The 144179-nt window shown below is 35.8% G+C and overlaps 3 protein-coding genes and 1 long non-coding RNA gene across 4 annotated transcripts; 3 read left to right on the forward strand and 1 right to left on the reverse strand.

Moving 5' to 3' along the window:
* The first annotated feature begins 22790 nt into the window (after positions 1 to 22790).
* On the forward strand, positions 22791 to 25062 carry LOC143557740 (uncharacterized). The gene is made up of 4 exons (XM_077046744.1): positions 22791 to 22883; positions 23359 to 23503; positions 23580 to 23681; positions 24390 to 25062. Exons 1-4 carry the CDS (start codon positions 22791 to 22793, stop codon positions 25028 to 25030), a joined length of 981 nt encoding a protein of 326 aa, XP_076902859.1. The 3' UTR covers positions 25031 to 25062.
* An 11942-nt stretch (positions 25063 to 37004) lies between these two features.
* LOC143557732 (uncharacterized) lies at positions 37005 to 49848 on the forward strand. The gene is made up of 3 exons (XR_013139624.1): positions 37005 to 37397; positions 37763 to 37846; positions 49475 to 49848. It is a non-coding gene; the product is annotated as an uncharacterized LOC143557732 (long non-coding RNA).
* A 20182-nt stretch (positions 49849 to 70030) lies between these two features.
* Positions 70031 to 73697, forward strand: LOC143557733 (uncharacterized). Its single transcript, XM_077046736.1, has 6 exons — positions 70031 to 70095; positions 70925 to 71093; positions 71433 to 72002; positions 72113 to 72551; positions 72630 to 72711; positions 73339 to 73697. Exons 1-6 carry the CDS (start codon positions 70060 to 70062, stop codon positions 73543 to 73545), a joined length of 1503 nt encoding a protein of 500 aa, XP_076902851.1. The 5' UTR covers positions 70031 to 70059; the 3' UTR covers positions 73546 to 73697.
* Positions 73698 to 75058: 1361 nt separating this feature from the next.
* LOC143557735 (auxin response factor 6-like) lies at positions 75059 to 80676 on the reverse strand. The gene is made up of 13 exons (XM_077046739.1): positions 80551 to 80676; positions 79833 to 79945; positions 79190 to 79288; positions 79039 to 79095; positions 78793 to 78948; positions 78289 to 78373; positions 78101 to 78191; positions 77734 to 77898; positions 77543 to 77665; positions 77058 to 77278; positions 76042 to 76970; positions 75565 to 75752; positions 75059 to 75321 (listed from the first exon to the last, which is right to left on the reverse strand). Exons 1-13 carry the CDS (start codon positions 80591 to 80593, stop codon positions 75120 to 75122), a joined length of 2472 nt encoding a protein of 823 aa, XP_076902854.1. The 5' UTR covers positions 80594 to 80676; the 3' UTR covers positions 75059 to 75119.
* Positions 80677 to 144179: the final 63503 nt, after the last annotated feature.

Genomic DNA, 144179 nt, shown 5'->3' on the forward strand with positions numbered 1-144179 from the left:
ATAATAATAAAAACTTAAAGATAACTTTTTTTTTAACGGCGAATTTCACAGTTAAGTTGACCGCAACTCCTAAGTCGAAAGCCCCAGCCGCCCCACTCGGGCCAAGACTATTTTGTCTTAACCGGGCCCACGCTTGGCATCTGAGTTTGGCTATGCGTTCCCCGAGAAAATTTCCAGCCACCTGCCACTTGACAGATGTTGTACCCTACACAAGAGCAAGCCCTCTGGAGTAAATACACTGTAATAGAAAACTCGGGACGGCCTCCAGATTCGAACCTAAGACCTCAAGGATGTTAGGTTCTTATCCTTCATCAGCATGACCACTCCACCAAGGTGGAATGGTTAAAGATAAAGATAACTAAATATTTGTTTTACTTGATTTTACCTTATGGTGTTACAACCTTTACATTGACCTAATACTTTTACGCGATTGCTCCTTCATTCGCATAACCTTAATGTGATTTTAGCTTTAGTTTGTCACTTTACGCGAATTTGTCTTTTGGGGGTTCTAGTTTTATGTGATTTTAGCTTTATCTTACCACTTTTATGTGACTTCGATGCGATATATACCAAGACATGTCAAATAGTTGTTATACATTGTATTTGACACGATTATTTATTGATAATAGTGGATTTTATGTAAAAACATGATTATTTATTTCAAAAGTATTCATGTCAAATAGTTGTTATACGTTGTATCATAAAATAGTGGATTTTATGTAAAAACACGATTTTTTATTTGATAATGATCCACAAGTTTGGATATCCATCTATGTGCTTGTATATTTCAAATTTTCATCAATCTATCTTTGTTTTCTTATAAATAGTTTTCAGCATTGACGAACCTAAAGACCATGGCAATTTTGATCGACCATAACTTCATGGTCACGTATGGTGGCAAGGCAAGGGACGGTTCTCCAGCTGCAAAGTTTTCGACGGGTGACACTGTCTGTTTTAGTGTCACCCGTCTTTTGTCTAACACGAAAATTAAGGAGCAAGAGTTTGCATACACATGTTTTTCCATGTTTCAATCCTATTTCCTTAATATGGATGGCACCATTGCTGGTGTTTGCTTAAAGTGTGAAACTCGGCCTATAATGATTAATTTCTTCGTATGGAAAAATCTACAATCGTGTTACTCGTTTCTACTTCAAAACGATCACCGCAAAGCGCTTCAAAACGGGGTTGTTGAGGCTTCGGTTTTCGTTAAGTATGACATATTTAAAGTTGTGTATGTAAGTGCGGACAATGTATCAAGCTTTCAGTATTACCCCCCTCACAAGTTGCTGGAATATCAAGAATTGGAGGTTTCAGAGTAAATCAAAAAAAAATATATATATATATATATATATATATATTCTAGGTATAGTAGGTAGACTAATTTATTTTGTGGGTTGTGCTAGTTTCATATGAAAAGTATATATGTCACAGATTTGCAAGTATTAGCAATTTAGCATAGTAACATGGACATTTGTTAAATTTTATCGTTAAAAAAAGATTTTGGACATGCATCTATTTGTTTTGCGTTCGGGTGAATAGTAAGGACCATCGATGTAATTTTCATAGAGTTAGTGATGCTATTAAGTCGGCCCGGCCCGGCACGGCCCAAATGTTTATTTTTATTTATAAATAAAGTTGTTAGGTCTTTAGATTCATTAGTTTTTTATTGAGTTTTATATTAAAGAACTTTGTTCTTAGAACCTATGGTTCGGTTATCGGTCTTTGATTAACTAAAGTGTCATGAGCCATTTGAATGCTTCCGTTTCCGCATCATTTGGTATCAAAGTTTTTGGTTCTCAAATGGCTCGACATAAAGATGAACACTTTCTTCCTCGTAGATTCGCTGACAGAGGCAACGAAAGGAGGGGTTACTATTCATGTGCTCGTGGAGAAGATCAACGTCCTGTTCGCAGATTCGCCGACCGAGGCAGCGGTGGAATTTGTTCCGACCCACGAGATCTTAAGAAGATCAAACGGCTTCGACAACGAGTACGCGATGTGGAAGAGATCGAACGGCTCCGAAAGCGAGTCCATGATCTCGAGTTACAACGGGAGATGCGCAAGGCGGAAACCGAGTCGAGCACCATCGTCTGGGACGAAGGTGGCGACGGAGAGAAGCAGCCGTTTGGCCGTCATCCACCCAGGTTCTACGAACCGATAGATCCATATTGCTCGAAAGACGAACCGATAGATCATTATTACTCGGAAGACGAACCAATTGATCATTATTACTCGGAAGACGAACCGATAGATCATTATTACTCGGAAGACGAACCGGGTGTTGATGAAGATGGAGTTGATTTCCATGAAAACAAGTGTTTTGGGGAGGAGGAGCATCATTCTGTTGTTGATTTTAGCTACGACTCGCCACCCATGTTTGATGACTACCGGGATGAGGAGTGGTATTCTTGGATGATTGGGAGAAGAACAACTGCTTTTGTTTATCGGGATACTCGCAATTCAGTTTTGGTAAGTCAACCCACTAAACAGATATTCAATGAAAGTTTGAAATCTTCATCGTTAATTTTGGAAGAAGATTGGAATTTTGATTTTGTGGATAAAGCTAGTATTTTAAATGGAGATAATGTTGAAATTAATAAATGCCAAACAAAAGGTGGAATCAATCCTCAAGTACCACGTCTACTTGTTGATATATCTCCAATCATATCATGTTGGAGTGTGCAATTATTCAATAGTATGGCCGACTTGAGCGAGCACTCTTTAAACATTGAGATTACTCAAAAAGATGGTATAAATTTTAAAGCTACTAGCTTATCAACAAATATGCAAAGTCATAACTTAAAATGGGTTGGCTTAAATGTTGGTGAGTTCGCTGGAGGAGACGAGTCTATTTTAGGATTCCCAATCATATTGCTGAAAATAGTGGGAGACTTGAATTTGATAATAATTAATTTTTCTCTTCATTTTCCCTGACCTTTGGGTGGGATTTTAAGGGTTGGAAGTTCATCACGGTATTTGATTGAATCAACGTGATTCGATCTTCTGTTTGGTTTTACCACTGCATCAGTTGGTATCCAAACAAGAGTTAGAACAACGATTTATGGCGCGGGTGGAGCAACGACTGGATCAAGTGGTCGATCAACTCACTGATCGAATGGCTGACTTGATGAATCGTCGAAGGCTGGCCCCAGAAAATAGGATTTCGATAATCCGTTTTTTGGTAATGATGGTTCGTCTTCCGAAGAAGGTTACGAGAGGGGACCAAGACCAGAACGTGGAGATGGAAACCGGCGTTGGGATGCTAGGATCCGTACTGATATCCCAGAATTTGATGGGACTAGTTTGGATCCGGAGGGGTTCATCGATTGGTTGGTTATTGTAGAAGAGGTGTTTGAGTTTCGAGAGGTCCCTGAAAATAAGCGGGTCTCTTTGATCGCTACCAGGCTACGTGAGAGGGCGTCAACATGGTGGCAACAGTTGAAGATGACACGAAATAGACTCGGGAAGTCACGGATCGTGACATGGGCCAAGATGAGGAATTGTTTGCGGGACACTTTTTTACCTCACAACTTTCAACGGTTGATGTATCAACGTTTGCAGAATCTGAAACAGGGATCCAGGTCGGTTGATGAATATACGACAGAGTTTTATCATTTGATTTCTTGTAATGATATTCAAGAAACCGATGAACAACTCGTTGCTCGGTATATTGGAGGTTTAAGGGTTCAAATCATAGACTCTGTAAATCTTTTTGATCTGTTAGCGGTCGCCGAGGCATACCAAAGGGCCTTGGCTTTTGAAAAACAAAACCGTCGGGTGGGCGGTTCGTATTCACCAGCCCCTGCTGGAGGAAATTCGGGGTCGGGAAGTGGAGGACCTCGTGTCGTGCCTAGTCAATAGAGGTCGGGGGCCAACAACACTGGGTCGACTTCTAAGGGGGCTAGTAGTAGCGGGGTGAAGTGCTTCAAATGTGGTGAGACGGGTCAACGGCAAGTTGACTGTAAACAGGCGGGTATGAGGCACTTGCTTGTTGAATCCGAAGATGAACAGTATGAAGAATATGAAAAGGCCCCAGAGTATGATGAAGAGCCCGAGTACGAGGAGGAGTTTGTGACCGGTGATGTGGGGGTGAATTTGGTGGTTAGGCGTTCTTGCTATACACCAAAGGCTGATAGAGACGGATGGCTTAAACATAATGTCTTTCACTCCACATGTACCATTCTGGGGAAGGTTTGCACGTTTGTTATTGATTCTGGAAGTTGTGACAATCTGATTTCTGAAGAGGCAGTCCAAAAGTTGGCCTTGAAGACGGAGAGTCACCACAAGCCTTATAAGCTTCAATGGCTTAAAAAGGGGGGAGAGGTAACGGTCTCAAAAAAGGCCCTTGTTTCTTTTTCTATCGGGACCACATATAAAGATGATGTTGTGTGTGATGTGGTTCCTATGGATGCGTGTCACTTGTTGTTGGGTAGACCTTGGGAGTATGATCAAAGTATAGAACATGACGGACGGTCAAATTCTTATAGCTTCATGTTTGGTGGGGTAAAGATAACGCTTGTTCCTAGCAAGCCCAAGCAGCTAGCCACAAAGCAGTCGGGTAACCTGCTGACCATTAGTCAGTTTGAAGATGAGTTGGTGGAGGCAGACAATGTGTTTGTTTTGATAGGGAAGCCAGTGGCCGAGGAAGTTGAGATTCCTGAAGCTATGATTCCTTTACTTGAGGAATTTTCTGATGTTTTCCCTGATGACTTGCTGGATGGGCTGCCACCTTTGCGTGACATCCAACATCATATTGATCTGGAGCCTGGTTCACAATTGCCCAATAGGCCACACTACAGGATGAGCCCGAGAGAGCATGAGAAGTTGCGTAGACAGGTTGAGGAGTTGGTTTCCAAGGGTCATGTTCGTGAGAGTATGAGCCCTTGTGCTGTTCCTGTTTTGTTAACTCCAAAGAAGGATGGTACCTGGCGGATGTGTGTCGATAGTCGAGCCATTAACAAGATTACTGTGAGGTACAGGTTTCCTATTCCTCGACTTGATGATTTGCTTGACCAGATTAGTGGTACCACCATTTTCACAAAGTTGGATTTGAAAAGTGGTTATTACCAGATTCGTCTTAGACCTGGGGATGAGTGTAAAACAGCCTTCAAGACTCGTGAAGGGTTGTATGAGTGGTTGGTGATGCCTTTTGGTTTATCAAACGCGCCTAGTACTTTCATGCGTGTGATGAATCAGTTGCTCAGGCCTTTTATTGGGAAGTTTGTGGTGGTATATTTTGATGATATTTAAATTTATAGTGCTTCTTTCAGTGAGCATGTCGTGCATGTCAAGAAGGTTTTGGCCTTGCTTCGCAGAGACAGTTTCTATGCGGCAACAAAGAAATGTATGTTCATGACCCCTAAAGTTTTGTTCTTAGGGTTTGTTATTTCAGGTGATGGGATACAGGTGGATGAATCTAAAGTTGAAGCTGTTCAAAACTGGTCAACTCCTACCACCATTACTGAAGTCCGCAGTTTTCATGGGCTTGCTTCTTTTTATAGGCTGTTCATTCCACACTTCATCTCCATTATGGCCCCTATGACAGACTGCATGAAGGGAAAGATGTTTGTATGGACAGAGGGAGCCGAGTTAGCTTTTCAGGTTATCAAGGAAAAGCTCACTACCGCACCAATTCTGGTATTGCCTAACTTTTCACAAGTTTTTGAACTTCATACTGATGCCTCAAAGGTTGGGATTGGCGGAGTCCTCAGTCAAGGGGGTCGACCAATTGCTTATTTTAGTGAGAAGTTAACAGGGGCAAAATTGAGATATAGTACTTACGACCTGGAGTTTTATGCAGTGGTCCAAGCCGTAAAGCATTTGTGTCACTATTTGTTTCATAAAGAGTTTTTTTATTCACTGATCATGATTCTCTAAGGCATATTCGCACGCAAGACAAGATATCTCATAAGCACGGGCGTTGGTTAGCTTTTCTTGAAAAGTTTACTTTTGTGGTTAAACACAAAACTGGTGTTTCAAACCGTGTTGCTGATGCCTTGAGAAGGAGGGGAAATATCCTTGTTGCTGTGAGAATCAATGTGCTGGGGTTGGATGTTATTCGTGAGCAGTTAACCACTGACCCATATTTTTCAGTCGTGTTGCAGGATGTGCAAGCGGGTCAGAAGTCAGACTTTCTTTTGCATGATGGGTTTTTGTTCAAAGGGAATCAGCTATGTATTCCTGACTCCAGTCTTCGGTTGAAAATTATTCAGGAGTTACATGGGGAGGGTCATGTTGGTCGTGACCGTACTTTACATTTGGTGCAGTCTTCCTACTTTTGGCCTACTATGAGGAAAGAGGTAGATCGTTATGTCAAAAGGTGTCGAATTTGCCAAGTCTCAAAGGCTGCTACTAATGCGGGTCTCTATATGCCTTTATCAGTCCCTTCAAAGCCTTGGATTGACATTAGTATGGATTTCGTGTTGGGGTTACCTCGGACTCAGAGGGGTAATGATTCGATCTTTGTTGTTGTTGATCGGTTCTCCAAGATGGTGCACTTTATTCCTTGCAAGATGATGACAGATGCAGTTAATGTGGCTCAATTATTCTTTCGGGATGTTTATCGTTTGCATGGTTTGCCATCTTCTATTGTTTCTGACCGGGACACTCGTTTCTTGAGTCATTTTTGGCGCATCCTATGGAAAATGGTGAACACTCAGCTTAACTTCAGTAGTGCCTATCACCCTTAAACGGATGGTCAAACGGAGGTTGTTAATCGGTCACTTGGTAATCTTTTACGATGTCTTGTGGGTGATCATGTGAAGTCTTGGGATCAAAAGCTATGTCAAGTTGAGTTTGCTCATAATCATGTTGTCAATAGAAGTACCGGGTTTAGTCCTTTTCAGGTGGTTTATTCTGCTCAACCACGGGGTCCCCTTGACCTGATGTCACTTCCTGTTCCTGGTTCTGTACCTAAGAAAGTGAAAGATTTTGTTGAAGGGCTACATGAGATTCATAAAGATGTGCATGACAACCTGGTTCGAGCCAATTCAAAGTACAAGAAGGCTGCTGATCAAAAACGAAGACAGGTTGATTTTGAAGTAGGAGACTTTGTGTGGGCTGTTTTAACTAAAGATCGTATTTCAATTGGGGACTATAACAAATTGTCAGCTAAAAAAGTCGGGCCAGTGGAGATTTTGCAGAAAATAAATCTGAATGCTTACCGTCTGAAGTTACCGCTGCATCAGTTGGTATCATGACACTTTAGTTAATCAAAGACCAATAACCGAACCATAGGTTCCAAGAACAAAGTTCTTTAATACAAAACTCAATCAAAAACTAATGAATCTAAAGACCTAACAACTTTATTTATAAATAAAAATAAACATTTGGGCCGTGCCGGGCCGACTTAATAGACCAGATGCTCCTGCATCATACTCTCCCTCTTTGAGAAAAACTCGTCCTCGTGTTTTATCTTTGAATCAAAACCTCCGGATCAAATAGAACATCAAGCCGCTTCTTATGTATTAACACCATGACATGCCTAAACAATTCAACTCCATGTGTTGTCTCTCTCAACCCTAGACACGAACCACCTGGATCAAAGGGAGCACTCATATTTGAAGAATCACCAACATCAGGCATTAATTTTGACCCATTAACAAACATTAATGGGCTAGCACATAACATCACCCTTGAAAGACTACACACCTGCCCACCATTTGATTTTAATTTGCCAAAAGTCTTTGTAACCGACTCATTATTTTCAATCTTTTTAACTTTTGACTTATCTTTTTCAGTTACCAAATTCACACGTTCCCCACACAATTTGCCAGATTTATCACCCATAACTTTAGCAAAAATCAAATCACCATAATCATTAGCAATATTGCAACTAACAGAAGATTTTCTGGTTACTTGATCACCCATCCCATTTTGAAATTTCATTACCGGATTCTTTGGCTCAACAATCAATTCCAACTTAGAAGTCTCCACAAATAACGAAACTTCCAAACAAACTTTATGATTCTCACCGACAACCACCCTATCACCAGTAACCACCGTAAAACCACCACAATCAATGCTACCAAGATTAGTTATGGAACAACTCAAAATCTCACCACTCATCTTTACCTGGTCATTGTTGACAACCGAAACACCACTCGTGGCCACCGTAGGAACTGTGGAACCACCATCTACAACCATATCACAACCCACAACCTCCGAATATGCTTCCTCGTCCCTATAGTTATCAAACACAGGTGGCGACTCATAAACAAAATCAGAACGATTATCCTCCCCAAAACACTTGTTTTCATGGAAATCAACTCCATCTTCATCAACACTCGGTTCGTCTTCCGAGTAATAATGATCTACCTTTTCGTCTTCAGAGTAATAATTATATATGTTCGTCTTCCGAGTAATAATGATCTCTCGGTTCGTCTTCAGAGTAATAATGATCTATCGGTTCGTAGAACCTGGGTGAATGACGGCCAAACGACTGCTGCTCTTTGTCGCCACCTTCGTCCCAGACGGTGGTGCTCGACTCGGTTTCCGCCTTGCGCATCTCCCGTTGTAACTCGAGATCACGGACTCGCTTTCGGAGCCGTTCGATCTCTTCCAGATTGCGGACTCGTTGTCGGAGTCGTTTGATCTTAAGATCACGTAGGTTGGAACAAACTCCACCGCTGATGCGAATAAGGCGTCGATCTTCTCCACGAGCACAGGAATAGAAAACCCTCCTTTCGTTGCCTCTGTCGGCGATTCTACGAGCAAGAAAGTATTCATCTTCATATCGAGCCATTTGGGAACCAAAAGCTTTGATACCAAATGATGCGGAAACGGAAGAATTCAAATGACTCATGACACTTTAGTTAATCAAAGACCGATTACCGAACCATAGGTTCCAAGAACTAAGTTCTTTAATATAAAACTCAATCAAAACTAATGAATCTAAAGACCTAACAACTTTATTTATAAATAAAAATAAACATTTGGGTCTTGCCGGGCCGACTTAATGGACCAGATGCTCCTGCATCAGTTAGGGACCAACCTTGCAATATGGGTAAATAGCAAGGACCATCTGTATAATTAACTCTTGTATAATGTTATTCTTATAGATGCGTAATAAAAGTTATACATGTATATAAATTAAACAATAAGATATTTAATATATTATAAACGAACCTAGCCCGAATCGAGCTCTAGTTTGAAGAAAAGATTAACACCTCTAAAGTTACTGGGCCGTCTCAATCTTTCCAGAGGTTTAAAGCTAGCTAGCGTATATAAAACTAGTGCCTCTTTATAAGAAAACTTACTTTAGATCTGTGACTCATATGTCATCGATGTGCATGTATAATTATAGACGCATATTCTATCGTTCAATAATCTCAAAACAAAAATTACCTACATCTTTTTAGAATTTGGAAGCCCTAAAAAAATGGAGGCCTAAAGTCATTTCTTTATTTCACTCCTTCTTGAACCATCCTTATATAAACGCCAATAAGAATCTTGCATACAAAAGTTTTATGATATTGGTTACAATCTGATATTAGTTACAAAATTTGGTTTTGAGCATGTTAAATGTGTGGTAGTGACGGTATAGGTTGCACATGAAGTTGTTCGTGGAGAAGGTTATACTATAGTAACTATACCAACGAAGGATGTTCAATACTTCTTTTAGAAAAATTAATTAGGAAATTTTGGTTTTGTAGTGTGTATAGGACAGTATGGCTAAAGTGTTCCCTAGATTGTCCTTTTGTTGGGCCAAAGTTAGGGATGACGATGAAACCCGAACCTGATTAGAAAACCCGAAACCCGACATAAATGGGACGGATAATACCCGACCCATTAGGGTTCGGGACGAGTTTGGGATTAGGTGTAAAATTTTTTGCAGGTTTGGGATTTCTAATATGCCCGATTACCCGACCCGATTACCCGATAACATAAACCCATTTACCCGATTATAAACCTGACGTACCCGGTATAGCTTATTGTATTATATATACACACACACACACACACTATATTCCAAATATATTATTTGTCGAAACTAATTTATGTTAATTATTAAGATATTTTATCTTTATAGTAACCATCTTTGTAATCAATTAGTTATATTTTGTCAAGACCTGGTGGGCTTTGAGCAGGGTATACCTGACGGGTATTTTATCAAAACCCGATAGTAAAACCCGAAACCCGACATGTAATTACCAGATTAAAACCCGACGGGTTTGGGATGGACTTCAATAACCGGGTATGGGTTTGAGAATACCTAAAGCCGACCCAAACCCAACCCATTGCCATCCCTAACCAAAGTATCAAAGAAGAGTATGTTTACAAGTACATTTTTCTAGCTTTTTTTTCCTTTTTCCCTTTATATATTATTATATTCCCATTAATTCAAAATGTTTCTGTAAAGGTCAGGCTAAACGTACTTCCTGGTTGCTTGTCATACCCCTATTAGAAAAACCAACTTTCATATTACCTCTTAAAATCATATAATTACCAAATTAGCACAAAATTAAGGATTTCATATTTTTTTTACAAGTTACGTTTTTTTTAATTTCGAGTTTAGGGTATAGGGTTCAGGTTTTCGGGTTTCTGGTTTAGCATTTAAGGTTTAGGGTTTCAGGTTTAGCGTTTAGGTTTTCGGGTTTAGGGCTTATTTTGTAAAAGATAAAGAGGTAAAATAAGGATATTATATATATACATACTAGTATGATACCCGCGCTATGCGGCAGGATCCGACGACGACTTACAACAATACAAAGAAAATATATTTCTACACATCAATATCAAAGTGCGCAAAGAAGATCATTTTGCAAATTCATGTCACATTTTAAAAAATTAAAAGATCAACTTGTTCAAGAAAAATCCTAACACTCCTAAAAGATTTTGATCTCTTATTAATATCACACCTTGCAAACCCTTGATGGGCCCATGTTGAATCAAGCAAAACAACCTTTGACCTGAAAATAAAAACATTAAAATTAAAACAAATAATGATAAAAAAAATTCTAAATGCACCAAGTCACCACCAACCTTACACTGGCAAGATATTTCTTTCCATTGTTCAACTATAGAATCCAATCTAATAGGATTACGAGCACAAGCATGTGGTATAAATAATTACGAGCATTAGCGTCTCTTGAAATGTTATGGTGGCTGAGATTTAAGATTTTTCATCATAACAAGCACATTCATTTAGTACAACATTTCTACACTAAAATATGTGCTTATTATAAATTACATGGAATCAGAGTACATACATTTTTTTAGTACATAAGTTGCTTTCCTTTCAAATATTGTGTTTTGAACTTTTGATTCAAAAGGGCCAAATGTGACCTCTTAGCCAAAAAAGTCTATTAATTTCTTTAAATCCAAGCAAGCCAAATAAAACTTCTTAGCTAAACGGGTGGAATAAACCTTTTTAGCCGAACGAGCCAATTAGAACCTTTTATCTAACAATTTGTAGGAAGAGGCGCTTACACCCACGAGATGTGTTTTGTCCGTATTAAAAGATTAGCATGTTTAGCTCAAACCCATTTGATCCAACAATTTGAGAGAAACTGATATTTGTTGTAGCCCAAAATTTATAATTCCAAATGCGTAAAAATCAACTAATTATTAGCCAAAAAAAAAAAGTTAGGTCCAAAGTTTTAGGGCTATATTCATTATTTTGGACCCATAATATTAAAGTCCAAATGGTAAACCAAAACCAAACTTATTGCAAAAAAAAGGGGGGCAAACAGACAAACATTGAACTTTCAGAAACTTAAGGTGATATACCTTATAACAAAAGTTGTATTAATAATTGAAAGAACTTGTATCTAGAATGCATACCTCATGCTTATTTGTTGAAGACCTCAATTCCTCATCTGCAAACTCCTCTGTTGACAACACATCATCCATTAGATGAACATTCTTCTAAACTTTGAAGAAGCTTAAAATAAATGAACTTATAAACGTGGCTAATTAACATAGGTGTAACATCCGGCCCCTCGCACCACCAATATTGTCCGCTCTGCCCATGAAGAGCTCACGGGCAAAGCGGACAATATTGGTGGTGCGAGGGGCCGGGGTGTTACAGGTGGTATCAGAGCCACTCTTGTTCCGTTCGGGATGATGGGACATGCCTCATCGAGGACGATGAGTCCAAAGGGGGGTTGTTTGTAACACCCTTGGCAAACACAACATCGTCCCACTCTTAGGCTATCCCACATCGGCCGTGGGCAAGAGAGATCCTTGGTTCATAAGTAATGCCCTGCCTCTTAACATCGCCAACGCATTTTGGGCAACCAAAAACAAATCCTTGAGCTCTGCCTTACAATAGGAAGGAAATGAATTCCACAAAAATGAAACCAATTCTTCAAACATTTATCATTTAGTATTCTAAAGAACAAACAGATACATTATACAGTAAAAAGCAATCATGCATATACAAAATGTGTACCAGGATATGAACATGGACAATCTAGTCTTTAAATTTCCTATATGAAGTTGCTATATTTGCAGGCCTAAGACTCCACCTAATATAATCATTCGAGGAATGGGCTAGACCGGGTCATTTCTCAAGAACAATAGCTAAAGGCCCTGAAACTACCACTTGGATCTGGAACCTACATGCTGATGCTCACGATTTCGATAGCCATACCAGTGATTTGGAGGAGATCTCTCGAAAAGTCTTTAGTGCGCATTTCGGTCAACTCTCCATCATCTTCCTTTGGCTGAGCGGCATGTATTTCCACGGTGCTCGTTTTTCCAATTATGAAGCATGGCTAAGCGATCCGACTCACATTGGGCCTAGTGCCCAGGTGGTTTGGCCGATAGTGGGACGAACTTAATTATAAAATGTGATTTAACCAAACAAAAAAACAAAAAGAAAGTAAATTGGTTGACATACAAAGTCAAAACTTGCAGACTTACCTAGTGGCATTGACCAATTCAGTAAACTTTTTTAGATATGTTTCCCTTATGATGGATGAAAACAATCTTTTAGAAAAAGGGCATCCACATGTTTTAAAAGCCTATAGTTAGCAAAAAAAAATAAAATTAGTGGTATACTAATACTTCACGCACATGGAATATCACAAAATCACTGAATTCAAACTCAATAAATTGAGGATAACTTGCATAAACAACTTACACGCATGATATCGGACGCACGAGCTCTTGCAACTGATTACCAGAGAAATCAATCTGATCCAGAAGCACATGGTAATGAGTAGGTTGTGTGGTTCCCTAAATCAAAATAATAATTCAGTCATCATACCTTGTATTGCGTATAAACTTATGAGTTTGATGCAATACTAAAACTCACAGTCAAATCCATTATGCGCACACAAGTAAAAGTCATTGTATCTAGGATGACAAACTTTATTGTCAACAATCATTCATGCAACACGAAAATGTCACAAAATCAAGGACATGAACCACTTATCAAAGAGCAAATAAGTTATAATTAACCGAACCCACACTTAATAATAATAAAAACTATTGCAAATTCTAGAAAAGAAACGCACATTTCCATCGGAAAAAACCGCACCAACGCCCTTTTGAATACCAACTTGTCCATATAAAAGAGGAATCACCTGCACAATTCACATATGTTAATACCAAATTAATAATATGACAATTTTACCCTTGATTTTTCTAAAACTTGAAAATTTAATTTTACCCATTTTTATCTCATAAAATATCTTGAAGAATACAATAAAAAATTTAAAGGTCAATTGGTCAACACAACTGACCTCTTACTCAACAAGCCCATCTTACACACACACAACCTTCTAAAATTGTATACAGGTTATTTCAAAGAAAGTGTAGAGCATCAGTCACTCACCAGTCACCAAAAGGAAAGTTATCACGTCCAACATTAGAGCTTTTAAGTATCAGATTCTATGATCATAATTGTCATGATTTTGGAATTTAGAAAATAGCAAATAAAGAAAAAATTGCATAAATTAGAAAACTCACGGTTTTTTGCAAGAGGCCCAGCCCAACCCATATGAGCTTCAAACTGTGAGAATTGATGTCAATTTTGTAGTAGGAACAAATATTCCATTTCCCCGATTATAACCATCTAGAAGTAAAGATGTTGGTTTTTCTCTAAACTTGAGATGTTGAAAGGTATCATAATACATTCGAAAATAACTTTAAATCATTCATAAACTACGTTACAATCAAAGAATTTCAATTAGACAATTCAGTAATATTTGTGAAGTGGGAAAACATGTTGTATCAAGCACACAAAATCCATCACAACATTAGAGTACTTTTGACTTCTAAAAGTCAGAATAAATTATGTTTTTACTTCAAAATCATAAAATATGTAGACATTATTAAAAAGAATGTTGCCTTTACACAGTAACAAATCCATGTCCACAACTCCACTTAAAGTCAATTTCATCAAAATCATATAAACTGAATAGCTTGCTCATCACAGATCCACAATTATAATTTTTCAAAGCAGAACTTTGTGATAATAAGTAAAAGGGAAAAGTGTAGTTGAATTATAATGCAATGGACTGCAACCTATCAAAATATCCATAAACCCAAAATAATCATGTAGCAAATTAACACTGATGTATCATATCGTCTTCAATTTGAATAATAAAATGGTCTTTTAGCTATCTACCATCAAGATTGCAAAGAAACAACAATCGGTGTTCACTGTTTTGCAATTTTGACCCCATTTAATTATAGAAAATAAAAATATAACCCTAAAAACAACATTTCTATAAAATCAAAATGCAAAATCCAAAGTAAACTAAAGACATTTAAGGAGACACGAAAGCCTAATTTGAAATATTCGTTCACACACAAACTACTTTCATCTGTTATTTTCAAACAAACCTCATTTCAAGTAGCAAAAACATACGATTTATAAAAACAATCATACCTTTTCCTCATATCCTGGTCGACCAACACTGAATCAAACAATCAGCTGCAAATCGTATAACTATTCAGTTTGATCAATTTGATTTCACCAGAATTTAAGAGAGAGGAAACGAATGAAGCAAAATGCGTTTGATTTTTGAAATGAGATTCAGGCTTTTCAAAAAGTCCGGTCTTTGAAAGAGAAAGTGATTTAATTTTTTTTAGATTCATAGATTTTTTTATATATATAAAGTACTTCCTCATTGTATAGAAACATACGTAGGCGGGCAACAAGCTGCACCGCTACCCCTTTCTGAATTGCAAACCCTAACCTGTTAAAGACATACCCCTGCCCCTTTGGAGTCGACACATTGCTATGCACAACCCGTTGGACCCTGGTTAGGAAACGGATAGCTTCCGGTGCCAATGAGCCAAAGGTATCAAAAGCCAAAGGGACAAAAACATGTTTGTTCTCTTCGCAGGATTTAGCATGTTTCTCCACCTTCTTCGTTTCAGCCCTTTTTCATTGCTTGCCCACCTACAAACTCATTATCCCTCAAACCAACTACAGCCCTTTTCGTGATTTAATTAAAATTAAAATTAAGAGTTTTGTGTAAAAGACGGTTTTGCCCTTCCTATACGTATTTTAATATAGTATATATATATATACACTATTAAAATTTGAAAAAAGATATTATAAATATTTACAATATTAATACTAAAAAATAAATTAATAGTAATACTTGATAATTTTTAATTTTATATATGTAGTGGAGATTATTAAGTTAAAAAATGTGTAGGGACTAATATGTATATAAATAATCCTAATAGGTAATTGTAATTGATCTAATAAGTTCAGGGATGGTGTATATTTAGTAAAAATGGTGTAAGAAGGGGTATGTTTAGCAGCACCCTTTCTGTAATATTTACTCTTCAATAACGCTTAGAAGTAGAGTTATCTTCTCATTCATAGTCAATAGCTAGGTTTAAAACATGTTTATGACATTTATTATGAACTCGGTAATTTTTATGTCAATGGTCATGGCTAGGATTTGTCTTTTACATGTAAAATATGTGGGGAGAGTGATGAATCAATCAATCAATCAAGCCCTGTATATCCCACCGCATAGCACGCTATCGGTAGGGTCAGGGGAGGGTGGGATGTAGGCAAGTCTTTCCTCTATCCGAGAGAATAGAGAGACTGCTTCCAGAGAGACCCCCGGCTCATAAAGCGACATACAGGTAATCATAGTAAACATACATCCTACAAGCAAAAGACACTTACCAATACATAGATAACAAACTACCAAAAAAGCAAGGAATCTGTAACCTACTAAGAAAAGGGCATAAGAAACAAAAAGCAGCATTAAAACAAAAAAATATTCATAAACAACAAGGATCAAGACTAGCCAACTAGACCCTAAATAGAAAGCTAAGCTAACTAGGTGCCTTCCCCTAGAAGTCGCTAACCTTAATCCTACGTCTCCACGAATCTCTATCCTGGACCATGTCCTCAGAGAGGTGCAACCCTGTCAAGTCATGTCTAATTCTTTCATCCCAAGTCAATTTAGGTCTGCCTCTACTCCTCTTTCCTTCCACAATGAAGGCTTCCACTACTCTAACTGGCGCTGTTGACGGTCTCCTCTTCACATGCCCAAACCATCTCAATCTCCCTTCCTTTATTTTCTCTGATATGCTAACTATTCCTAATCTTTCCCTAAAGACCTCATTTCTAATCGTATCTAATCTAGTGTGTCCGCACATCCACCTCAGCATCCTCATCTCTGCCACCTCCATCCTGCGCTCCTGTGTCTTCTTGATGGTCCAACAGTCCGTTCCATACAACATTGCAGGTCTAACTGCGAGTCTATAGAATTTCCCCTTCAATTTAGATGGGAACCGCTTGTCGCACAAAACCTCAGTGGCTGCTTTCCACCTACACCATCCAGCTTGTATGCAGTGGGTTATGTCACTGTCTATCTCTCCATTGCTTTGGACAAACGATCCTAGATATTTAAACTTCGTTATCTGCGGAACCACCTGGTCCTCGATAGTGATCTGGGTGTCCTCGCTATCACCAACACCACTGAAGTCACAACAAAGGTACTATGTCTTAGAGCGACTAATTCTTAAACCTTTATCCTCTAAAGCTACACGCCACTCCTCTAGCCTTTCGTTCAAGCTTTGTTTAGTCTCAGCCACTAACACGATATCATCCGCAAAGAGCATGCACCATGGGACAGGCTCCTGAATCGACTTGGACAGCTCATCCATGACTACCGTTAAAAGAAACGGGCTTAACGCCGATCCTTGGTGGAGTCCCATCTTCACCGGGAAAAAATCAGTATCTCCTACCAGCGCACGAACACTAGCTTTAGTCCTGTCATACATATCTTTAATTAAGTCTATATACTTTCCAGGTAAACCCTCTACCTTCTAAACTATCCCAAATTAATCTGCGTGATGATGAATGTGTGATATAAATGGAGTAGGGACAAATTTTAGGGTTACATGTCCTTGTTTCCTTTTTTTTGGTGAATAAGTAATTGAATTTTAGAAAGTTTTGGTCTTTTTTTGCTTCAGAAGTTATGGCAGTGTTGTTTGTTCAATTTTGTTTTATTTTGTAATCAACTTTTTGGTGGATGATTTATGTATAGTCAGACTTGCAATGGTTTATTGCACATAATAAAATTATATAAGTAATAAACTTTATGATAGTATTCGTTATATGTTCATACATTTTACTCATAGCATAATCTCACATATGATATTTTTTATCAATTAATTTAATATAAAAAATAATATATATATATATATATATATATATATAAGATTGATTTCTTTTGAGAACCGCTTTGAGTTTTAAGAACTCGAAAGAACTTAACGTAACAAATTTTTTTTTGAAATTTTTTTTACACATGTGTAATACGTAAGTGTAAGTAATGTACAAAAAATTACAGTATTTTTTTACACACCTAATCGACTTATTACACTTGTGTAACTAACATTTAAACTTGTGTAATAATCAAAAATACTTATTCTCTCTCCTGATTCATTTTTTAATTAAATTTAATCTCAGCCACATATTTCATACCATTTAATTAAATGTGTGGTCTAGAATTGAGTTCTCAAAGTTCTTACAACTAATCAAGTTCTCAAAATATCCTTTCCATATATATATATATATATATATATATATATATATATATATATATATATATATATTCTCAACAACTTATGCTTTTTATGTTGCACTACGTTTTGACCTTTAAGGTTATCTAGCCAATTTTAAATTCAGAGAAACACGAGACAGCCACTACAGCAACCGTCTTTCAAGAGAAAAGAGAATTGTGTGCCTAGGCCGGTCGGTAACAACCATGTACAAACAATCATCACAACTAACATTATCGACACCAAGTATCAATGAGTACCCAGGCCCAACCCAAAGGGAGGGCGAGGGACCCAGACCCACTCTCTTAAAAGGTTCATAAATATTAAAAATATATTATATTTATATATAATTTTGTTTTAAAAAAAACTATAAAATGACTCATTGGTTCAATAAAAAAAGTACTAAACTATGGAATTAAATGACATGAGTTCACCAGAAGTGGTATTCATTATTTTTATATAGAAAAGAACTTTTTATTTGTGTTTTATATGGCTCAATTTAACACTTGTTTATGATTATTTTTTTTTATTTTGTTTTGATTCGTTTTGGGCTTTTGAAAGGTAACCATATTTGTAAAACTGTCAAATCATAATTGAGAGCACGATTTTTAGGGGCTCACTTTTTTACTCGTCCTAGATTCAAAAAATTTTAAATTTTCTTGAAGACAGCCTTGCATTTGCATTGACCACTATTCTCTCCAATTTGAAAATATAACGACTAACGCTAGATTATTTATAATTCATAAATGAAAACTTGATTAAGGTAATTAAGAAGTACACAAAGTTGAACCAACCAGAGCCCACCCCATCTCCATAAAAGTGTTATTAGCCCATGTGTAGTCATAACTTTTCACATCCAGGTATTATGCGCCACGTGGCGTCCAGTCAAAATTATGGTTTTTTTACAAAAACAGGCTGTAGTCATAATGCCTCACCTATGGGCGTTATACGACATGTGGCGCCCAGTCACATTTACACACCCACCACCGGATCTAATTATTCCGACCACCATAAAACCCACCGGATCCAATTATTCCGGCCACTTAAACCATTTACAACTCCATAACCTCACAAATATTTAAATAATAAATAATTCAAAAAAATTGAAATTAAAAAGCCATAAAACTCATGTATATCCCCTTCACATCAAATAGAACCCCTTCACACCCACTCACCTCCACCCATCTCCGATCTTCACACACACAAAACACATAAAGTGTTTATCAAAACCACTTCATAGCAACGAAGAAGAATTCCGGCCGTCGGAGATTCTCCGATTTGAACATGGTGTCACTAGATTCTCTGATTTGACGTCGTCGGAGTTTCGGCCACCATGAAACCCACCAGATCTATTATTCAGGGCACCATGAAAACCACCGGATCTATTATTCTCACCACCGGATCCATCATTCTGGCCACCAACGAAGAAGAATTTGCTTTTTTTTTAAATTTCCGTGCCTTCCATCGCGTTATCTACAAAACGTTGAAAATAAAAATAAGCCAAAACGCCGGGGGGGGGGATGGTGTGCCCTCGGCGTTATACCCCATAACGTTCGGCACAACGTGCCACTACGGACGGTCTTAGCTTTCAAATATTTAGGTAACGTTTGATATGCAGATTTAGGTAACGTTTGATATGCAGAAATGAAATGGAGTATTGTGAGGGAATGAAATATATAGAGTTTGTTTGATCAATGAAATTGATCACCTATTACCTCATATATTTTATTCCCCTTGAAACACCTCAGATTCATTTCATCCACCTTTTTGTTTTTTGTTTTTTTTTTAATTTGGAAAATTGGTTTTTATTGGTCTCAACTATCGTCTTTTGATCACTGTCGGTCCCAACTAACGTGTTAGATGTTGACGGTCCCAACTAACGTATTAGCTGTTGACGGTCCCAACTTTTAATGTATTTGTTCCTAAAGATCCGCGACTAACAGAATCCTAACGCCGTTAGTTTCAGGTCGCCGGAAAAACGTTTTTGGCCGGGAAAGTCAATCTTTTTGCCGGAAAACACCACCTGAACACCGCCACCACCACCAATTGAGTCACCGCCAGCCAACCACCATCAATTAAGCACCATCAACTGATTCCGACGATGATTCTAGAGTTCCGGCGACCTGAAACTAACGACGTTATAATTTTGCTAGTCGCGGACCGTTAGAAACAAATACGTTAAAAGTTGAGACCGTCAGCAGCCAATTCGTTAGTTGGGACGGGCAGTGACCAAAAGATGATAGTTGGGACCAATAAAAACCAATTTTTCTTTTTATTTCATTCTTTCTTTCACATTACATCACCACCACTACAACCAACATTACCTCCCACCCTCCCCACCACTATTATTACTCGCCAATCATTATAATTTTAATTCTATATCTTCGTCTAATCATGTCTGCTAACACAGCAACAAAAAATAATTATTCATTTCATTATATTCCTACGTGGTAACTAAACATCCCAATATAATAATAATAATAATAATATCTAGGCTATTCTATTTCATTGTCCAGTTGTCTATTCCATCACTAAAAAAGAAGAAAAATTGGTTTTTATTGGTCCCAATTATTGTCTTTTGGTTATTGCCGGCCTTAACTTTTAATGTATTTGTTCCTAACGACCCGCGACTAACATAATCCTAACGCTGTTAGTTTCAGGTCGCCGGAAAAACGTTTTTGGCCGGGAAAGTCAATTTTTTTGCCGGAAAACACCACCTGAACACCGCCACCGATTGACTCACCACCAACCAACCACCATCACTTAAGCACCATCAACTGATTCCGAAAATGGTTCTAGGGTTTTGGCGACCTCAATAATTAGGGCTTTTACTAGAATAATGTTCCTAAAGATACGATACAAAGTTACCATGATGTTTGGGACAAAATTGTTGAGTTTTCGGGAAAAAATGTGTGTTTTCCGGACAAAAACGTTTTTCCGTCAACCTGAAACTAACGACGTTATAATTCTGTTAGTCGCGGACTGTTAGGAACATATACATTAAAAGTTGGGACTGTCAGCAGCCAATTCGTTAGTTGGGACCGAAAGTGACCAAAAGACGATAGTTGGGATCAATAAAAACCAATTTCCTTTTTTATTTCATTATTTCTTTCACATTATATCACCACCACCACAACCAACATTACCTCCCACCCTCCCCACCACTATTATCACTCGCCACTCACTATTATTTTAATTATATTTCTTCGTCTAATCATGTCTGTTAACACAACAAAAAAATAATTATTTATTTCATTATATCCCTACATGGTAACTAAACATCCCAATATAATAATAATAATAATAATAATATCTAGGTTATTCTATTTCATTGTCTCATTGTCGAGTTGTCTATTCCATCATTAATCGGGTGTTTAGGATTGCTTATATTATAAAAGAAAAGGTTTCATAAATTACATTTTTATAACTTATTAACTTAATGAAAAGTTATAAGGAAACAAAATAAATAAATCCCATACACTCCCTAAAAAAAGGAAAAAGAAAAGGAAGTGTGGTCTTAAATTATTATAAAATAACTAGTTTGAGGCCCGTGTATTATACGGGTAATTGTTGAAAATTTTAAACTTTAACCATTAAGTGAAATACAGTCAACAAATTGATCATATATTGTTAATACAATTACAATTAAATTAAAATTACAGAAATTACATAACTAATATTACACAAAATGCTACAAATAGGTAAAAACTTCCTTTTACACTACATTTGTGATTGTATTATGATGTATACATTGTTTATTAAAAATAAAAATCTTTAGTCCATGTCTACTTGTAACTTTTAATAAGGTAACATATATGTCTGCTTATAACTCTATATATAGCAATATATAGTTGTCCGTGTGACAAAAAAAATTCTTCAAATACATACCAACTCTAAATAAATGATAATATATATCCATTATACTAATAAAAAATATTCATACACATAAAATATCATAGGTTTTAATCAATTAATATGATGTCATTTGAGAACATCTGCTCATGTTTATCCAAAAAAAACATGATTATCCCAAAAAAACATATACCTGAACTTTGATAATATAATCATTCTTAGAATCTTTACAATTTAAAATTTATCGATCATGATAAATTTGTTATCATTAATATTCTATGTATGACAAATTTTTAATTGACTTTATATTTTACAATTAAAAATTGTATAATCAAGCAACATAAAAATCGAAAATTTAAATATAACAAAATGATTTGTTTATTTCATATTAATGTAATTGTCAGGAAAATGACAAATACATACTAACATTAAAACCATGTTCAAATAATAGTGATTATTCTGAGTTAGAAGATTATTAGAAACATAAAGTGAAGGTAGTGATCCTTATTTATAATTGTTGAAAGTAGGGCTGTCACTTTTACTTGTAACCTGAAACCCAACCCATGAAAACCCGTACCTGAACCCAAACTAACCCGACCCGAGAAACTCGAACCCAAGAAAATACTAACCCGAACCTGAACCGAAGTAATTCGGGTTGGTTCTCATTGCACATATTATTAATTGAATGTTTATTGTTTATTATTTTGAATATAAACCATAATAAACACTTCAAAATTCACTAATTGTCTATAGTCAATCCATATGGAACAAACCTATAATTATAATGTCATATATTGAAATGACTCAAAAGATAAGGACCATATATGAAAATTGGTTGAAAAAAATGTGAGAAGGGCTAAGTGGAAAAAATGATATGCTCTTGTTAGATTAGAATAGAAAGATAGATAATGGTCCTTATCTTTTGAGTCATTTCAATATATGACATTATGTGTGGAAGCCGAGACAAGGAAGACCGGCAGAAGAAAGCAAGGCAGCAATCCAAGGGTTATGGTAGTAGGTTTCAATATCCTAATCCTATAGTATTATATCAACCAGGTGCCTTATATATATCATTAACCGGTCCCTTGGTAAAATAACCCAGATATCAGTTTTTTAACTCTTAATTGTCTATTTATTTTATTTATAATGTTTAGAGTTAGTGTTTCAAGTATTAATCACTTCCTACTTGCAGCTACAATCATTAGTGTTTTGCAAAATTTGTTAATGGTAGGAGAGTATGCATACTAAATACCCGATGTTTTTTCCACATTAACTGCATTGACAGGCCATTGGTGTGTGTGTCAGTCGTGTTATGTTAGCGTCTTGTTAGTTATTTTGTTGACACGCTTAACAATTGACATATCACGCTTAATGCTTACAATGTAGCTATATAGTACTGACACTATGATGCAACAGTAATACAGGTTTCATCTGATGCCTGAACTATTCCATGAATCACGTCGGTAAAACTTAAAAAATGACACCAAATATCAATGAGATGTTGAGCGCTCAAAGGGGAAAAGGTTTCAGGGTCAGGGCCCTAACTGGATTCTGATAGCCGGTGGTGCGTTATTGAGTACACTAGCCGTTCGTCTTGGTTATAGGCTCAAACAGGCTTTAGATTCAAAGCAGTCAAAAAATAGTACCGATGGCTTAAAAGGTATTATAAGCTGTCAAGTTGCTTCATTTGTGTCTTTGCTTTTCAATATGTAAGTTGTTTATAAATTATACTGCAGAGAATGGGAAACATGCAGCAAGAAAGAGGCCTGGAAATTGTCGATTGCATTCGAGTTTGTATAGTTTTGAACAGGATGACGGTTGCTATAATTGCATTTCAGGTATGATACTATGTAGGTCGATTTAAAGGGTCTGTTTTGATATTTTATAGCTAGTCGAATCGGCTGCAAGAAATGGGCTTTAGTATAGATTTGTTTGAAGTTGTAATAGCCATGTAATAAGATGTTTGTGTTTGACAAATGTTATTTAAAGAATTGATGGATAAAATGACCGAAAGGAATAAAGGATCATATTGTGATTTTTTAAAAGGAAGCTTGTGTAAGGGGGTTAAAAGAAGGGGTAATTAGGTAATTTGTTTTACTTACAGATATTATGTATGATGACGTAACGGGTGTAAACGAGCTGAGCCAAACCTGAGTTTGACTAGGTTTGAGCTCGTTTCTTTTTGAGGTCTGTTTATATAGCTCAAGTTCAGCTCGTTTATTATTTGTTAATTTATTTACTTATTTTTATTATGGGTGTAAACGAGCCAAGCCTCTCGTGAGCTACTCGAAATTGGCTCGCTAAAAGCTCTAATCGAGCCGAGCTTAAACGCGCTCGAACACGAGTCTTAAAATAAGCTTGTTTAATAAACAAGCTCGAGCTGGCTTGCGAGCTTAAACAAGCATATTATTTAGTTCCATAATTATTATTTAATATATTAAGTATATGTTTATAATTTTATATAATCATTATTAGTTCCAAATTATCATTTAGTTCCAAATTTTATGATAAAAACTGTGAGTGAATATTTGTTATTTCTTAAACAGGAAACGCAGGTGACACCGAGACCAAGCCACAATACAGTGGTCGGCTACACAAAGAACCCGAACAATCACTCTCTTTAACCACCGTTTCAGTTTCAGCACCCGTATACACCAAACAAAACAGTCAAATATGGTCAACCTCACCCGACCGACAGGACCCACCTCAACGGATCGATTCACCATGCATATCCGAATCCGGTTCCGACATTTTCATGAAACGTGAAGTAATTCAAAAACTCAGACAACAGTTAAAAAAGCGCGACGACATGATTCTTGAAATGCAAGATCAAATAGCCGAGCTGCAAAGTAGTTTAGCTTCACAACGGACGCATGCAGACCACTTGCATTCGCTTTTAGAAGCTGCAAACCGGGATCTTTTTGACTCGGAGAGGGAGATTCAGAGGCTGAGAAACGCGATGGGGAATGCGAAAGGGCTTCGAGATTTGGAGTGTTTGGATACAAGGATAGGAGGGAATGAAGTTGATAAAGTTGAGATGTTGAGAAAGGAAATAGGAGAGTTGAAGGATTTGATAAAAGGGAAAGATTATTTGCTTCAGAATTATAAGGAGCAAAAATCTGAACTTTCATTGAAGGTTAAGGAGTTGCAGCATAGATTGGATTCTCAAGTTGCCAATATTTTCTAGTGTTTTTTTTTTTTTTTTTTTTTGTATTTATTATTTTTTTTCTCATGAATGCTAAAAGCTCCATTTTTTTTGGGTTTTTTTTTGTTGTTGTGAATATGTAGGTTAAAAGTTAAAACCATGGATGAGTTTGGTACATGATAATATATTTTTGATGTGATTGTCATTTTTTTATTATAAGAGGTGGTTAATTGTTAATAAGTTGACTAGTTTCTAACTAACAACCCTCAACTGTTGAGAGTGTGAAGATATAAATCTTTTAAGTCAATCAAACTTCTTTCAATATTGATTCACTTCAAGTCATTTAATTATTCTTATCATAACTTTATCTACAATAATAAGTATTGTAGAAAGTATATATGCTTAACATAATTAATAAAAGTTATGTAATAAATAGGCTCGTTTAGGCTTGCGGGCTAGCTCGAGCTCGATAAGTGAAGCCTTGACTCGTTTATTAGAAACTAGGTTAGTTACCCGTGTAGCACACGGGTTAGAATAAGTAATTTTTCTTAAATAATAACATAATGTGAAATACAAAAAAAATGCATGTATTATACATATATAAGGATATATTATACAGTAAAAAAATTACACATTACGCAATTTGGAAATAAAAAGTTGTTAGAAAATTCATAAATCATAAATTATTTCTGTGTTATTTTTTATATCAAAACTTAGTTGTAAATGAAAACTTTTTTAAACCAACTCGTGGACCAAAACTCATTATAATCATAAATTGTATTGACATGAACAATGTTTGATAATTTAATCGGTTAAATAAACTCACCCGTTTCGTATTGGTTACTTATAAAAATCCAATATTAATAACTAATGCAATACATTTTATATTAAACAAATTAACATATTTATGATGGTATTAATTCTTTTAAATTAGGTGGAATTATTAAAAATGGAAAATGAAATATTAAAAAGAGAAATGTAGTTAATACGAGTGAGATGAGGGAAAATTTTGTAAGGATCAACATAGTTAATATGAGAGAGATGAGGGGAAATTATTGGACTAAAACCGTAGATTGCGACAAACCATATGGTTGAAAACCACAATTCACTCAATAATAATAGATTGAAAAGAAAAAAAGGATAAAATATAAAACTATTAATAAGAAAAAGAAATATATATTTAACATGAGAGAAATGAGAAAATTTTGTAAAGATCACTCATGTGTAATGACATATGGTATTAAGACCCGTGTAAAACACGAGTTAGAATAAATAAATTTGTTTAGATAATAACACAATGTAAATATGTTCTGAATAAAGATATAATATATGGTAGAATAAATTACATATTACACAATATGGAAATAAAAAGTTGTTGAAAATTCACAAATCTCTAAATATTTTTTGTATACAATATTTGTAATTTTAACCTACATATCAAAATTAGTAGTTTCGTTTTGTTTTTTATTCAACTTTAGATAATTAAACACATAACCTACCATGCGTTAAAACATGTTGTCTAAAAAACAAATCAAAGAATTTATAGTGACACACAAATATAAAGTTAAATTTTTATTTGAAATTAATTATTTTATCTAAATTAACGTGAGAATTTGTTGTTTATAAAAGCTTAATATTAATAACTAATACAACATATTTATATAAAACTAAATAATATATCTATGTTTGTATTAAAATTTTAAATTAAAAAATGATCATAAGAAAGAGAAAATAATTAATTAAGAAGGAAAAAAAAAGTTAAATATAAAATTATTAATAAAATGGTAAATGTATTTAATAAGAGAGAGATGTGAGAAAATTTTGCAAGAAGGTATTTTGTGTGATGCCATGTGGCATTAGGAACATTTATTTATTATATAGTATAGATGTGTTATTAGGCGTGACTCATGAACTAGATTAAGCCAGCCCGATTCAAGCATTTAGTGATCTAATCATAAGTAACTTACGAACGGCTCGTCTTTTTTACACCCTTATATAAAACAATAAGTTTGTCTTATGACGACTTATGCAAATATGATAAGCCAAGTGGTTAGTATCTACATAGATTTTCATGGTATTGGGCTCATTGATACTCTATCTAAGGTGTGGGCTTGATGTCATTCAATCAATCTTTCACATTTCTTTCCTTTAAAACGGATTAACCTGCCGTTTTATAACATTTCAGGTTTTTTTAGAAGAATTTTCTAACAAGAGTTTGATGGACGTGTGCACAGTGCACAAGCTAAATCAAGAAATTATGAAGTTAGTATACAGGGCCTTGAAGCCGCTAAAGCGTTAATGGGCTTGACATAAGGCATAAGGTATAAGTTATAATGTTGTAACTTATATCTAAAATGTTAAATGATCAGAACAAATATAGTTTAGGGGGTGTTTGGGATTCCTTATTTTACCTCCTTATACCTTATTTAAGACATAAGATATAAGTTACAATGTTGTAACTTATACACTCACAATAGACGTGCACAAATCGGGTACACTTGAAAAACACGAACCGGTTCGGAACCGGTTTTTTTCTCACTGGGTAGGAAATGGCACCGGTTCCAGTCAGGAACCGGTTTGGTTCCCGACCCGAACTGATGCCCCGAAATGCCAACTTTTAGGAACCGGGTAGGGTAGGAACCGGGACCGGTTATTAGGTAAAAACCGGTTCCACCGGTTTTTTTTTAATTTCAAATAATATAGCCGTTACAAACCGGTTCCAACGGCTATATAGCCGTTTTTGACCGTTGGAACCGGTTTTGTTACTAAAAATAGGTTATTTACCTTCTATAAATAGCAAGGTATGGTGTGTACTTGTTAAACCACTTCCAAAACTATAAAAACACACTCCAAAACACAATTAAGCTTAAACCGACAACAAATGGCAACTAACGACGACGTTGTTATGGTGATCGAAACAACACGATGCCCCGATGTTTGGGTTCATTACGATTTGTCATGACCGACTCACAAGAGATGGCTCGTTGCAAATATTGCTCAAAGTTTCTTAAAGCAGGGTCCAACTCGACATTACGAAAACATACGAATAAGTATTGTCGAGAGAAAAGAAGTTTGGATGCTAAAAAAGTGGAAGTGGGAGAGTCGTCCGGCTCTACAACCCAAACATCTACCGCCGGTGACAACGCTTAATCGTTGTAGAACGCCAGATTAAAACGTCGGACTTTTTTTTTTAGTTTAAGTTGTTATGTTTAGTATCGTTTGTGTTTTAATAATGTTTGTAGTAGTTATTGTTTGAATAAATAAAATGTTCGGCGTTATTAAAAAAGTAACAAAAAAATTAATCATGACTAACAAAAGTAGTTATTATTAAACAAATCATAACTAAATATTAGTTGAACTTGTTACAAATAATTTTACTAAAACAAATACCAAACACAAATTACTACTCTTCTTCGTCTTCACCCTCGTCTTCATTCTCGTCTTCACCCTTTTCTTCGTTATCGGAAGAAAGGCCGTCCTCCGCCTCCTCATCATGAATAGGAGGCTCTATTGGTATCTAGTCTTCAAAGTTCGCCTTGTGTTGTACCCGATCCACCGCATCCAAATGGTCCTTTAGGCAAATGCAAACCTCTAAAGACTCGGGAGTTAATTTTGTTCTTCGCATTGATAATACCCTCCCACTAAGAGAAAAAACCGATTCGGAAGCAACCGTTGAGGCTTGTACGGCAAGCAAATCACGAGCCATGGCGGATAGAATAGGAAATTCGTTTTGTTTTCCTTTCCACCAAGCCAACAAATCAATATTGCGAACATCGTCGACCGTTGCACCCTCAACATAGTTTCCTCCATTATATCGACCAAGTTCGCTAGTTTGGTGTGTTTCCTCTTTGCCTCTTAGATGCCGATTCACGAATCCCATTCATCAAGTTTATAAGTAGGTCCTTGCTCGGCCTACTAGTAGTTGTTTTTTTAATAAAAGACGATCTCGTGCTTGGACCATATAGTTGAAAATAATGGTCATAAAGGTCTTGAAGGTTTTTGTTAAACTTTTCACACGCTTCCGTCGACAACTTCGGGTCGATCTCGTGCATACCCATGTTGTCGAATATTTCTTCGATCGTTCTCTCAACCCTATTAACATTCCAATATTGGTTTAAAGCGGCGGCACAAGTGAAGACCGGCGGTATGTTTTCAAAATATTTTAAGAACTTTTCCTTCGTACCCCCAACAATATTCTTGAATAGTGTGTTTTTCTCCTCAAACTCTTTAAAAGTACAAGACATGTAGTATAATTATTGCAAAACCTAACAACTAGTAGGGTAATAGACTCCTGATAACTTTGTTGTTGAGTTTTTGAACACGTCAAGATACCCCAACAAATAACCGACATTGACCCAAACACTTTCCGGAAGCATGTCGGCCTCTCGTACGTCAACAAGATTGTTATGAAAACTTTGTAGAGTTTGCCGTTGGGCGAAAGCACACTTGAGCATATGACAAGTTAAGTTTCAACGGGTTGAAACATCCCAATTCGGCCCCAAATACTTTCTTTCAACCGACTTGCAATAATTCTTATATTCAAGATGTCTTCTTTTACCACTTTTGAAGACATCTTGTAAACAAGGTGGTGAATATTTAATGATAAATTTTTCGGCCGTCTTAGTATTGTTTGATGCGTTGTCAAACGAAATCGAAAATATTTTATTTCTCAATTGTAAGTCGTTATAACTTTATCAAGAAAGTCAAACAATTTTTCAGCGGTATGTGGGTACGGGAAGTTTTCAAAAGCTATGGTTTATTTCATCAATTTCCATATCACCGGATCAACCCAATGAGCGGTGACACATATGTATGATTCGGGCAACCCGTGTGGTGCCGACCAAACATCGGTAGTTAAACTAACCATCGCTAGTAAAGAATGAAAAAACTCGATTAACTCTTTTTTAGCACACTCCCACAACTTGATACAATGACGTCTTAAGGTACTACGACTTACATGTGTGTATCGCGGTTGTAGAGTTTCTCGAATCAACGACGTCAAATCCGGGTCATCAAAGTGGTTAAACGGCAAACCTCGTTGAATAACGAACTTTGCCATTCTATCTTGAACATGAGTCGTGTTGTAACGAAATAGCGTACCATCTTTACCCAAGTCAACTTGATCGGTCGCGTCAATCCCTTTCAAGGCCGGGCAATATGAATTCTCGATGTGCTTTCTCAAAGTCGAGTTGGAATCGTGTTTTAATTGTTTTCTACATAGTTTGCAACGAACCTTTTGATCACCTTCGGCATTGACAACCAAATCTCAATTCTTCCATACGTCTTGGTTTCGGGTATGGGTGACGACCGCAAGAACATTTGGGTCCTCCATAGCACGAACGGGTTCAATAAAAACATTCTTCTTAGCCTTCTTGTTAGTTTTTTTGATGGGTACCATAATAATATTTAGTTGGATGGTCGGGTTTGCTAAAGGAGAAGTTTTTTTGTTTGTTTTTGAGTTTGGTGGTGAAACAAGTAATGGAAAACAACTTATATATAGGTTTTGGGCTACAAGAACCGGTTCCAACGGCTATATTACCGTTGGAACCGGTTACAACGACTCTTTTGTTTCTCAAAAACCGGTTCCAACGGCTATATTACCGTTGGAACCGGTTACAACGGCTCTTTTGTTTCTCAAAAACCGGTTCCAACGGCTATATTACCGTTGGAACCGGTTCCAACGGCTAGTTTGACCAGTGTTTGACATTTTAAAAAAAAACCCGCCGGAACCGGTTATTTCGGGTAGGAATTGGACCGGGTACATTTAGGAACCGGGTTGGAACCGACTGGGAAATACAAATAGGGGAACCGGGTATGATATTCGGGTACAATAATACCCAAACCCGGTATTTGCTCCATCGGGTAGGAACTGGAACCGGTTCCGGGCCGGTTCCACCGGTTCGGTTCCGGAACCGGTTTTTTTGTGCACGTCTAACTCACAAAACCCAACTTTCTCAAACATCTTATAACTTATAATCTATAAGTTATAAGCTATAAGGAGTAAAAATAAGGAATCCCAAATAGCCCATTACTATTGATTTTTTACGCTTATTTTACTATTTCATAATATAGAAATTAGCAGCAGAAATTGCAAATGGTAAAAAAGAAAAAGTTTATAAGACATTTTTGTTTCTTTTTTCTATTTCTTAAATCAAAGAAAATAGAAAAAGAAAACTTGGAAAAATTATACTACATATAATAGCAAACCTATTTGCTACAATAGAATTTTGAACTTTACTTTTTTAGCCTCTTAAGAATTGAGTTTTGGATAATAGTCTTCTCACTCTAGCTTTCCAAGTTTCCAATTTTTGTATTTCGGTTACAAACTTTTGTAACACTCCAAAAATATTATATGCTATTAAACGTAAGCATTTACACATTTGATGTGTTATATGGCAAAAATGATGATAACTAAGAAATTTAACTTAGTTAACTAGATTAAAGTGTAAGGTTGTAAAAATGAGTTAAATATGATCTTTTAAATAACTAACTAAAGTATAAGGGTTGGATATGTACAAATGCAAACTAGACATGATAAAACATAAAAATTAAGAGAATGCAAATGTTCGACATCGGAAAGAGAGAAAGAGGGGAAAACCTATTTCTCATCCAATTTCCCAAAATTGAAAGGCTAGCTAGCTAGTGATAAAACCATTATATGTGAGTGAATTAGTAATTATCTCAATTTGATGGATCATAAGGTATGTCTTGAAATCATGTTCGATGATAGTAGTGAAAGGTGACAAGTATAATACTTGCAACTAGTAAATGGATTATGATCATATGATGAAATTGATAGTGCAAAAATACTTAAATCGTCATAAATATCAAAACTGTGAAGTACTTAGCCACAACTTACTTGTTATGTACGATGAGGAGTGCATATCATGTTATTACAACTATTTTTATTTGCTTGGTTTAGTCACCCCCTCAAAACCAAGCCTATTTCAGTTTTTTCTATTTAAAATTGGTTGTAGAACATATATGTTTACACAACCAACTTTTAGCCGAGACACTGGGTTTATTAGTAGTTTGGCCAGTACCTGAGCTTCAAGAGCTGTGGAACTAATGAGATGTCTTACTCGCCTGCGTGACACATTGAGCTTCTCTTGCTTCGCTCATGTTTGGGGGTGGCTAAGTTGTTGTTCGGACTCCGAACATGTCAGCCTATGCTTGTTAAGGAAGTTGTCTCTGTTTTTGACAAAGGGCTTCGAGCGGCGATTGAGGATATTGTGGTATGTGGGGGTTCGTTTTTTGGGGATTTTCAATGGAGACTAGCCTCCCTCCCTATCAATTTCGGTGGTTTAGGGTTATATTCAGCTGAGGATGTTTCCACCTATGCTTTCGTAGCCTCGAGAGCACAATCTTGGAAGTTACAAGACCACATTTTGCGTGATTTTGGTGTTGATGGGTTAGATTCCGATTTTGGGTGTGCGATGGATTATTTGCACAACTGTATTCCCGATCTTGATCTTGGTGGGTTCGCTAATAAGGACACCGCCCCCTAAAGCCCAAAATGCTTTGGCGAGTGCCCTTTATAGTAAAACCGTCCAAAGTTTGGGAGAAAAGTTTGGCATGTCCTCTCGTCAGAGAGCGGTATTAGAATGTCTTCAGGCTCCTCACGCTCAAGACTTTTTGACTGTCACCCCCATCGAAGGGTTAGTGCAGCACATGTCGGCAGTGAAGTACCGAGCCATTCTTAAATATCGTTTAATGATCCCCCTATTCCCAGTTGATGAGCCATGCTCTGTCTGTCGTAAGGCGTGTTTAGATAATTTTGGTGAACATGCGGTTCATTGCAAAGAACTCCTGGGGTTTAAATATAGACATGATCTGGTCAGGGATATCCTTTGTGATGTGTTAAAACGAGTGGGAATCTCGGCAAGAAAAGAGGCTCCTGTGAATTTCTTGTCGGATCCGCGTGAAGGAAGGTCTACTCTCCGACCAGCGGACATTCTTGTGTTTGGATGGGCTGGGGGGAAGCATGCTTGTGTGGACCTTACTAGGGTGTCCCCTCTTGTCGGGCTTAGGGACACCGGGTTTGTTGCTAGGCAGGTCGTGCTAAAGGCAGAAGCAGGAAAAAATGCTAAGCATGAGAAGGCGTGTGCAGAGAATCAACACGCCTTCATTCCTTTTGCTTTTGATATATTTGGGTCTCTTGCTCCCGATGCTACTACGTTTCTAAAAAGAGTTCAGCGGGTCGTGCACAGTAACTCAACGACGCCGAAGAACGATAATTTTATTTTCAGTAGGATCGGTTTTGCCATTCAAAATGGGGTGACGGCACAGTTTGTTGTCCGTTTACCTACCTCTTTATTGTAATTGTATCCTTTTATTTGAATTAAATTAAGTATGTTAGTATACATGCATGGATGGATCCCTTCCATATGAGGTAAAAATTAAAAAAAAAACTACGAGAATGACAAATACTTTTTTTTGCAATACATGTGATTATCTTTCATGTATTACGTACAAGGGATATGGATCGGCCCATCTTTATATCAAAATAAGTTAGGTCTTTGAACGCATCTAAAACTATATATATATAAGTATAGATATTGTGTTCACTTTGATTAGTTTCAACTTTAATGCGAGTGAGTGTCCGATGGTAAAAGATTTGTGTTGTAGCCGTGACCACATTTTCTTTATTTTTGTTGTTGCGATTCTCACTTTTTTAAAACAGAGTAGTCTATGATGGAGTTAGCCATAACATTTTCCATTGTTCTTCACATTTGGCTACCTTTTATTGTTTATTATTTATGGTCATGCTCACCTTTTTATTTTTTATTTTTACTTTATAGAGTTATGAGTCAACTTAAGGAAGTGTCACGTTAATACATCTAGTTTGGTTAAGTTGGTAGTTGATATGTCCAAGGACTTTAATTTGAAATATGAAACTTTAATTTGAAATGTGAAACTTTTTGGAGAGGGGGTAAATATTTCACATTTTGTGGCCTTATAATTGAAGGGTGGTTTTTTTTTATTCATGAGATAGCCCTACTTGTTTTGAGAAAGTTGCTAGAGGATAATAGTGTTGGGCCATAATCCGAACTAGATATTATCAGTAGAGGTGCTAAATTGGGTTATTCTAACACCTGGTTTCGGGTATGGAACTGGGTTTAGATATGATCGTGTATTGGAAAATCGGGTATTGTCTATGCCCGGTTGGATTATGGGCCATGTATTGTCTCTAAAAACCATACGTTATTTTCTTTTTTACTTTTCAAGCAAGGTTTTCTGAAATATTCTCTTTAACAGCAATCATCTCTAATGTTTATTAGGGTATGAATTTTTGAAACAACACGATTTTAACACAATGTACGGTTCAAGTTTAGTCAAATGGATTTGGTTTGGGTCAACCTAACTGGTTCATGAGTTGACTCATTTAACCCAGTTATCTTTAGCGTAGTTATTTTATGCATAAACAAACTTTAAAGTTTTTGAAAAAATGAAAGGTTTTTACGATTCAAATGAAATTCTTTAAATAGACATACTATATATATATATATATATATATATATATATATAGGGGTGGGTTATAATAAAAAAAAATAGTTTCTTAGGAAGACTAAGAATAAATCATAGCCATTGGATCATATCAATCAATGGTTGAGATTTAAAATTACCAAAAACCGTCATAGTTTCCTAGAATTACTCTTTCACCATTATAACCGACATAGTTTCCTAAAATTATTCTTTCACCATAGGTTTTAATGCCAAATGTCAAAATTCTATTGGTTCTTACCATTCCTAGAAGACAACTTCTTTTTATTTGAACCATTTTCTATATATATATATATATATATATATATATATATATATATAGGGTAGGGTTAATGTAAAAAACAATATTTTTGTGAGAAGAATAAGAATATATCTAGGCCCTTGGATCTATGATCTAGTGGTTGAGATTGGTAGTTTCTAAATAATTGTATTGTTTCATATTTACATTGTATAGTATCATATTTAGGTGGTTTGTTTTATTTTAAAGCTCTTCTCACACTTCTCACAAAACACTTGTTTTTTATTTGAACTCTTATATATATATATGTATATATATATGATTGATTTCTTTTGAGAACCGCTTTAAGCTTTAAGAACTCGAAAGAACTCAATGTAACAAATTTTTTTTTTTGAGTTTTTTTACACACGTGTAATACGTAAGTGTAAGTAATGCACAAAAAATTAGCGTAATTTTTTACACACCGAATCGACTTATTACACATGTGTAACTAACATTTAACTTGCGTAATTATCAAAAATACTTATTGTCTCTCCTGATTTATTTTTTAATCAAATTTAATCTCAGCCACATATTTAAGCTCATTTAATTAAATGTGTGGTCCAAAATTGAGTTTTTAAAGATCTTACAACTCATCAAGTTCTTAACATATCGATCCCCTATATATATATATATATATCAAAATTTGCAATGTATAATTTTAGGGGTTGCTGAATACATTGTTAATATATATATATATATATATATATATATATATATATGTATCAGTTTTATATCCATTCTTTATTAATTTTCTTTTTCATTAGTTCAATTTTCTTATATTGGTTCTTATATTTTTTGTTTGAGAATAAATATGCTGGTTGCTGGGCCGAGTGGTTGCTGGGCCTAGTGGTTGCTGGGCCTAGTGGTTGGAAGCTGGTTTGGGCTTGGAGCTTGGATGAACGGGCTTTTTTGGATGGGCTGCTATTTGTATCAGTTTAAAAGAAAAGAAAGACGGTTCAAGTTTTATGCAGTATTATTTTTTTTTCTCTCAAAAACACCAAGTTCTCTATTAGGGTTTCATTGTGTTGGTGAAATTCAGTATTGTTCATCTGTTGATTTGAGTTCTTGTTTGTGATAATCTCAATCGCAGTTAGTTGTAATTGTTCTTGGTTCTGTTCTTCAATTGTTTGATAAAGATTGGTCTGTTAGGGTTTGTATCGACTTATCAAATTTATAGAAGATTACGTTTGAGTTGTTGACATGGTATCAGAGAAGATGAGGCTCTGATCTACCATTCTTCCGCGTTTATTCTCTGGTTGATGTGTTTAGGGTTTCTAATTTGAAACCCTAGGTTTGTTCGGCAATTGATGATCTGTTTGAAAGGCTGTTTAGTTCGGGTTATTAGTCTGATTCGCGGCAAATTGGGAGTTGAGGATCATCTGGTTTCTTCTAATACTCTTGCTTATACCTTTGTGAGACCGTTCCTTCCTTTTTAATTTTTTTTGTCTTTATTTTTCTCTTTGATAATTTTAGGTTTTATTTTTGTTTTTTTGGCAATAGGCCTTTGTTGTTGCTGGACTAGTCGGGCCAGTTTATGTGCTTATACTTGTGTGATATTCATACTTGATTTTCTTGATTGTTACTATGGGTGATACTGAAACGCTTGTTAGTAAGTTAGAGGCTAGTGATCCGTTGTATTTGCATGCAAGTGACTGTAACACTTTAACTATTGTGAATATAAAACTGAAAGGTACAGAAAATTACACTGTATGGGCTAATGCTATGTTTCTCGCTTTGCAAGTTAAAAATAAAGTTGGTTTTATTGACGATTCTTATAAAAGATCACTTGATAACGAAGTTCTTGGGAAACAATAGGATAGATGTAATTCTGTGGTTCTGTCTTGGATTCTTAATTATGTGTCTGATGAACTATACTTAGGACAAGTTTTTTCTAGGAAAGCTTTAGATGTTTGGCAAGATTTAAAAGAAACTTATGATAAAGTGGATGGGTTTGTGGTGTTTGGCCTTTATCAAAAAATGAATTCTCTTAATCAAAATGGTTCTTCTGTGTCTGAATATTATCATAAACTTAATACTATGTGGAAACAATTTGATGCTATGGTTCAACTCCCGTCGTGTAGTTGCAATGCATCAAAAAAATTTAATGATTTTAACCAGTTAATAAAACTTATGCAATTCTTAATGGGCTTAGATGATGTTTACCAATCTGTTAGAACTTCTTTGTTAACTAGGGATCCTCTATCTACTATTAAAAATGCTTTCTCAATTGTGTCTAGGGAAGAGTCCCATAGAAACTCTAGTGGGACTTCTAAGGCACAAACTCAAAATATGGGGTTCGTGTCTAAGTCGAGTCAATCTTTTGACACTAAGAAAAAATTCAACTGAGGGCCCAACCCTAACCTTAAATGCACACATTGCAATAAGATTGGGCACACTGTTGAAAGGTGTTTTGAGATTGTTGGATACCCCCAAGGTCCTAGACCAAGGGGGGCCAGTCTTTTAATCAAGGATCTAAGTCTGTGGTTTCAAATAATGCCGTGCAAGGTAAAAATGATTAGTCCACTTCTAGCTCTAGAGCTACATTAACTTCTGAGCAAGTTACAAAACTTCTTAGTCTCTTGAATGAAAAGCAAGGAGATAGTGCTCCTACTTCTCATATAGGAGGTAAGAGTCAAGGATCTTTTTCTGCTAGTATTTTTAGTCCTAAGATGTTTTGTTTTGCTAGTAGTTTTCCTTTTTTAACCAATAATGAATGGATAGTAGATTCAGGTGCAAACCAACATATGGTAAAAAATGATGAAAATATTTTTGATCAAATTGATATTTCTGAATTTAATGTAACTGTTAAACACCCAAATGGGTCTAATGCCATAGTTACTAAAATAGAAAATATAAAATTAAGTGACTCTATTATTTTAAATGATGTTTTAGTTGTTCCTGAATTTCAAGTAAATCTACTATCTATTCATAAACTTGCTAAGGATAACAAAGTCAAAGTTATTTTTGATGAAAATAATTGCTATCTCCAGGATTTACTCACAAGGAAAGTCCTGGTGACTGGTAGTCAGTTAGATGGTCTATACTTCTGTGGTGGTGTCACTAGCTCTCTAAAGGTGTGGATGAATAGTCATGATATGATTAATTTGTGGCATGCTAGGTTAGGTCATCCTGCTGATAATATGACAACTGAAATATTTTTTTTTCTTACTCTTTCAGACACTCATCACGACTTGACTCAAATTTTCGGGACGAAAATTCTTTAACATGGGAATAATGTGACAATCGTCAATTTCAGGTTAACTCAGTTAACTCAACTCCGTCAATTCAAACTTAAGATCACTAAATCTATAACGCACACTTCATTACATTTAAACTAGGGTTTAAATGACGCTTAACACTTACTACATGTGTAGTCTTTCGGGAATTGCACCGAAACGCAAACGAGTTGACGCAAACGATTGATAAATAAACGAAAAACGTCAAAACAGTAATTATGTGATAATTATGTGTTAGACTTATGTGTTATGTGATAACATGGTTATAAACGTTAACTCAAGATGTAAACTAGTTAGTTAAGTTAGAAAACAACAATTGATAGTGGAGGGACTTGAGTGTAACTTATTATTATTATAAATATATACTAATAACCTTAACCCTAACCTATTCTCTTTCTCCCTAACCCCGATCGGAACCCCATACCCCCTCCCTCACGGCTGCCGTCCACTATACACTCACATTCAACCCTCAAATCAAGTGTTTGATTGAAGAACTAGGTGCTAGGAAGGTATAATTGATCATTCTATACATTCTTGTTGCTTGATTTTGATGTTTGTTGGGTTAACCACAAACCCTAAGCTGCCGATTTTGTGTATGTATATAGTTATTATGATTGTTGTTATTTGGATGATGATTTGATAACTAGATTGAATCTTGTTGCATGTAAATTGTTGTGTCTTTGATTTGAGTTCAAACACAAACCCTAATCAAGTATGTAATATGTAATTGATGTGCATGGATGGTGTTTATGGAGTCTAGAGGGTCATATGAATGCATGATAGTTCATAGATTGTTAATATGTTGAGTTTGGATGCAAACAGTTTCTGGACAGAATGTGTATTTGATGTTTAAGTGACTGTAACGAAGTGTAAATATGAAAATTGGTTGAGATTATTAGTACTACAGTAAACTAGGTTGAGTCTAGTTTCTATAGAGTATAAATTTGTAATTTTTGGACAAGTAAAGGTTAACTTTTATGATTTTACAAAAACGTTGTTCAAAGCTGAGCTGTTAGACCTGCTGTTAGGTTATGTTGTAAATGTTATATCTCATGAACTACGAGACCAATTGGGTTGGTTCCACTTCTGGAAGTTGACTCATTGAGTTAGGAACCTAACCCAAGTAGTCTTGCATTTATTGAATTTTTCGTTTAACGGGAATTGCAAATAACATTGTGTTGCGCATGAATTTGACTGTTATGAGTTTGATGTAATGATTTGATGATTGTGAGAAAACTGTGAGGAATAAAAATGTAATAAAATATGTTATAGAAACCTAAGACATATGTGCTTCTGTGATGATTTTTGGTAAATTAATTGAGATGCTATGATCGGTGAAATATTACAATCTTTCTAGTAGGATTTCTGTCTCGGTGAAACTAGCTGCTGAGTTGTGTAAAAATGCATGAAACATGATACTTGTTATATAATTGTTATGTTTTGACCAAAATACCCTTGCGGGGAATAATTTCTAATTGATTGCCATGATTTGACCAGATTGCCCTCATGGGGAATAATGGCTAGTTAATTGTTATTTGTTGACCAAAATGCCCTTACGGGGAATAATTGCTAGTAACGTACGTTATGAATACATGACACGTATATGATTGCTTACACATGTAATGTGTCACAAAAACACTTGTTTAAGTCACCCACGATTCACAAACGAAACACGAAACATGTTATGTGCATAGGTATTATGTGCCGGGTCTAGAGACTCGATAATATTCCGACACTTAGAAAAATCTCTTTGTTGTTTTAGAACGTTAGAGAGAGTTTTTCGGTGACGCGCATCTTGGTGATTTATTTTGGGAAATTCTTCGCAAACAGTGAGTTTCACTTTCCCCTCTTTAAACTGTTTTCAAACGCTTTTCACTTGGGGGAGATAACATACTCTACAACGCATTTAAGATTTTGTTATAAATTATATATCACTTGTAAAGGCTAAGTGGCAAACGAAACATTTGAAGTCCTACACATCGAACCGGTTAATATTTTGAATAGCGAGTCACTGTTGAGTAGTACTACTGGGTTTGACAAACCCCACCCAACGCTAAACTCGACTGGAGGTCGAGCGGGTGTAATTTTGGCTAACACGTACCATGGTCTGAAGGACATGGTGACAAGGCACTTATTTAACGAGTCAGCTTCGGTGTCGAACACTTAGTAATACTTGTTGTATAGACTAGCTACCTATCGATATATAATTTGACATAACACTATCTGGTAACGCAAAACGCTGTAACGCAAAACGCTGTAACGCTGTAACGCTGAAGGAAAACGCTAAACGATTTATTTTTATTTAACTTGTGAACTCACCAACCTTGTGTTGACACTTTTAGTAAGTTATTCTCAGGTAGCCGAGGCGGGCGCGCGGTTTAGGAACTTGCATTGATTGAAAACGCTTTTGTCCTGCAAACTTATTTTTAACGGTTATCTTTGGTTTTAAGTCGTCCTGCGTGACGCAACTTTTGATTAAAGGTTTTTACGCTTCCGCATTTAATTACTCGTAAACGTTTTCATGGTTTTGAAACTTTATTTTATGGTTTGATTATAACTGATGATTCCGATCTTGCCAGTTCACACCCTCTGACGGTAAAACTCCGTTAGTGGATTTTGAGGGTGTGACAGATTGGTATCAGAGCCATTGGTTATAGCGAACTAGAAGCTGCATGCATACTAGACTATAACCGCAACGACCCATTAGTTATAATGATACGCACTGCATAGGTTTGTGTAGTCTTGTAATCTTATCTCTTTACCTCTTTCACTCATACGCGCGCGCATACACGGCTTGCCTGTAGGAATGTCGACGCCACCCTCATCATCATCCAATTCGATGACGCATGCTCACGGGAAAGAACCGCAGTAACCTACCGCCTCGCCACCCCGAGTAGTCCCGGAACTCGAAGCTCCCGCACCGAAGAGGTACCGCCTATCCGGAAGACATTTACGAAAACGACGTTAGCTGGGAATGGTACCCTAACATGATCAGACGTATGGTCTATCTCGAACAAGTTCCCCCGTTACCTCACCCGAACCACCCTGCTTATCCCAACACCCTACCACCCATAACCGAACCTGTAGAGCGAGTTCTCGCAGCTGTCGTTTCTTGTTTGGAGCGTGATGTGGGTTACATGCGCTATACGAGAGCCAACGTTTCCGAACTATTGAAGGACGGAACCGAGACTAAGAAGGATATTACCCGCATGGCAGCGGCAATGAAAGAAATGCAAGAGACTAGTGATCAACAGATGAAAGTTATGATGAAGATGCATGCTGAGATGATAGACTTGCAAGAGCAACTCCAAGAAGCAAGGACCCGAACCGAGATAGCTTTAGAGCGTTGCAATGTCTTACAAATGCAACTTGCTCAGAACGCAGCCGAACCTGAGGCCGAGCCTGAGGCAGAACCTGAAGAAGACCCCGAAGAGGAGCCTGAGGAGGATCCCGAGGAAGATCCCGAGGAGGAACCCGAAGAAGAACCGGCTGAGGAAGAGGCACACTCAGAGGTGTCCTCAGACGATGACATCTAGTGATGATGACACTTAGATGGAGGGGTTGTCTCCATCCGAACTATTATTTTTCTATGATTTTAAGGATTGATTGGAAATACTTTGTAGCGAATACAATGGTTTTAATCATGATTTTTTATTTAGATTAATATGTGGTTGTGATGTGATGTTGTTTCTTATTTCTTTCTTACCTATCTTTTTATTACATGTATGGTGTGTTGTATATGAAAGAAAAATTCATGTTTAACATTTTATACTGTGATTCTAGGAAATGGCTGGAAGAAACGCTGGACGAGGACGTGGTAACATCAGCTTGACTGCAGCTGAACTCCAAACTCTGCTGAACGACCATGCGGCGGCCGCTCTAGCCGCACACGTTCAGAACCAAACTGGAGGTCCAAGTGGAACGTGTACCTTCAAGAACTACCTTGACTGCAAGCCCAGTACGTTTAAGGGCACTGAGGGAGCTATAGGCTTCCTGCGTTGGGCTGAGAAGGCCGAGTCGGCCTTTGAGATGTGTAATTGTCCCCCTGCCAGTAGGGTCAAATTCGCTGCTGGAACACTTGAGGATTCTGCCCTCACTTGGTGGAATTCGAACGTCCAGATCCTTGGATTGGAACTGGCTAATGCGATGAACTGGGAGGAGTTCAAAAATATGATGCGAGAGGAGTACTGTCCAAGAGAGGAGATTTCGAAGTTAGAGTCGGAATTTTGGTCACTGAAGATGGTGGGCTCGGAAATCGAAACCTACACTACTCGTTCGCACGAGTTGGCTGTGATGTGTCCGAGGATGGTGGATCCGCCGAGCAAGAGGATAGAAATGTACATTGATGGATTAGCACCGCAGATTCAGGGCATGGTGACGTCCTCCAGACCAGCCACGATACAACAAGCGATCCGTTTAGCTCACAAACTGACGGATCAGGCTGTGACCCAAGGTGCGTTACCACTTAGGGGTTCGACCACTAAAGCCCGTGACAACCCGAGTAACGACAATAACAGCAACAGCAACCCGAACAGCGGGAAAAGGAAGTTTGACAACACCAGATCTTCATCCTCGAACCTCCCACCGCAATAGCACTACCGTAAGCCCGAATTCGCTCGGAGCTTTAACACTCAGAATCACAACAACAACAACAACGCTAGCGGGCAGGTTTCGAGCAGATATGCTGGGAAATATCCAAAGTGCAACAGGTGCAACTATCATCATGTTGGCCAGTGTGACCGTGTCAAGTGTCAGAGATGCGGAAAGATGGGTCACCAAGCGAAAGAATGTAGAGGAGACCTTGTGGCAAAGGGTGCTCCTAAGCCACCTATGACGACGAAGGGATGTTTTGAATGTGGGCAGGAAGGTCATTTCAGAAAAGATTGCCCCAAGCTGAAACAGAATGACAACAATGGGGGTAATGGAAGTGGCAGTAATGGTGGAAGCAATGGCAAGGGAAGAGCGTTTGTAATTGGGTCGGGTCAAGCCCGCAATGATCCGCACGTGGTGACTGGTAAGTTCCCTGTAAACGATTGTTTTGCTTCTGTATTGTTTGACACTGGAGCTGATAGGAGTTTTGTGTCGAAAGCCTTTAGTCAACTCTTAGACTTAACTCCAATTCCGTTAGATGCTAAGTTTCCTGTTGAATTAGCTGACGGTAAGACTATAGTAACGACTCATGTACTTGCGGGATGTAAGTTAAAACTGTCAGGTCATGTCTTTGATATCGACCTTATTCCTTTTACGCTTAGTAGTTTCGATGTCGTTGTCGGCATGGACTGGTTATCCGAGAACCGAGCGGAGATTATATGCCACGATAAGATAGTGCACATTACTACCCCTTCCGGCGAGATCATTTCGGTCCGAGGTGAGAGAAGCGGCATGACCACCAGCGTCATTACCCTTATGAAGGCGCAGAAGTATCTACGAAAGGGTCATCCGGCAATTTTGGCGCAGATTGTTGAGAAACCCGCGGAGGAGAAACGAATTGAAGATATACCGGGTTGCGAGAGATTTTCCGGAAGTTTTCCCGGAGGATTTGCCCGGACTCCCTCCTATTCGTCAAGTCGAATTCCAAATCGAGTTGACACCCGGTGCAGCACCCATAGCACGAGCCCCGTATCGGCTCGCACCGGCGGAACTTCAGGAGTTGTCCACTCAGTTGCAAGATTTGTTAGATAAGGGTTTTATCCGACCTAGCTCATCGCCATGGGGAGCCCCTGTCTTGTTTGTCCGAAAGAAAGATGGGACTTTCCGCATGTGTATCGACTACCGGGAGTTGAACAAGGTGACGGTCAAGAACCGTTATCCTTTACCCCGAATTGATGATTTATTTGACCAGCTTCAAGGATCGAGTTACTACTCGAAGATCGATCTGCGATCTGGTTATCACCAACTAAGAGTGCGCGAAGAAGATATCTCAAAGACGGCTTTCAGAACACGGTATGGTCACTACGAGTTTTCGGTTATGCCTTTTGGCCTAACCAACGCACCAGTTGTATTTATGGATCTCATGAATCGAGTATGCAAGGCGTACCTCGACAAGTTTGTGATTGTTTTCATTGATGATATTCTCGTCTACTCAAAGAACGAAGCTGACCATGAAGAACACCTAAGGGTAATTCTGGAATTATTGAAGAGGGAACAACTGTATGCTAAACTCTCGAAATGTGAATTTTGGCTTCGCGAGGTTCACTTTTTAGGACATGTGATCAACGAGAATGGTATCCATGTCGATCCCGGTAAGGTAGAGGCCATCAAAAACTGGGAAGCACCTAAGACTCCGACTGAGGTGCGACAATTCCTAGGATTGGCCGGCTACTACCGGCGTTTCATCGAGGGATTTTCAAAGATTGCTCAACCCCTCACCGCTTTAAATCACAAAGGCACTAAGTACAATTGGGGTGACGCGCAAGAATCCGCCTTTCAACTATTGAAAACCAAACTCTGCAGCGCCCCTATTTTAGCCCTCCCCGAGGGAACGGAAAATTTTGAGGTACACTGTGACGCATCTATACAAGGTCTCGGTTGTGTGCTGATGCAACTCGAGAAGGTTATAGCCTAATCCTCTCGACAACTACGGGTTCACGAGAAGAACTACACGACCCATGATTTGGAACTTGGAGCTGTGGTGTTTGCTCTTATGATATGGAGGCATTACTTGTACGGTACCAAGTTTACCATTTACACCGACCACAAGAGTCTCCAACATATCTACGATCAGAAGGAGCTGAACATGCGACAGCGTCGTTGGGTTGAGCTGCTCAAGGATTATGATTGTGCCATCAAGTACCACCCTGGCAAGGCTAATGTGGTGGCCGACGCCCTCAGCAGAAAAGAAACAGATAAACCCAGACGAGTGCGAGCATTGCAACTCACGATTCATGACAGCTTACCCGATCAGATTCGCGATGCGCAACTTGAAGCTTTGAAAGATGATAATCTTCCATCGGAACTCATGCGGGGCATGAACAAGCAACTTGAAACCAAATCGGACGGGGTCCGATATTTTGAGAACCGGATTTGGGTTCCACGATACGGAGAGTTAAGAACTCTAGTGATGGACGAAGCACATAAGTCCCGATATTCTATCCACCCTGGCTCAGATAAAATGTATCATGATTTAAAGGCACTTTACTGGTGGCCGAACATGAAAGCCGACATTGCCACCTACGTGAGCAAATGCTTGACTTGTGCCAGAGTCAAGATAGAATACCAGAAACCATCTGGTCTACTGCAACAACCGGAACTCCCAATGTGGAAATGGGAACACATCTCAATGGATTTTATTACGGGTTTACCAAAGATACCGACGGGATGCGATACCATCTGGGTGATCGTTGACCGGTTGACTAAATCGGCACACTTCCTAGCGATTAAAGAAACGGACAAAATGGAAAGACTGACTCGTGTTTACATGAAGGAAGTAGTGTCTAGACACGGAGTGCATGTCTCAATCATTTCTGATCGAGATTCTCGTTTCACTTCGCACTTTTGGAAGTCGCTGCAAAGCGCACTAGGCACCCGTCTCGATATGAGCACAGCATACCATCCTCAGACGGATGGGCAAAGTGAGCGAACTATTCAGACCCTGGAGGATATGTTGCGTGCCTGCGTATTGGATTTCGGAAAAAGTTGGGAACCCCACTTACCATTGGTAGAGTTTTCGTACAATAACAGCTACCACGCAAGTATTAAGGCAGCGCCGTTTGAAGCGCTGTACGGACGGAAGTGTCGATCACCACTCTGCTGGGCAGAGGTGGGTGACAGCCAAATCACTGGTCCGGAACTGGTACTCGAAACTTCGGAAAAGATTGTTCAAATCCGAAATCGCATGGCAGCAGCACGAGATCGCCAAAAGAGTTACGCCGACAAGCTCCGAAAACCCCTCGAATTTCAAGTGAACGATCGAGTGTTACTCAAAGTCTCACATTGGAAAGGTGTGGTTCACTTTGGGAAGCGAAACAAACTCAACCCACGGTATGTTGGTCCGTACCGGATAACTGAGCGCATTGGTCCGGTGGCGTATCGACTGGACCTACCAACAGAACTCAGTGGCGTACACGATGTATTCCACGTATCAAATTTGAAGAAATACCTGTCCGATGAAACCCAAGTAGTTCCTTTGGAGGAACTGCAAGTTGATAAACAGTTACGTTTCATTGAGGAACCAGTCGAGGTTTTGGATTGGGAAACCAAAACGCACAAACACAGCAAAATTCCAATCGTTAAAGTTCGTTGGAACTCGAGACGTGGACCGGAGTTCACGTGGGACGAAAATTCTTTAACATGGGAATGATGTGACAATCGTCAATTTCAGGTTAACTCCGTTAACTCAACTCCGTCAATTCAAACTTAAGATCACTAAATCTATAACGCACACTTCATTACATTTAAACTAGGGTTTAAATGACGCTTAACACTTACTACATGTGTAGTCTTTCGGGAATTGCACCGAAACGCAAACGAGTTGACGCAAACGATTGATAAATAAACGAAAAACGTCAAAACAGTAATTATGTGATAATTATGTGTTAGACTTATGTGTTATGTGATAACATGGTTATAAACGTTAACTCAAGATGTAAACTAGTTAGTTAAGTTAGAAAAACAACAATTGATAGTGGAGGGACTTGAGTGTAACTTATTATTATTATAAATATATACTAATAACCTTAACCCTAACCTATTCTCTTTCTCCCTAACCCCGATCGGAACCCCATACCCCCTCCCTCACGGCTGCCGTCCACTATACACTCACATTCAACCCTCAAATCAAGTGTTTGATTGAAGAACTAGGTGCTAGGAAGGTATAATTGATCATTCTATACATTCTTGTTGCTTGATTTTGATGTTTGTTGGGTTAACCACAAACCCTAAGCTGCCGATTTTGTGTATGTATATAGTTATTATGATTGTTGTTATTTGGATGATGATTTGATAACTAGATTGAATCTTGTTGCATGTAAATTGTTGTGTCTTTGATTTGAGTTCAAACACAAACCCTAATCAAGTATGTAATATGTAATTGATGTGCATGGATGGTGTTTATGGAGTCTAGAGGGTCATATGAATGCATGATAGTTCATAGATTGTTAATATGTTGAGTTTGGATGCAAACAGTTTCTGGACAGAATGTGTATTTGATGTTTAAGTGACTGTAACGAAGTGTAAATATGAAAATTGGTTGAGATTATTAGTACTACAGTAAACTAGGTTGAGTCTAGTTTCTATAGAGTATAAATTTGTAACTTTTGGACAAGTAAAGGTTAACTTTTATGATTTTACAAAAACGTTGTGCAAAGCTGAGCTGTTAGACCTGCTGTTAGGTTATGTTGTAAATGTTATATCTCATGAACTATGAGACCAATTGGGTTGGTTCCACTTCTGGAAGTTGACTCATTGAGTTAGGAACCTAACCCAAGTAGTCTTGCATTTATTGAATTTTTCGTTTAACGGGAATTGCAAATAACATTCTGTTGCGCATGAATTTGACTGTTATGAGTTTGATGTAATGATTTGATGATTGTGAGAAAACTGTGAGGAATAAAAATGTAATAAAATATGTTATAGAAACCTAAGACATATGTGCTTCTGTGATGATTTTTGGTAAATTAATTGAGATGCTATGATCGGTGAAATATTACAATCTTTCTAGTAGGATTTCTGTCTCGGTGAAACTAGCTGCTGAGTTGTGTAAAAATGCATGAAACATGATACTTGTTATATAATTGTTATGTTTTGACCAAAATACCCTTGCGGGGAATAATTTCTAATTGATTGCCATGATTTGACCAGATTGCCCTCATGGGGAATAATGGCTAGTTAATTGTTATTTGTTGACCAAAATGCCCTTACGGGGAATAATTGCTAGTAACGTACGTTATGAATACATGACACGTATATGATTGCTTACACATGTAATGTGTCACAAAAACACTTGTTTAAGTCACCCACGATTCACAAACGAAACACGAAACATGTTATGTGCATAGGTATTATGTGCCGGGTCTAGAGACTCGATAATATTCCGACACTTAGAAAAATCTCTTTGTTGTTTTAGAACGTTAGAGAGAGTTTTTCGGTGACGCGCATCTTGGTGATTTATTTTGGGAAATTCTTCGCAAACAGTGAGTTTCACTTTCCCCTCTTTAAACTGTTTTCAAACGCTTTTCACTTGGGGGAGATAACATACTCCACAACGCATTTAAGATTTTGTTATAAATTATATATCACTTGTAAAGGCTAAGTGGCAAACGAAACATTTGAAGTCCTACACATCGAACCTGTTAATATTTTGAATAGCGAGTCACTGTTGAGTAGTACTACTGGGTTTGACAAACCCCACCCAACGCTAAACTCGACTGGAGGTCGAGCGGGTGTAATTTTGGCTAACACGTACCATGGTCTGGAGGACCTGGTGACAAGGCACTTATTTAACGAGTCAGCTTCGGTGTCGAACACTTAGTAATACTTGTTGTATAGACTAGCTACCTATCGATATATAATTTGACATAACACTATCTGGTAACGCAAAACGCTGTAACGCAAAACGCTAAACGATTTATTTTTATATTACTTGTGAACTCACCAACCTTGTGTTGACACTTTTAGTATGTTATTCTCAGATAGCCGAGGCGGGCGCGCGGTTTAGGAACATGCATTGATTGAAAACGCTTTTGTCCTGCAAACTAATTTTTAACGGTTATCTTTGGTTTTAAGTCGTCCTGCGTGACGCAACTTTTGATTAAAGGTTTTTACGCTTCCGCATTTAATTACTCGTAAACGTTTTCATGGTTTTGAAACTTTATTTTATGGTTTGATTATAACTGATGATTCCGATCCTGCCAGTTCACACCCTCTGACGGTAAAACTCCGTTAGTGGATTTTGAGGGTGTGACAGATAATGCTTTAAATGTTTTACAAACTGAATTAAATTTTAATTTTCAAAAAAATTATCATCCCTGTGAGGTTTGTCATTTGGCTAAACAACACAGGGAACCTTTTCCTTTAAGTGACCACAAATCAAAATTTATAGGTGATCTTATACATATTGATGTGTGGGGTCCCTATAAGGTTAAAAGCAAAGAGGGTTACAAGTATTTTTTTAACGGTTGTTGATGATTATACTAGAGTTGTTTGGATTTTTTTGATGAAAAACAAGGATGAAGTTTTTTATAACATTGAAAGTTTTTTTAAACTTATTAAAAATCAGTTTAGTCAGAATATTAAGGTTGTTAGGAGTGATAATGGCACTGAGTTTGTCAATAACCAAACTAAGAATTTCTTTAGAGATAATGGTGTTTTGCATCAAACTTCTTGCACATATTCTCCACAACAAAATGGGGTTGTGGAGAGAAAACATAGACATCTTTTAAATGCTGCCAGGTCTTTACTTTTTCAAGGAGGTATTCCTCTTTCTTTCTGGTCCGAGTGTGTCCTAACTGCTGCATATCTTATTAACAGGACTCCATCTTCTGTGTTAGAAGGTAAAACCCCCTACGAATGTTTTTTTGGTTTTAAACCCTCATTATCACATTTAAGGACTTTTGGATGTTTATGTTTTAGTACTGTTTTAACTGTGTCACATAAGCTTGAAAAAAGAGCTGAAAAATGTGTTTTCTTAGGATACTCATATCAAAAAAAGGGTTATAAATTGTGGTGTTTAGACACTAAACAAATTATATTTTCTAGAGATGTTAAATTTTATGAAAATATATTTCCTTTTAAAGATAATATATCATTAAAAGTCTTTGATTCTAACATCGATGCTTCTGTTAATAACTTAAATTTTTTTGATCTTTATGATAATGATATTTCCAAAGTGTCCTTAAATGAATTAGGCCTCGATGATGATATGAGGGTAACAAATGATCACTCTAGCGAGGATCAACCACCTAGTAGCAACTCTAGGACTGTTAATGATCCAACTGGATCACATAATGCTAGTTCTGTTGATGGATCTAGTGAGGTAGATCAGCCTAGCGTTGAAAATGAAAATAATAATAATTCTGAGGGCACCTCAAATCAGATACCTCTTAGAAGGTCAACTAGAAATCATGCTTTACCAAAAAAATTGAATGATTTTGTTATCAAAGGGAAAGTAAAATATGGATTTGAGAAAGTGGTTAACTATTCAAACTTGTCAGTTGAAAACTTGTCTTTTATGTCTAGTTTAAACAAAACAGTTGAACTTAAATACTATCAGGAGGCTGCAACTGATCCAAACTGGATTAGTGCTATGAATGATGAAATGAGTGCTTTGTATAGAAATAATACTTGGATTCTTGTTGACTTACCCAAAGATAGAAAAGCTATTGGGTGTAAATGGGTATACAAAATTAAGTATAAAGCAAATGGTGAAATTGATAGGTATAAGGCAAGGTTAGTCGCTAAGGGATATAGTCAAAGAGAAGGTATTGATTTTGATGAGACATTCTCTCCGGTTGTTAAGATGGTAATTGTTAGATGTGTGATTAGTTTAGCTGTTGAAAATAGTTGGCCTCTGTTTCAGTTAGATATTAACAACGCTTTTTTATATGGTGATTTGCATGAAGATGTTTATATGAAACTACCTAAGGGTTATTTTTCTAAGAATGATACACGTGTTTGCAAACTTATAAAATCTTTATATGGTTTAAAGCAAGCCCCTAGAATGTGGAATGCTAAACTTGTTAGTGCATTGTTAAGTATGGGTTTTGTTCAGTCTACATGTGATTATTCCTTGTTTATTAAATCTGATAATTCTGTGTTTATTGTATTATTAGTTTATGTGGATGAGATTGTGATAACCGATAACAGTGTTAGTGCTATTGAGTCAATCAAAGAAATGTTAAAGTCAAATTTCTTGATTAAAGATTTGGGTCTACTTAAATATTTTTTGGGAATCGAAGTGTTAAAGTCTGATTTTGGGGTGTGTTTATCTCAACGAAAATATTGCATGGAGTTATTAACCGAGTATGGCATGAGTGCATGCAAACCGATTAGTACTCCTATTGAACAACACTATGTTAAAGATAAAACTTTATTAAAAAGTATCACGGGTTATCAAAAATTAATTGGTAAATTGATTTATCTTTCCCATACAAGACCTGATATTTGTTATGTTGTTCAGTTTCTGAGTCTGTTTATGCATAGTCCATCTAATGCTCATTTACAATTAGCTCTAAGGTTGTTAAGATATTTAAAAGGAGCTACTGGTTTAGGCATATTGTTCAAAAAGGGTGATACTTTTAATCTCACAGCCTTCGCTGATTTTGATTGGGCTAAGTGTCTAGATACAAGAAGATCTGTCACTGGGTTTTGTGTTTTTTTGGACCAGTCACTTGTTGCTTGGAAAAGTAAGAAACAGTTAACGGTTTAGAGATCATCAGCTGAGGCTGAATACAGGGCTATGTGTGCATGTGCTGAAGAAATCATATGGATTAAAAATCTGTTAAAAGAATTAAAAGTTACTGTTTCTCTTCCAGTATCCTTGAATTGTGATAATAATGCAGCTATATCTATTGCTGCAAATCCGGTTTTTCATGACCGGATAAAACATTTTGAAATTGATTTGTTTTTCTTGCGTGAAAAAATAACTTCAGGAGTTATCAAAACCGTGTCTATTCGTTCTGACAAGCAGCTTGCAGATGTACTTACAAAAGGGTTATTGGTAAGTCAACATGTTTTTATGTGCAAACAGTTAGGATTATTTGATTCTTTTGGATATAAACCTTAGGGGGATGTTAATATATATATATATATATATATATATATATATATATATATATTGTATCAGTTTTATATCCATCCTTTATTAATTTTCTTTTTCATTAGTTCAATTTTCTTATATTGGTTTTTATATTTTTTGTTTGAGAATAAATATGCTGGTTGCTGGGCTGAGTGGTTGCTGGGCCTAGTGGTTGGAAGCTGGTTTGGGCTTGGAGCTTGGATGAACGGGCTGTTTTGGATGGGCTGCTATTTGTATCAGTTTAAAAGAAAAGAAAGACGGTTCAAGTTTTATGCAGTATTATTTTTTTTTCTCTCAAAAACACCAAGTTCTCTCTTAGGGTTTCACCGTGTTGGTGAAATTCAGTATTGTTCATCTGTTGATTTGAGTTCTTGTTTGTGATAATCTCAATCGCAGTTAGTTGTAATTGTTCTTGGTTCTGTTCTTCAGTTGTTTGATAAAAATTGGTCTGTTAGGGTTTGTATCGACTTATCAAATTTATAAAAGATTACGTTTGAGTTCTTGACCTACAACATACAAGTCAAATGTACTTCACAGTTTCTGGAAGGCCAAAGAAGATTGTAAGTTTGTAACAAGTCCCATCATCATATTAGTCAAATGACAAGTGTACCCATCCAATCAAACGTTCTCTCAGTTTTAAGACTTTAAAGGGTATTGATTTCATCACCTTTGTACAATAAAAAGATTTTCTTATAAATTTATTTAACGAAATATTTAGAAAATTTGAACGACTTTTATTAAAATATTATCTATTTATGCTGTACGGGAATTTTGAATTTTTAAACAAAAGAAATCTTACTTGGGCTAGTTGTAGTTATTAGTTCATTGTTCTTTATTTAAAAGTTAACAAAAGTTGGTTATAGGCTTATAGTTATACCAAGAGTGATCAATTTCTCTCGTAAGAGCGTCCATAATACGAGTCCGTTACTCATGAATGGCCAACGAGGCATTACTATGTCCGTGGGAGGTTTTTGTATCTGGTTCTCCTTTTGTGGAAGAACGCATATGAGTGGAGTGGGTCTAATTTCAATTTCTTTTTCTTTTCCAAATTTTATTATTATAACAAAATTGAAATTTGATTTCTTATTAGAAGTTTATAACACTAAAGTAACAAATCAATAAGGTGGTTCTTCTTCATTGGCACTATGTAATCGTAGGGTTCATCATATAACTAATCATATACAAATGTTTTCATATAAGTTTATATGTACTTAATTTCATCATATCCGATCATATGTAACTGATTTCGTCTCATTTTATATGGTTTAGCCCATTAAACCCATGAACCCTACCCGCCCATACCCACGAACCCATGTAACCAATTCATCCCTCACGATCCAGGTAACATGTTGGATATTGTAGCTCTCACGGTACGGTCTAGTCTGGGTATGATCCAGATCAGACCAGGTATGACACTAGATATAAAGATAAAAGATTCGTATATGTTTAAAATTGTCTTTTCATTGCCATACAAATATCACAATTAAATAGTACTAATATTGTAAACTATTTATATATCTATTTCAAAAATACTTAGAAGTCAATGGTGCATTAAATAAAAGGTCACAAGAGAGTACAAGTCATAATCACACCATCATCAAACTAGTCAAAAGAGAATTGTATCAAACCCCACATCAAACCCCACATCAAACCCCATAGGTATTTAATCACTTACCTACCCTTTTATAATACACTAGATATTAAATTTGAATTTGCACTATGTAATGTTTTCGAAGAAAAATTAATTTTGTTATGGTTAAGATACAAATTACGTATAGTCCGAGAACATGTAGAAAATAAGTATTTTCTTATGTATATATAAAGCAAGAATACATACTTTCGATATATATTTGACCCGACTCGATTTTAAATAATATTTATGCGGTCACGTAGATAAATAAAAATCATGTCTCAACGATAAAACTTTACATTTAAAAGTTATAAAAAATATATAGATTAGTAAAATTAGTTATTGTATTAAATTAAACTTCAAATGAATTCAATAGGAAAGCATAGTTTTAAACTAGAATTTCCAAGGGACGTCCATTTTTTAATTTTTTGAAGCTGCCTCTCTCAATCTGTCGAAATGTATAGTTTCAAACGCAAACACATCATGGCGAGTATAATAGAGAGACATAACTAGAATTTAGGCATGTAAACAAACCAAGCGTTCGGTAGACTATTCGATGAGAAGTTCGTTTATTTAATAAAAGAACAAATATGAACAAAAAATTTGTGTTCGATTAATTAAACGAACAAACATGAACATGTAATGTTCGTTCATTTACGTTCAGGAACGTTCGTTTATGTCTGTTTATTTATGTTCGTTTATGTATTAATAGAAAATAATTAAATTTTATTTGGATGAGTTATCTAATTAAAGATTTTATATTTGTTAATTTGCTTTCATTTAAGTGTTTTCATTTATGTTCGTTTGTCTTCATTTACATTTGTTCATTTATGTCCGTTTATTTATTAAGTTTTGTTAAATTAGATTTTAAACAAACGAGCAAAACAAACACAAATGTTCATTTTTTCAATTAACGAACATGAACATAAATATTAATTCGATTAAGTGTTCGTGTTTGTTTAAAGTTAAATAAACGAACACAAGCATGCCATTGTTCGTGTTCGTTCGATTCTTTTACATGTTTTCATTATTCACATCGATGAATATATCGGTCTCAATCTATAGGCTCCGCCAATTTTTATTTGTGTTCGTGAACACATTCATTTCCTTAATAAACGAACACGGGCATAAAATCCCGTCCAATAAGTGTTCAAGAATCGTTTATAAACATATTATTTTCTTAACAAACGAACATGATATATTTAAGAATGAGAAATGACGATCGCATTCAAATGGTGGGAAAGCGTGGAAAACTCCGTCGACCGTTTTCAAAGCTAAGTTTAATATATGTTGATTTTGGTCAAACATTCCATTATAAACTATCGCCATAATTGCTCCGGACATGAAGCAATGTATTTATTAATTATTTGATTATTTAATATTTCTAGTTTCCTTATCTTCAAATTAAATAAACGTGTGTTTGTGAAAAAGCTATTTATTTTACTGTTTTACAATATAATAAATACAAACTTAAACTTTTATAAAATAAATTTTAAAAATGATTCTAAAATTCATAGATTAAGATTTCGATGGTTGATATCAAAAAAGAATGCCAAATTATTATTTTTTACACAAGAAAGATCAAAGAGAAACTAATGATATATATAATTTGTGTGTAATATTGTTATACTTTTAAAATTACTTTTTTTAAGTTGATGTGTTATGTGCATAACATGACGTTAGAAACAGGCCGCATCATATATATATATAAGCTACGTAATTATGAAGGTGCACAATTATCAATATAGGTCGTGTAATTCTCATATAAGTTGTGAAATTATGTAATATTCGTGCGTAATTGTGGTGCGGACGACCTTACCCCTCACCCCAAGGACACGTGTCTCCTTCTGATGGTTTCCTATGTTTTGTATGTTAAACATCCCTCATCAATAACTTTCCTCTACACACGTACACACACATTTGTGTATATGTGTGTGATTTATAAATGTGTAACTATGGTCTATGGAATTTAGTTATGACTTCATGCGCATCTAGTGCAATAGCTTTGGAAGCTAGCTACCTTGACCATCTTCAAAGTTCGTTATAAAATAATCCAAAGTTTTATGAGTTGTGACACACTGACAATTTTTACTATACGAACTCTCATTTTCTAACCAGAATTTGATAGTGACCCCTGATTTATCACAGGAACAGGTGTAAACGAATCGATTTGAGCTCAAGGTCATTTAATCTTGCGGCTCTGTATGAACTTTTAGGGTATGTTTGGTTGGAGGTAATGGAATGAAGGAGAAATAAAATGGACAAAAGAATGAAATAGATCATTATCATTTCTTTGTCTTGTTTGGTTAACCTGTGAGAATGAAATGAATTATTATTTTATGTTGTTTGGTATCCAAAACAATTGTATGAATGAAATAGAAATAATAAAAATACTCATATCTCAAAAAATATTTTTTTTTACCAAAAAAAAAACTGCAATGATGACGGTGGTGGTAGCTCCGGCTGTAACACCCCGGCCTCTCGTACCACCAATATTGTCCGCTCTGCCCACGAAGAGCTCACGGATTTGTTTTTGGTTGCCCAAAACGCGTTGGTGATGTTAAGAGGCAGGACATTACTTGTGAACCAAGGATCTCTCTTGTCCACGGCCGATGTGGGATAGCCTAAGAGTGGGACGATGTTGTGTTTGCCAAGGGTGTTACCGGCGATGAAAATGGTGGTGGCGGTGGCGACGATGGTGGTGGTGACGGTCAGGTGTCAGGGGCGATGGTTGTGGTGGGGTGGGGGTGGTAGCATTACTAGTGATGATGATGGTAGGGTGGAGGCGACGGTTGTGGCAGTCAGGTGGTGGTGGTCAAGCGGCGACAGTGGTGGTGGCGGTGATGGTCAGGCGGTGGCGATGACAATGGTTGTGATGGATACGATGACGATGGTGGCGGTGGTAGCACTGGTGGTGGTGGCAGCGACGGTGGTGGCGGCGATTGCGACAGTGGCAGAGGCGATGGTAGTTGTGGTTTTGTTGGAGTGAGATTTCATGTGTAATGAATGATTTTATTTCATTGAACAAACAAACACCACTTTTTTCATTACATCGCAATTTATCATTTAATTCCTCAATACCAAACGCTATCTTAATAAATGAATCTCAAGCGGTCCACGACATGATTTGCTCATTCACATCCCTAATCACAATTTCATCACTTGATGCTTGTTTCTACTATTTGGATCTTGTTTTATTAACACTCACAAAATCAATTAATCCATCCATATCAACTAAATGAGTTTCACTTGTTAACATCTTTTAGTCTCAAAGAATTATTTATTAACTTATCAATTTAAAGTATGCTTTTATTGAAAAAATTGAATAATGTGAATGGAAATTTATTAAATATTAATATTAAATTTTTTATATGGTGAAAACTCTTGAAGAGAGCTTTTCATGAATTAAATTAGTTTTTATTAGATTTCATGTCTTTAATTAAATTTCTAATTAAGAGATTATTCACCATCCATAACTCTTATACGTAGTAGGCTATGTGCCTCATTTTTAGAATGTTAGAAAAATTATTAACTTGAAAATACAAGAAAAAATGTATGCATACATGAAGAGTTCTTGGTGAATAAGAAAGTTTTAAGAACCCAAATGTTAAGAACCTATAGAGATGACTTTCTGTATTCGATTCCTCTACCTTTCATTCTTTTTATTTTTTTCATAAGTTCTAACACTAAAATATACATGATGTACTTCAGACGCGTGGACATCTTCCGACAGTACAAACAGCTTCGGTTGTTGTACCATGAGAGACAGACGCATTGTCTTATATAGAGGAACGAAATCTGTTTTAAGGGAAGTGTGTTGAACATTCGCCTTAACCTCAACCGTCAACTTTTATTGTGTTTATTCTTGCAGCCAAAGAGACTACTAGAAGCCGTTGTAGTAAAATTTGAAAATTTTGTTTTTAAGTTCTTGTCAGGGAGATTACAAGAAGATGTTGCTGAATAACAAGTTGAATATTTTATCATATGAAGTTCTTGAGTTGAATCATTTAACATATTTAATATGTTTTTCATTGTTTATTTTTATTTTGTATTACGGTATTTGTACTACTTATTTTATCATGTTAATAAAGAGAGTATCGTTATTATTAATTTTAATATAAAAAAGTGACTCATATCGCTACATATTTTAGTTGGGATTTAGTTGGGATTTAGTTGTCAGGGTAGAGTTGGAATATAACACTACCAGGCTAGAGCTCGATGTATTAGCAGTGTTGAAGAAATTGTTAGTCGTTAGTCAGATGGTGGGATGATGACTAGTAAGGATAGTCGAGATTAATCGGATTAAAATTTATATATATAATTTTCAATTATATACATACACAGACATTATTAAACAATATGTAATTTTAATAAACATACATATTTATAAGTAACTTTATATATATATATATACAAAAAAAACAAAATTTTACGTATATGTATATGGAATCGCCATAAATTGTTCAAAAACTACAAGCCACTAAAAATTGTCACAAATTGCCAGAAATCAACCAGAATTAAGGCCGGAGTTAAGTTTCGATTAGCACGGACTAGGTCGTTTAGGCTTGACTACTGATTTTCTGGCCGACTACTTAAAAATTAACCAGTCACCAGCCGACTAGTGATTAATCCCGGCTAGTCCCGATTTTTAAAACGTTGTGTATTAGTCTACGCTATGTACTCATCTAAACTCGATTTTACGTGTTGAAAGTTTTATGATATTATTAACTAGTAATTTACCTGCCGCGTTGCGCCGGGCAGATCGGTAAAATCTGGGTGATGGTAAAATCCAAGCGTTGTCGATCTCGAGCATTGAGATGATAAGTCGACGTGAATTCAGTCGGTTTCTTACGATACAAGAACTAAAATAAAAACGGCAATTGGTCGATTTTTTTACGGTGGTTCTGGACTAAATCAAAAGGCACTGACTTTACGCGAATTTGGTCGGTTTCTTTCTCGTTTGTTACAGTACCAGAATAAAACAAAAAAATAAAAAAAGAAATTGGCATCCGGTCGGTTTTCGCTAAAACAAAAAAAACCAAATGGCATCAAAGCCCTAGCATTGTCAATCCCGGACGTTGATGCAGTGAATTTACACAAATTAAGTCTGTTTCCGTTACGTAAACAAAAATTGACGTTAGGTCGGTTCTCGTTACGTTCACTATGCTACAAATACTAAAAAAGAAAATCAAAATGGTATGGAAAAGTTTGGTGCCGTCACTTGGTTAGCGGCACCAAACTTCTCTTATATATATATATATATATATATATATATATACACTAGTTTTAATCCCCCGTATTACGGGGGTTTATATTATTTATTTTTTGATTTTTTTATTTTTTTATTGTATGAAAGTTAATGCGAGTAATATACTTATGGTTTGATGATAAAAATGTTTCACAAATAAATGAGATGTTATAACCCGATTTAAAAGCTATATTGGTTTGATGAGACCCGATGCCCGCTTATTTTTCTTTTACTATAAAACTGGTGTTTTAATTATAAATAATATGTGTATTTTTTATGTTTCTTAATTATAAATCATATCTTTTGAAAAAAATATTAATTTTTAGTATATCCCTAATTTATAGGATTTTCATATCAAATATTTGGTGAGATTTGTTTTTTAATTTAATAAGATGTTATAACCCGTTTAAGGACTATCCGGGTTTGGTAAGACCCATACCCGTGAGTTCGGGTCAAATGCATGAGAATCCTCCATTTAAAAATCAAGCAAATCTGATGACTCCAAAAAAAGGGGGAGCGACTACATCGCGACACGTAGGGTTTTTATGTTTTCGTTTTTATATATATACACACACACACAAATAATTACATATAAACACATACGAAAGAATAAAATTGTAAAATAACACAACAATGTTTATACTTGTGAGCTTTACAAGTCAAGTGTTTTAATACCAATTTCAACATCAAACTATAGCGGCGTAAATTCAAATATGTACACTTCTATGGTCCTACCTCTCTTATGATAATTATTTAAAGACTCATTTCGATTTTCACCACCATTAAGCCCCCATAGCATGTCGTATGACCAACATGAGTAATGTAAATTATTGTATTAAGAGCATGCGGGTGGTAGCAAGTTAATTTGATTGTGCATAAAACATTCAAAATGAATTCCCACCCTTTTACCACTTCACTTGAGTATAGGTGTCTTATTTTATAGTGTTATACATACATAAAAGATTACATGTTTATATTTTCTCTAGTAAGATACAATTACATAGTCATATGCATATTTACAGATTTGAAAAATATAATATATCCACTTAACAACAAATGAAAGACAAGCAGACAGAATCATCTCACCTCGGAAAAAATCAAAAAAGGCGTATCAGCTTGGACAAATTAGTAAACATGATTTGATTAGCACCTCTATTTTTTATACATAATAAGTCAACTTTATTTTAAGTACTATTTTATGTTCTTGTTTTTAATGTCTTATATTGTTTGCGTCCTGTATTGTCTCCATTTTGTATTACAATAATACTGCCGAGAGGATAATTATTAATTAAACACAAAAAAATAGAATAATTTAACATTTTTTTGTTAATTTGTCACTCGACAGAATTTTAAAGATCTATTCATTTGTATCACCGTCACTTGTACTCGTTTTATAACATTACCATTATTTGATTTTAGTATGTGAAAAAAGAAAACGATTTTTGTAAGAAGAAAACAAAAATATCAATGCTTATTATATCATCTCACCCCATATCAATTATGTCATTTTAGTCCACATTTAACCAGATTAACTAACATGTATAGTAAATCGTGACATAAAATAAGTTGGTTGATTATATACAGTAGAAACTCTATAAAACAATACACTTGGGATGGCCAAAATTTATTAATTAAAAAAGTTATTAATTAATCGATCAATTAATAATTATTAATTTATATATTAATTAATATTTTATTAATTTATAGGAGAATACTTAGTTTACAAACACTTTTCAATCTTCTACTTAATTATTGTATACAATGCATGTATATTAAATGAACGGCCCAATTTGAAAAAACCTTCAATCTCCCACCAGAATTTGATCAAAGAGTTGGGTTATCGCAATGCAATGCATGTCGAAGATGTTCTGACTCACCCAGAAGAAAATGTAGTTGCACAGTTGTTGACTGGTGAAGAAATTATTGAAAGCGTTATTGGAATTAATAAAGATGATATCGATGAAGAAGATGATGAAAGTTCTACAATGAAGCCCCCTTCGCGAAACGAAGCTATTAAAGCGGCAATCACATTGAACAATTTCTTGTTGAGCTATGAAAAAACAACACCAGAAGTTCTTACCATGCTAAGGAAAATTAGAGACGAGATTCAAGAGAAAATTGATTTCAACAAAAAATAAAAGACAATTGAGTCATTTTTCAATAAACCTTAATAAATCATTCATGTAATATGCTATATATAAGGCTAAGGGTAATGGGGCTTGGTTGAGCCCCAAGTGAGCCAATCAAAACCCGACACGTAGGCGATGACATGACACTGGATAAAGCCTCTCAACCAAGCCCCATAGGGTGTAGTGGGGCTTGATTGCCCACCCCCAATTGTTTGACCAAGCCCTGTGGTCCGGACCACGGGGGCCGTCCACGCCCCTGACCACTTGATGGGTGTAGTGGTGTTCGCGAGCCACCTCACCCGCCACCTGGACCGCGCCCCTTCCTTCGCGAGCCATTACCCACAACCTAAGGAATTATTAATTTATATTTTATATGGGGTCTAAAGAAATTATCAAAAATGTATTATCTTATAATTTTAGCGAATTATTGCACCCTATCCTCGAGTCGGGACCGACAAAAAATATTATCTTAGAGAGTTTATTAAATAATCGAGTATCAATTTATCGAGTTTCTACTGTAAGTATAAAGTATATAAATTATAAAGTTAATAGTGTTCAAAAATTTCTATTGAAGGTTCAGAGTTACCGTTGATAGGCAACACCATAATTGTTGTCGCTCGGAAATTGTTAAGTAATTGAACAGAAGGTCTTTTAGATTCATTCATATCATAATTGATTAATAAACCGATTAAATTGTCTTAAATATGTTTAACACAACTTAACACATGCGTTCAAGTCAGTTAAATGATTGATTAGTGTTGTTCTTTTGTTTGAGTATAAAACTAAGGCGCTACCTTTGACAATAAATACCAGAATACTATTATACATGGCAAAACACACAATGATTTCTAACAATCAAAGAGTTTTTTCGATTATATGTATCAGATGCGTTTGCAAACCCTTGTTTAATAGTGCACATTGTTTTGGATGTTATACCTTGAACAATTTGTTCTAGGGACCATGTGATACATAAAAAACTTCATTTCTTTCGGTTTAAAGTTAATAATAACCGTAATTTGTATTATATTATTTTAAAAGGTTATTGGATAAATATGCATAAATATATAAGTATTAAAAAAGCTAGGACATTGAGTTTAGGATGTTTCTAGAACATAAAATACTCGAATTCAAAATGTACACTTGTGACAAAATGATGTATAAGCCATCATGACATTATTTTAAGTTTTGCACAAAAATTTTGAATTACATGTCTCTGCTTGTATTAAAAGCACAGCCGCAAACAGACAAAATGATGTATGTGATTTCGATTATTAGGATACATTATGAAACCTTTTATTGTTTTAAAACCCGTGACTACTACAACATTTGATCTATGTGTATGTATGTATATCTCGTCTTGTTAGTTTTTTTTTAATGTTATCGACATCATTCTAAACAAAATATAATTACAGTACCATCATGTTCAAACAAAAACCGAAAGCCGGTGGCTCTTAGCCTAGTGGCATCGTGCATAAATCACATACCAAGGTGATGCGTGTTGATCAGTTCTTCATGTATGTAATAGAAAACATGGATGTTATGATAAACCTACAACTAAAACATACATGTCACAGCAGAGAGAGTGGCCACTGCTGATGAGTACGATCCAGACGACATGACAGTCAGCTTGGTCGGGTTCCCCTTTAGGATGTATATTAGTGATGGGGATTAGGGTTCTTGAGAAAACCGAATAATATAGAGGGAGAGAGGCTCACGAAATCTGATGTGAGGGTTTAGGGTTAAGTTATGTGATGTTAATTAGTCTCTCCATATTTATATACATCCAAGGGGAAACCCTTGGTTAGCAAGAAAGGGTAATTTGGTCCATCAACAATTACCTAGCTAACATAATTATAAGGTATAATTTAATTAACTTTGATCTATTATAATATAAATGATCATGTAGGCCATACATAAATATACATATCCATATATTTATTCTTACATTCTCCCACTTGGCCAAATAATCATTTATTATGAGTATTAGATTAGTCTGCAGATTTTAACACTCATTTTAGCTTTAAACTTAAACTGGAGCAGAGAAATACAGTCATTGAATTGAACATCAGCTCAAGACCCCCATTAATCATACAAAATTATATAAGTAAGCCCTTCAAATATTTGATTTGTATAATAATTTGTCTATATGTCATTACGCATGCAGAACATATTAAGAGACATACAAAATCAAAACTGAGGAAATTTTATTAAATAAAATGTAAATAAGTACAATATGCAATTAAATAAGGTCTTCAGTAAATCCCATATTAGCAACATGTTCTTCAAAAACTTTAGGGGGGAGACCTTTAGTCATCGGATCCGCTAGCATATTATGTGTACTAATATACTCAATACAAAGTTTATTTTCCTCAACTCGTTCACGCACGAACAAATACTTTGTATCAAGATATAAACCAGCTCCAGTCGAACTGTTACTGTTCGAGAAATTAACGGCAGCTGAATTATCACAATAAAGTTTCAATGGTCTAGAAATAGAATTGACTAATTTGAGCCCATAAATCAGATTTTTAAGCAACATTCCACAGCAGGTAGCATTATAAACAGCTATATATTCTGCCATCGTGGTGGAAGTAGTCGTCGACTGTTGCTTATGACTCTTCCATAAGATGGGCCCGCCTGCTAACATATAGATATACCCCGAAGTGGACTTCTTGTCATCTTTGCATTTAGCAAAGTCAGAATCAGAATAACCTACCACTTCTAAATTGTCACTTCTTCTATAAGTCAGTTTGTAGTCTTTCGTCCTTTGAAGATATCGAAGTACCTTCTTAGCTACTTTCCAGTGTTCAAGGCCAGGATTAGTCTGATAACGGCCTAACATTCCAGAAATATAAGCAATACCTGGACGAGTACAACCTTGTGCATACATAAGGCTCCCGATTACTGATGCATAAGGTATCAATCTCATTTGCTCATTTTCAACCTCTGTTTTCGGACATTGGAATGCCCCGAAAACGTCTCCTTTAACTACAGGAGCTGCAGTTGGGTTACAATGTTGCATGTTGTAACGAGTAAGGACACGGTCAATGTTGGCCCTTTGAGATAATCCTAAGATTCCTCTGTGTTTGTATCGGTGAATTTCGATGCCAATAACATAAGAAGCATCTCCGAGATCCTTCATGTCGAAGTTATGCGAGAGTAATCGCTTCGACTCATGAAACATGTCTAAATTATTACTTGCCAATAGAATATCATCTACGTAAAGGACAAGTATAGTAAACTTACTCCCACTCATTTTGAGGTAGGTGCATTGATCCAATTGATTCTTTGCAAAACCTTGTTTCTTCATGACTTCATCAAACTTTAGGTACCATTGACGTGATGCTTGTTTCAACCCATATATTGACTTCTTGAGCTTACAGACTAGATGTTCTTGACCTTCAGGTTTAAAACCTTCAGGTTGCTTCATGTACACCTCTTCGTCTAAAGTGCCGTTAAGGAAAGCGGTTTTTACGTCCATCTGATGCAGCTCTAAATCAAAGTGAGCTACTAGGGCCATGACGATCCTTAATGAATCTTTTCGAGAGACAGGTGAAAAAGTCTCTTGATAGTCAATTCCCTCTTTCTGAGTGTAGCCCTTTGCAACCAATCTCGCTTTATAGCGTTCAACGTTCTCATTTGGATCAAGTTTTGCTTTGAACACCCATTTACATCTAACGAGTTTGACACCGTTGGGCAATTCCACCAAATCCCAAACGTCATTTTTCCTCATGGAATCAAGCTCATCAATCATCGCTTTATTCCATTCAGAAGACTGATCACTGCTCATGGCTTCATTATAAGAGATAGGATCATTAAGCTTTCCGGCGTCAGCTTCAGTCAGGTAGGTGACATAATCATCAAAGTTAGTTGGTCTTCTAGACCTAGATGACCTCCTGGGTTGATTAGCGGGTTCAGCATTTTCTTGGTTTTGAGTGTTTGATGTGCCTTCATTTTCTGTGATAACGGGTTATGAGTGTGGAGAAGGTGGCGCAGAAGGTTCAATTGCATGGGGTACAAGAGGAATAGCCGGAGTTACAATAATCGACGAGTCTCCCCCCGCACCTTGTATTTCTTGCAATTCTTCATAAGGATTAGTACTGCTCCCACTGATCTTGTAATCCTCCAGGAACACGACACGCTTGGTTTCTACGATATGAGTGACATGGGAAGGACAATAGAAACGATAACCCTTTGAATTTTCAGGATACCCGATAAAGAAGCAGGTAACAGTTTTAGGGTCAAGTCTCTTTAGGAAAGGGTTATAAAGTTTTGCTTCAGTATTACAGCCCCATACTTTCATATAATTAAGACTCGGTTTCCTCCTGTCCAAAGTTCATAAGGAGTTTTAGGGACATACTTAGAAGGAACTCTATTGAGTATATGAACGGTTGCTTTTAAGGCTTCAGTCCAGAGAAATAGAGACAAATTAGTGTTGGCTAACATACTGCGTACCATATCCATAAGGGTTCGATTTCTCCGTTCAGCGACACCATTTTGCTGAGGAGTACCTGGCATGGTATATTGGTTCACGATCCCATGGCCCTTACAAAAATCATAAAATGGACCAGGGGCCTGACCCACATCAGTATGTCTTCCATAATATTCACCTCCTCTGTCTGATCTGACAACTTTTATTTGACGATCTAGTTGTTTTTCATCTTCAGTTTTAAAATCTTTAAAAGTTGTTACAGATTCAGATTTTTCTTTAATGAGATACAGGTACATATATCGGGAATAATCATCAATGAAAGTGATAAATGAAGTATGTCCAGTTATCCCAGCAATGGGGTAAGGACCACTAATATCAGTATGAATGAGTTCTAATAAATTAGAGCTTCTAGTGGCGCCTTTCTTATTTGCGGATGTCATTTTGCCTTTAAGGAATTTGACACATGTTCCAAAATCGGTGAAATCGAGATGTGGTAAGACTTCATTCTTCACGAGATGGGCTAACCGGTCTCGTGAGATGTGGCCTAAACGTTGATGCCACAACATAGAAGAAGTCTCTAAGTCTCGTTTCTCTTTAATCTTTGTGAGTGATTCATTAATATTATATGACAACAAAGATTTAGAAAAATTATCATCTAGTTCTAATCTATAAAGACCACCATCCAAAAAGCCATAACCAAACGCTTGAGAATTTAAAGAAATAGTAAGTTTACCACGACCATGAGAAACATCAAAACCGTCCATGTCTAACTTTGGTCCTGATACAAGATTCCGAGTAATCTCAGGAATATATAAGGTATCATAAAGTTTAATACATAAACCAGTTTTCATTATTAATTGTAAAGTTCCCACAGCCTTGACTTCAAGTTCTTTATCATTCCCCGTCTTAGTGTTCTTTGGTTTCTTTCTAGCTTCCGGATTGAAAGGAATCCCTGAGTAGAATTGGTTACATGAACCATAGAACCAGAATCAAACCACCATGTATTAGCAGGAAAAGTTAAATTATAGGACTCAAGTATCATAAATAGATCATTACCTTTCTTAGCCAGCCACTCCTTAAAGTCTGAACAGTCCTTCTGTTTATGAATGTACTTCTTACAGAACTTGCAGAAGGGCTTTCCAGTGGAGTTCTGAGAGCTGGTTGAGGCACCTGTATTATTTTTCTGAACTTTAGCAAACTCCTTTCTTGGATTAGTGTTCTTCCTCTTCTTGGAACTGGTGGCAAGGTAAGCAACTTCAGGTTTGTCCATCTTCATACGCTCTTCCTCTTGCACGCACATAGCAATCGGCTCACTCATGGACCATTTGTCCTTCAGGGTGTTGTAATTGATTTTGAAAGCTTCATAGGCAGGTGGAAGAGAGGTCATGATGAAGTGTACCAGAAAACCGTCGCTGATCTCCATGTCTAATCCCTTCAGCTTATGGGCCATGTCGTAATCATCATAATGTGCCCACGAATGCCACTCCTTCCATTTGTACTTAGTAGTCACCAGTTTGAGAATAAGAGTACTAGCATGCGCCTTAGACGTTCCCTTGAATTGTTCCTCCACAGAAGCTATATAGGTTTTAGCATTGTTAGAGTCTGGAATAGATCCTCTTATGGGCATGCTAATGGAGTTTTTCATAAGCATTAGAGACATGCGGTTGTATCTCTTCCATTTTTCGAACAATAAGTGCTGAGCAGGGGTGCTTTCAGTGGTTAGTGCTGGAGGTTCATCCTCGTTTAGAGCAAAGTCGAAATCCAGGAAGGCGAGATTAAGCATAAGAGAGTCCTTTTAGGCAGCAAAGTTATCTCTAGTTAATGATGTGATTCCACCATTCGGAGCTGTTATTGGAATTTATATGAGAATGTTAAGATACTAAACTAGAAGAAACTTAGAGTGAACTAGGGGCAACTTAGACTAATGCAGGCATAAAAAAAAGAACCATTTAAATTATGAAGCTGTGATAATAAATATCTATTATTAACATCAAAATAATAGATTAATGTAATTAATAAAATTCTACTTAAATAAAAGATAAATCACCTTTGGGCAGAATTAAATTTTACTTAAGTATATGTGCAAAACAGTTGTAACACATCACATTTGGGCAGAAGTGAAACAACCATTTTAATTATGCACGAGTTAGTTTTGCTTTGATATAGATGTATCGCATCACCTTTGGACAGAAGTGATACATTTAAATCATGTTTAAGCTAAACTAACATAGCTTGTATTTAGACTTGAATGGTATGTTAGATGTATCACATCACCTTTGGGCAGAAGTGTACATCATCATTCATTCAAGTTTAAGCTTTTATATGTTTTGTAAAAGTGATAAATATTTATTTTAAGTATTTACAAAACATTAGTTTAGTTAATAGCAAACAAAACGATTAGCGCGGATCGAACAAAAATTATTAAGGATACTGTTCACAAAAAATTTTAGTCTCGGGATATTAGTTTACTGGTTTGATGCGTTTACGGGTTCTAGTGTTTTTGGAAACTCAGTGTTCTCCGAAAACTGTTTTAGCCGTAAACACATACACCCATAAGTTTATGAACAGCTAATAACGATTAATCTGAATTCTTAGGGATTGTTTGTTTATCCAAGATTTGGTTATAACAATCCAGATATTAAGCCAGATTATATTAGATTTTCGAAAACTGCTATGAACGCGAATAATCATTTAATTTACTAGATTTCGAAAACTGTCAGGTTATATCATACGATTTTTAAAACCGTAAAATTGTTAGGGTTTCTGTCATTCGCGATTTTAATAACGATAATAAAATAAAACGAATTAAAACGAAAATCTATTAGGGTTTATCAGTTTTTGGATTTTAATCAAAACGATAAATAAATAATACGAACTAATGAAAACCGAAAACTGTTAGGGTTTATCAGGTTTAGTTCATGTCTTCCGGTTTAGATCCTGAGTTAATGGAAGACATGAAGAACTGATTAATCAACATCGCTCTGATACCACATGTTGATCAGTTCTTCATGTATGTAATAGAAAACATGGATGTTATGATAAACCTACAACTAAAACATACATGTCACAGCAGAGAGAGTGGCCACGGCTGATGAGTACGATCCAGACGACATGACAGTCAGCTTGGTCGGGTTCCCCTTTAGGATGTATATTAGTGATGGGGATTAGGGATCTTGAGAAAACCGAATAATATAGAGGGAGAGAGGCTCATGAAATCTGATGTGAGGGTTTAGGGTTAAGTTATGTGATGTTAATTTGTCTCTCCATATTTATATACATCCAAGGGGAAACCCTTGGTTAGCAAGAAAGGGTAATTTGGTTCATCAACAATTACCTAGCTAACATAATTATAAGGTATAATTTAATTAACTTTGATCTATTATAATATAAATGATCATGTAGGCCATACATAAATATACATATCCATATATTTATTATTACAATGCGCCTTCAAATTCAGCAACTTTGACATGGTGTGTGAGTGTTCGTCGTTAAGAAAAGATAAAAAAAAACAAACCGAGATTAAAAACTTAACTTATCACACAATTAAAGAATACTCAAAACCGCCATTTTTGGCATGAAACTTGATCATAAAGATTTTCATTTCAACATATTCCATTGTTTCGGTTTATATTTGTGGCTTTTTTCCGTAGTTGTAAATTCAATATGAATTGGATAGCGTGGTTAAAAATCACGGTATTTTCTTATTTTTTCCCTCTTTCTAATCAAGGGAGGTATTTAATAGCTGTTGTTAAAAAAAAGAAATTCAAAACAAAAATCAATATTAGACATCGATTCAAAAAACCTCTTAAGATGAAAAATACAAAAGATAATGTGTATTATTAGAAAGATGGTAAAATATATTATGTGTTGTTATCATAAATTAAAGAATCACAGCTTAAATTTTGTGAAAAAAATAATAATCCAATGTAGTGCCCCACTATCCAAAAAGATTTTTCAAATAAAATATCAGCGGACATAGAAATATATAAAACAGCTGCCATGCTTGGCTTTTTATATTATTTTTTTATATTTATGTAAAACTTAATATAAAAAGTAATTACATTTTTAAATGATATAATAAAAATAGTTTTTATAATTCAATTTGCAAAATTTCACAAATAAAGGCATAATAATCTTTTATATACCCGAATGTTCTGAATTCAAGTTTAGGAAATTGAAGAAAATTGCCTATTAAGAGAACAATATTTTTAAACGTGTAATTCGTGTATAAGTTAAGTACACAACGCTTTAACGATAAAATGTAAAGCGATATTCTAACCCATTTAGTTTCTTTCTCTCACGTTGAACCATCAAAACGATATTGTGTAATCTTAGAGTTCACACCTTAAAACTTGTTCCGTAAAACACGCTCCCGTGTTTCATTACACTCAATTTCATTTAAGTAAAGAACTTCTTAAAAATGGAAAGACATTAATTATATTTTAGAGTTAGTTAATTTTGTTCATGATTATCATTTCCATATGGAATTTAAAACAACTTTTGTCAATGTAATCACATCAGAAGATTTTATAGATAGTTGATAAAACTCTTAAAATAATAATTAGAAATAGTTTTAAATATATTTAAAAATGTAAAATAAATAAAGAAAAAAAAGGGATAATAATAATAATAATAATAATAATAATAATAATAATAAAATGGTGTTGGTCAATCACATACAGATACATATATGTATAGTTAAATAATTGGGGGTGTATTTGTGTCTGTCTGTGTCTGTCAGCTTTCTTTTCTTCTCATCATCACTTCTTCTTCACTTGATCAGCTTCAAAATTTCGGACCAAACTATTTAATTTGATCTCATCTCTCTATATAATTATTATTATTATTATTATTATTATTATTTACTAGGGAATCTAATGGAGTACGAAAGGATTCATAATCACAAGCTTCAGGTACGCACTTACTTACTCTTCTCAATTTCACCAGTCAGTCAATGGAATCAATAGCCTCTGCTTCTGTTCATCATTTTTTATACACGTCAACATATTAGATTCAATTACAGATTATTATTATTATTATTATTATTATTATTATTATTATTATTATTATTCTGTTTGTCATTTGAAGCTCCCAATGTTTTTAATTTTGTTATGGATGATTTGATTCAAATTAGGTTAAACTCGTTTGAAATTCCATATGCTTCTCTTTCTTCGTCTGTTCATTTATTTGATCCAGTTAAGTGATTATCTGTAGATCGTTTATCGGTTTTCGCTTATTATAATCCGGTTAGTTACTTTGTCATTTGTAGCTTATAATGTGTTAATTACTTATTTAGGGATGAGATCCCTACTGGTACCGAAAAATACCAAAAAAACAAGTAAAACCGTATACAAGTAACGTTTTCACCATTGAAAAACTGAATACCGGTACCGGTTGTGTTTGGTCGTGGCTCGTAGCTCTATCGATAACAGCTCGAATAAAACTAGCTAAAAAAACTTGATTTGAAACAACCTGACCCGAGTCGGCTCGTTTAACTTCCAGCTCAAGTTCAAGCTGAGCCGAGCTGCCTCGTTTAATGTCGAGCTCGAACTCATGCTGGCTCGACTCGTTTACAGCCCTATATTCTGTAAACAATGCTTGATCAAAATTTGATTCAAACAATTGAAGATTTGAAAATCTTTAAAAGCAATTCTCTTATTGTAGTCCGGTTGGTTTGTGATTTGAAGTTCATGATGTGTTCATTTTGTTATTGATTTTGTTGCTGGTTTAATTGAATTGTAGGTTGGGATAATATCTCCAAGTAAATTGAGAATGAAGCTAATGGGGCAGAGGAAGAAAGATGGAGGATCAAAAACCAATTCAGCAAGAACATCTCCTGCGAAACTCGAAGATACCGAGTTTGTTAACAGCAGCCTGTTATCTTCAAACTCTGGAGTGTTTGATGATGAAGGTATGCAGTTCAAATTTGTCTTTAGATAATTAATCTTTTACTTAATTATTAGCTTTAAACTTTGAAATCCTAGAAATTTGCTGCCTTTTGATATGGAGTGTTTGAGAAAACTAATTATAATTTTTGTAATGGTAAAAAGTGTATCCAAAAACTCCATAATAATGTGGACCATCTTGGATTGATGTCATCATCTTTACCTTTTAGTAAAGTGTATTTTACAAGCCAAAGATAAGCTTTCCATGAGTGCAAATTCTTACTGTTTTCAAACAACAATGACATTGACATATGCTTAGTAAGTTTTTGAATCATTAATATGCATTTGTGGGCCTGAAACTGCAGTTTCTAGCATGGGGATTTCTTCTGTAACATTCGATACAAAAGACAGTCGTGTGAAACCACACCAGTTTCAAAAAACGGATAGTAGTAATTCAAGTTCGGTTCATCCAATAAGATCGTTAGAAGATGATAATCTTGATTATGATAGCAATGCCAGCTCATCCAGCTTCGAGTTTCATAAAGCTGAGAGATTAACGCATAATGCCATTTCAAGATCCTTGTTGAGACCCATGTCTTCAAAATGGAATGATGCCGAAAAGTGGATAATGAATAAGCAAATTATGCAGAATCATAATCCAAAACACACTATGCAAAACCAAGTCAACCGGGGAGGGACTGTAAATGTGAGTAAAGGTTCTTCTGAGCCTTCCATTAAACGGGTTGACTTTAGTCAACCCATGTTACAAGTGGGTCCAGACAAGTTTTCGTTTACACCCTCTAATCCACACCCCGTTTCCGGTCAAACAAATGAAGCAAGCGAGTCAACCAATACATGTATTGAAAGTAAAGATCTAAAAGAAATTGACACCCGGGATTCATCGTGTGGACAAGGTTCAAATGAGGATAAAACAGGTAATAAACTAATAATTAGTGATTGAAAAACTATATTGTTACAATACTAGTTTATTGTTTTTGCATGAATCATGGATAAATATATCTAACAAGTATTGATTATAAAATAGGTTGTCACGAAGTTAGAGCGGTTTCAATGCGCGACATGGGGACCGAAATGACTCCGATCCCGAGTCAAGAACCATCAATGACATCGACACCCGTGGGGTCCACAACGCCACTTCGTAGTCCAAATTCTTCAATTCCATCTACACCTAGAGGTGGACCAACAACCACACCTGTACAACACACAGTTAGTGACTGCTCGGTCAACCCAAAAGAGTTGACTGATCAAGAAGTCAAACTTAGGACCCGAAAGGAGATCTTACACCTTGGGATGCAGCTCGGGAAGATGAACATTGCTGCTTGGGCTAGTAAAGAAGATACCGAAAAGAAAGTATCGCATGTTGAAAATGAAAAGGAGAACGCAGCTGAAGAGTCTTTGAGGATTGAATTTGAGAAACGGGCTGCTTCGTGGGAGGATGCTGAAAAATCTAAGCACAATGCAAGGTATTTATTTATTCATTCATTTTTAAAAATTGTTTTTAGATTCGTCTCGTTTAAATGTAGTCGAATTGTTGTGTTTAGATTTGTACGAGAAGAGATCAAAATTCAAGCATGGGAGAGTCAACAGAAGGCCAAACTTGAAGCTGAAATGAGAAGAATAGAGGTAGATTTGATTTGTGATTTTTCTTGTTTAAATGGTATCATGGGTGGGCAAACCTTATCCGTAACTGAAAACGCCGAAACAACCGAACCCAAACAAAATTCGATAGTTTGGTTTTATGTTTTCGTAAAAATCGAGTTTTTTTGGTTTGGTTTCATTTTGCATTTAATTAAAACCTAGAAAACAGAACCAAATTTATGAATCTTCATTTTCAATTTTGAATGATAAGTAATTTATAAAATCTAATAAATAGCCCAAATGTATAATAATCACCTAATGAGTAATTAACAAAAAGATTTAGGCCAAATTCATTGTTCGGAGCCATTTTTTTTCCGGCCCAAAAATTTCAACCTTAATGTTAAAAACTGAACCGAACCCATACAAGAAACCGAAACAGTTGTTAAGATCATAAGTTACTAAGGGGCTGTATGTTTCCAAACAGAAAAACATCTGAATGGTTAAAATTAGGTCTGAATCATTCAGACTTGTTGGTGTTGCTGAATGGGACAGAGGTTCATTCAGATCTGACTCATTCAGATCTGAATGAACCAAACAGCCCCTAAGTTAGTTAACATTTGCCTAGTGGAGGGTAAAATTGTAATAAACTTGTTAGTATTTATTTATGTTTAGGCTGAAATTGAACAAAGGAGAGCCCATGCACAAGCAAAGATGTTGAAAAAGATTGCATTGGCAAGGCAGAAATCGGAGAAAAAAATGGTGGCGGCGGAAGCCCAGAGAAGCAAGCAGGCAGCACGGGCGGCTGCACAGGTGGAATACATCCGACAAACAGGCCGCATTCCGCCATCGTCTCCTAACAGCTGTTGTGGCTGGTCATGAAATAGTGTGTAACTAACTAGTCTGGTCTGATCTGGTGGTTTGTGGTTTTGATTTGACTTAAAGTTCTACATAATTTATAGTTTGGAAATTTGCTAGTGTTGAGTTATTCTGGTCAGTCATCTGAAAATTTTGAAAATGAATTTGAAAGTTGAAACCAATTGAAGCAAAACCAGATTATATTTATACACACATAAAATACCTTTTCAACAATTACTTTTGTTCATTTTGTTACATTGTAACAATCAGAAAAGTTTTTTTTTATTTATTCTTATAATATTCTAGTGCAATAAAACTACAAAGGGTAAAGGCATTCAGCCGATATAGTTATATGTAAGGTAAATAAGTTAAAAGTGAAAAAATAAAATAAAATAAAATAAAATTTTTTAATATTATTTATAGATTAATGGGAGGTACTTAGAATGGTCTCTTTTGGGGTAGTGGTCAGTGTGAAAGAATGGGTGGCATGTGGGCTGCTGTACTTTCAAGAAAAAAGAAAATATTAAATATCCTTTTTTGACCGCCGACAATGCCCTTCGACTGCGTTTTCAGAATTTCATCACGGAAATCATTATATGTTAGTAAGGATTATCCATAAAAAAAATATATATCTTTTTGTATGTACATGATCATTCATGCATATAATCATTAGTAGTTGTAATTCGTACTCTTAGGCTATGCGTTGTGGAAGAGCTACAAATTGGACGAATTGAGACACGAGACGTCTAGTTAGCAAATGATAAGAATTTGTTTTTGGGGTATAATGGTGTTGTAGGTTAATATTTATATACATTACATATATATATATATACACGGCACACATTATAGCCCGACAAAAATTTGTACCCCCCACCCAACATTTGGCCCCCAAAATCAACCAGGGGGCGGTGTTGTAGCCCCATTTCGCCTAAATCCATCACCCGCTACGGGTAGTATTAGGGCTAGCTACTTGCTACTGCCTTTGTGTTTTAATAAAATTGGTCGTTAAAAAAAAATAATAGTAAATATAACAATGATTACATTTAAGTTTTCAATTTTCTGTTTTCTACACTTCAACAACCCTAAAGCCTAGCTGGTCAACTGCTACTAGTCTCCTGCGCCTGTCAGCATTTGGTGAGTTATAATAAATACAACAGATTTCTTTTGAAATCTTTATGAATATTATTGACTACCTGTACATTATATATGCTGCTTCTTTCAAGTTTTAAATCTTTAAGAATATTATTTACAAGTGATGAGAGTTCAAATATTATTTACAAGTTGTGAGAAAGTCTCGAAAATTGTAGTATGAAACACTGATGTTACCGACGATAGCTTCGAACTAGCATGAATGTGCTAATCGTGGCCATAAGCCTTGATTAAGACAAAGACCATCCTAAACATATAACAACCGAAACTACAACACAAAAAGATACACGAGAATTCTTAAGTACCTAAACCTTAGAATGCATGATACATAACCAGTCTCATTTAGAGTCCAAATACATAAATATAAAGTGATCATATTAATTAATTACAGTTTTATAAGTACCTAAAGCTTATAATCAAGCATCTCACCATACTATGCTCGAGTTGGTTCAATACTCAAGTGAACCAACCGATGCAACCCCGTTGCTGAGACTCATAGACTCTTGCCGGCTCGGAGTATAGTTTTCATACACATTGTCCAACCGCTTTGGTGTCTGAACTGAGTTAAGTTGCTCGAGTCCTAGCTTCCCCATTTGCTGCACCTCTTGTGGCGACAGTATTTTGATACACCACACGCTGTTCACAAATTCCCTGTTTGATTATATAACGAATTAGTTCAAACATCATATAAATAAAATTTCATTTAATATATTAAATATATGTTTAGATAATAAAAACTACTATATATTAAGTCAAGATAAAAATAACTTGATACTATGTCATGTATAAAAAACATGACTAAAATATGTATAAAAATAATTAAAAACGTAAAACAAGCCAAATGCGGCCTGTTTAATTAAGCGGGATAAACAAGTTATTAAACAAGAAACTTACGGCCAGGGGTCGTTACCGAGGAGAAGAACATCATTCTCCCGGTCAACAAATACAAGCTGCCAGCCTGATCTCGGGTCCTCCAATTGGCCTTCAAGCCCGAACATTTGACCCAATTCACTTCTCAGTTCATGATAGCTGCTGAACTTTCCCATATCGAGCGACCTCCCAAAACAACCCGATTTATAAACCTGTTATTAACAATACCAAAACTAATTAAACCGAAAATTATGTAGTTTATAGAGATTATGCATTATGTATATGTTTCAAATATTTTTTAATCTATATATGTGTGTGTGTGTATAATATAATAAAGTAAAAAAAAAGATATTAAAATAAATGAGCCGTCTCGACAAGCCATGAATTGACTCGAGCTTTTTACAAGCCGGCTCGAATTGTTAACAAGCCCCACCCTGCCTCGGCTCTTTTACAGCCATAACTGTTACAACAGAATATCTACGAGTAAGAAAAAATATTCACCTTAACAAATGTGCTATTTGGTGGGTTTGTTTGACCCGTTTGACCATTTTGAACCGTTTGGCCTGCATTATCAGGTGAATGAAGGAAACCCGACTCGTCAATACAGCTAGTAGGTGTTGTCATTGTCGGGTTCATTGAAAACTCATTTCCCGCATTACTCATGTTATAACCAGAAGAAGTCAACGGCATGGTCAACGAGTCACCATCACCACCGTGCAGAAAAAGATTCGGGTTGTCTATGTTAACTCCAAATAAAAGATTAGTTTGTGGATCGGTGTTCGGTTCATGACCAATCGAACACTCTTTTCCCGGAAACGGAGGTAATGAAACCGCGGTTTGTGAAAGATCTGTGTTATGAGAGAGGCCCATTTGTGACCGTGGGCCCAACTGTTCAACTTGTTGAAGAAGAGACTGTGATGAACCGGATACAAGAAGCGGGTCAACCGCGACCCGTTTTGCGGGCCAGCCTGTGGAAGTTAACATAGAGGTGGACCGAGGCATGTTAAGAAGTTGTGAAGTTTCTTGCGAAAACGGGCCCAAAAGACTAACCGTGCTCCCGGTTGACTCGGTAAAGTTTTGACTTTGAACCAAAGAGATCATAGAGAATGGATTCTGGTGGGTCAATTGTTGTGAAAGAAGATGAGATTGGGATTGATGAACCATGTGAGCCTGGCCTGGCCCAACCAGGCCCGACCCAGTTGGAACGGGCTGGTGTTGTTGAAACTGTAACGGATTTGATGGTTTTAAAGAATCAATGCTTCTCATTTCCTGTAGCGCGGCTGCAGCCATAGCTTGGTAAATATCAGGCGATTGCAGCCAGTTTTGCCCATTAAGTCCCGCAAAGTTAAGCGAACTGAACCCACGGTCACACGGGTTGCCACGAAACCACATTAATGGCGAGTTCATTCCTAAATCCTCTTCTTTCATCCCTAAATCCAACAAACAAATAATATCTAGTTATCCATAATATGAAATTTTGAAAAACAAGAAAGCGCGTTACAGGTTTGGGAAATTACCGTTAAAAGCAGGAAGCCCGGGTGGCCAGGGGCGTTTGAGTCGGGGAAATTGAGAAGGGTATATTGGGAAAGTGGTTAACGGTTCAATCTCCCATAGTGAAACCCTAGGTTGTCTCTCACCAGCTGTTGACTCATCCCACCCGACCTTAACGGACCGCCAGTGTGAGTTGGGCCATCTGGCCGGGTCCAAATCACCGATTCCCGTTATAGTGCCCATATAACTATTAAACATACACAGTATAAGTAAACACACACCCTTTTTATATGAAAATAAGGCTAGTTTTACAATTAGGGCTGTAAACGACGCGAACCAAGGTAGGCTCAGGCTCAGCTCGTTTACAAACAAGCTGAGCCATCTAGTTCATTTTTAACCCTATTTCACATACAAGGATCATACTTTCAGTCGGTTTCTATTTTAGGTAATATTCCCATAATAGAAACCGACTTAAAGTACATTCTTGTAAACATAACTTTTGTTAACATACCAACGGACACTTGATTCTTCGGTTTCGAACAACATCCGAAAACGCATTCCAATCGAAACCCGTGTATGATAGACAGCTTTGATATACTTCGCCAACGGTATGACAAACTCTGACGGACAAGCCCTGCGGAGGATGTCGGGTTTAGTAACTTTCAGGTTTTTGTTGAATAAAACTTTTTATAAAATGAATACCTTGGATTATAAAAAATGATGAATCGGCTATTAGTTGCTGCTGCGTGTGCAGCAGCCGCAAGAAGCCCGAGGTGCATGCTTTCACTAGATAAAACTGAGGACGGCATAACGGTTTGAGGTCGGTTCGCGTGTCGAATTCCTATCAGCAACTGGTTTTTCTCATTCCTGTATAAATCATAAACACCCTTGGTCAGTTAATGCGCTCAAATTTAGGGGTGTAAACAAGCGAGTCGAGCACTCGAGCCCGAGCTTGACTAAGCTCGACATTGGCTCGTTCAGCTTACAAGAGCTCGAGCACGAGCCCGGATCGTTTCGAGCTTTTGATGGTTTGAACTGCGTCTGAACTGTTCAGATGCAAAGTGCTTACCATATGAACAAGACGGAATCACCCGCAACAAGTTTTTTTGCACTCACAAAAACACTCCAACCCGTTGTTAGAAGATGGCGCTTTGGCTGTCCTGAAATGGTGTAAAAAAACAGATCAATGATGTGGGATAGTTGCAACTTGCAAGCAGGAGTCATGTATTTGTGAAACGAATCAAGTTGCAAGCGTACCGCGGAAAATGTGTCTAAATTTCCATTCATTATCGTGTAAATCTCTGGCGATTAGTTCTTGGCATGGAGGTTGCTGTGTGAAGTCCTGCAGATTTAAACAAAAATTAAGTCATTCTAGACAAACTAGAGGTGGTAAAATGTTCGAGTGGGCTGAGTGGGCCGGAAATTTTTTTTTTATCCTAAACTCTCATAAAAAAAGTTATAATAACCTACTTTTATGATGATTATTTCAATAATAATCTACATTTATGAATAAACTGATTTATGAGGTTTTATGTGTTTGACCTGCTTTCTTTAAGCTATTTTATTTTTACGACAACCCGGATCAACCAATTTGACCTGTTAAGAGTTATAATTCACAACCCGATCCGGCCCAATAACAGATAAACGGGTCAAAACAGCTGCCCCAACTCAAAATTTAGTCTTGATGAAACACATCATATGACTGATTTTATTTTATTTGTATTTATTTATTAATTTATTTTGGAACAGAGTTTAGCGCACCAGTGGAGGAAACACTTTCTCAGCTGCACGTCGAGGAACCGAAAATCCACCATGAGTGCTCGTGTCACTTGCTGTTAACGTTTTACAAAAGTAATTTGTTGGTTGTTTGTTTGGGGCACCCAAATCCGCCGGAAGAAACGCTTCTTTTTGCTCTTCCTATATAAACAATATATATTAAACTAAACTAAAATGAATTATAAACAAATTTCAACACATTTATTAAACAATAAAATGGGAAGTTCTTACGGAGTTCAATGGTTGCAATGTCATCTGAGCATAAACCTCATCGGTCTCTGCATCTGCCTGATACAAAATTTTTACAAAATAATTGTGGGAATCCAAAAATAAATAAATAAAATATTACAAAACAATTTTTAATAGGCCGGGCCGGGCTTACATGCATTGTGACATTGTGAAGTTGACAAATGAGTTGTGGAGGCAAGCTCGGGTAATTCGGAGTATGAGCATCGACTTCTTTATTTGTTGATGCAGCAACCTACATAAGATACAATTAGAAACATTACATCAATGGGAAGCGGGATTTGGTTTTCCCGAAGCAATTTTTTTCAAATTTTAGAAAAAATAATGGGCCGACCCGTTTATAAGTAAATGGAGGCGATATAACACATTTCGCTCCTTTGGACTTGTTTTAAGCTATTTTTTTTGTTCAAAGATATCATCAATCGACCCGTTTACTTATAAACAATACGGGATGCAGTTGGTTGACCCAAGAGTATTTTTGTTAAAATTTAGAAAAAAGTTAAACGGGCCAACCCTTTCATAAGTAAACGGGTCAGAATAACACATTTTGCACCTGAATCAGCCGTTTATAAGTAAGCGGGTCAAAATAAGACCCGAAGCAATTTTGTCCAAATTTTAGAAAAAGTTAAACAGGCCGACCCGTCCAAAACCAAACGGGTCGACATAACATATTTAGTCCATTTGGGCTTGTTTTAAGCTACCTTTTTTGTTAAAAGATATCCGGAATAACGGGTTGAAATAAGACCCAAAACGGGTTAAATAAAGTCTGGTAGCACTACCTGCTCACTGTGACCCTGCGCGAAATAAACGACACGACTTCCGACTGTCGGAAGGGAAACAAGAGGACCCGCACAAGCATGCCAAAGTTCAGAATTCAAACATCTTTTCTCCCCTGAAGACAAAATCACACAAAAGAATATAACTTTTAACACGCTTAAGAATCCATAATTTATAAACTAATGTTAGCCTAATAAGTAATAACATCTAGATAAACTTAAAATCATGATGGAAGTTATTAATAATGAATTACTAACTATTTATAAAAAAATTCAAATTCTAATCTAAGATACCAAGAGTGTTCATAACCGTTGAAACTTGAAACCAGACTGAACCGCACAAACCGGAGCAAGTCGGCTGGTTTTCCCCGTTTAAGAAACAAACGGGCCGGTTCACGGGTTGGATTTGGCGGTTTAAACCAAAATGAGCCTTTTGAACTATTATTATTTATACACTTTTTAAAAAAATTTTGGAATTTGTTATTATGAGTACACATCATAATCATAAACCATCTTTATCATTTTATTATTTTAAAATTTGAAAAATACAAAAGGTTAAAGAAATTACTCAAGCCACCAAGACCGAACCGATACAATGCAAAACCAGCCCAGAATTTTCATCAAAACGAGCCGAATTTAACGGTGAACATACGACTAAAAACCAACTATAAACTGAAACTAATAAAAACTAAACTTCATATATGGAAAAATAAAAGCAGACCTTCAGGCAACTGCTGACCAAATCCAACAGCAGCTAACTTCATTTTCAGATCTTGAAACAAGAAAAATTCTATAAACAAACAAGAATCTCACTAAATTCCTTAAACCTATGAAAAAGGGACCACTTAAATGATTCTTTTCACCAACAATCTTTCTTTCTTCAACCGAAACCGGTCGTACTACAAAACAAAACCAATTTCCACTTCATATGATCTTGATCTTGATCTTGATCATTCCCCCCAAAAAAAGTAACAATAATAATCTTGATTCTTGATACAAACCCACCAATAAATTCACCTCATTTACCTACAAAAACCTAATCTTGCAAGCTTTTATAATCTTGTAACTTCATAAACAAAAACCCAGATCTATTTCACCAAGATTCTTGGATTTAACTCAAAAAGCTAGCATCTTTGAAGCTAAAACAGTTGAAAAACTGAAAAAAATCCTAATCTTGCAGGCTTTTGTAATCTTGAAACTTCATAAACATAAACCCTAACAAAAACCCAGATCTATTTCACCAAGATTCATGGATTTAAGTCAAAAAGTAACCATCTTTGAAGCTAAAACACCTGGGTTTCAGTTTCTTTAAATGGTAACCAAGATTTGTGGATGCAAGCAAATATATATATGGGAAGTGGTTTTGTGTGTAAACTGAATGAGATCAAAGGTTGGATCTTTAGGGTTATTCAATAGATTTCTTGTAAATGGTTTTCAGCTTCTTTCTTTGCTGCAACTTGACTGTTACTGTAGTGTTACAAGTGTACCTTTTTTTATATTATATTCTTTTTTTTTTTATTTTTTTTAATTTCTCTCACCTCAATCAATCATCAAATACCACCATTCAACTTTTTTCTTGGCCAAACTTTTTCTGGAACTTAAATACCAAATTCACTATCTGATCTTTTTTTAAAGTTTAAAAGGGTTCAATTGTATTGAGTTATGATCATGACCTATATATAGATTTATCTAATAATAATTAAAAAATGCCTACTTGTATTTATTTGAACGAGTCAAGCAGGTTGACGGGTTGAAATGAAGTTGCGAATGCGTTAAACGAGTCATGAACATGTTCGTGAGTTGTGATAAACATGTTGTTAAACGAGTCATGAACATGTTCGTGAGTTGTGATAAACATGTTAAAGTGGTCGTAAACCGGTCTCTTTAAGAAAATAATACAGGGAGATTAATATTTGTGATGGTTGAATGACCTATATATTTATTCGTGTGTAAGACACAAGCCTTGTCCCATACACAGTTTTTTTCACTTTTTAATGTAAACGAGTTAAGCAGGTTGACGACTTTTAATCAAGTTGCATTCGTGCCAAAAGTAGGTTCATGGTGTTGGAAGTTAATCTTGAAACGAGTTATCAAGAAAGATGAATGGGTTAGGTGAAAGAATTTAATTAGGATTTAATTAATAGTTTAAACATCTATAAATGTTTTGCAAGTTTATCTAGTCTCGAAAGTAGTAGTTAGAGTTTTGAGTTTGAGTATGTCAAGTTTATGTTTAGTTTGAGTAGGATTAGTATGGTTATTTTAGCATGAGTGAACTGCAGTTTACGTCCCTATGGTTTGTCCAAATCTGCGGCTTATTCCAATAGTTTCAAATTTGCGATTGTCGTCCTTGTGGTTTCATTTCACTTGCAATTAAACCCGAATTCACTAACCCCGTTAAGTCTGGTCGTTAAACCCATCAGTATGCCCCTCACATGAGGGGCATTTTTGTCCTTTTTCTTCCTAAATAAACCCAATCGTAATTCGCAAGCCCCCTCACATGAGGGGCTGGGGTGTATTCGGTGAAAAAAAGGACAAAACTGCCCCTCAAGTGAAGGGTGTGTTGATGGTTTTAACGAGCAGATTTAACGGGGTTAATGAATTCGGGTTTAATTGCAAGTGAAATGAAACCACGGGGACGAAAATCACAAATTTGAAATTATTTGACTAAAACCGCAGATTTGAACAAACCACATGGATGAAAACTGCGATTACTTTTTTAGTATATATAGATTGGTTAGGATTGTGTTTAGATTTATAATAAATTAGAAAAGAGACAATATTAGATGAGTTAAAATATTATATTCATGTTTTTGGGCATGATTTCCAACACATGGATCATGGATTGTAGATAAAGGGGTTAAACATGCCGTAAACGGATATATGTGAAAAATACCATACAAGAAGATTGAAAATTGTGATGAGGTGAACGCCCTATACATTTATGCTTGTTAAGACATACACCCTAACTCTTACACGATCCATTTAATACATTTATCCTGACAAATCAAATGGATTGGCATGTTGTAATCAAGTTGCAAACGTGTCAAATGAGTTCACGGATAATAATAAAATGGGTTAAATGAGCCATACACATGTTTCTTTGAAAAATATCATACAAAAAACTTAAATTTGTTGTAGGTTAAACTAGCTATATATTTATTTGTGCTAAGACTCAAACGAACCCGTGTAATACATTTATTTAAACAAGTCAAACAAGTTAACATGTTGTAATATGGATTTACACCCCCTCTTTATTTTGTTAAATAAAAAATAAATAAATAAATAAATAAAAATATTTAAAAGTGAAATGTGTGTTGGTGGTAATGTATACGTAGTTGTACAAGGAAGTCAGATTTTGTTGGACCCAGAAGCTAGAGTTGGATTGGAGTGTGGTCCTAATGCGGTGCCATCGATTTTCATTCATCACTAGTCAAAATGTCATCTAAAGTTTTTGCTATTAAACTTGAAATAAATAACTTCTTTATCATAATTCATCATACGTCATCAAAATCATTTTTGGATTACAAAATTAAAGATATCTTGACCAACTTTAATTGATTTTAATTAAAAAAAAGGGAAAGATAATATATAGTTTACTACAACATGATGAGTATTGTGAGATGATTATAACAAAATAAGAAAATCATAATACAAACAAAGGGTATAAAATATAGATAAGCCGAAACACTCGTAAGTTACTCAAGATCAACTTATTAAAAACTTCATTCGAGTCAAGGAGTTCGAGTATAGAGCCTAAACTGAAGCTCGTTAATTAGCAAATGAGTTTGAGTATCACATATCAAGCTTAGCATGGCTTGACAACCTAGACGAACTTATTACTTACATAAATCCGATAAATTGTATATAGATATCTCATAATGAATATTAGGTATATAACTATTACGGAAATAACCTGACCATATATATTATGTTATATGTGAAATTATAATTACAATATATGTATATACACTTATATATTCGCAGATGTTGGCTAGGTTTGATCGTGACGTTAAAGAACTGAACCATGTTGTTTGTCTAACTGTTGATGTATTTGAAGAGAAGACATGAGCAGATGGGGAAATACGCAGACTCACAACGACAATGGAACTAAGTCATATGCAAATATTCTGAAGAGGGTTTGATCGGTTTGTAATTATGTCCCGTCATATCCAGTCTCTTACAGTTTTACTAGCCAGATTCCTTTTTAATAAAAATTTTACTGTTAGAGAAACATACCTAATAAAACTTTATGGAAAGAAACTTTTAGTGGAATATTATTTATCCAAAGCAACGTGTTTCAAGCATGCTAAGACCATAAGAATTAGCATGCATCGTACATATATTTCTCTTTATTTATAACTTAAACTTAATGATAATTCAAATTATCAAAAAACTGCACATTTTGAATTGATATGCATCACCATTAGTTATAATTTCTATAACTAATTACACAATAAGCATTGTTTAGAAACTTTGTCTATAACCTTTAGTTCAACTGATGTTAAAGAGAAATTGAAAAAGTGAAGAATTGAGTTAAAGGACTCAAGTTCAAATCTGACCACAATAAGATTTTATCGTAGTAGGTCTTAGGCCGGTGGGTTTTCCCGAAACATGAGACGATGAGTTTGGGCCACCCATCGCTATCGTTGTTCGCAATAGCGGACGTATAGGGTCGTTCTTTATCATTAAACTAGCTTTTGAGCTCGTGTAACACATTGTATGATCTAAATAATTAAGTTACAAATACAGTGATACATAATGTATATAGAAAAATGTATTACATCTATGCATGTAGCGTTATACATAAATTGATTTTATTTATATCACAAAATGATTTCTTTTAAATGGACTTAATGAAAAAATAATGCACGTGCAAAAACATACATACGAACACTCCATCTGTTGAAAATTTATTCTTAATATCATATATGTATACAATTTAGTTATGAACCAATTTTGGAGAATATTTCTCATATAATAATAGTTTTGAGCTGCACCATAACAAAAATTTTATAAGTTTGAGATGCTTCTTGACTTTGCCAGTTGACAAAAAAAAAATAATAGGTTAACCCGTTCAATTTTGTGAATGTTTTGTTTTACTTGAGCATACTTTTATACGACATGTTTCACATACAACATTCTGATTATTATTTAATGAAAAGTTAATGTTGACACAAATGTCTCTAATTTGATACAAGTTAGAAGCATTGATAGGCCTGTAGGTGGCATGTCAGAATTGTTTGTCAATTTTTTCGTAAATTTTAATAGTCATGGTAAAAATACTTAATGTGCAAAATCCCGAATCTTTTGACTATTTCCAATAATGTCATTAAAAAAAATTCGAAAACCAATCACATTTAAAATTATATCCTTCATTTATTTTATATTTTCAAGTCAAAACTTTAAACCCGTAAAAAATTTGACGATAAATCTATTTGCATTCTCAAATTTTTAAAAATATTCAAATTACCTTTTTTTTTGCACGTAACAAATTTGACCCAAATGTAGTTAACTTGTACCAAACGATATATTTATCAACTTTTAACCCGTAACAATCAAATTTAAGTTCCACAAAAATTCCAAAGTAATCCTTGATAAAAAAACCCAAGAAACTAAATATTATAAACTGTATCATATGTGAAAGTGATTATTATCCTTACAATTTAACAAATATATGTATAGTTTACTAATTAACCGAAAAAATAACTAGATAGATTTAAATCATATATTTATAACTTATAAATTTATATGACAATGTACAAAAACCAATAGATAAATGGATTTATTTTTAAAAAATAGAGCAACTTTTAAGCATATCTTTATAATTTAATGATTAAATAAATTACATCGTAAATTGAAAGCATATTAGAGTTTTTTTTTGTTTTTTATTTACAATCTTAAACAATTTAGATAGTATAATATGTTAATAATAACATTAAAAATTATATTCTTTTCAATATTTAACAAACATAGTTTATTTTTGATTTTTGGATTTCATCAAGTATGTTGTAAAATGTATTCTAACAATGTATAATAGTATAATATGTAAATATTTATTTTATAAAAGTGTATAGATATAATTTTAATAGAGTTTAAAGAAAAGTGAATGATTAATCATATTATAGATATAATATAAATGAGTATAAAAAGAAAGTGAATAATTATTGATATATGCCATATATAGTTTTGGAGAGAAAAAATTGTGAGTATTAATAAAAAATTAACTGCCTACAATTATTTTATTTTATTAAAATATGTAGATATAGATTACACAAGTGAAAGTAGTTTATTAATTGAAAAAAAAAAAAAACAAAACAAAAGTATCCCTCCCATCTTAGGAATCCCAACAAAAGATTTATAATTTCTATTTCTAGAAGACATACTATATTTCTTTTTATAACAACGTTTTATAAACAAAAATAGCCCACCCCAAAGCCCAGAATTACCTAGAAGACATACAATACCTTTTATTTTAGATTATATGTAATATTTCGTATCTACATAATACTAGTTATTAGTAATATATCGACGGGGCTGGTTGGCCCCTGTGCCGAATCAAAAATTGTATTCTGATTTCTCTAAAATTTAGATAATTCTCTGTTTGTTGGTCGTTTAAAGAAAAGATAAGATTGTTTGAAAAAAAAGTAATATTTCATGTTTGTGTAATATTTCAGTAAGTTAACTTATTTTGTTTTGTTATTCGTTCAATAGCATTGTTTCGTTCAATAGCATTGTTTTGAGATGAACTGATTAAAATAACAAGCTAATGAATCAACATGCTTTGAACGAACTAGAAAAATAAGAGGTATTCAAGAGACCCACATTTAAAAAAAAACCCCCTCATATATGAGGACCCAATACGTCCCGTATAGCCCTATATATAGGGGGGGGGGGGTTTATCTGTGTGGCCCTAGTAGGACCCAAAAATAAGTGAAATTACACCAAAACAAGTCAAAGCATTGACCAAAGATTAAGTACCTAAACCGAATGGTTCCAATATTTTAACCGATTAATTATGGACCGGTTTGAAAGATCAAACATGTATTACAAATAAATAAAGTATACCCATTTTCACTCCTTCCAAAACATATTCAATGAAATTCTTGCATATCAACTGATAATTCAATCGTGATATTTATGTATAGACAAACCATCATGTATTACTCTTAATAGATCGTTAGTATTAGTTACTAATTGGTAAATTGGGTTTAAAATAAGCTCAAACATTTGGCTGGTGACGTTCCCAACTAAAGACATATTTGTTTTCAACGGTCCATGACTAAGGGATGGTTAACTCCGCTAGTTTGATGCGGAGGTGACACACCATGTTGTAAAAAAAATTCATAATGTGGCATTATTAGGCGGCAAATTTCCAACTAAACGATTTTTGTCACCTAATAAAGTCACATAATGATTTTTTTGACAACAAGTTGTGTCATCTCAGCATCAGACTAACGGAGTTAATCATCCGTTAGTCGAGGACCGTTGGAAACAATTACGCCTTTAGTTGGATTGCTACCAACCAAATTGTAATATCCCAAAATTTCGAATAATAATATTGAATATTGACTCGTTATGACTGGAAGTTTACTTGAGTTATTAAGTAAATAATAAAATATTATAAGATAGATAAGTAGGCTAATTAAAGGGAGTTAAACATGGACTAAAAAGGAAAGATGGGTCTTAGGTCTATGGGCTTAAGGGAGTATAAATATCCCCTTAAACCCTAAATCTTTCCATTTATATCCATCTTATCCACCTTATTCTTCCTACACCCCCCAAACACACCCACATATCACAACTCACGGCCGCAAGGAGAGAAAGAAGAGCCGAGACCGAGATCGAGCCTCTTATTGGTAGATCCTAGATATTCAAGCTAGATACACGATTCGAGTCCGTAATCAAACTAGTCGCAACCTACCAAACGTCTAAGGTATGTTCTTTACGTTTAAAGGTTACGTTTTTGTGAACGGTCAGCCATGAAACTTGAACATAAACTAGATTGGGTCTAGATAAATCATAAAGTTTCAAACTTGATGATTAATATGGACGTAAAGGACTCGTGGTTAGATACGGTTCATGAATGAAACCCTAGATCTAGCTTAAAGAACATTTTTAGGATTAAAGGTTCAATCTTTATGACTAGAATGAGTTAGATCTTAAAGCCGTAAGGTTAACGGGTTGATAATGAACGTAAAACGGTTACGGAGGATTGGGGTTTAAGGGTTTAAAAGAGAAATCATGAACTGGAAGCATCAGACCTGAGATCTCCGCCTCCTTGAGTTCTCGGCCATGATGTGATCTCGGTCAGGCCAGAGTTCTCGGCCACAGTAGGTTCTCGGCGACCATGTGTTCTCGGCAACCCCGTGTTCTCGGTCAAGGACATGTGTTCTCGGTCAAGGACATGTGTTCTCGGTCAACTATGGGTTCTCGGTCAACACATGCTTGCTGCCAAAGAGTTCTCGGCTGACCCAGATGCTATAATGGGCCGTTGGGCCTGACTTAGCTCAGTCCACAACTTAAGCCCATGTTCTGTATAAAACAAACAAGCTCTGTATCTTAAGATAAATAACAAGCCCAACTTAGAAAACAATTTAAAATGTTAATGGAAAATGCGTTAAGACGGTTAATGAAAATAAAATTTTTCCAAGCTGACCTGGCAGCTTAACCCTAGCCAGGGGCTCTGTCCCTTGGACCCCGCTAGAGGCTGCCGCCCCTAGAACCCCGCTGCCAGGGGCGCTGCTCCCGGACCCCCGTTCGTTGAGGGAAATAATTAAACTAGAAACACGATATGTGTAGTGATAGTTAAATTGATACGTGTAATTGTTATACAGTTAGTTGTGCACATCTCAAGAAAGGGATAACCATAAATGGTGAACGTAATCGCATTCAGGTGAGTTTCTAGCCCCATTCCTTGATATGTTATCAGGACTGTGTGCATACTCGATGTGATTAGTTAATACACTTACCTTAAGTGGTAAGTGTATGCCTATTATGATATATGTGTATGTTATAAAGAATGCTTGACGGTACATGAACGATCTTCGGATATTGCATGTATTGTCAGGAGATAGTTAGCTGATGTGATTGTTTATATATATATGTTGTATGTATGAAGTATGTACGTTATAGAATATGAGAATGAAGAAAGTATGTAAAATATATAAATGAAAAGGAAAGTATGATATGAAGGAATTGACGGTAAAGGGTGGCAGAACCTAATAATATCTGTGAAGAAGGGTGGCACACCCTAATAATATCTGTGAAGAAGGGTGGCAGACCCTAATAATATATGTGAAGAAGGGTGGCAGACCCTAATAATATTTGTGAGGTTATAGGGCGAAAGACTCTTTAAGGGTGGCAGACCCTAATAATATCTGTGAGGTTATAGGGTGAAAGACTCTTTAAGGGTGGCAGACCCTAATAATATCTGTAAGGTTATAGGGCAAAAGGCTCTTTAAAATGTATAAGTATATATGTAAAGAAAGATAAAATATGAAGTATGAAAGAAAGAAAGTTTGAAAGTAATAATGAAAGTATATACTTACGTATGTATGAAAGAAAGTAAAGGAGGACAAATATGTAATATAAGAACGTATTGTATGTTGATTGTATTAACTAGAACTCACTCAGCGTAGCTGACTTTTAGTATGCACGCAGGTGAGTAGAATGAGGCACTTAGCTTGAGGAGGACACATGGCAGAGTTGGACTGTAAGGCCCCATTACCGGTAGCCCTACTTTAACGTTGGATTTACTCATAAACGCAGTTCTAAATATCAGAGTTAACAAAACTTTCACGGAATAAAAACTTCAACCATAATATCTTACATAACCTTCAAATCTTGTCTTATAAAACATTCAAGTCATTTAAAACGAAACATAGTCTTTTAAAACATCACAACATTTCTTCGAGATGCCAGTGTCTTCGATTCCATGCCATGTGTCTTCCATCACACGAGCTGCCTCAACCTATTTGCCTGCGTGCATACTAAAAGTCAGCTACGCTGAGTGAGTTCTAGTTAATCACATAACTTACTTTTCATACACATATATGTGCCCGAAGGTACGCATTACATACATATCAAGATTAGCATTCGTTCATACACATTCATATCTAACCATACATTATAAAGGGCGTTTCACCCTACATACCTCAGATATTATTAGGGTCCGGTACCCTCCATCCTCGGATATTATTAGGGTCCGGTCACCCTTCATCCTCGGATATTATTAGGGTCCGGTACCCTTCATCCTCGGATATTCTTAGGGTCCGGTATCCTTCATCCTCGGATATTATTAGGGTCCGGTACCCTTTCTTCCATAGCTTCACACTATACCTGTCCTTAAATACTTTTCCTGACAATACGTGCAATCTCCGAAGAGCGTTCACGTACCATTAACTTATCATACGTACATTATGCATACATCATAAATATTCATACATGCATCTTATCTTACATCATACATAGCAATCACGTCTTTAGCTACCACCTGACGGTACATGCAATATCCGAAGATCGTTCACGCACCGTCAAGCAATCATCATACAAACATCATACAAGGCATACACTTACCACTTAAGGTAAATGTATTAACTATCACATCGAGTATGCACACAGCCCCGAAAACATAACAAGGAAGTGGGGCTAGAAACTCACCTCAATGCGATTGCGTTCACCGTTTACGGTTAATCCCTTCTTGAGCTGTGCACGACTAACGTATAATAATTATACGTTTCAGTAAACTATCACTACACATATCGTCTTTCTATTTTAATTATTACCCCCAACGAATGGGGGTCCGGGGGCAGCGCCCCTGGCAGCGGGGTTCTAGGGGCGGCAGCCCTAGCGGGGTCCAAAGGGCAGAGCCCCTGGCTGGGGTTAAGCTACCAGGTCAGCTAGGAAAAATTTTATTTTCATTAACTGTCTTAACACATTTTCCATTAGCATTTTGAATCATTTAATAATATGCTACTTAAAAGTTCAAGGGCTTATTTGTAATTAAATCATTATTTTCTAAGTCCAGGGACCATTCTGTCATTCTGTTAAACTTCTAATTCGTTACTTATCCTTAAACGAACTGACTTGCCATGACGAACTGGTTGTTGTAACGAATTGGAACCTTTAACAAACTGGTTACTTACACGAATTGGACTTTTAACGAACTGGACTCTTAACGAATCAGTCCATGTAGCGAACCAGTCCAAGTAGCGAATTGGACCTTCTAATTCGTTATCTCCTTTAACGAACTGGTCATAACGAATCAAGGGTAATTCGTTACCCTTTTCCCTTAACGAATTGGATACGAACTACAGCTAGTTCGTTAATCTTTCCTTAGCGAATCAGCTGGCGATTACCTCTAATTCGCTAGTTATTCCTTAGCGAACTAGGGTTAGGTCAGATTTGTCAGAACATTCCCTAACAACCTCGTACACGTTTTTCCGGCATCGCCTTTCCGGCGTCGCCATTGCCGATAAACTCACCGGAAAAACGTATCTTCACCGTTTTACACCGTTTTTCATCGTTTTTCGTCCCGTTCGATCCAGATCTGAGCTAGGGTGACCCCAAAGCTCATATTAGGTTAGGTTTATACCCGATTCCACCCGGATCTCATGACTTAAACGGTTTAACGGTGTCGGCTCGTCGTTTCATGATTATAACTAACAGATTTAAGCTCATACGACAGAATACTCTCATACCTTGGGTCGGGATCCGTTTCCTCCTCGATATTTCGGTTAGAGAGAGACTAGAGAGAGAGAGAGCTTAAGTGTGTGTTTTGGTGGTGTATGGAATATGTGTGAAATGAGTAATAAATGGGTAATTAAGGTTTATATAATTATGGATCATGGGCTTAAGCCCATGGTCCTTTCCTTTTTCTTTCATAATCCAAGTCCATAACCCATATCCATTTAACCCAACACTAGCCCAACTCCTAATAACCCATACTTTCATTTATTAACCGAAACCCGAAAAACAGGATGTTACATGGACGAAGCTGGCATCTGAGGATTTTGCTGCGATGTTTATTTCTATAATTTAAGTTATGTTTTAAAAGACAAAAATGTGGATGTTTGTAACGAATGGTTTAAGTTTTATTATTTCCGCGAAGTTTTTAATTAACTCTGATATTTAGAACTGCGTTTATGAGTAAATCCAACGTCCAGTGTGAGGCACCGGTAATAGGGTCTTACACAAATATTTAGTTGAGACTGTTATTTGTCAAAATGGTATAGTTAAAATTATTAAAAACCAATTTAATAATTTCTAGGTTACCAGCTCTTCGATTACAAGACATTTCTAAAACTAGTATATAGTTTTTTAAAAGGTTTGTAAGTCATTTACTAAAAGTATATATTATTACTACATATAAAATAGACTCTTGTTTTACCCTTACCTTGTATAACTATGGCTTACAATTTAAGTCATTAAAGTTTTAATTTCTAATAGTATCATTCAAACTGACGAATGTCATCCAACATCTCCGTTAACCACCTATCCCACATGAAGGGTATTTCCGTTCACTCTAATTTCAAAATACATCTATTTCCACCATCATTATTCATGCAAACTGATTTGGGGACCTTACAATTAAAAAGCGAAGCTCGCATGAAGTTGTAACACTATCCAGACTTGTCGCACTGGAAATGTGGGATTTGTCGGAAAACTTTCTAAATCGTGAGGAATCGTGATTGAATAACCTAGGTTCGTCAACTGCATCGTCAGAATATGGAAAAACGTATTTCGCCAGTATATGTTCTCTGAACCCTAGCCAACTCCTGTTCGATCTGTTAATCGACTCTTGGGAAGGAGGTGCACGACCGTGACACCTCCACATGTTCATCTTTGCTGGAAATAGTGTAAAATGACAGCGGAACCCTTGCCGCGACCATCCTCCAACGCCTTCACGCTAGCGTAGTCGTCTTCGTTGGAGTATTGCTGTTCAGTCCTCTGTAGTCGGGATCCATTCAAAAGTCATTCCTGCAGTTTATTATGCAACACCACAACATTGGCCACACCATGTTTATTTATACAAGTACTAGTTGTAGACCCCCAAATTGATTTTCGGCTGATGGCTGGATTTAATGGTGGTGGTGGTGGTGGTGGAAGGATTTGACCGTTCTAGGGTTTTAATATGATGAGGATGATCACACGAATAAAAAAGGAAATATGGGTGGACGAAAATACTCCTCATGTGGGGTGCACGTGGGGGATTTTAACGGATAAGTTGGATGATGTTGGTCAATTGGACTGAAGTCGTTACAAATTGAAACTTTAATGTCTCAAATTGTTAAGGGTTTGACGACTGGACCGAAATAATTCAAATCAACAAATCATATGAACCAAAATAGACACTCTCTCAATACGTTTAAAAACCACAAATATATAACCATCCAAAGAATGGGTAATGATTATTAGGCCACCCGTAGTGGGCAACCTTTCCTAGCGAAAGTGGGCGAGGAGGGCGAGAACAACCCCCCCCCCCCGGAGAAATGTGGGGCAATAAGGGGGAGGGGGGTACCTTTTGTCGCCGTGTTATGTTGGAAAATAATAATAAAAAAATAATTTGACCGTTGGGAATGGTCAAAATAAAAAAAAATAAATTTAATTTAAACAATATATATATATATATACATATACCTTTCTTCTTTAAACCCATATCCATTTCATACACTGCACATAACCAAATTCTTCAAAAATACAACAAAAATGAATCCTAGAAACAACCCGAACCAACCGGAACACCCATTCCCTCCTTTCGGTCAACTCCACGGTTCGCAAAACCAACCGAACGTAAACATGCAATGGAACTCGAACACCCAAAACCAACCAAACCAAAATTTCCCGTTTAGTCTTGCCAACCTGAACCTAAACATGTATGCCAAATACCTCATGCCCCAAAACCTCATGCTGGCGTTCGGGTCTACCCAACCAGACCCGGAGACGGTGCCGGAGACCCAGACGGCACGAGCCTCCGGTTCTAGTCAAAAGAAGGGTCATAAACACAAAAAAACAACCGGGTGAGCCGACAGCGCAACGTGATCCATACAAGCAATGGACCGAGGATGAGGAAGTAGCTCTCGCAAGGGCTTGGATTGTTTTTTCGGAGGATCCCGACGTCGGTAAGTTTTTTAATGTTAACTATTTATTTAACTTTATTCATTGTTTATTAAAAATGTATACTAATTGTGACAAATAATTTTAATTTGCAGCTAACTTCAAGCCGACAGGATATTTTGGAGAAAAGTTTTTAAAGCTTGGGTCGCGCTAACAGGTAAACCCAAAGACTACCGTGTAACACCCCGACCAAAGGCGGATTATACATCGGGGCGCCACATATTGTTTCATTACTCGTGACACTATTGGGTGTCAATATTTAATAAATATATTCATTCACGCACGCGCAACGAAAACACAAGATAACATAAATCAACATAAATCAATATATTATAAGGCAAAATATTCGAACAACAATAACTTGTCTTGATACATTTTAATCTAGGTCCAAAAGTAAAAACGTCCTACGTGTCCACAAGCTCCAAATGTAGCTACAGCAAACCTGAACATGTGTTAAAATAAACGTCAAACACTTGCGTGTTGGTGAGAAATCAAGTTTAATACAATACATAGATAACAATAAATCTGCGCGCAACATGTGTATGTCTGGTTTTCAACAAGGGTGTAATCTGATCGGGACCAACTCTAAGATTCATAGACTGCCAGTGCTCACAATTGAGCTCACAAACAAGAAAGACTGTGCAAGTGTAAACAAATGAGAAAATCATAAACGATAGTTCTCCCGTGTTCATCTAATGGTACCATGAGAACTGCGGAATAGACCGACAAGACGGTTAATGATCCACACATACAAATAAACAGCCAAGTCTACGTCCTCAACACATGGGATACTGCGCGACTAAAGTTCATAAACAGTTTAAGACTCTAAGTTTGTATGAACACATGAACATCCCAAAACATTAAAAGCAAAAAGGGATTAGGTACGAGATTACTCACTTGATAAACGATGCGGTGTAAGATAAAGCAAGAACCAACTTTAAACAAGCACAAGTTAACCTATAAATAAGATTATTGTTTTAATGATTTGTTTTAAGTCTTGATTATAAGTTAGCATAATTAATAAGTAAATTATTATATATAATATATATTACCGGAAAAGCAGGGCAGAACAGGATAGAAGACGAAGGCAAAGAGAGAGGAGGCGGCAGAGGAAGAACAACGGCAAGGAGCAAGAGAGAACAGGAGAGTTTAAGTGCTTTGTGTGTGCAGTGTTAGGAAATTAACATTATTATTTATAGGAAAACCCTAGGGAACACAATCCCTAGAAAAGAGGAAAAGATCTCAAAAAGTAAAAGATTCCAAAAGAAAAAGATATCAAAAGATATGGCAGCTGCAGGGGACAAAGGAAAAGCTGACAGGTAACAGTAAACAGGCATGGGCGGGTCAGATAAAGGTACTGGTCAAGCATGGAAAAGCAGATCTCAAAAGATAATGTCAGTCACTTTTTCTGTCAACCAATGGGGTTGGTGCGCATGCTGCGCAAAAAGTGGCTTTTCAGACATAAGATAGGTCAGGTCAACAGCACAGAAGATAAGACAACACAAAAGTAAACGGCTGGATTAAACAGAAGAAAAGACTCAAGACATAGCGCGAGAAAGCTTGAGCGCGAAGGCAGACACAGAAGGTCAAGAGTGCGCGAGCGCGAAGGCAGACAGAACCAACCTTAACGCGTCGCGGGAAGAACTACATTTCTGAGCGCGCCGCGGGAAGAACTTCAATTCTAAGCGCGTCGCGAAAAGAACTATATTCCTTAGCGCGTCGCGGGAAGAACGGTATCCATAGCGCGCCGCGGGAAGAACTAAAATCCTTAGCGCGCTGCGGGGACAGTTCGTCTCGCGTATCGCAGTAACAGGTGGTCTTCACGCAGGCTTCCTTGTAAGGAGTCTGGCGCGTGGAGCTGCGCAGACAACCTTAGGCGGGAAGGAACAAAGGACAGTTAGGGGTTCAAGGCTTAAGGGCGGGACGGCGACAAGAGGGAAAAGAAGGCGGAAAGAGAGAAGAAGAGGGACGGGACGGCGGAAAGAAAGAGAGAGAAAAAGGCGGGAAGGAAAATATATTATTATTATTAAAAGTAAAATATAAGTATAAATAATTATTAAATCATAAAAGAAAGAGATCGGATCGGAGAAACGGGTACCTGGGTCGGGTCGGATCGGGTCAGATGTCACAGTCTCCCCTACATTAAGAAATTTCGTCCCGAAATTTATCTCGAAGTAGGTTGCGCAGAGAACAGGTACGGGTACTTGATCTTCATTTGATCTTCCCTTTCCCATGTAAACTCGGCTCCGCGCTTGGACTCCCAGCGAACTTTCACGATAGGGATGCGACTGCGCTTGGTTTGCTTAACCTCGCGATCCATAATCTCAACAGGCTTCTCAACGAAATGCATGGATTCATCAACTTGAACTTCATCAAGTGGAATGTGAAGGTTCTCGTCGGCTAAACACTTCTTGAGATTGGATACATGGAACGTTGGATGCACATTACTGAGCGCGGGCGGCAGGTCAAGTCTGTAGGCAACTTTTCCTACACGCGCGAGAATCTTAAATGGTCCAACATATTGAGGAGCAAGCTTACCTTTCTTCCCAAAGCGGACAACACCCTTCCAGGGCGACACTTTGAGGAGAACAAGATCACCAACTTGAAATTCGAGAGGCTTCCGCCTACGATCTGCGTAACTCTTCTGTCGGCTTCTGGCAGTCAGCAGATGATCACGGATCTTGGCGATTTTATCGGTTGTCTCTTGAACTAGTTCGGGTCCTGTGATTTGAGCTTCTCCCACTTCGCTCCAACAAATCGGGGAGCGGCACTTACGACTGTAAAGTGCTTCAAATGGGGCCATACCGATACTGGAATGATAGCTGTTATTATAAGAGAACTTGATCAAAGGCAGGTGCGAATCCCAATTACCTCCAAAATCAAGAACACAAGATCGGAGCATATCCTCAAGAGTTTGAATAGTTCGCTCAGACTGACCGTCAGTCTGAGGATGATATGCCGTACTCATGTCCAAGCGAGTTCCTAGCGCAGATTGGAGAGATTTCCAAAAGCGAGATATAAAACGGCCATCGCGATCGGATATGATGCTCAAAGGAGTACCATGGCGGCAGACAATTTCCTTGACATAAAGCTGCGCGAGTTGCTCAACACGGTAGTTTTCACGAATGGGCAGAAAGTGAGCAGACTTAGTCAAACGATCCACTATTACCCAAATGCTATCATGTTTGCTTGCTGTCAAAGGTAACATGGTAATGAAGTCCATCGCTATACCTTCCCATTTCCACGTAGGAATTTCTGGTTGTTCGAGCAAACCAGATGGGCGTTGGTGTTCAGCTTTTACCTTAGAACAGGTCAGGCATTTAGCTACGAACACAGCAATATCCTTTTTCATACCGGGCCACCAATAAGTAATGCGCAAATCCTTGTACATCTTATCAGCGCTAGGATGAATAGAATACCGAGATTTATGCGCTTCACTCAGGATATCAGCGCGAAGATTCTCATCAAAGGGAATCCAGATGCGATTAAGATATCAGAGAATCCCACTCAGATTGGGCACAAAATGTGCTTCCGCGCCACACGCTAACTCGGCGCGAAGGTTACCATTACTGATGAATGCGCGCTGGGCGTCACGAATGCGCGATTCAAGGTTGCTTTGGATCGGCGCGAAGTGAAGCTGCGTGCGCGGCAAGATACAGTTAAGCTGGCAGGGTTTTCGGCTGAGCGCATCGGCTACCACATTAGCCTTACTAGGATGATACCGGATCTCACAATCGTAATCGCTGATGAGTTCGTTCCATCGGCGTTGCCTCATGTTGAGTTCCTTTTGATCAAAAATATGCTGAAGGCTTTTATGGTCAGTGTAGAGGATACACTTAGTACCATAAAGGTAGTGTCTCCAGATCTTCAAGGCAAAAACAACTGCGCCTAGTTCGAGGTCGTGAGTTGTATAATTCTTTTCATGAACCTTGAGTTGTCTCGATGCGTAAGCGATAACCTTGCCTCGTTGCATAAGAACACAACCGAGACCTTGGTTGGAGGCATCGCAGTACACGACAAAATCATCATTACCCTCAGGTAGCGCAAGGACAGGAGCTTCACACAACAAACGCTTGAGCGTTAGAAAGGCTTCTTCTTGCTTCGAGCCCCAAATATACGGTTTACCTTTGAGCGTTAGAGCTGTTAAAGGCAAAGCGATCTTTGAGAAGTTCGAAATAAATCGCCGGTAGTAACCAGCTAAGCCCAAAAAGGAACGGATTTCGGTAGGAGTGGTCGGCGTAATCCAGTTCTTGATTGCTTCAATTTTGGATGGGTCGACATGAATACCCATCTTGTTTACAACATGACCAAGAAACTGTACTTCATCAGACCAGAATTCACACTTGGAAAGCTTAGCATAGAGTTGCTCAGCTCTAAGCTTTTGCAACACCAACCGAAGATGTTGCTCATGCTCGGCCTTGGTCTTAGAATACACCAGAACATCATCGATAAACACAATCACGAATTTATCCAAGAAAGGCCTACACACCCGATTCATTAGATCCATGAAAACGGCGGGTGCGTTGGTTAAACCGAAGGACATGACTAAGAATTCGAAATGGCCATAACGAGTTCGAAAAGCAGTCTTCGGAACATCTTCATCGCGGATGCGCAACTGGTGATAGCCAGAGCGGAGATCAATCTTGGAAAAACAAGAGGCACCTTGGAGTTGATCAAAGAGGTCGTCAATACGCGGTAAGGGATACCGGTTTTTAATGGTGAGTTTGTTCAACTCGCGGTAATCAATACACATGCGAAACGATCCATCTTTCTTTTTAACGAACAACACCGGAGCACCCCAGGGTGAAGAGCTAGGGCGAATGAATCCTTTAGCAGTCAACTCTTGAAGTTGGCTTGCCAATTCTTGCATCTCAGCGGGCGCAAGACGGTAAGGAGATTTAGCTACGGGGGAAGCACCAGGGACAAGATCAACACGAAACTCGACTTCACGAGCGGGAGGGATACCAGGAAGATCATCAGGAAAAACTTCAGGGAAATCACGCACAACGGGGATATCGCGAAGCTTCTTTTCTTCAGCAGGCTTAACCACATGGGCTAAGAATGCAATGCACCTTTTCCGCATGAGCCTTCGGGCTTCGGCGCAAGACATAAGTTTAAGACCGCGGGAGAGTTTCTCGCCGTAGATATGAAGATCACCATTTTCTCGAGGGATGCGAATCATCTTCTTGGCGCAAATAACTTCGGCGCGATTATGCGTAAGCCAGTCCATACCAATGATAACATCAAAGCTTCCAAGAGGCATGGGGATGAGGTCGATCAGAAAATCGTTTTCGTTAAGGTTAAGCGTGCAATCTTTAATCACTGAGTTAATTAAAACAGTTTCGCCATTAGCCAATTCAACTGAAAAATTTTCTTTTAAATCGTTGTGCGGTCGCGCAAGCTTCTGCTCAAACGCGTGAGAAATAAAACTTCGATCGGCGCCAGTATCAAAAAGTACAGAAGCATAAAATCCGTTAAGCAAAAATGTACCATTAACTACGTCATTATTCGCTTGCGCTTGGTGCACGGTTATGTTAAAAGCTCGTCCGCGTGTCACTTGGTTCGAAATCTGGTTCACCGGGTTCGCTTGCGTAATCTGAACTTGTAGTCTCGGGCATGCGTTCCGGAAATGACTGGGATCACCGCAGTTGAAGCACGATCTGGGTCGTGGGTTTTGGTAGGTTGGTTGTGGGTTCTGCGGGTAGACTGGTGGTGTTGGCGCAATTGGATTGGCGGGAAGGGCTCTACAGTTTTCTGCAAGGTGACCAGCGCGGCCACATCGGTTACAAAGTCGACATGGGACTTGAGGTGGGTGGTGGAGTCTACAGGTTGGGCAAAAGGGGTGGTTTCCTGTGTAGGGTTTCTTAGTTGGCGGGGCAGGGAGTGCTGGATTGGTTAAGGCATAGTTGTGGACTACAGGGGGAGTTGGGTAGGTTGACAGGGGTTGAGGGGCGTATGCTAGAGGTTGGTAAGCGGGTTGCTGGACTACGGGCGGGCTGGTAAGCGCGTAGACTTGTCTGCGCCTACGTTTCTGGTTATGGTTTGAGGGTTCTGGTTTGGTTTCTGCGGGTTCAGAGACAGTTTTGGTGGGTTTGGTCTTCTCAGTTCCCCGCAGGAACAGGGTTCCTGCTCTGACATGGTTGTCGCTGAGCACAGCGGCCAACTCGATGGCGTCAGAGAGGGTTAGTGGGTTCCTGGCCCATACAGAATCTTGAATTTCCATGGGGAGACCCCCAAGGAATTTCTCTATGGCTCGGCGGGAAGGGGTAACAAGGTGAGGGACAAGCAGGCTTAGTTCATGGAAGCGCGGCGCGCTTCACCGCTGTATTGCTTAAGATTCCAAAATTCCTCCTCCAGGCGCTTAACTTCGTTGGGAGGGCAGAATTCTCGCGTCAGAATTTCCTTGAATTCCTCCCATGTCATGCTAGAAGCAGCTTCTGCGCCACGCGCATGAGCTACTCCATTCCACCATGTAAGCGCTCTAGATTCCAGGACACTGGAAGCATATAGGGTTCGTCTGTCTGAGGGGCATTGGGTATGGAGGAAAGTGTTTTCAATCTTCTCGAGCCATTGGAGCATCACGGTGGCTCCTTCAAGACCTGTGAACTTTGGAGGGTTACCCGCGTTGAAGGATTTAATATTGTAACCGGAGGTGTTGGTATTGTTTTGGCTCAAAGCTTGGGCTATTACGGCGGCCATTTCCCGGGAACGTTGCTGCGATCGTCTGCGCGAGGCTTCTCTCCTCTGATGGCGGCGAGATAGCGGAGGCATTCTATAAAAGTTTTAATTTTAGTTAATATCTTGGTTTTAGCGCAAAGTATAACCTCGAAAAGCTTGGTTTCACGGAGTCAGTTACTGTCAAAAGTTAAAGTAAAATAAATGACCCTAAATGCAGACTTAATAAAGGTAACGAATTCGAATCAAGAATCGACAATTCATGTATCACCATGACTTTCCGAATTCCCAATTTAAAATATACGAGCAACGAGTATTGGAGATTGACGATTCATGTATCACCATGACTTTTCAATCCTCAATATAAAATATACAAGAAAATGAGTATTGGAGGTTGACAATTCATGTATCACCATGACTTTTCAAGTCTCCAACCTCAGAACATAATCGTAAATGGAAATTGAAAATCAACTATTCATGTATCACCATGACTTTTCGGATTTTCAAATCCAACAAACGAATATGTAAGTAAAATCAATAAAAATCGAAATTCAACAAAAATAGAAATATCGCGGAATAAAACAAAATCATATACTGCGCAGGGGCGAGCATATTCATAAATAACGAGTAATTAACCATAAGCGCGCAAACATGAGATTTCTCTCATGCGCGAGAGGGGACTCTTAGGTATTCTAGGCCGTTACGTCTAACCACCTATCCTAAAGTCAACGAGCTCTGATACCAATCTGTAACACCCAGACCAAAGGCGGATTATACATCGGGGCGCCACATATTGTTTCATTACTCGTGACACTATTGGGTGTCAATATTTAATAAATATATTCATTCACGCACGCTCAACGAAAACACAAGATAACATAAATCAACATAAATCAATATATTATAAGGCAAAATATTCGAACAACAATAACTTGTCTTGATACATTTTAATCTAGGTCCAAAAGTAAAAACGTCCTACGTGTCCACAAGCTCCAAATGTAGCTACAGCAAACCTGAACATGTGTTAAAATAAACGTCAAACACTTGCGTGTTGGTGAGAAATCAAGTTTAATACAATACATAGATAACAATAAATCTGCGCGCAACATGTGTATGTCTGGTTTTCAACAAGGGTGTAATCTGATCGGGACCAACTCTAAGATTCATAGACTGCCAGTGCTCACAATTGAGCTCACAAACAAGAAAGACTGTGCAAGTGTAAACAAAAGAGAAAATCATAAACGATAGTTCTCCCGTGTTCATCTAATGGTACCATGAGAACTGCGGAATAGACCGACAAGACGGTTAATGATCCACACATACAAATAAACAGCCAAGTCTACGTCCTAAACACATGGGATACTGCGCGACTAAAGTTCATAAACAGTTTAAGACTCTAAGTTTGTATGAACACATGAACATCCCAAAACATTAAAAGCAAAAAGGGATTAGGTACGAGATTACTCACTTGATAAACGATGCGGTGTAAGATAAAGCAAGAACCAACTTTAAACAAGCACAAGTTAACCTATAAATAAGATTATTGTTTTAATGATTTGTTTTAAGTCTTGATTATAAGTTAGCATAATTAATAAGTAAATTATTATATATAATATATATTACCGGAAAAGCAGGGCAGAACAGGATAGAAGACGAAGGCAAAGAGAGAGGAGGCGGCAGAGGAAGAACAACGGCAAGGAGCAAGAGAGAACAGGAGAGTTTAAGTGCTTTGTGTGTGCAGTGTTAGGAAATTAACATTATTATTTATAGGAAAACCCTAGGGAACACAATCCCTAGAAAAGAGGAAAAGATCTCAAAAAGTAAAAGATTCCAAAAGCAAAAGATATCAAAAGATATGGCAGCTGCAGGGGACAAAGGAAAAGCTGACAGGTAACAGTAAACAGGCATGGGCGGGTCAGATAAAGGTACTGGTCAAGCATGGAAAAGCAGATCTCAAAAGATAATGTCAGTCACTTTTTCTGTCAACCAATGGGGTTGGTGCGCATGCTGCGCAAAAAGTGGCTTTTCAGACATAAGATAGGTCAGGTCAACAGCACAGAAGATAAGACAACACAAAAGTAAACGGCTGGATTAAACAGAAGAAAAGACTCAAGACATAGCGCGAGAAAGCTTGAGCGCGAAGGCAGACACAGAAGGTCAAGAGTGCGCGAGCGCGAAGGCAGACAGAACCAACCTTAACGCGTCGCGGGAAGAACTACATTTCTGAGCGCGCCGCGGGAAGAACTTCAATTCTAAGCGCGTCGCGAAAAGAACTATATTCCTTAGCGCGTCGCGGGAAGAACGGTATCCATAGCGCGCCGCGGGAAGAACTAAAATCCTTAGCGCGCTGCGGGGACAGTTCGTCTCGCGTATCGCAGTAACAGGTGGTCTTCACGCAGGCTTCCTTGTAAGGAGTCTGGCGCGTGGAGCTGCGCAGACAACCTTAGGCGGGAAGGAACAAAGGACAGTTAGGGGTTCAAGGCTTAAGGGCGGGACGGCGACAAGAGGGAAAAGAAGGCGGAAAGAGAGAAGAAGAGGGACGGGACGGCGGAAAGAAAGAGAGAGAAAAAGGCGGGAAGGAAAATATATTATTATTATTAAAAGTAAAATATAAGTATAAATAAATATTAAATCATAAAAGAAAGAGATCGGATCGGAGAAACGGGTACCTGGGTCGGGTTGGATCGGGTCAGATGTCACATACCGGGGCAAAGAAGCGGTTCAAGCCCACTGAAAGAACCTTAATTCTGATTACCAAAAGTTTGCCGGGATATACAACCGCTTGCGCGATTCTGGTTGGCGTAGCGGGCAAAACGACGTCGACATCCAATCCCAAGCGTTAAGTGACTTTCGATCTCAAGGGTATCCCGAAGGGCGGCCCGAGAAACCGTTCAAGCAACTACAATGTTGGGAAAAACTAAGGCTATGCGGAAATGGAACGGGGAACCCACCGTTCTGGTCCCTCGACGAGCCGACTCATCATCCTGGCGTTCAAAAAAGTCAAGGACATCGTCCTCGACAAATCCGAGCACACCTAACACACCCTCCGATGCTCGTAACTTTAGCCTCGTTGACGAACACGACACGGTTAAATTAGACGATGAAGACGAGCAAGTACCTGAGTTGGATCGACCCCCCGGCAGAGCAAGAAAAAATAATACAATAAAAGGGAGGGTTCGTCGTCGTCACGATTCAACCCCGCGACCAGTTAAGAAACCGAACATCTTAACGTGGTGTTCGATCGTTTTGAACACATGTCGTGGGTATGGGAAGCGACATGAAATCAACCACCAAATATCAGGGAATTGTAGCCCAGACGCTTCAACTAAAGCAAATGAAAGAAGACTACGAATCACTCGTAAGAGACGGGTTACACGAAAATGCCACATTATTGCAACGACGACGACTTCAAAAAATGCACGAATTTTATGGATACTAGTTTTTTTTGTTATGTCTTTTTTTAATGTTTCCTTTTTAATGTTAATGTATTTTTATTTAATTATTTCATTTAATGAGTTTTTATTTGTTTAATTTAATTATTAAAAGAAAATAATAAAAAATGGTGACGTGGCACTGGAGGGGGCTGCAACACAATTACACCCTAAAAACAAATTTCTACCATTTGTTTACCGGGCGCCACGTGTCGCAATTCACCCAATTTGTAACCCCTCCACTACACAAAGCCTTAGAGACTCAATTCGAAGTAAACAATTAAAAGAAACTCGCAAACATATATAGTATTTTCTTAAATACGATGCTCTAGGTAACCCTTTATCTATAAAAAGTTAAAATACAAATTGAGAAAAAATGAAAAAAATTTGTGACAAAAAAAACCTCTAAAAGATTTAAAAAAAGCGAAAAAATTTTAAAAACTAAAATGCTTCCCCTATCATTCCTGTTAAAAAAAACGACGAAAAGACACAATGCCGAGAAAAAAGACACTTATAAATAAAAAAGACACAATAAATCGTAAAACATAACCCAATGCCGAACAAAATAACACAATATCAAGAAAAAAAATATAATAATAAGAAAAAAAAGACACAATCAATGACATAAAAACACAATAATAAATAAAAAAACACAATGATCTTTTTTCCTTAATACTGTGTGTGTTTTTTTAGACCACCCGTACTTGGCAAGTTATGGCAGCGTTTTGGAGCATAACGCAGGGGGCACCCCCCCTCCCGGGTGTTTTGGGCTTTTTTAAGCTTTTTGTGTGTAACACGCTATGTGGCACAATTTTCAAAAAAAAAAACTAGCCGTTTAAAACTAGCCGTTGGAATAAAAAAACATTTTTAAAATATTAACACAAATATACTATAAAAACAAATCCAAACCTCAATTTTTATACACACTTCTACTACATCTCTATAAAACACTCACATATATATTCAAGAACACCAACCAAAATGCTTCCGTTTAACAACCAAACGCTCGGTTTTGCCGCATACGCCCGACAAGGCAATGCAAACAATCCCGACCCAAATAATCCACAACCGAACCCATCTACCATCCCGATGCCAACAGTCCCTATCCCTCAAACCCGGTATCCGCTCGACGTGAAAATGGCCGTGTACATACATTATTTAAGTTTTGGAGCCCCTAAGCCAAATAGGTGCCCGGTTTCCAAAACCCAGCCACATACATGATGGCCGGTTCGGGTTCCCAACCCGACGACGAGACGGTGCCGGAGTCACAAATCAACCCGGGGCCACAACCCGTCCCAGAGACTCGCGGCGGTTCGAGCCAACGTGGGCGTTGGAGAATACACGTAAAGAAACCAGTCAGCGAAGCTCGGGATAAAAAAACACTATACCGTGGAATACCGACGAGTGTGACCTAGATGCTCGTGCTTGGTGCGCGATAACAAAAGATCAACAGTGTAGTAAGTTTTAAGAAAATATATACCATTTATTTAAATTTCTTATAACAAACATTGAACTTGCAATATATTTATTTTTTTAGCAAACTATCAATCCGTGGAATAACGACGAGTGTGAACTGGTTGCTCATGCTTGGTGCACAATATCAGAAGATCAACAGTGTAGTAAGTTTTAAAAAAATATATATCATTTGTTTAAATTTCTTAGAACAAACATTTAACTTGCAATATTTTTATTTTTTTAGCGAACTATCAATCATTGGGCGTATTTTGGAACAAAATTAAAGATTTGTTCCACGAACTTAGCGGGGACTCGCGTCGGAAAAAAGATTCGGCAATCTCGAAATGGACCGATATAAACACCAAATTCACGGCTTACCATGCGGTTTACTCTCCGATGACTCGAACGTGGCGTAGCGGTGTCTATGACACGGAAATCATGGTAAGGCGTTGACAGAGTATCAACGGAACTCGGGGAACTTCAAATACTTTGGCTGTTGGAAAAGTCACCTGAGGTTTCACCCCAAATGCGCCTCCCGATTATGGAGGCCGACACCGAATGTGTTACGCCTAATAAAAGGTCTAAAACATCGTCTTCGGTTGATCCACAAACGCCAAGTTCCGATGCTCGGAACTTTAACTTAAGCGATAATGAAGACGTGATTCCTTATGCAGATGTTGTCGAGATACCTCGACCAGGGGTAGAAGAAGCAAGAGAAGGAGGAAAGAGGTCTCATCGTCGTCGACAACGAGTTCGAATGCCGAAATGGAAAGTCATTTCAAATAAATGAACATTCGACTCAAAGGTATACAAGAACTTGGAGCTCAACGTCTTCAAGTAAATTTGGACGTCGTTGAAGTACTTAAAAGGAATGAATTGGACCACGACATCGAGGTTTTAACAAAGGAGTTATCCGAAGACGACCCGAGAGTCCAATCTCTAAAAGCAATTCGGCAAACGAAAATTTTTGAAAAATACAACATTTAGTCTTATTATTATTGTTGTATTATTTTTTTAATTTAATTTAATGTATTTATTTTATTTTAATGTAGTTTTTAGTTTTAAATTGAATGTATTTTTTTAATTTTAATGCAGTATTTTAATTTTATATTTAATTATTTAATGAATTATTATTTATAAAAAAAAAATTTATATTGACTGGACGCCACGTGGCACATAATGTCTGTTGGTGGAAAGTTATGACTGCACCCTCTTTTTGTAAAAAAACCATAATTCTGACCGGTCGCCATATGACGCATAATGCCCATGGGTGAGTCATTATGACTACACATGGTCTTAGAACGAGAAAAACGATAGATACATTTTTGTGTTTTTACTTTTTCTTATTTTTTATTAAAATTTGAGTTATGATTTCCTTTTTTAAAAGGTTTTTTACAAATCATTCTTATTCTTCTTATTTTTATCTTCCTTTATAAAAAAAACTTGACCAATCACTAATATACTCATGAATTTTGTAATTCTTCACTTAAAATTGGTTCTATAAAACGCATCTTTATTTCTGAATTAAACAAACACCTTTCAGTAAAAAATACGACAGCTAATATAAGTTTTCAATCATGGTTTTCCATTTTGCCCATGATATTTTTAGTGCATAGGGTCACATCAATGGATTATGCCATATTGCATTCAAGTCACATCTTCTTATCTTTTAATCAAATCGTGATACGAGATTACATGTGTGGTTGTTCACGATCGTTTTCATAACGTTCACGATTTTTATTTTGTTACAATATATGTTTTTGTTTTGTCTAGCTAAATTATTTTATTATTACAAGTCACAAAGGTGATTTATATATAGCTAAAAATGATATAAAACACAATTATATTAAGAAGCTATTTCTGAATTTGTCATAGGTAGAATGCGTCTGATTCATTGAAAATACGCTTCTTTATGGTTCACGAAACCTAATGGGTAAGTTTTAGAAATATGTTGAATGATTTCGATGCTACCAATTAATTGGTCAGACCTCTTAATAATTTAACAAAAAATTACAAAACAACAATTCCTGTAAAACTAAAAAGTTTCAAACAATATGTAACTATTAATCATACAAGAAGTCAAGGAGAACATGTCACACGGATATTGCACAAGAAAATGATAATAGTAGATGCTTTGACAATGAGGTTGCTACAAAAAAATTAAGATGCATGATTTAAAGTGCTATCATTTCTTACAAACGTAGTGTTTATTTTCCTATATATTGCATCAATAAAATTTTTAGTGTATGTCCTATAGCAAATTTACCGTCATAGATACTCTTGTAACTGGGACGGTCTGGTATGGGTCGGTTTTCGTACCCGAAGTTTCACGTTCTGGCACAATAATTGGAGTAGTGCATTCATATTATGCATGATCGTGTCATATTATAAGGTTAGGGGTTCTGGTGTGTAAAGTGCATACATATGTAAAGTTTGATGTAGCTTGGGTCTAGTGCAAGTAAAGATGGAGTGACATTGCATCTAGAAACGTGTGATTCTTTAAAGTTTGAATAAAGGCCAACTTTCTGATACGACTAGCTTGTTTATGATAATGTTCAAAATTACACTCTATAGGTATATATTAATGTAGTCACAGTTGTTGGCCTTTATTTCATGAGTTATAAATCGGAGTATATGGGTTGCATGTCATTTTTGAGTTAATACTTATTTTTGAAAAAGTTAAGATTGCGTTTAAGTAATATTGTATAAAGTAAAAAGAAGATGACGCCAAAATGGCGATTCAAGTCCATGTTAAGTCGCCCCCTGTCATCCCTATTATCGTCGGGGGGGGGGGGGGGGGTTAAATGTTTAGCCAAGATATCACCGTATTTGTGAGCATTTGTCGCCCACTAGGCATGCCCTTATGTAGTAGTTGTTCGGCCTCGAGTTGTGGCGCCAGACTGTTGATAAACAAATGTTAATTTGGATACATTAAACTGAAATAGTGAAATGTAATAGAGTTGCATTGTTAAATAATAGGCTAACATCCGCATTAGAGTTAAATTGTCAACAAACCCCAACAAAGCTGCAATATTAATCTAGTTCCTAACATTAGGTATTGAAAAACCAACAACAACATGCATGTTACACTTTGAATTCAATGCAAAGGATTTATTCCAAAAGAACAACTGTCCCCAAAATATTTCCTTTCTAAAAAAAAAGATAAGTCTAAGCTAATTCGAAGCGTGTAAAAAAAAAGAATCTAATATTTCGAATGTGATAATCAATTAAGTAGAATGATAGTTTGACAAGTAACAATTAAGAGGCCAATAACATACAATTGCTCATTTCATAAAACCACTTTTGGGAACACTAATAAATTTCTCTCAAAGAAAAATAGAAAAATATTGATTGACGCGTATAGAAAGCGATACTTGTCACATACAGCAACTTATCAGCTTAGATCATAAAACAGAAGGTTGACAGTTATATATATATTAGACCATAATCTTGTTGGATATTATGGACCGGTTCGGTTAAGTTAACACAGTCGACCGAGTTATGACCCGTGAAAGTTACACCTTGGGTAACGGACACAAATCCACTTAAGTTAGTTAACCGGTATTGACATATTAACGAGATGGAAAATAGATGGACAAGACTTTGGAGTTAGAGATGGGCTTGGTGGCTCGTTTGTTTAACTAATTATATTAGTTAAACCTGATCATATTAACATACGACAGTTTTAAACAAAAAAACCAATGCTTTAAAATCCGGTATTTTATTCGTACGGGTTGGACTAAAAAATGGTACAACCGGTTGAACCGGGTTGTACCGAGAGGTTCAAGCAGATTATATAGTTTACCTTATAATTTCATAAAAATGCAACTTTAACTATAAAAAACCAAAAAATGCAAGATCCCATAATAAAAAATCATTCAAAAGTTAATTCATGTTGAAAAAACAATACAAAAGCACTTGATTTTCAAACAAAATTATTTTAAAATAAAGGCGCGCAATAGATTTATACCATCGTAGTGTTGTATTCATTGAGTTTATGCTCGCTTAAAAGATGAAATTCACTCTAATCGCCAACCCATCAACAAGATTATAAGTAATTTCATTTCCTACTATAATAAATACGAAGATTTAGTTACTTATAATCATAATATACAAAAATTACATGAACTAAGTAACACACACACACACATGTATATCTAATCCTAATCGGGCCTGAAACAAAAAAGTTATGGTAGCCTTTTAAACCGGTATTCTATGAAAACTGACCGGTTCAATGTTTCATAAAACCGCTCAAATATACTTGGTACAAAATACCGAGCAGCTCACCGAAATTCGGTTCAGCCGGTTGAACCAGCGGTTTAAACTAGTTTTTAAAACATTGCAAAAAACCTAGTCACCACAAGTTTTCTCCTTTTCTTAACTCACCCCATCGCCGACCAGCCACCCCTGACCGCCGAATCCCGCCGCCGACCTCTTATCCCCCAAACCCCGCACCATCGCCGCTACTTTACCGTCGTTGCTGCACCATCCCGCACCACCGTCGCAAGCCGCTGCCGTAGCCGTCTACTGCCGATGTCGCTTCCTCCATGCACCGCCACTGTCGGATAATATTTCGTTTGGTCGAAGTTTGTTATCCCTCGGTGTCTCAACTGGTTAATAACTAACCGAGGTAAAATTAAATATTATCGTTTAGATTTATATTAATTTGTTGGTTCCGTATCGTAATCGTATTATTTGTAACCGGATCTTGTATGGTTCCATAAAGTGATAATTACTCGTTTATTTATTTCTTTGCGTTCATAATAATTTTAATGAGATTAATAATAATGAAACTAAAAAATTAAAACCGGGTTTAATAGTTAATCCGTTGACTGATCACCACTGGAACCCAACAGTTGTATTAGAGCAAGGTTACAACATATGAGTCGAATTCGATATTTTGACCGGTTCTACATCATAAATTTCAAGGTTGTTGAAAATTTTGATCTAGGTAAAATTTTAGGGCAATATTGGTTTGGTCAATTTTTTTTATTTGACCAAAAGGCCGGTTTTTATTTTTGTTGAATATGTAAATCTGGACCGACCTTGTGCATATGGTTGATTATTTTTTGTTTTGGCCATATGGATGGTTCAAAAGTTGTATTACTTTCGGTTTTTATTTTTATGGTTTTTCCATTTTGATGGTTCAAATATGTAATAGGCAGGGATTAGTTTTTCATTATATGTATTAGTAGAATATTGTAATGAAGAAGACCCGAAGGAAAAACCGAGGACGAGGACATGAAGTTCTTGAAGTCAGTGGGATATACTAAAGATGACGGGATGCACCATGAGTCCATCCTTGTGGTTGTTTTGTGTTGTGACCCCTTGACCCGATTCATCTTGTTAATAGGCTTTGGCAAGATCAATCACTTTTCTTGCCCATTTAAGATTTACATATTCTTATTTGCTATCATGGTTGCTTGCATTTTGTAATTAGTTAAATCACCACCAACCTAATACCAAATATTTTAATATAAACTTATTAACCAATTATCTTTTTGTAAAATTAAACTAAATTTGATTTTCCAAAACTTATAACTTAATAGTTTAACTATGAACTTAAAACTGGTTATTCATATCGTGACAAACTTAGTTTTAATAAGTTATCTAAAATGAATTGTCCCGAGAGATGAAATGGTTCGTCAAGTTGTCCTGATTAATACAGTAAAACTGAATTTTTACTCTATTTGGTAAATTCTAAAATTAATCCTGATTTTAAAATCAATAGTCTATGCCATCATACTATAAGCCACACTTGAGGCATCCTGCGAAATTTCAAGTGTTTGGAGCTAATCACTGCACTTGATTTTTAACCTATCTCTTCAAGGTGAAAGGGTTTCGTTGACATATCCGGCCCTTTCACAAGTGGCTATACTAGGGCGATTATTACTTTACTCATTTGTTACGTGCTACAGATGTCTGAAGACTAAAACGGACATATATGAGGCTAAACTTATCTACTTGGGCAATTGTTATCTTAATAGGCCTCATAACCAAGAGTTGTGCTTTCTTCACAATTGGAAATCTTTGTCAATATGCCTAACCTCTTATTAATGTTATGGCTACAGCTGCCATTAGTAACAGGAAACTAGATTCTTAAGTTCCTATTTATTAATGTTATTGGGTCATTGATTATTGGATTATAAAATCGAAAATACTAATTAAATTACTTTTGCTTATTTAACAGATGTCAACTAATAATAACTCTTCATTCACCCTCAAGACTATTCTTGAGAAAGAAAACCAACTTTCTTGAATGTACCGCAATTTGAGACTTGTTCTCATATTTGCATAGAAGAACTATGTTCTTGATGGACCAGTTCCAACCGAGCCTGAAAACAATACTGCTGCAAGAAAGATTCTTGAAAAGCATAAGGACGACTCTTCTGAAGTCACCTACATTATGCTAGCTACCATGTCCTTCGAGCTTGCTAAGGGATTGGATGATCTTGGTGCCTATGAGATGCTTGAGCAGCTCAAGGGCATGTTCCAAAACAACCCCGTCAAGAATTCTTTGACACTATGAAGCATCTAATTAGTTGTAGAATGAAACATGGATCCTATGTTAGTGCGCATGTCGTCAAAATGAAAGGGCACATTGATCAGCTGAAGAAACTTGATTATCCCATGCCGATGAAATGACAGCAGATTTCATCTTGAACTCTCTCCCCAGCTCTTATGACCAGCTCGTAATGAATTTTAGTATGAATGCCTGGGTAAATACAATGCCGGAGCTTCATGGCATGCTCAAAACGGATGAGATGAATATTCCAACTAAACCTAATCAAGTTCTGATGGTTCGATCTACTGGTGTCAAGAATCCTAATCCCAAGAACCAGGGTTATAACGGTAAAGGCAAGAAGAAGGTAATTGTTGCTGCCAAGCATGCCACCAACACTAACAAGGGTGTTGCAAAGGTACCACCGCCGTCTCCAAAGGAGCGCCAGTGACACAAGTGCAACAAAATGGGACACTGGAAACGTTGCTGTCTCGACTATCCTACTGAGCTGAAGAAACTGAGGACCGATGATGTTATTTTCTATAAAGGTATTCTATTTATGTTATTGAACTTTTTGCTGTTTCTAGCAACATATAAGTATTTGATACCGAATGTGGATACCACGTCGTTAATGTCTTGCATGAGCCTGAAAACTGGAAGAAGCTGAAATAAGGCAGTATGGAACTCATCGTTGGTGATGGGAAGAGAGTCCTAGTAATTTCAACTGGCACATATTGTTTTGCTTGTCCATCTGGCCTTGTAGTTACTTTAAATAACTATTTGTTTGCACCTGGTTTGACCAGAAACATTAATTAAGTTTCTTTACTTTTTGAACAAGGATTTAAGTACGCTTTTAATGGTATTGCTATTTCCTCTTACTTGAATGATATCTTTTATTTTGAGGCTAAACCTTGAAATGGTATTTATGAGATTGATGTTCAAATTAACAATAATGTATATAATCTATCTAAACGTATCAAATCTGGCATCAATAGTCCATTGCTATGACATTGCCGACTTGGTCACATAAGCAAGATGCGAGTTAAAAGACTCAAATCTGAAGGGATTATTGAATCAACAGGACCAAACGCTTTTGACGATTATGAGTCTTGTTTAGATGGCAAACTTTCTAAGGACTCATTCACTCATAAAAGTTAACGAGTAAAGGATCTGTTAGGACTTATATATACTGATGTGTGCGGCCCTTTCAGAACCATGTCTAGAAACCAGGAAAGATACTTCGTTTCTTTTATTGGCGATTATAGTCAATATTCTTATGTGTATCTTATGAAACACAAGCATGAAACTTTTAAAAAGTTCAAATAGTTTCAAAATGAAGTAGATAACCTACTCGGGAAAAGAATTACAATGCTTCGATCAGATCGAGGTGGAGAGTATCTCAGTTCAAAGTTCATAAACAATCTAAAAGAGCATGGAACTGTTTCACATCTCACTTCACCCATCACACCACAACATAATTTAGTGAGCGAGAGGATAAATCGAATTTTGCTAAACATGGCACGATCAATGATGTTTAGAACTAACTTGTCTCCCTCCTTTTGGAGCTTTGCCCTTATGACCATCGCCCACAATGTTAATCTGGCTCCAATTAAAAAGGTAAGCAAAACCCCATATGAGATATGGCATGGGTGTAAATCCAATTTGTCTTTCCTTAGAGTATGGGGATGTGATGCATATGTCACCAGTTATTCTGATGACAGACTCGATACCCGCAGCGTAAAAGTTGTTTTCGTCGGATTCTATAACCAAAGTGGATATTATTTCTTCCACCCTGACATAAATTTGATTTATATCAAAAGGAAATGCCTCTTCCTCGAGAAAGAAATTCTCGATCGAGGAACTGGAAATAATACTATCGATCTTGAAGAAATTCAAGAACCACAAACAACCGCTGAGAAAGTTGGAGCGTCTGATCAACAAGATGATGTTGCTGATACATCAGACATAAACATGAGCGTTCACAGAAGTAGTAGGACTCATGTACCAAATTTTAAATACCTATGGCATCTAGATGGTCCCAAAAATGTATTAGTAGCCGAGTTAAATGACGAACCTACTAATTACAAATCTACTGTCTTAGATCCAGAATTTGAGAAATGGCAAGAAGACATGTACGCCGAGATCCAATTTGTGCATGACAATCAAGTCTGGAACTTAGTTAAGCTACCCCCCGAAGGTCGGGCAGTCGGGAGCAAGTGGATTTTCAAAAGAAAAACGACATGCATGGAAATGTACAGGCCTATAAAGCACGGCTAGTCGCGAAAGGTTTCACTCAAACTCAGGGTATTGACTATGATGAAACCTTCTCTCCCGGTGCTATGACTAAGTCAATAAGAATATTACTTGCCATAGCCGTATATTATGACTACGAGATACATACACCTTTCGAGGATGTCTATATGGTTCATCTTGAAGGTTTTTCCGATCCTAAATATCCTAATATGGTGTGTGTCACACCCCGACCAAATGCGGCGGAACATGCTGAGGCACGATGGATTGCTCAAGAACACAATGACACTATTTAAGTGACAATATTAAATCAAATCATTTATTTCATTCAATAACTCAAGTACAACTTTTTCAAAGATTAAATACAAACAATTACAACATTACTTAATTCATTAAAATATCCTAAATGTATTATCTAAGTGATGAGTCTTCAATCTTCATGAGCAACCTAAAAGTAAACCTGTAGCATGCATAAAAATAGATTTGATCAACATGAATGTTGGTGAGCAATACACTAGTTTCTGTTATATGTATATAATGAGGCAAAATCACAATTCATATATATAAATAGAACATCGCAACAACTATTGTAAATGTAAAGTAAATAACTGAGGCTCCTTTCTATTTGGTAACGACCAAAATACTTGGATGTATAAATGAGGCCCTAATTTATTATCACAAAGCTAATATAGTTAGGGGAGCATATGATCATATTTAATGAGTCTTAACAAAAAAATTAAAATAAACACCTGTGCATGTATTCATATAAACACATAATCTCGAATTGTGGTATAGTGTTGAGGACATAAAACATGTAAGTTTGAATATTGAACACACTCTATCCCCAAAAGTATAATAGTGAATAAAGAGGGAGTGTGATTACTCACTTGGAAAATAAGCGAGTGATAAAATAGATGAGCCGGTCCTTAAGCGGGTAAACCGAAAGGTTCGTTTTTTATGAAGTGAGTCCGAGAAATAATTGAGTTTTGGATTGGGGATTTTTTCAGAAGGAAATATTAAATAAAAGTAAAAGAAGCTAAAATTGAATCCAAATTGGGGTTTTATTTGTAAACTCTTGAGTTTAAGCGAAAGTTCGGTTTTGGTTAAGACCATGGCTCGGTATGAGACCGAGGTTGGTTGACACATATCCACAACATTATAACTAACAACAAATGTCACACCCCCATCTTAGGCCTGGGCGTATGACCAACAGTTGGTACAACATTTGTAAATAATCAGAGTTACGTGTTTAAAGCAGAAGTCTTGAAAACATGTGGATTTGAAATATAATATTTACATTACAAAAGACGGGATTATAAAACCCGTTTTAAGTTTATCACAAAATTATTACTTGTTTAATTACACACCACCATTTTAATATTTTAAGCTTATACAAAAAGATCCGAGTGTAACATTCGTTAATTTTTTAACCCGAAAACCCGACCCGTTTTAAATTTTCGGTTTTGTTTCTATTTAAATTTATATATTTTTATAATATTATTAATTAATCTCAATTTTCGTTAATGTATTTTTTGTGATCATTTCTACGTAATTATATTTTTCACCACCCTTGTAGTATTACATACAAATTTAAAACATTCATAATCAAGATCAAATATTTATGTACATGTCCCATGGAATTTACTAAATTATTATTTAACTACTACTACTACTTTTATTATTATTATTATTATTATTATTATTATTATTATTATTATTATTATTATCTTTTCATATTACGTTACTTAACTAATAAAAAAAACTAATATATGTTTTAATTACATAAAGTTTATTAAAATAGTTAAACCTTTTGAATGACCTATTAAACTATTTTTAATTTGTGTTTTAATTATATTAAACATGATTTAATTTCTTTAATTCCATAAGACATAACAACTCTATATTTTCACTATAAAAGGGGGTCAAATCTTCCATTATTTTCACACCTCAATACATTATTTTCTTAGCTTAAGAGCACTAACAAGTAAGTTTTTACCATTTCATCCATTTTATAGCTATTTTTTTGATATTTATCTTGAATGTTCATACTTGTTCATAAGTTGTTCTTCATGATCATGTTACTTTTATCATAAAAATCTTATATTTTGGTTTTAAGAATCAATATGATCATGGATATCCAAGATAAACACTATGATTTTTCTAAATCTTGGATCAAACCTAGTTATTATGCAAGAACAAGCATGAATATATATTTATCTAAATCTTATGATTTGTTGATCATCATAAACTTATAAACTTTCTTTTAAATAAGATGATTTATAAAAATTTCTTTTATATAAAATATTTCACAATAGATATAACATACTTCATATCTTTAAATTAATAATTGAGTAAATTAATTATTGTTTATTTTATTTCAACATAAACTAATATTTATAAATTCTTTAAAAGAATTCATGCAAAAAATTTAAGTTAATTAATTATGTTACTTGAAAAAAAACATTTAATCATAAATTATTATTAATATCGTTATTTAATATTATATTAATAAGTTATAATTATGTATCTACAACTCATTTTTAAACTAATAAACATCAAATGACTTTTATAAACTTTATTCATTGTTGTTAAACTAATTAAAAATTCCCAAGTCCCCATTTGCCATAAGTTAATGAAATAGATATTTAAATAACGCATAATTCCTATAACTAATATTAATTAACTTTTATAATCCCGATAGTTAGTATTTAAATTTTGTATTTCCTTTTTAATTATAGTTTGTGAGGTTCGATCATTTATTTCCTTAAACGCGCTTTCGGTTATTATATCAAGTTATCATCCAATTGCAAAGGTGAGTTTCTCACACCCCCTTTTTACTCATTTACTACTTTTCGGGGTAGCATATATATCCTATCCTAATTACAATTTCGTTTATTTATTATTTACAAAGTACAATTCGCTACATGGACTTGTGTGTTTATTTGCTTACTTGCTCAAAGATTACGTGCTCATGGTTTCCTCATTAAGTATGATCATACGCTCCCCTATGCACTCAGGACCTCGATGTTATGAGTGGAATAGGGACCCCCGATCTGAGTACGTTGGTTATTACCAACGGAAAAGACACTTACTTGCGCTATTATCCGAGTACGTTGGTGCACAATCCCAATTGGAAAAGACCTTACTTGCTCATTTACGCTTCTTCATGGAATTGTAGATTTTATGTATTTATATCAAAACTTGTGTGAACTCAACAACTATTCATTTAGTTGACGTTATTTTATATATATGCTTCAGGTACCTTATTTAGCGAACGCTGAAATGACGAAGACATTAGTACTTAGGATATTCAACTTAAATGGACGAATTGCTTAAATGTGTATTTATTTGTATTTCTCTTATTTCCAAAATTGTGTACTTGTTGTTTAAATAAATTAATGATAATATTGTCACGTAATAGTGTCACATGTGTTTTGAGCAATCTGTACGTCACATTCGGGCGTATTCCGCTTTAGCCGGGGTGTTACAGATTTGTATCAGAGCCATGACTATAAGATATGAAATTAGACGTAGTGTTCTAGTTGGTTATAGTTAATTTTCTTAATTGTTTAGGTTGCATGATTAGAAATTATGTGAGCCTAATTTGATTGTTCAATGCACATTATTTGGTTATTATTGATTTGTTTATGCCTCATGTACGCAAATACTATTATACTTATGATTCAGGTACTTCAATTACACAAGCACACACAAGTCCAAGGCTTATGCGCCCTAAAAACAAAGAGTTTTCTTACATTTTCAATTATTGATTTTTATTATTGTGTTCCGATATTTATTCTTCTTAAAGATGGTTCTATATGGCGGGTATGTAGTAAACTGTAAGGGGGACGTGCCTGTTTAAACTCTTGACACCAAGGTTATTGAAACCTAAGGATAAGCAATGCGTATAAATCCCAATCAGACGCGGGACCCGGTTGCTTACCTGGAGAGTTAGGAAAGAGAATGAACTATATTAAGCCAAAGCATACCACTTTCAACGCCATATGAATCACAACTTTAAGTTTTCAAACGCGACCATGTTCTCTTTGTGAAAATAATATGGTTACACTCCTCTATGTTTTACAATGTGTTTTAACTGGAAGTCTGTACACGAATACCCAGCTTTCGGTTCGATTTAATTACGCATTTTTATACGAGAATAGTTAAGTTTTAAGAAAATTTTTGTGACACGTTTTCTTTATTTATACGCTCATTTACGGCTTAAACTTTTAAAAGTTTGCAAAGTAATAACCGAATTTCAAACGATTCCTTTGTTATTTTACTATTATGTTTTAGAATTGAAAATTCAAAAAGTTATGGTGATACATTAATGGTCGAATTTCAATTCGATTACCTTATTTCCATATTTATTTACCCTTATGTTTTAGAAGTGAAAATTAAAAAAGTCATGGTGGTTTATGAACATTCGATTTACAATTCTGTTTCATTATTTATTGTAAGTTTAATATTTTTTTCCCATATAACTATTGAATAATTTATGAGGTTATCGTTAATTGAAAGGTGAAAACTTATGACGTTTCTTGGGAATTCCAATTTCGATTTCATATTTGTTTCATGCGATTTCTTTTATTTACATGTGTCTATTAGTCGTTTTCATACTTACGTCTCAAGTCACACGAATTCTTCACGTTTCGTGTCATGCTTCCTTGTTTTCCTAGTTGTCACACTCAACTGGCGAAATGAAAATCCAAGTTATCAAGTAAATGGCCTCCGCGAACCCGATCACCCCACGTTTGACCGCACCTACCTTCATCGCTATAGTTAATTCAAATTTAAACCCAGCACCATTCTTGGAAACGCAAACTAAACCCAACCGAAAGGCCTCGCGCTGAAACACACCCTTTGTACAGTATGTGTAAATTCCACCACTTTACTTACCTGAAACGTTGATATACTTCAATCTGTGGTAGATTCAATTACCACTTATTGCTAAAACCTACCCAAACTCAACGCCACTCACCCATCTGCAAGACCTGCACCTTACCATTTGTCTCAACCACGTGTTTAACCTCATGCTTCAAGCCTACTAACATTGTGGTGACCTTAGCACACTCGCCATACTTTGGAAGGCCTAACTTGTTTCCGCCATGCAATATCCTAACCCCGCATCCTTTGTCGACCTTATACGATTTTTCGGTTTCAATACTTAGATTTTTACAAAACTTATATTTTCTTTTGCATACTTTTCTACATTTTATTTCTTTTACTAACACCTCGTGCCTAATCCCAAATCCTTAGTTATTTTAATCTTCAGTCAAATGGATTTTCTTTAAAAAAATTTATTACCTCTATTATTATTATTAAAGTTATTAATATTACCATAATATTACTACTACTATTTTTATTAGTACCATCACCGTCATCATCATTATTATTATTACGGTAATTATCAATATGGTTATTATTAGAATTGTTATTATTATATTTGTTAATATTTTTATTATTATAGATATTAGTAATATTATTATTACTAGTATCATCATCACTCTCATTATAATATTTAAAGTAAAATATTTGCTTCAAACAAGTTTTAAACCCTTTTGGAACTATTTTTTTCATTCAATAATATTTTTATTATTATTATGATTAGTAATATTATTATTACTAGTATTATCGTCACCTTTAATAATAATGTAATTATTATTTCAAACCGTATTTAAAGCAAACTTTTTGTTTCAAACAAATCTTAAGCCCTTTTGAGGCTATATTTCATTCAACAAGTCAGGTTATCTGACAATCTTTTTCCTAGACTGCTGGCTAAAAGAAAACATTTATTTTTACGTTAAGGATTTCATAAAATTCTCAAGTTTTAGCGCTAGTTAAACTCGTTTTGCCTAACTAAAATAGAATAATCTTATTTCACCATGAGATATAAAAAAACACCACGATTTACACCGATTTTTGTAAATATATCCTTTCCCTTCTTTCCCCTTCGTTAACGCCAATGAGTTTCGGCTAAGAAATCATGGCACCATCCCACGTCAACTTTCATGCTACAAGCAAACCTGCATTCGAGAAGACAAGCGTCACAAGCTACATTTTCTTTTCTTTAACTTCTTCTTCAAGTATTTTTCGGACGTACCCAAAGTTATTTTCTTATATCCACTTCTTTAGAATATTGGTTACGAAGTTTATTTTGATTGTTCATTGATCTTTGATCCATATTCGTTTGTATTTTTACGAAACGTGAATTCGTACATCATTCTTATTCGTTTTATTAAATCGGTTTACGTTTGTTATTTCAAATCTCGTGGTCTATAACCTATTTTTCTTAAACGTAACCGTTAAGTGAAAATTGAGACTATGAACATGTATGTATAGCTACCTAATAGAAACCGTATTTTCATTTTATTTCTACATTTTACTATCGGTGACCGGTTCTCTCCAAACGAATTTGTTTACTTAGAATCGGGACTATGTCCCATGTTCATGTCGAGTTTATATTATGTTATACACAAATTGTTTTGTTTATTCGTGTACTTCTCTTTCACTTGATGTGTTTTTTTAAACCATTATGTTGTTCTTGGTTTCATCAATCTGGAATCAATGCTTTATTTTGATTTCGAAATTTTAATTGTTCACTTTGATAAACTCAAGGTTGCTATTGGTACTTTTCTTTCACAAACTTAAATGAATTTTAATAATGTGAATATAGAATTTCGTTTATCCGTTTTATTTGAAATTATTAATTTATATGTTGTAATGTTCACTTCATTTCACCTCCATGTTACCGTTAATTGCGCTGCATTCTTTCGGAGATTTCCATTTGTTAAACATCATGGTATTTTTATACTTAAAAGTTTCGTTTATCTAAGCAATTCTCGAATCCAATGCGTTATCAATTTACATGTTCATACTTCGTTGGTTAAATGCTACGTTTACCTGTCACGTTATTCTCGACCCTATTATTTCAATTACATGTTATGATTCTAAATGTTTCATTCTTTGACTTCATTACCTCGTTTATTTCGTTTTTAACATCGTTTACTTGGTTTAGACACGATGGTATTATTTACTTGATTTAGTGTTTTTGCATTGCCCTTGGCCTGAACGGTCTATTAAGGTGTTTTGTAATGTTTTTACCTTTTAATTCATTATTTTATTTATTTATTTATTTATTTTCAACGTTCTATATGGTTTTATTTGTCTATCAAATGTCTATGTCTTAAAACCACACAATAGAGCAAGTTATATGGACCATCCGACGATAGAGTGTAACATCCCGAAATTTCCAAAATGATATTAATTATATTACTTAATAATAGAGGGAAAGTTTACTCGGGTTATCGGGAAATAAATAAATAGAGTAGGAGTTGGTATGGGTCGGGCTAGTGTTGGGTAATGGATATGGGTTATGGACTTGGATTAATGGAGATGGGTTAAATGAGAATGGGCCTTAGGTCCATGGGATTTAAGGGATATAAATATCCCCTAAACCCTAAACTATCACTCATTTCATCCTATCCTCTAACACTCCAAAACACACACACCACACACCAACACCGCCGCCGGCCGAGGGAAGAACCGAGCCAGATCCGAGAGAGAGTGAGGGTTAGTTGTGATTAAACAAGTAAACGAGATCCAAACAAGCTCAAAAAGGTATGATTCTTGATCTTTGAAGTTTAAAGATCCAAGCTTTATAGTGTATAAACGACCGGAAACGGTTGGGGAACGTAGTGGGTGATGTTAAACCATAACAAGGGTGTTAAAATCGCCAAAATGATTGATGAAAACCAAAACAGCGGCGGAACTGGGCAACTTCGCCTGCAACTGGGCAACTTCGCCTTCAAAGCGATAACTTCGCCTGAGGCCAAGTTCGCCTGATGAACTTCGCCTAAAGCCAAGTTCACCTAAGGTTTAACTTCGCCTAAAGCCAAGTTCGCCTAAGGTTTAACTTCGCCTAAAGCTAAGTTCGCCTAAGGTTTAACTTCGCCTAAAGCCAAGTTCGCCTAAGGTTTAACTTCGCCTAAAGCCGAGTTCGCCTAAGGTTTAACTTCGCCTAAAGCCAAGTTCGCCTAAGGTTTAACTTCGCCTAAAGCTAAGTTCGCCTAAGGTTTAACTTCGCCTAAAGCCGAGTTCGATTAGGAAATAAGTTAAAAACGATAAGTAAAAGTATGCTAATACTAGGCCACCAGATTGGATCAGGCGAGTATTGATACGTGTAACTTATACAGTCAGCCGAGCTCAGTTAAAGAAGGGATTTACAGCTATCAGAGGAAGAAGCAGAGTTCAGGTGAGTTTCTAGCCCCATTCCTTGTTATGTTTTCGGGGCTGTGTGCATACTCGATGTGTTGTTAATACATTTATCCTAAGTGATAAGTGTATGTCATATGTGATATGTGTGATAGATATGAATGATTGCTTGTCGGTACGCGAACGATCTTCGGATATTGCGCGTACTATCAGGTTAAAAATAAAGGTACGAATATTATATATCGAAGATGTATGAATATTTCAAATGAATACTTGTCGGGGCGTGAACGATCTTCAGATATTGCACGTATCGACAAGGGGTATGGTTGTTAAATGAATGATGTAAAGAACGCCTAGAGTGTTCTTATGTTATAATGTAATTATTGTATATGTGAAGTATGTGTATATAGATACACGAATGGCATGTGAGTTCTACGTTCGACATAGTAAGTTAGGATGGCAAATCCCTCTAGCTTCTGTCGGACATAGACTCGGTTGGTGATGGCGTAGCTAAGGACTGCGAGCCTTATACGTGATGTAGATGATAGATGTAAACTTAGATAAGGACTGCGGACCTTATACGTAACGTAGATAAGGACTGCGGACCTTATACGTAATGTAGATAGGCGTCAGCACAGGAAAGGACTGTGGACCTTACACGTGCTATATTTCAGCATAGGAAAGGACTGTGAACCTTATACGTGCTGTATTTGTAGCATAGGGGAGGACTGCGGACCTCGTACGTGCTATGAATTAGGTTGCAACATAGGGAAGGACTGTGGACCTTGTACGTGTTGTGGATGTATTTCAGCATAGGAAAGGACTGTGGACCTTATACGTGCTGTAATTGTAGCATAGGGGAGGACTGCGGACCTCGTACGTGCTATGAATTAGGTCGCAACATAGGGAAGGACTGTGGACCTTGTACGTGTTGTGGATGTATGATGGTATAGGGAAGGACCGCAGACCTTGTACGTACCATAAATGGTGAACATAGGTAAGGACTGCGGACCTTTTACGTGTTCACGACCTTGAGTACAGGTATAGACGGCGGACTATGAACGTACTCTCGGTGGACTGAGGTTAGTGATTGTAGATATGTATGTATATATGGTAGCAAGTATGTACGTAGAACAGAAGGGTAACTAGTGAAGTATGGATATGTATCTACGGATATGTATGTATGTGTATGTATTGTATGGCGTTCGATTAACTAGAACTCACTCAGCGTAGCTGACTTTAGTATGCACGCAGGTGAGTAGGATGAGGCAGCTCGCTTGAGGAGACACGTGGCACTGAATAAGAGGCTGGCATCGGAAGACTCAAGACGTTTAAGTTTAATGTTTCGTTAATTTTGAAAGACAAAATGATGTTTTAAGACAAGACGTGTTTTGTTATGAAATGTTTTATGAAAGTTTTTATATTCCGCGAAAGATTTAATGAACTCTGATTTGTAAGAACTGTGTTTATGAGTAAATCCGACGCTAAAGTAAGGCTACCGGGAACGGGGCCATACATAGAGCTAATTATGGGTCGACACGTAATTATCAAAGTCCTCGCATGAAAAATATAATAAGTTTGGTCATGTGAAATAACTTGAAACTTGGAATGATTTTGGAAAAACAGGACAAATGCAATATTATAAGGGCATGGTGGATACGCCGCTGGTACATCCTATATATAAGTGTCCTGTCATATTTCTCATTTGTGGCGTCTTTCGGTTCATTCAAAGATTAACGTTATTTTTTTATTATTTAAATATGTATGTATAAATTGTTTAAACTTTCAACAACTTTTAGTTGTTTTCTTCTAAAATTTTATTTTTATTTTAATTTCGGGACAAAATTTCTAAAAGTTGTGGATCCTGTAACATTCGTTAATTTTTAAACCCGAAAACCCGACCCGTTTTAAATTTTCGGTTTGTTTCTATTTAAATTTATATATTTTTATAATATTATTAATTAATCTCAATTTTCGTTAATGTATTTTATGTGATCATTTCAATGCAATTATATTTTTCACCACCCTTGTAGTATTACATACAAATTTAAAACATTCATAATCAAGATCAAATATTTATGTACATGTCCAATACAATTTACTAGAATTATTATTTAACTACTACTACTACTACTTTTATTATTATTATTATTATTATTATTATTATTATTATCATCATCTTTTCATATTATGTTACATAACTAATAAAAAAAACTAGTATATGTTTTAATTACATAAAGTTTATTAAAATAGTTAAACCTTTTGAATGACCCGTTAAACTATTTTTAATTTGTGTTTTAATTATATTAAACATGATTTAATTTCTTTAATTCCATAAGACATAACAACTCTATATTTTCACTATAAAAGGGGGACAAATCTTCCATTATTTTCACACCTCAATACATTATTTTCTTAGCTTAAGAGCACTAACAAGTAAGTTTTTACCATTTCATACATTTTATAGCTATTGTTTTGATATTTATCTTGAATGTTCATACTTGTTCATAAGTTGTTCTTCATGATCATGTTACTTTTATCATAAAAATCTTATATTTTGGTTTTAAGAATCAATATGATCATGGATATCCAAGATAAACACTATGATTTTTCTAAATCTTGGATCAAACCTAGTTATTATGTAAGAACAAGCATGAATATATATATTTATCTAAATCTTATGATTTGTTGATCATCATAAACTTATAAACTTTCTTTTAAATAAGATGATTTATAAAAATTTCTTTTATGTAAAATATTTCACAATAGATATAACATACTTTATATCTTTAAATTAGTAATTGAGTAAATTAATTATTGTTTATTTTATCTCAACATAAACTAATATTTATAATTTCTTTAAAAGAATTCGTGCAAAACATTTAAGTTAATTAATTAGTAAATTAATTAATTATGTTACTTGAAAAAAAAACGTTTAATCACAAATTATTATTAATATCATTATTTAATATTATATTAATAAGTTATAATTATGTATCTACAACTCATTTTTAAACTAATAAACATCAAATGACTTTTATAAACTTTATTCATTGTTGTTAAACTAATTAAAAATTCCCAAGTCCCCATTTGCTATAAGTTAATGAAATAGATATTTAAATAACGCATAATTCCTAAAACAAATATTAATTAACTTTTATAATCCCGATAGTTAGTATTTAAATTTTGTATTTCCTTTTTAATTATAGTTTGTGAGGTTCGATCATTTATTTCCTTAAACGCGCTTTCGGTTATTATATCAAGTTATCATCCAATTGCAAAGGTGAGTTTCTCACACCCCCTTTTTACTCATTTACTACTTTTGGGGTAGCATATATATCCTATCCTAATTAAAATTTCGTTTATTTATTATTTACAAAGTACAATTCGCTACATAGACTTGTGTGTTTATTTGCTTATTTGCTCAAAGATTACGTGCTCATGGTTTCCTCATTAAGTATGATCATATGCTCTCCTATGCACTCAGGACCTCGATGTTATGAGTGGAATAGGGACCCCCGATCTGAGTACGTTGGTTATTACCAACGGAAAAGACACTTACTTGCACTATTATCCGAGTACGTTGGTGCACAATCCCAATTGGAAAGGACCTTACTTGCTCATTTACGCTTGTTCATGGAATTGTAGATTTTATGTATTTATATCAAAACTTATGTGAACTCAACAACTATTCATTTTGTTAACGTTATATATATATATATATATATATATATATATATATATATATATATATATATATATATATATATATATATATATATGATACAGGTACCTTATTTAGAGAACGCTGAAATGACGAAGACATTAGTACTTAGGATATTCAACTTAAATGGACGAATTGCTTAAATGTGTATTTATTTGTATTTCTCTTATTTCTGAAATTGTGTACTTGTTGCATAAATAAATTAATGATAATATTGTCATGTAATAGTGTCACATGTGTTTTGAGCAATCTGTGCGTCACATTCGGGCGTATTCCGCTTTAGCCGGGGTGTTACACCGAGCCATCGGATATCTTGAGCACTTCGTTCTTCAAGTCCTAATCTTGGTTACCTGCAAAATGCTAAGAAAATACGTCAGCAACAGATGCTGGTGAATATGCTGACGCAAAAATATTTTCTTTTACTTAATCATCCCTCGAGACCACATAAGTCTCGGCCCCTCTTGGCTTAGGAATAATCAAGTTAAAACAACACAATTATAAACTCGAGTCTCTACACTAAATACCCCAGCAAACACCGCAACGTTCGACTTAGTTAAGTACCCGTATGTATACACATGGTCATTACTCCCCGCAGGTGAGCGTCACTATAACCAAGTGTGGTGCGATATGCCCACCGCATTTTATCACATATGTAAGGATCCAGACAAACGTATACTACAACTTGAGTGCTAGGCTTATACTCTTGTTTATAACGTTTTATAGACACGTAGCCTCATTTAAAACCTTTTCATTTAACACATTGACTCGTTTTAAACAAGTTTATAAAGTTTGGGGCGTATTCACCTTTTCAATTTGGATCGGCTTCAAACACCGTCTGAGGGTCTTTCCCGTTGCTATCTCGCACCTATAGTACAAGTATAACCTTTTGTTAGTCGGATATGCAATCCGGCTTAAGACCTTTAGTATTTTTATAATCTTTACCTCGATTATGTGAACCTTTAGTTCAAATCTCGTTTCTTTACTTTAAAATCTTTAGTTAAAAAGTAATATTATAAACCTTTTAGTTTATTTTCATTAAACCCTACGTTTCTTCTTTTCTAAGAAACGTATTCTTTTCTTTTCTTTTCTTTATTATTTAAGAATAGTTATTTATTACTTAAATAATATTTATAACAAAGAATCACACACACATATATATATATAATCACACATATATATAAATATTCTTAATTTCCTTCTTTACTTTTCTTTGTTATATCTTCTTTTATTTTATCGAGGTATCGAGTATAACCTCGACTTAGAGTTTTAAGCCTTTTATAATATTTTATTATTATTTAATTCGAGAATTATGCCTACCTTCGTTGGCTTATGAAAACCCTAAATACTTGAGCAGCACTTCGACAACTTTATCTCTTTCAACACCTTATCGATCAACGCTTCACTTCGGCATTCAAAACGATGAACACCAATACTTCACCACTCGTTGGCACGCTTTACGAGGCGAGTTGTTAAGACGTTGAGATGGAAACACCTTTTTGATTGGAAACGTCGGTGGAATGTGGCACGTACTTCGAGGAAACGGGCACGGAAATTGAGGAATCGAGCACGGGTTTCGAGGTGGATTGATGGTATGATTTTCGGGACTTAGAGAGATGTTAGAGAGAGAGAGAGAGGAGTGTGAAATTTGGTGTGAGAATGGCTTGAACCCGAGCTCACTATTTATAGGCAAATCTGGCAGGGCATCGCGATACGAGATGGCCGTTTGGCCTTGGCGTCGCGTATCGCGACGTAGCAGCGTATCGTCACCATATAGATCTGCTACGTGGCACCACGTGGCAGCCGTTGTGCCACGTGTTGACACGTGTTGGACGATGTGCCACATGTGGCGGGACACGTGTCGGACGGTGTGGCCACGTGGCACGCCACGCGTCTCGTTGTCAGAAAACCCATCGGATACGCAATGGGTTTTTCTTTTGATCCATCGCGTATCGCGATGGGTCAGGAAAACCAGAATTTCATTTTTAACCCTAAGGTTTTGATTGTGACAGTTTTTGTCCTTTGACTTTAGAATCTTGACATTTTTAACTCGTACTTTTCATAATGTTACAACAAACTAAAATAAAACTTAAACTTGAAAGAATATACAAGAATTGGTCACTTGAAACAAAACTTGTGTTTTTAAGCTAGTGATTCGGTTTAAGGCGGGTTGCCTGGTTTATTTAATCTGAGGCTTGGTTTGAGACCAAGTCCAGTACCTATATGCCTTTAACATGAAAAATAACTATAAAGAAATAGCCAATAATGATCAAGCAAAAATATATCATATCTAAGTTGTGAAAACAAACAAAAGTATTTTAATTTGATTTGGACAGAATATGCCATTAATATACTACTTAAAATGTAAATAAATTTCTAAATATTATAAAAAATCTCCGCCCTACTTAATTAGGGTGTTGTGAACATCTTTCATTTAGAAACTTTCCCCTAATTATGATTCGAGATAGACTGAAACAGCCGTTTTTCTCAATTGTTATAGATCTGCATACTAAAACTAAAACAGTGATTGTGAAGCCATACGATTGAATTAAAACGAAATTAAATAACCATTGAAACCGCAACTTAATGACGTTCATCATAGGTTTTTTCCTTGCACCATTCCAGTTCGTTTTGGCATAGTTATGGCCCAATCTTTGACGACCAACTTCTGTCCAGAATTGAAATACCATTAGAACCTATGTTCTTGATGTTTTATAATGGCTTCTGATGAAAAAAAATTATGCCACTAATTGTGTGATGTTTGTACATGTTTACCATCTTATTACACAAATTCTCATTGTCCAAGAATCAACAAAAAAAATCAAATAAATATCAGAAACTTTAAAACTGTAAAAAAAACCCAAATTTGACCAAAATAGTCTTAATATGCAAAGCCTTGCCTTAGGATGACATAAACGCCTTAATCAACCAAGGTTGAATAAGGGTAGCAATGAAACATATATATAAGACTAATACAAACTGAAAACATCCCAAAATATTACTCAAATCGAATTGAAAAGCAAAAATGTGTTATGTTTGACTTTTAAAGTCAACTTAGGTAAGAACACTTAGAATGCTTTTAAAATATAAAAAAATTAGAGAGAAAGGGAAGGATGAGCAACCAACAAAAGAAGGTGATAGCTAATTGAAATACCATTAGAACGCATGTTCTTGATGTTTTGAAATGGTTGTTGATGAAAAACAATTACGGCACTCATTGTGTGATGTTAGTACATGTTTACCAATCTTATTACACAAATCCTCATGGTCAAAGAAAAAACAAAAAATCAAATAAAAATCAGAAACTTTAAACGAGTGAATAAAACCTAAATTTGACCAAAATAGCCTTAATATGCAAAGGCTTGCCTTAGGATGACATAAACTGTGACATTCATCATTTTCGGTTTAACTTGTATTTGTTTTTGTGCGATAAACCCGACCCATTTTATAAATCGGATTCTTTGATATTAATAAAGATAGTGGTTTTTATGTTGTTTTGTTGCATTATTTGACTTGTTTAACCAATCAAAACACATGCAAGCCTTGAAATAAAACATAGAAATAAACTTTGACCATTACCCTATATAAAGAAGCTCATCTCTTTCAATTCAACTTGTTCATTCATTTTCTTTCTCTCTCAAACAAAGAACATAACTTCACCTCTTCAAGGTTCTTACTAGTTTGACTCTTTGGAGTCAAACAAGAACCATTCTTTAATTTTAATTTGTTGCATAGTAATTGAAGCTTGTTGTACAACATATATATAATATGCACCCCTTGTTTTCCTTCGGCTTTCACCTTCTCCGGCCATGGTCGGATGAGGTGATACGCTACAAGGCAAGGCTACATGGAGGACTCATTATAGTCCTTGATTATACTATATTTCCTTTAATGCTTACTAGTCTTGTTTGAAGTATAAGTAGTTTAGTTTCTAATTCTTGTTAAATGAGTTCCATGGTATTGGGTATGTGGTCACTAGCCTCGGTTTTATCCCGAGTTGAAAACCGAACCGAAACCGAACTATTGTTTATATGTTTTGTTTAAATAGTTAAATAAACATGTTATATGTAAGATTTGAATATTATAACTTCAAAAATAATTTTTATAGTTCTATGGCATTGGGTATGTGGCAACCAACCTCGATCTTATTCCGAGTCAAGGACCGAACCAAGACCGAACTCTCGTTTAAATGCTTATATATTTAAAATGATTTAATAATATGTTACATGTAAGATTTGTGTATTATAATTTCTAAAGTTACTTGATGAGTTCCATGGTATTGGGTATGTGGAAACTATCCTCGGTTTCATTCCGAGTCAAGGACCGACCCAAACCCGAACTCTCATTTAACTCGTTATTTAATTGTTTTAAAACAAGTTGTATGAAAGATTTAAGTGTTTAAGTTATTTTATTTACACTTTTGTATTTGTTACTTTAGTATGGATTTGTTGGACCCAAACTTGGTCATATATCAAGTCTTGGACCAACTAAACCAAACAAACCAGTACTTGGTATGTCGTATCCAACTTGATCTTATAACAAGTTTGGACCGATAAAACCGAACACTCGCTTAACGATGATGTTTAGAGTTTCTCCTTTAATAGAACTTCTAACATTAGTTAAGTCTTTGTTTTAAATAATTTATCTCATGATATTTATCACTTTGGAATGTCGGGTTCGGACTTGACTATTTATCAAGATCCGAACCGACTAACCGAACACTCATTTAAATCCCGTTTTGGTATATCTAACAAGGGGTCGTGCACTATTGCATTAAACCAATCCCCACATATTTACTAAACAAAAGTTAAGTAAAACTATTGTGTAGAATACCGAGACCCGATTTCGAGCAAACTTATTTTTTAAAAAGCGTTACTTCAAGTTCTTAAATATTTACGTTTTAAACCTCAAACTTTGATTAATTATTTAACTTGCCATTTTATTTTAAACCTCAAACTTTTAAACCTCACTCGTTGAACTAATTATCCCGGGTTATCACAAACAACCCTTCAAGTTATTTATTTAATGTGAGTACATTTTCATCCCCCGTTTTCCATCTTACGTTTTGGGGGTGGCATTGCATACTTATTCAAATTCAAATTATTTGTACTTGTATCTCAAAACCCAAACACTTTAGTATATGTTACTTAAATAAATGCTCATTTTGTGTTATATGCTTTACATGATTACATGCTATGTGTTTATTGCTTTAGGCGGGTTGGCCTCTATGAAACTATTAAGTATGATTATATGCTCCCCTAACTACTTTAGCTTAATTGATAGTAGCATAGGGCAACTATTATCCAAGTATATTTGGTTGTTACCATATAGAAAGGTGTCTCAAACTATTTACTATTTGCATATCTAAATTGTTGCTATTATTTATTGTTTCATATACGAGTTTGTGGATTTCATTATATATTTATTATACTCAAAATTTATGAAAATTGCTCAACAACATTCGTGTTGACAAAGTTTATTTTATGCAATGTTATAGGTTTGATAATTGCTTGAACGAAGATAGCTTGTTTTGAGACCACTAAGTAATTAGTCAAAGAAACAATATACATTTCTTACTTGTATTCAATTTGTTTTGTACGAACAAGATGTGTTGTTTTTTGATTTATGAAATTAATGAGTTGATTAAATATTTTCACTAAATAGTGTCATAGTGTTCTTGAGCAATCCGTTGCACCCCGGCATGTTCCGCCGCCTTTGGTCGGGGTGTGACAGATTGGTATCAGAGCCATGACTATAGGATATGTGGTTAGACGAAACGACCTAGTATAGTTTATGCTTTAGGGTCATTATACGTGTTGCCTATACGTGTTTACCCTACTCGATTGTTCATTACACTTATTTATTTATATACTTATTTATTTAATCAATTCGTAAATATTCACATACACACACTTCATAATAATCTAAGGTATCCTTACCTTACCGCAAAAATATTAGTTTTTATTGTGTTTTATGGATCACGAGCTTAACTTGGATCCCGTTGTCTTTAATATCCTTAAAGATTGTCTCATCTGAGACGACCACTTTAAGTCGTCGAATGCAAGCGTTCTGGTTGCCTCCTTATATTTTGATGTTAAGACATAAAAGCCATAGTGGTACGTGGACTAGTGTTTTAACACCTCGTTGTATCTCAAATTTTATTGGTTGTTATTATCGTGATTTGAGTCGCAAACATGAAAGACGTGGTGATACGTGCACATGTTCGACTCCACATTTTATACCATTTTTATTTATCTTCGGGATGTCAAGTCATGGTGATTCATGCACGACTTCTCCGCCCTTTAAATCTTAAGACATTATTTACAAATTTCAAATATTTAAACAATTTTTCCTTTTATTTTGTCATATTAATTCTCCTCAACTATTCTCACTTATAAATTTTATTTTTCATTGTGAATAATTCTTTTATATCTTGATTTCACATGGTAAAGTTTCAACACAAATTTTCTCGATTTGATTTCACACCACGATTTTTATTACAAAAATTTCTTTTATTGTGATCTCTTCAATGTAAGTTAAAAATATTTTGAACTAATCATAATGATTTTTTATATGTCATCTTTGTTCATTAAGACTTTTTATAAACAAAATTTTTATCAAATGAATTTCATCGTGTTAAAGGTTTTTCTGATAAATTTTACCTTGATTTTTCAAGTAAATTCCCATTTAATAAATTTAAAATTGTCTTTAAACTCCTCATACAAGATTTCATAAAATTTTCTTTTTTTATAACAATCCTGTTTGTTTTGAACTATTATTTCACAATATTGATTATTTAAATTTTTCACGACATTTTAATTACACTATATCATATAATACACATGGTAGAATTTTCATTACACAAATTTATTCTTATAACAACTTTCATTATTAAATTTTTGGTTCATTATAACTTTTCACAAATAAAATTTGCATTATACGATTCAAGTCATTTTAAATTTCTTATGATAGTTTTGCCTTGATTTTTCAAGATATTCGCAAATTTATAGATTGTAATTGTCTTGAAATCCTCATGCAAAACCTCATAGAAATTCTATTTTTTAAACACAAAAATTGTCTATTTCGATTTCTCGATTCACAATGCCGGATCATTTTAACTTACCATGAAATTTTGGTTACACGATATTAAATAACAAACATGGTAAAAAAGAAAAATTCATTACGCAAATTTTTATTTCCAAAACAACTTTATCATTCATATTGATACCTCATAACAAATTTCGACATTCAATTCACTTATTTTAATTTCCTCTTAAGCAAAATTTTATTTTTATCCTTATAAAAAATATATTTTGCTTCCTCATGACAATAGACTTTTGTTTTTTTACAATAAACTTCAAAATACAAACCTTATTATCTTAGTTTCCCATGATGTTTTCCACTACTTAATTTTAAGTATTCAAGAATGATTTAAGTTACGCGGGTTGGTTTATTTCAAATTCTCTCGTAAATTATTTTACAACTTAAGCCGACCCGACGTATCGTAACAACCATCGTTTTAGTGGAAAATTTTAGCAAAGAAATTGTTGTGTTTCACAAACTTGAAACTCAATATTTTTATAAAAACTTTACGTTTCAAACATTTGTAGGAACCTCCTAAATAACTTTTCTAACTATTATATCAACCTTTTCACGAACGTGAATTTGGTAAAACGCGAAAAATCCGTGGTGGTTCACGAAAGTTCTGTTTTCGCGCAAAATTTTAACTTGTGATTTTATTATTAAAAGTTTCATGAATGTTTCTATCATTATTTATACATTTTGATATTTTCAATTTAAAACTTATTATTAGTCAAAATTTCTCTAAACGCAACCACAAGTTTCCAAACACCCGTATTCCATCTCAAACTACCACCTTAAATCAAACCATCCTTCCACTTTAAAAGTTTTCCCACACAATCAAGTATTTCCTCAAGATGAACGAAACCTAACATACCAAAGTTACACCCTCACCAACTCAAACCCCATGCAAATCCAAGATGCACAAAATCAACCCAACAAAAAGCCCTAAATACCGGCACTTTTATGCCATGGACACTTTTATCCAATTGTTTTGTTTGACTTTTAAAGTCAACTTAGGCAAAAAAACTTAGAATGCTTATCAAATAAAAAAATAGATAGAAAGGGAAGGATGAGCAGGTAAGAAATAAATATGAGAGCTTGCTTTTGTAGAGGGAAAGACTAGGGTGGGTCGTGAATGATGATGACAAGGATAAACCAATAGAATTGCATGCAAAAATGTTTATTGGTTAGTTTTGAATTTAATTAAATAAAATAATTAATTAAAATAAAATCTGAGTTATAGGTTGGGAAAAAGTTTTATTTTTGGCAAAAATGGTCGTTGTACTTTGATTTGGGTTGGTTTCGAGCATAAAATAAGTGAATTAAACATAGTTAAAGATATTAAAACAACACGAAAAATATGGGACATGATTATAAAATGAAGGGCATTCTTTTAAAGGATCCAAAATATAATAAATTTTAAACGGTCTGGGATTTGAAAATGACGAATGTCACAATGTGCAAACTGAATAAGTCCATTTATGGACTCAAACAAGCATCTCGCAACTGGAATATTCATTTTGATGAGAAAATCAAAGAGTTTGGTTTTATTGAAAATGAAGATAAGCCTTGTGTTTACAGAAATGCTAGTGGGAGCACTATATTATTCCTCATCCTGTATGTGGATGATATACTAATAATTGGAAACATCATTCATATGCTTAAGGAAGTTAAGCACTGGTTGAGATCTTGTTTCGCAATAAAAGATCTTGGTGATGCTGCTTATATTATGGGAATCAAGATATACCGAGATAAGTCTAAGCGGCTTCTAGGGCTAAGTCAAAGTACATACATAGACAAAGTCATAGCAAGCTTCTCAATGGATAACTCCAAGAAAGGAGGTGTTCTCATTGCCAAAGGAACCGTGTGAACAAATTCCAATATCCGGAAACGAACATTGAAACTAAGCACATGCAAGCATTTCCAAATGCTTCAGTGATTGGTTCTATCATGTACGCTATGTTATGCACTCGAGCTGACGTCTCGTATGCTTTGAGAATGACCAACCGTTATTAGCAAAGTCCTAACATTGACCATTGGATTGCAGTAAAAAACATTCTAAAGTACCATAAAAGGACTAAGTATATGTTCTTAGTGTTTGGGGGAGTGGAAGAAGAGCTCACCGGAAGGTGTTACACTGATGCTAGCTTCCAGACTAACCGAGATGATTCTCTCTCACAATCATTATTTTTATTCACTCTCAATGGAGGAGCTATTTACTGGAAAAGCTCCAAACAGAGTGTGGTGGCGGATTCTACCAACGAATCTGAATACATAGCTGCATCAGATGATGCTAAGGAGGCTGCTTGTATGAAGAAGTTCAAAACTGACCTTGATATGGTTTTGAGTATTCACAAACCAATCGAGGCGTTCTGTGATAACACATGTGCTATTGCTCAGGATAAAAAGCCTATATCTCATTTCAGAGCCAAGCAAATTCTAAGGAAGTTCCACCTTATACGGGAAATACTGGAACGAGGAGACATCATAGTAAGCAAAGTAGACACAGATCAAAACCTAGCAGACCCGTTCACTAAGCCGATGGCTCAGGACAAGCATGACCAAAACAAGGTTGTTGTCGGTCTTAGATTAGCTAGTCATTCGTTTTGATTAGTATTTGGATGTATGAACATTTTAACAGTTATACTTTTGAGTTCACTTTTGATTTAATAGTTAAATGAAAACGTTAAATATTATAACCGTGTTCATATTAATACGTCTAATCCTTGAATATTGTATTCTAAATTATCCGTAGTCGGTCAGACTCGTGGGAACAATTCTGCACTAAGACTATTCTGACTTTGGACTCAATGAGTTGACTTCCAAACTCACATACCTCATTATGAATGATGTTGGATGTAACTCGCATCAATCATTTTCATGGAACCTAGTCATAAGATGTTTTGATATTGGTATACTCATTTAGTATCCTTAGACCTGAGATACAAATTAGAACTTTCGTTTACTAAAGGTTATTGTTTGATCAGTGTCAACCGCCGTCACGTAACTGTCAGCAATAAACACATTGGTTGGGAATATAACGAAGTTCAATGGGAGTTGTATGTAATCAAGATGTGATTCTGTACTCTTACATGATATGTAACTGCTAGGCATCTTGACGCCCTCATTGATTCAAACTTGTGAAATGTGGGGTCTCACCCAAACTTACTGTGTGTTTGATTGGACCATGATTCTAGATCGAGAACAATAATAATTGAATGTCATGTGATATTGACTCTGATCCATGCCTCATTGTTAAATCGATGTCTTATACAAAGAAAGATATACGACAACGATTACCATAAGCTCATTATTTTGCAATAGTATATTCCAAGATGTTTTGGTTAATAATTTTAAAGTGTCATAACTTGTTGGGGGCAACCATGTGTAGCTAGAGCACCTCTGGTTGTTAGTGTTAGCAAATTAACCAGAAATCGTCCAAGTAGGAGACTGTTGGATAATATGGACTGGTTAAGTCAACACGCCCGACCGAGTTATGACCCGTGAGAGTTACACCTTGGGTAACGAACACAAATCCGCTTAATTTAGTTAACCGATATTGACATATTATCGAAATGGAAATAAATGGACTGGGCTTTGAAGTTAGTGATGGGCTTGGTGGCCCGTTTGATTTAACTAATTATATTAGTTAAACCTAATCATATTAATATACAACAATTTTAACAAAAAAACCCTAGCCACCACAAGTTTTCTCTATCTCTTGACTCACCCCTGATTGCCGGCCAGCCACCCCTGACCACCAGAGCTAGCCGACGGCCTCACTGTTGCCGCCTCCGCTGTCCCGAAAACCCCGCACCGCCGCCTCCACCTTACCATCATCGCTGCGCCATCCCGCACCACCGCCGCAAGGTGCTGCCGCTGCCGAAGTCGTCCACTGACGTTGCCTCCGTGCATGGCCACCATCGGGTTTTATTTTGTTTGGTCACCTGGCGAAGTTTGTTATCCCTCAGTGTCTCAACCGATTAATCACTAACCGAAGTAAAATTAATTATTGTCATTTAGATTTATATTTAATTTGGTCGGTTCAGTATCACACTCGTATTGTTTGTAACCGGATCCTGTTTGGTTCCATAAAGTGATGATGACTCGTTTATTTATTCCACTGCATTCATAATAATTTTAATGAGATTAATAAATATGAAACTATTATTAAAATCGGGTTTAATCGTTAAACTTGGGATGAGCTAGGGACAGTACCTATATTTGTACCCATACCTGTCCCCGATTGTACCTGTTCCAAAAATCAATAAAAACATATACCAATACTCATACCAAATTTTTCGGTATGGTACAGGTATGAGTATTTCGGCACGGTACCCGTTTTTGTACCACTTTTCTTTATTATTTCAAAATTTTCAACGATCTTGATACCAGTACCAATACGAGTAATACAACCTGAATTAGTCCGAGTATTGGTACTTGCACAAGTACGTGACGAGTACCTAATTAGTACAAGTACCAAATTGGTCTTCGATTTAATGATAAGATAGTATTGAATAACCCTAGTTCGGTCGCTGACTTTAAGTGATTTGTTTGTTGGTTCGAGACTCCAATGTTATATTATTTGATATTGAAGAAGCGTTTAGTAACTACTCAATAGTAACATGGTTGAAGAATTTATTTTATATATCAAATATGAAGAATCCCAATTAAACCTCTATATATTCCAAATATGTACAAAATACAATGTACTCGTACCCGATTGTACATGTACCGAAATTCACCAAAAATGAGTACCAATATCTGTACCGAATATGCTAAATCGGTACGGGTACAAGTATGTTCACGGGTACGGTACAAGTTAGAGTACGAGTATTTGGGGCAAAATGTTCATCCCTAATTAAACCGTTGATTGATCACCACTGAAACCCAACACATCTATATGGCAAAAGGGTTTTACCTGGGAACATGAAATGCTTATAATGTATCCCACAACCTAGTTAACTTAAGGGTATGATAATTATTTTTCACAATACATATGCAAAATATTTGTCACATTCAATAACAAATTAGCCAACAATCACTAAAGATGCCTTGAAAGATAATAGTGCAGCAATCACTAAAGATGCCTTCACGTTAATTAAAAGATAATAGTGTTCAATGTTAATTTTTAACTAAAATTAACACAAATAAATTATATGTGAAGTTCACAAATTTCGATTGCAAAATATTGATTAGGGGTAGCGCATGAGGAAAAATCATGTAGAAATGATCGGCTCTTTGGACGCCTCGAAAATACTATGAGGCGTTCAGAAATGGTTGAAGTAGTTGAATAAGTGGATTGCAATAACTATAGCCTTTGGTAATTTGACCAAAGACGAAAATGATTTGTTTGATATTTACGGATGACTTGTTTATTATATTAAGGATTTCATAAAACAACTCATGTAAAGTTCAAAAAATCCAATATATTTTGATATAAGGTAATGTTAATAAATGGCACAATGTTTGTTTATATCAAGTAATGACTACCAACACAAGTTCATTGAAGCATTTCATCAATCAAACAGAGTGCATGCTGAACCAATCAACAGATTAAACACATATTGATGGAATTAATCACCTAAACCAGTTCGGGTTGAAATCGCCAAATCGGCATGGTCTGGTTAAGAAAAAGTCAAAACTGGTTTATGATTGAATTTGGTTCGGGTTGAAACTAGTTTCTTGATTGGGGTTTTACCGGTTTCATTGTAGAAGGTTACAGTTTCTATCGGTTCCTATAATACCGGTTCGAAACTGACTTTGTTTCGGTTTGGGTCATAGGCTCATTTAGTTAACCCGTTTCAGTGTGCACCTCTAGAAGTAACTATACAAAAAAGAAAAAAAAATGTCTAATTTAAACACCTAGTCTCTCGTTATATATGTGGTAATACTTTTCAGATATGTTAAATTGAGCTAATAACCGATCTTATACAATATGGAAAAAATATATAATTTTAATATCGCAGAAATATAAATAGCTGATTATTTGTATGTATTCATACTACATTTTTCTGTGTTTGAGTGGTTTCTATATTACATATGTTGTACACTTCAATACATTCTTAGTTGATTAAACTATTAAAATCCTCATTGAGTTTTGATCACACTTATCATCTTCATCGAAAATGTTTTTTTTCTTTGCATTGGGAATCTTGAGGTTTTACGTGTCTTGCCAGTTTTATCAAATCCGCTAACCTTGCAATTTTTAACGCAAACTCAGAGGTATTTTGGACCTTTAGCTATTTCTTTATCATTTATCATTTTGTTCATGACCGAAACAAATGATTATATATTACTTTGTTCATGATCTCAAGTGACGCCGAACTTGAACCAAGCCATATTATAACGCCTAGCTCTATTTGAACCAAATCCAGTTGGCTATGAGCCAACTACACTGAACCAACGCAAATCATAATCAACTAAAAAATCATCTATTTTAAGGTGGCAGGAGTACAAAATTTTTACTAACTTATAATATCTAGAGTTTGCAAAATATTTACTCTACTAATTTTGTCATTTTATTAACTTATTAGTCGAGGTAGGTTTTAAAACTACATGAGTTTCTCCAATTTGGTTATCTTATATGTGCTTGTTTATGTAAATCAGACAAAACAGCTAGAACATATCACGAGTTCACATGAGTTATACGCCAAATGGGTCCAAACAAAAAACGGGTTTTTAAAAAGATTTTAAGTTTGATTAAGATAATAAAACCGGGGGGTGGGGGGTAATTAATAAATTGAGTCAAGTTGAATGAGACATATAAGAAAATAAAGACAAACAAACATACATTTAGTAAGATTCTGGTAAGATGTGATGTCGACAAACTTTAACTCTATCTGAGTATATGGATGGTTAATTGTTCCAAGTTAGGTTTAAACATTCCATTTTTGGTCCATATATATGATCTTTAGTATATTGTTAAGTGTGAGAATTGTGATTACACATTTTTAGGAAGTTGTACCAACATAAACTATATTTAAATAACACAATAATCTTTGAATAAATTGATGTAGGAAAATTTCAACATTTAAGGCATTTTCATTTTAATTTTTTCACGGGTAGTTTAAAGAAACACGTTATGTAAAGCTTAGAATTCATTTCATGCCACTAGTTACTCAAATAATATAAACTTGACTTGAAATTTCAAGACTATTTGATAAACACATAAAATACATTACCAATCATGTAGTTTGGTCATATTTCCTTCTTCAAGATGACTCCCCATATAAAACCCATCTTCTTTAACCAACCAAACACATCTACGTTTTGTGAGAAATCCGTATGGTGAGCAATATGTTATTAGAGAATTTCTGAAAACATCAAAAAATGCAATCTTTGACTGCCAATAAAAATGGGCGTAAAATAAGGTATTGCCTTGATTGCAAAATCCCCAACTTTCAATGTTGTTTAAAGCAAGTGTATGATTTCCTAGATCATCATCACCAGATTGTACATGAACGGTGATAGGATCTTTAATTCCGTTGTGGATAGAAACTGTATAGTAGCCACTCAGTTTGAATTTTCTCGTATTAGATATCGGAATTGTTGTTTGAGTGTTTGTGATCAAAGACGCATTTGTTGTGATAAGAATGTAAAAGAACATGAAAAATAAACTCTTCATGACCTATCTTTTTTGTATTTGTATATGAGCATAAGAAATAACTTTGTTATATAGATAAAAAATAGTTGTTGTATAAGGAAAAAAAGTTGTTTTCTGTCTTAAGTATTTGTATTTATTATATGTCTTGTTTTAAGAAGATATTTTAGCCAATAAAGAAATAGAAAAACTAATTAATTTTCTTATTAAATACAAATTAATAACATTTGTAATTATTATATGTCTTGTTTTAAGAAGATAGGTCTTAGTCAATATTTGTATTTATTATATGTATTGTTTTAAGAGTACTTTCACCAAAATAAAAGCATTCTTAGTCCATCCACCATATTATGCGATTGAGTTTTTTACAGGGAGTGATTTAGGTGTTGTGAGTGAATGAGAGAAATAATGTTAAGATTTTTCTGTATATTTGAAAAGCTCATGTAGCACCCTTAAATTTTTTAATATTTTTTTGAAGTGGTTGTGAGTAGATGATAAAGAAAACATAATGTTAAAGACATAAAAATATTATTTAATTAAGCATTATAGATAAAAGCAGTGTTTTATAGTCATATTTTGGATTCAGAAAAATGAGAAGGAATGTTAATGCTCTAAGTGACCAGGGAAGGGGGAGTATTTACCAAAATGAACTATTTGAAAAATAAAATTGGTTTTCCTTACTAAATTTATCCTTTATCACTCTCATTGACCATTCATTCTAAATAAATAAATTTCTGTTAAAAATTTCTATATAAAAATCATAGATGAAAAAAAGAGTTAAAAATAAAACTTTTATTTTCTTACGTTTTATTTCATTTAAAAAAAAATATTAAAAAATAATTTTTGAAGAGAAACATTCGGAATATTATTAAACAAAAAATATTTTTTTTTTCGTTGTCTTTTTTTAATTGCTTTATTATTGTTACTTTTTTTATATTCTTCAAGTTGTTTTCTTATATAGGATTGTTTAAAAATTGAATTGGATTTAATTTTGATATCGGTAATGTAGGTGTAGGGTACGTCAAACCCGGTACGATCTTTTATTTATTACATAATATATTATATCTATTACTTTATTATTATTATCTACTAATTAGGCCCATTGGGCTGGGGGTTTGTGGAGGTAACCCCTAACCGGGCCTAGCCCAATAAAGGTTAGGGTTCATAATGGTAGCCATGGAGTCCTATATAAGGAGCCTTTATCATTCATTGAAAGGACATTCTCTTGGACCCTTGGCTCCCACATATTTTTGTGTCTGTAAACAGGAGTTCATTCTCTTAGCAATCACCTCCACACCCCCACTTTTCTATGACAGATCTAAGCAACCGGAGAAGAAGATCAAGGCGGTGGTTCGTTCATCTCGAAGACCGGGGAACTTGGACATGGATCGACCCGGATCCATTCCATGTTTATTCAGGTAATGATGTTGTTTACTCAAAATTGGCTAGGTTAGCAATCGCACATGGTATGATATTTGAACCCATAAAGTTTACGATATCATAGAGAATATATGTTTTGAGTAAAACTTTGTTTTAACAAAATTTAAACCAAAATGTCGAAAAATAATTAAACACAACAGGGAAACCATAAAAAATATGTCGGTGACGTTTCCAGACCACCAGTAATACTGATACAATGTTCAGTCTAAATTTGTTAGTTCGGTTCGTCATGGTACCGATAAACTACTGACACTCATGTAGCTTATGATATATAAAATAAATACTCTAGTTTGAATACAATTATGTATTTCATAAAATTTAAACCAGAATGTCGGAAAAAAAAAATTAAACATGTTGTACCCCTAATACATATAAATGAAGCTCGAAGAAAAACAAATAAAATAAAAAAACGATATTAAAGCAAGGGGGAGATTTTAGGCCTAGATTAGATGGTTTGTACTTAGTTTGTATTGTAATGGGATTGTGTATGTATACCGAGATCCTTATGGATCTCGGTGGGCTTTTGGGCTATTGTTGGGCTAGCATATTGAATACCCTATATATAGAACATGATGTATAGGGTTTTGGGTTGTTCATTCACTTGTGATTTTGGCCGTTCACCTTGACATAGTGAACGAGATTTGTATTGTGCTTAAGCACCCGACGTTCAATATAACGTGTGTTTTGAAGCAATTCATCGTGTTCTACGTGTTCATATTTCTTGTTCTTGAATCGTTTACTGTTGGATTTCCGCACCAACAGTTAGATACGTTGATATCATAAATGAAAGATCCGTCTTGGACCTTACAATTGGTATCAGAACCTATTGACCTATTCTAGGCTCGGTTTTGATATCAATCGATTCAAGATTTGCTGGTTCATTATTGTTTCTGGTGATTTTAGTGTTTTGGTGTGTTTTTCGGTGATCAGCGTATCAGAGAAGAGAAAATATTGTTTTTTGGTCAAAGATTGGATTTTCTTTGGAAACAAATCAAATCCCACCTAACTCGGGAGTTAGTTGTTACCAAATCCAACTAATTATCTAGTTTTCGGGCCTTCAGACAGTTCTCGGGATCATTTAAAGGATCTCGGCCATTTATTTTGGGATCTCAGCTTGATTTCATCGTTTTCAGCCAGATTCTTAGGTTCTCAGGCAAAACTCAGAGTTCTTGGTCAGGAAGAAGGTTCTCGGTCAACAAAGTGTTCTCAGTCACCGATAAATGTTATATACGGACTTACAGGCATTTGTTATTGTTATTATTAAAAAAAATGTTGTTGAGAAGCTAAGTACGATATAGTCTGTGTTGTTGTCTTTCGATAAGCTTAAAGGTCAAAGTTTGTATTGTTTCCTAAGTTTTGATCAAGCACTAAGAGGTTGAAGTCAAATTGGGGTGATCTGGGGAAAGCCAAATACGCTTTGAGAAGAGATAGGAGGCATCACAGGTCTATAAATGATGTCCATCTAAGCTTTATGCCGAACTGAACCTAACTCATATCACTGATGCAATGAAAATCATGCTAAGTTTGTTATACCTGCTATCAACCTGCTTCTTTATGTCATAATAACGCTGAACATGAATCCTTGTGAAAACATCTTGAACAATATGATTCAATGTATGGATCTTTTCATAAAGGCGGCAGTTTTATCAAAGTACTGAAATTTGATCCCAAATTTGCAAAATTCAAAAGGATTATTTTTTTTCTTTCGTGTTACTTTTATTATTATTATTTTTGTTTATTTATGTTTTGTTTGTTTTATCTCGAAACCACTCTCCTCGAAACGTATGTTCTTACTAGGTTGTCTTCAACGTGATTAAAATGTATTTTGGGCTTAAAATTTATCTACTGGAATGATTGGACG

Source organism: Bidens hawaiensis, unplaced genomic scaffold (assembly GCF_021521415.1).
Source record: "Bidens hawaiensis isolate Kalapana, Puna unplaced genomic scaffold, B.hawaiensis_p1.1 tig00019096_1, whole genome shotgun sequence".
NCBI lineage: Eukaryota > Viridiplantae > Streptophyta > Magnoliopsida > Asterales > Asteraceae > Bidens > Bidens hawaiensis.

What these genes read in the sequence shown, in the direction of transcription:
- LOC143557733 (XM_077046736.1), top strand. Translation starts at nt 70,060, where the DNA reads ATGGAGTACGAAAGGATTCATAATCACAAGCTTCAG. An exon ending in TGGAGTGTTTGATGATGAAG is followed by an intron (nt 71,094 to 71,432) that starts GTATGCAGTTCA and finishes CTGAAACTGCAG; the next exon opens with TTTCTAGCATGGGGATTTCT. An exon ending in AAATCTAAGCACAATGCAAG is followed by an intron (nt 72,552 to 72,629) that starts GTATTTATTTAT and finishes TGTTGTGTTTAG; the next exon opens with ATTTGTACGAGAAGAGATCA.
- LOC143557735 (XM_077046739.1), bottom strand. Translation starts at nt 80,593, where the DNA reads ATGAAGTTAGCTGCTGTTGGATTTGGTCAGCAGTTGCCTGAAG. An exon ending in ATTTAGACACATTTTCCGCG is followed by an intron (nt 78,192 to 78,288) that starts GTACGCTTGCAA and finishes ACACCATTTCAG; the next exon opens with GACAGCCAAAGCGCCATCTT. An exon ending in CAAATAGCACATTTGTTAAG is followed by an intron (nt 75,753 to 76,041) that starts GTGAATATTTTT and finishes TGTTAATAACAG; the next exon opens with GTTTATAAATCGGGTTGTTT.
- LOC143557740 (XM_077046744.1), top strand. Translation starts at nt 22,791, where the DNA reads ATGTGTGGAAGCCGAGACAAGGAAGACCGGCAGAAGAAAGCAAGGCAG. An exon ending in TTCAATATCCTAATCCTATA is followed by an intron (nt 22,884 to 23,358) that starts GTATTATATCAA and finishes GAGCGCTCAAAG; the next exon opens with GGGAAAAGGTTTCAGGGTCA. An exon ending in TAGTACCGATGGCTTAAAAG is followed by an intron (nt 23,504 to 23,579) that starts GTATTATAAGCT and finishes ATTATACTGCAG; the next exon opens with AGAATGGGAAACATGCAGCA.